This window comes from Lutra lutra, chromosome 18, assembly GCF_902655055.1.
Source record: "Lutra lutra chromosome 18, mLutLut1.2, whole genome shotgun sequence".
NCBI classification, from domain to species: Eukaryota; Metazoa; Chordata; class Mammalia; order Carnivora; family Mustelidae; genus Lutra; species Lutra lutra.
This window is the reverse complement of record NC_062295.1, coordinates 33,923,863-34,055,292: the sequence shown is the minus strand read 5'-3', so window position 1 is coordinate 34,055,292 and position 131,430 is coordinate 33,923,863. Positions and strand designations below refer to the sequence as shown.

Sequence of the window (131,430 nt, the reverse complement as noted above, 5' to 3'; positions counted from 1 at the left end):
GGATCTGTTTTGGTCAGACATCAACACTGCATGAAAGAGGCAAAGGCAGGTTATTTCGGGATTTATCTTTATGACAGATCCACTTCTAGAGAAACAACTTCATTATTCTCAAGGTTTAGGTTTGTCATTCTCGAAATTTGGAGCAATTTATAATAATTTAAAGACCTAACTGGTCTGATGTTTATATCTGATATCTCCAAATGGTCTGAAAGTTCCTGGAAGGCAGAAACTTTGTATAAGTCTACTTATTCATCTCTGTGGGGATGTTACCACAATCTGGCAGGAAGTCAAAAGTTCTTTTCCCAGTATTTCCAGACAAGCCTTCCACTAGGGCCAGGTGGCCAAGGATGGGCAAAGGAATTAAGAACAGAATGCAAATTCCCAAGTATAGGCAAACCTAGCTTCACGAAATATCCATTTGTATAACTAATTATGGAATCTGGAAGTCAATAGCAAGTACTGTGAGAGCAGTACAAGCATTTTTCCTCCCCTCCCATCAAGGTGGTCTGCACACCAGGTGATTACCAGTCAGGTTCTACCAGCTCCTGCCTCTGGGTTGTGTGATTATGGGCTCTAACCACAACATATTGTCTCACCTTTAAAAAATAATTGGGGGGCGCCTGGGTGGCTCAGTGGATTAAGCCGCTGCCTTCGGCTCAGGTCATGATCTCAGGGTCCTGGGATCGAGTCCCACATCGGGCTCTCTGCTCAGCAAGAAGCCTGCTTCCCTCTCTCTCTCTCTCTCTCTCTGCCTTCCTCTCCGTCTACTTGTGATCTCTCTCTGTCAAATAAATAAATAAAATCTTTAAAAAAAATAAAAAATAAAAAATAATTGGAAAAATATGGGGCGCCTGGGTGGCTCAGTGGGTTAAGCCTCTGCCTTCGGCTCAGGTCATGATCCCAGGTCCTGGGTTCGAGCCCCACATCGGGCTTTCTGCTCAGCGGGGAGCCTGCTTCCTCCTCTCTCTCTGCCTGCCTCTCTGCCTACTTGTGATTTCTCTCTGTCAAATAAATAAATAAAATCTTTAAAAAAAATAATTGGAAAAATAATTGAAAAGTAGGGCAAGGATAAATGGGGCCAGGGGTAAAAATGAGATTACAGGGGGTGGGAGGTTGGGGGCACCAGGTGGTGGGTATTGTAGAGGGCACGGATTGCATGGAGCACTGGGTGTGGTGAAAAAATAATGAATACTGTTATGCTGAAAAAAATAAAAAAATTAAAAAAAAATGAGATTACAAGTGGCCCACTGTAAGCTCCTACATACTGGCAAAAGATTGCCCACAATTTGGCCCTGAAAAGCCTCAGCACCCAAAGCAAAAGGAAAACAAGATCAGTTATGTGATATGCAGTGTGTCTTGGGTAAAAGCAAACTATTAATAGTAGTAGCTTAGGAGAAATTCAGCTATTCTTGATACCAAGTGGGAAGATAAATTTCCCATGACTGCCCAGGAAAAGGACACTGTGACATAGTGGACAGTATCTGAAGATCTCTGTAATAAGTAAATAAAATTAACGGATTTTAATGCCCTTTCAGTGTTAGCCGGTGGCAAGTCCCAAAGCACAAATTCAAAAGAGCTAATTCTGTGAAGGAAGAAAAAGAGTGTCATTTAAGATTCTGCTCTCTGAAGGTCTGGTTTAATATAAAGACAAAATTCAAAGTGCCTACAGCATTGATTTCCAGACCTTTTACTCTGCCATGCAGGCTGTGATGATTATATGTAAAAAGTCCATTTCCAGTACTAACTGGATCATCACCCTTTTCTCTCCTCTTGATAGTATCTTCTTGTGGTATATTGCAAAAATGGCCAAAAAAGTAAAACAAAAAGTACAGGAATACATTTCGCAGTTCCTCCTTTCTAAAAGTGGAGTCTATTTTCCCACCATTTGAATCTGGGCTGATCTTGTGGCTTGATCTGACCAACAGAATGTTGCAGAAGTGACACTGAGTTTCAAGCCCTAGGATCAAGAACCTTCGCAACTTCTGGCCTATTGCTTTTGTAACCTGCCACCGCCAAGTGAACAAGTCTAAGTTAGGCTGCCAGGTGATGGAAAACATGTGGCCCACATGCCTTCTAGAACTCCAACTGACAACCAGCCAGTCCCCAGAAGGAGAAGTGCTTATCTCCCCCGCTGCAGACCACAGACCAAAGGAACCCAGCAGAAAAGTCACCCAGCTAAGTGTGGACCAAATGGCTAGCCCAGAGTCATAAGCAAAATATAAGTTGTTGCTTTTTTTAGGTCACTAAATTTGGTGTGGTTTGTTATGCAACAAAAACTAACAGACACACTTTAACAAGAGCAACACAATTCACAATATTAACAAAAAAGATAAAATGCTTAGGAATGAACATAACAAACTGTGTGCAAAATACATGAAGAAAACAAACACTCCTGACGGATCCAAAATTAGGCTTTTTTTTTGCCCCCCAGAAACGGAAAAACATACCATGTTCTTGGATAGGAAAATCAACTTCATAAGAATGTCAATTCTCCCTAAGTGAATATAAATTAAAACTGATCCCAATAGAGACCTCTCTGGAACCAGAAAAACTGAATCTAAAGTTAAATTTGGAAAAGAACTAAAGAAGCAAAAATACTTTGAAGAAGAAACCGAACTGGGGACATTTGCTCTCAGAGATATTAAAACCAAGGGCGCCTGAATGGCTCAGTCGGTTAAGCGTTTGCCTTCCACTCAGGTCATGATCCCAGAGTCCTGGGTTAGGGCTCCTTGCTCAGCAGGGAGCCGGTTTCTCCTCCTCTCTGCCACTCCCCCTGCTTGTGCTCTCTCTCTGTGCCAAATAAATAAAATCTTAAAAAGGGAGATTAAAACCAAGTATTAGGGCGCCTGGGTGGCTCAGTGGGTTAAGCCGCGGCCTTCGGCTCAGGTCATGATCTTGGAGTCCTGGGATCGAGTCCCGCATCGGGCTCTCTGCTCAGCAGGGAGCCTGCTTCCTCCTGTCTCTCTGCCTGCCTCTCTGCCTGCTTGTGATCTCTCTCTGTCAAATAAATAAATAAAATCTTAAAAAAAAAAACCAAGTATTAATCCTCAATAAATTAAAATATCATATCATCACAGGGACAGATCATTGCACCAGAGTAGAAAATCTAGAAACAGACCACAAAGCACGAGGATTTAGGGTTCGATAAAGGCAGCATCACAAATCTATGGGAGGTGAAGACACTTTCTCATAAATGATGAGACAACTGGGTAGCGATTTGGAAAAAGACAGAGTTCGATCTATACTTTACACCATACACCAAGATAATTTTGAATGGCTCAAAGGCTCAGTGTTTAAAAGTGAACGTACGCAAAGTACATGTAAAAAGTGAAACCACACAAATCCTATAACCCACCAGACATATCGCAGTGTCAATTTAGGCGTTTGTAAACATATACACAAACGAGAGGTTATTAAGAAGTGCATCCTTTGGCTAAGAACCGCTGCACAGACGAGTCCTCTACTCCGCAGAAACGTATTGCTCCAGACTCCGTTACCCCCAAGTCTGGAGAGCAACCCACTACCCCATAATCTGCCTTCCCGGCGGAGGCGCTCGAGGAAACGCCTCCTTGCCCTCCCACGTTCTGATAGGCTCTCGAGACCGAGGCTGCAAAGAGAACTGCGGACCTATTGGCTAGCGGGCATGGCCCGCGCGGGGCTTGCTGGGAGTTGTAGGCTTCTGGACTCCCCCTCTGACGTCGGAGATTTCGGCCCCTTGAGCACAGCGGTGGTGAAGAGGTGGGTGTGTCTGGAGACGGGGTGCGGAGAGGGGCGAGAATTCAGGAGAAAAAAAACACGAAGGATTTGAAATTGAAGAGAAATTAGGGTTGCGGGCACTCAGGAAGGGGCGAACCTACTTCGAAGTGGGGCGCAGAGCGTTGGAGGTGGAGGAGCACAAGTTCTATGGCCAATCAGACATTAGCTAAACTGTTGCCTTAGCAACCAGTCCGGACAGCTAAGCCCGGTCCCTTGCCCCCATTCCAAGGAAATTGGGGGAGCCTGGGCTGTTTAAATGTGTTTGGGCTCGGGTGGACCGAAGCAGGATCCCTTCCCTCCCAGCTCTAGCGGCGCTGAACCTGCGGCTCGGTGGGCGGGGAACGGCCGCGTCCCGGAGCACCTCAAACTCCCCGCCGATTGGCCCACAGCCCCTCCGGGGCGGGGTCTGGGGCGGGCCCTCCCGCCCGCTGCGAGGAGAGGACCTCCGGGATTCCTAGAGAGGACTCGGAAGTGCTTTCGGCGGTGGGATTGATGGCTCGACCCCGTTGGACCGGGAAAGCTTGGACTTGCTTACTTCCGGCGAGGAAGTGTTGCGAAGTGTCGGCTTCGGTTTTCTTTCCGTTTGTGGGAAAAAAACCTGTCTTTCCGAGCGTGGCTGCGGGAGCTTGGTCTCCGGGAGAGCTTCCCGGGACTGGTGCCTGGAGGAAAGGGGATGGGCTTTGTGTCCAGACGGGGGTCCCGTCTCTAACCTTGATCGGCCCGGTGTCTGTGACTATGGGGTCAGGGGCGATCCCGAAGACTCCAGGTCCAAGCCTGTACTTATAACTGTGCTTCTCTTCGGGACCAATGAAGTCTCCTCTTGGTCTGTCATGCTCTTGTGGCATGAAGGACAAGACCCCTTTTGACCGCTGTAATGTTTTTGACCCCTGTTTTGACTGAAGTTTGGCTTGTGATAGAGACAAGCAGAGACTGCGTCTGGACTAGTTAGTAAGTCTTGTCCTATTATTTATATGAAATGTAATGTTCCTCACCATTAAAATTGTATTCGGCTAGGCCTGATGTCAGGTTTTTATTGCTTTTCTTTACATTGTTTAAATGTTGGAAATGTTCTCTATTGGTAGTAATTTTATGGGCGGAGTGACGGCTGTCTTATAGTCTGTATTTTAAAGTAAATTGCACTGTTGAGTTGTCATCTTTAGTACCAATGACCTCTTTGTCATCTCTCTGCTAATAATGATTTCCAATATATCAGTAGGTTGCACACTCACGGAAGTACCCTTCAGAAGATCTTAAAGAGCAGAAAACAGATTTGATCTGTGTAACCCGGCTAACCTGGAGAGACATCCCTCTGAGTTGGAATGATAATGACAGAGTCTGGGGAAGTTATAGACTTAGACCCTCCAGCCGAGACTTCACAGGAGCAAGAAGACCTTCTAATAGTGAAGGTGGAAGAAGAAGACTGCACGTGGATGCAGGAGTACAACCCTCCAGTGTTTCAGACTTTTTACCAGCGCTTCAGGCACTTCCAGTATCATGAGGCCTCGGGTCCCCGGGAGGCCCTGAGCCAGCTCCGGGTGCTGTGCTGCGAGTGGCTGAGGCCCGAGCTGCACACCAAGGAGCAGATCCTGGAGCTGTTGGTGCTGGAGCAGTTCCTGACCATCCTCCCTGAAGAGTTTCAGACCTGGGTGAGAGAACATCACCCGGAAAGTGGAGAAGAGGCTGTGGCTGTGGTAGAAAATATACAGAGAGAACTGGACGAACGCAGACAACAGGTGAGCGAAAGGGGAGACATTGGTGCAGTGAGGAAGGAGAGGAAGAGAGTTAGGTGCTGCTGAGCAGGGGTGAGATCCTTTGCGCTCTGGTCCTTCATCCATATTCTTTTGTTCTCCTGGGATTAGGTACACTGTGGAGATTTCCTGCCACTCCAGCAAAGAGAAGCAGTATCCACTGTGTTAACCTGGAGAAGACAGTCAGCGATTTTATTTCTTTTTAAAATTACTGTATCTGTTTTTTGAATGACATGATGCAAAATTCAAAAGGTGCATAAGGTTGTTATGAAAAGTAAGTTTCCTCTCGCCCCTAAGTCCCCAGCTACCTAATCCTCTTCAGAGGTAGCCACTGTCGCCCAATACATGTACATCCTTACAGAGAGAGACTTTCTACTGTGTATATATGAGCACACATGTAGGTGATGTGTTTTAAGAAAGCATAGGTGTTTTTAAATCACTGTGCACTTCTGCCTTTTGCTTTTTTCTTACATCTTGGTTTGTTCCATGTTCGTGCAAACAATGCTGCCTCAGTCTCTGAAACTGTGTTATATTTCACTGCGTGGATGGATGTACCAGAATTTTAACTCCTGTTGAAGGCCATTTAAGTCATTCCTTTTGTTTCTGAACTTTTACTATAACAAACTTTGCTGCAGTGACTTTTACGTACATCATTAATTATAGAATAAATGCTTAGAGGAAGTCCGATTGTTGGCTCAGAGGGCGTATGCATTTGTGATTTTTTTTCTTAAAGATTATATTTATTCATTTGACAGAGACACAGGGAGAGAGGGAACACAAGCAGGGGAGCAGGAGAGGGAGAAGCAGGCTTCCTGCTGAGCAGGGAGCCTGATTCGGGGCTTGATCCCAGGACCCTGGGATCATGACCTGAGCACAAGGCAGACACTTAACAACTGAGCCACCCAGGCGCCCCTGCATTTGTAATTTTGACAGCTGTTGACGGATTGCCCTTGGTAGAGCTTATACCAGTTTTTACTCCCTCCTGCAGGATCCGAGAGAAATTTTTGCTCACAGCCTGATGATGTGATGTTATCCAACTTTTTGTTATTGCTTATCTGAAAGATGCAATATTCCATTACTGTGTGATTTTAGTATGCATTTCTCATATTATGGGTGAGTTTGACCACAATATATTTTAAAGGGCTATGTGTGTACCCTTTTTTTTTTTTTTTTTAAAGTAGCCTCTACACCCAGTGTGGGGCTTGAACTCACAACCCTGAGATCAAGAGTCACATGCTCACTGACTGAGCCAGCCAGGCAGCCTATGTGTGTACCCTTTTTTGTGCATTATGTGTTTACATTATTTATCTATTTGAAAATGGTAAGCGCTGTGTCTGTCATCTGAGTTGCAAGTTTATTTTTCCACTTTATTGTTGGTCTTTGCTCATGGAGATTTTTGTTTTGCAGGGTTTTTAATTTTTAGGTAGTCCATTTATATCTTTTAATTTATGGTTTCTGGATTTTGTGCCATACTTAGAATGGTCTTCTCCACTACAGTATTATAAGAAAATTTTCTAATAGTCTCTTCTCAGTTTTTAAATTTTTATTTATTTATTGTTTTGGTGCACAGTGTTTGCTGGTTATAACTTTCTTTCCCCAGATGTCTATCCAGTTGTCCCAGCAAACTTGTATAGTAATCCCTTTTTTCCTCTCTGATTAAAATGCTGTCTTTATTACATACCAAATTTCTGTATGTATTTGGGTGTATTTATGGTCTTTTAAATCTGTTTTATTGACCTTATTATCTGTAAATGTTTGAGTGTTTTAATTATTTGAGCTCTGCAAAGTGTTTTGGTATTGATCGGGCTACCCTACCCCGTTCCAAATTTTGTTCAATATTTTCTTTTTTCCTGATGAACTTTAGAATTACTTACTTTAGTTTTCACCACTCCAAAAATCCTGTTGGTGTTTTTTGGCATGGGAGGGGGGTTTTGCAGTAAATCATGTATTAATTTAGAGAGGATCAATATCTTTATGTTGTTACATTTTCTTATCTATTTTTTTTTCGTTAACTTAACGTATTTACTTGACAGAGAGAGAGACCACAAGTAGGCAGAGCTGCAGGCAGAGGGAGATCGAGAAGCAAGCTTTCTGTTGAGCAGGGAGCCCAATGCTGGGCTTGATCCCAGAATCCTGGGATCATGACCTGAGCCGAAGGCAGACGCTTAACTGACTGAGCCACCCAGGCGCCCCTCTTCTTGTCTTACTCATTTATAACCTGACCCTCTACCTTCTTGTTGCTAGGGTCACACTTTCTTAAACTTTAATTAATTAATTAATTATTATTATTATTATTATTTTTTTAGTGAAGAAACAAAAATTGTGAGACCTTAGGTCACAAGAGTTTGAAGTTAGGTGGAGAATTTCCCTCATTTTTTCTTTTTCTTTTCTTTCTTTCTTTCTTTCTTTTTTTTTTAAGATTTATTTGAGAGAGAGAAAGTGCAGGGGCAGAGGGAGGAGGAAGGATAACCCAGTTCCCTGTTGAGCGGGGAGCCTGACATAGGGCTTGATCTCAGGATGCAGGATGCTGAGATCATGACCTGAGCCAAAGTCAGACACTTAACTGACTGAGCCATCCAGGCCCCCCTCCCTCATTTTTGAGAGCCATTGCACTTCATTGTAAGGTCCCAGTCTCATTATTCTTTATATTTGGGTGAGGGGTACTTCAACATTACAGAACATCCTCAGGCTCTTCAGCTGGTATAATTCCCTCCATGATGCAGGTGGGCAGCAAGAGGGAATTGCTACAGACCCTCAGCCAGACCCTTTGCTATACTGAATGATTATCCTCCAGATGGGAATGTCTGAACCTTTCTATTGCCTCCATCAGGACAGAAAGTAAAGGTTCATGGTGACCTCTGGTTATTCCTTTTTTAAGCCTAATTTGGGACATTAACAAACAAGCTTTTCCCTACTTTTTAAAATAATAATATTGAAAAATACAGTGAAAAACAAAACGGATTTTTGAGACAGGATTGACAGTCACTGTGTACATTTACCTCTCTCATTGTGATATGCAGCCTGTCTTTGGCAGGGACACAGAGAAAATTAATTTCTTGTTGGTAGTAGGGATTTGAGGCCCATAGAGGGGATTTTTTTTTTTTAAGATTCTATTTATTTATTTATTTGAGAGACAGAGATCACAAGTAGGCAGAGACCAGGCAGAGAGAGAGAGGGGGAAGCAGGCTCCCCGCTGAGCAGAGAGCCCGATGCGGGGCTCGATCCCAGGACCCTGACATCATGACCTGAGCCGAAGGCAGCGGCCTAACCCACTGAGCCACCCAGGCGCCCCTCATCAGTTCTGTCTTAAGGCACTACTTTCTTCTCCTTTCTAACCATTAGCAGTTTGTAATTATGTATTTATTTGTGTGTGAACAAGCTTAATGGAAGTCATCTTCACCTAGAAAGAAACTGTGTTTATTAAGCCACTGTGTAGTCAGTTTGCCTGGCTCATTGTAGATACACATTAAATATTTGGCAAAAATATGGGGCGCCTGGGTGGCTCAGTGGGTTAAGCCGCTGCCTTCGGCTCAGGTCATGGTCTCAGAGTCCTGGGATCGAGCCCCGCATCGGGCTCTCTGCTCTCTCGGGGAGCCTGCTTCCTCCTCTCTCTCTGCCTGCCTCTCTGCCTGCTTGTGATCTCTCTGTCAAATTAAAAAAAAATAAAAAATAAAAAAAATATTTGGCAAAAATATTTTCCAAAAATATTTGGAAGAGTGGGAATTTACTGGATTCTTCCACAGCCCTCTCTGCAACGTGCTGATCAGTGTGATTGTGCTTGTTAGATCGTGGTGTGTCCCGAAGGGCTTCCTCAGAAGATGGTGCCACCTGGCGTTGTACAGGAGTCCCTCAGCCACCAGCTCCTGTCCGTGGACCCCCAGTCTGAACAAGAGCCACAGAAGCCTCATCTCCTGGAGGAAAATGGTGAGGACGTGAGATTTGGTGGAGCAGATATGGCTAGAAGTGGGTGGTCAGGCCACGTGGGTAAGCGGTAATTGTGGGAAAGAGACTTTGGACTGGATAGCCTCTCTGCAGTCAGCAGGTTCGGGAGCTTGGGAAGGGCTGGGGACCTGGCATCGAGTCCTGGGCATTCAGAGAGAGGTCACCTTGTAGGATGGCTAGCAGTGAATGTAGCCCCGTTCGAAAGCTGTCATGATGGGACGCCTGGGTGGCTCAGTTGGTTAAGCAGCTGCCTTCGGCTCAGGTCATGATCGCAGCGTCCTGGGATCGAGTCCCACATTGGGCTCCTTGTTCTGTGGGGAGCCTGCTTCTCCCTCTGCCTCTGCCTGCCACTCTGTCTGCCTGTGCTCGCGCTCTCTCTCTCTCTCTCTCTCTGACAAATAAATAAATAAAATCTTAAAAAAAAAAAAAAGAAAGCTGCCATGATGATGACAGCTCTAAGTGCGGAGGCTGTCAGAAGACCTGCAGAAGTCCTTTACGAAAGTGTCGTACTTGTTTTACGACAGTTTTCTGGCTCTAACTCGTCGATTTTGTAGTCTTACTGCTTTCGTAAGAACAGCTCTCCAGTTCCTGACTGTGTTCCTTTCTGGCTCCTCAGTCGTTCACCTTGAAATCTTATTTTCAAGCAGGGCTTCACAGTGACCTGTAGAGTGACTGTTCTCTCTCTCTCCTCCCTTGCCCCCCCACTCAATTCTATTAACTTGTATTAGACACATGACGGAAGGAAAGTGAACTGATGAGTCTTATTTATGATGGCAGATGTCCACAGGTCTCTAACCCTAATCCGAAACTCTTGCTATCAGATATATTTTAGAAGCCAGAAATTTTCAGATTAAGGGAATATGGGAATATGATTTATATACCATATAGTACAGTACCAACAGGATTTGAGGTGGGACTCCACAGTGACACACATTAATATTTCGGCAGTGAAATGTATGCAGCTTTGCAGTAAGTAGATTAAATAAAAACTTTCAAGAGCTTCACATCAGTTCTTTTTTTTTTTTTTTTAAATTTTCAGCATAACAGTATTCATTGTTTTTGCACCACACCCAGTGCTCCATACAATCCGTGCCCTCTCTAATACCCACCACCTGGTTCCCCCAACCTCCCACCCCTCGCCGCTTCAAACCCCTCAGATTGTTTTTCAGAGTCCATAGTCTCACGTTTCACCTCCCCTTCCAATTTCCCCCAACTGCCTTCTCCTCTCTAACTCCCCTTGTTCTCCATGCTCTTTGTTATGCTCCACAAATAAGTGAAACCATATGATCATTGACTCTCTCTGCTTGACTTATTTCACTCAGCATAATCTCTTCCAGTCCCGTCCATGTTGCTACAAAAGCTCTGGTCAGGTTTTGCTGCCAAATTGATTCAGAGCCTAACTTAATGCGAGGAAGGCCTTCTTTGGTATTTAGCACTTGGGGATTTCAGAATTGTGGAGAAGGTATCACAAACATGTGTTCCAGGTTTGGCCGCAGGCTTTCTTGTGTTCTCCCCTGAGGGGTCAGCCCTTCCATTTTGCATGCCCCATGGCTCCGGTCTTTTCCAGCTTTCCTTTCACTGTGGTAATAATAACAAAAGTTGGAGCAGCAGCAATAATATAGTGTTTATTGGGCATCAGCAACTGTCCCAAGTGCTTTACGTGTAGGAATCATTAAGCCCTCAGTGTACCAGAGAAAATAGTTTTTGCTGTTTACCATCTGGGGCCAAGGGACCCTTTTATTTTATTTTATTATTATATTATTTTATTATATATATTATATATTTTATTTTATGAATAATTTACAAAAGAAAGGATAATAAAAAATAATTCTCAAGGAAATTTTAATAAGAACTAAACCTCTTTATATCAAGTACATTTTGGTAATAGAAACATAAAAAAATGAAAGAATTCTGTCACCTAGTACTGTCCCTTTTCCCTTTAGAAAAATGAAAACTGTCCCTTTTGCAAAGTGAGATGGTCCATAATCTTGTTGCAAAATCTTGCCTGATGACGTCTTTCCTGTTGAATAATTCAGTGGATGAGAATGTCATATTTCCTTTTTTTTTTTTTAAATTTTTTTATTTTTTTCAGCATAACAGTATTCATTATTTTTGCACCACACCCAGTGCTCCATGCAATCCGTGCCCTCTACAATACCCACCACCTGGTGCCCCCAACCTCCCACCCCCCACCCCTTCAAAATTCTCAGATCGTTTTTCAGAGTCCATAGTCTCTCATGGTTCACCTCCCCTTCCAATTTCCCTCAACTCCCTTCTCCTCTCCATCTCCCCTTGTCCTCCATGCTATTTGTTATGCTCCACAAATAAGTGAAACCATATGATAATTGACTCTCTCTGCTTGACTTATTTCACTCAGCGTAATCTCTTCCAGTCCCGTCCATGTTGCTACAAAACCATATTTCCTTTTTGAAATTAGAAATAGTGTTTGTCGTCGATTCTTACGTTTGAGAAAATTTACCTCTGATATTATTTGTAGAGTCCTTTGAAGATTTGCCCTTTGGGTTCAGTTTCATCGTTATTGTGTAGAAGGCCCTGCTCTGTCTCTTCATGGTGTCTTACTCATCTAGTAATAGTGAAGTGTCTTCAGCTGCAAATTGTCTTTGCCAATGGGGTGGAAAATGAATTCTGAATTCACAGCTATACTCAATGAAAGCTAAGAGCAAGCATCAGCAGTCTTATACCTTCTTGAAGATGAAACTTCAAAACTCTGGGCAGTGAATTTAATACTTGGAGACTAGTGAAGAATGATCACTTATTTCACTCTTATATCATTATCCTCAGTATTTCCTTTATTCTCCTGTTTTCTTACTATTTTAGTTATTTCGCTATCATTGGGAATAATTAATGAATAATGATTAGGAAACATGCAGTAATTCTTAGTACGATGAATTAGGAAAATGTTTTGTGATACGGGAAAAATACAGTCACTCAGATCTCAAAATGTCCCCTCCATGTGTAGAAGAGTCCAGTGGACCCATATAGAAATTACGAGACAGAATGAGTCATATTCTATTCTTTAATAATACTAAAATAAATTTTCTTTTTGTTCTTCAGAAGACCTCTAAAGGAATAAAAGTCATGTAATTCCAGCCTTTAAAATAGTTAACACTGGGGGCGCCTGGGTGGCTCAGTGGGTTAAGCCGCTGCCTTCGGCTCAGGTCATGATCTCAGGGTCCTGGGATCGAGTCCCCCATCGGGCTCTCTGCTCGGCGGGGAGCCTGCTTCCCTCTCTCTTTCTCTGTCTCTGCCTGCCTCTCTGTCTACTTGTGATCTCTCTCTGTCAAATAAATAAATAAAATCTTTAAAAAAAAAATAAAATAGTTAACACTGTTCAGAAAAGAAACCCCAAATCCCAAATTGTGTCTAATATACTTAGTTGGCATACCAAGGGCTAATGCCCACACTAATCCAGTGTAATAGGTACTACTGTTATCCTCATGTTAGAAATTAAGAAGCTGAGGCCTGGTCAGGTTAGGTAATTCATTCAAGGTCACGGAGCTCTTAGTGACAGAGCTGGGATTCTAACCCCAGCAAAATCCAGTTCTGCATTTATCCTTTTACCCGATTCCTAGTTGTGCTGCCTTTGCTTTTCCATCAGGCCCTTCCAAGTACACTCCTGTCCTCTTCCCTCCACTGCCAGAGTGTCATCACGCCAGGCTACTCTCTCCTGTGCCTAGGTGCTGCTTCTCTTTTCCACTTTGTTAGCTGGACCCAGCCAGATTCTTTCTTCCAACAAAATTATGAGGTTTGTTTTGTATTTGTTTCGGTTTTTGATTTCCACACACTGGGGAAGGCTGCATTCCTCATGCCTTTAATAGCACCGATGGCAGGTTTTCTGTCTCTGGAACTAATTCCAGCATGGGAGGGGCAAAGTCATTTGATAAAAAGCTGAAGAAACAAAAGGTTTTATAGGAACTTCATAAAATAAGTGGAATTGTCTGGAGTATAATTATTTTAATTATTGTAGTTGTAATTGGAAGGTAGTCTATACTCAAAATCAAAATTACTGTTTAAGTACAAACTATATTCATCCCTTCTATTTTTTTATTAAGATTTTATTTATTTATTTGACAGAGATCACAAGTAGGCAGAGAGGCAGGCAGAGAGAGGGGGAAGCAGGCTCCCTGCCAAGCAGAGAGCCCGATGCGGGGCTCAATCCCAGGACCCTGAGATCACAACCCTAGCTGAAGGCAGAGGCCCAACCCACTGAGCCACCCAGGTGCCCCTATTCATCCCTTTCTTGGAGTCTTTTTTTTTTTTTTTTTTAAAGATTTTATTTATTTATTTGTCAGAGAGAGCGAGGGAGAGAGAGCGAGCACAGGCAGACAGAATGGCAGGCAGAGGCAGAGGGAGAAGCAGGTTCCCTGACGAGCAAGGAGCCCGATGCGGGACTCGATCCCAGGACGCTGGGATCATGACCTGAGCCGAAGGCAGCTGCTTAACCAACTGAGCCACCCAGGCGTCCCTCTTGGAGTCTTTTTTGACTCTGTAGCCACACTCCTGGATTCAGCTGCTGTCTCTGCCCTCTCTGTTTCTGGCTTTCGTCTCTAACCATTATCTCTTTTTGTGTCATTGTTGATTACTTCCTAGTCCTTAGAGAGAAGCAAACTACATAAGGACATACATCTTTAGGACCAGGGAAACTATGAGATTAAAGATTAATACCAGGTGGATTTGTCCCAATCAGGGCATACATAGACCATGAGATCGTATGCAGCCCCAGTCTCAGACAAGGAACAAGCAGAGGTGACAGCAGGGGTCAGAAGGTCACCAACAGACCCTCTAGACATTGCACACGCAATTCACTCTGCTCAGAAAGCACCCTCATCCCCCCAACCCCACCCCAACCCTGCTTACCAGAGTCACATTCTGTGGAAAGGCTTTCCTGATGCTCCCACCTCCTGCTGCTCTGGAGGTGCTCCTGCTTCCAGGCTCCTGTGGGAACTTGAGTGAATTTCAAGTATATTACCATTTACCCTGTGCTGGAAGTAAGTGAGGCTCACATGTCTGCTCTCCCTACTAGACAGTAAAGTTTTTGGAAGGCAATAATTGTTTTATCTTCCTGTTCTTATAACACACAATGTAGACTTAGTGCTTTACTAATTGGCTGACTCTCCATCAACCATGGTAGCTTTTGGACGGAAGAGAACGTGGACTAAGACTTTGCTTGTCAAAATGTGGCTCAAGGAGCAGCACCAGAATCACATGGCTTTGTTAGAGGCGCAGGATATGGAGGCCGCTGCAGAACGGCTGAGCCGTATCTGTCCTGTACCAAAGACCTCCATGTGATTTGTGTGCACATTAAAGTTTGGGAAATCCTGGGCTCTCCATAGCACTTCAGTCTCGTGGAAGCTGTGGGACTGGTCGTTCTTTGAGATGTTGAGATTTAACCTTGGCGGAGCAAATCGCATCCTTTACAAGTGAATGGCACAGTCTTGAGGTCCCCAGCAGGGATTAGCCTGACTGACTACAGCAGGGAGTCTAGTTTTTGTGGGGGAAGAGTGAGTGTAGTTGGTGGGGGAGGAGCCACAACGTGGAGGGCCTTGAGAGCCAAGCAGAAAAATTCGGCCTTGCCGTGGCAAGGCGCCATCGTGGATTCTTGAGCGAAAGTAGACCATGATGGCAGTCGGAACTGGACAAAGATATTCTCACTGACGCCTCTTTTTCTCCCCCATCAGCCCTACCTGCTCTCCAAGTTCCTTCCCTTCCCCTGAAGGACAGCCAGGAGCTGACAGACTCACTTCTCTCGGCTGGGTCCCAGGTGAGCCGGCGTCCCATGCCCGCAGTGAGGACCCATGTCTGTTCTTGGACAAGTAGCCACCCTAATCCTGAATATCCATCAGGAGTTCTGTCTCTCACTGCAGACCGGGCCCAGCTGGGGTTCCTACTTGAATGCTGCTTTCCCTTCTACCCAGTGCTTCCCTCTCCTCTTTGAAGCACAGACCCTCCTTCTGTTTTTAACCTTCATGCTCCCACTTCTTCCCCTCACTCCAAATTTGAACATAGGGAATGGGAATTTAGTGGTGATCTCGTGTTTCAGAAGTTGGTGAAAATTGAAGATGTGGCTGATGTGGCTGTATCCTTCATCCTGGAGGAATGGGGACATTTGGACCAGTCCCAGAAGTCCCTCTATAGGGATGACAGGAAGGAGAAATTTGGGAGTATTACTTCCATGGGTAAGAATGATTTCATCTGCATGGATTAGGACATCTTAACTTTGTTATAAAGAGTATTTCTGGCACATCATATAAAAGCATGTATGTGACTTAATTACTGTACTTCGCTTATTTTTTTTTTCTGTGAAAGAGTAAATTGACATTCCCTTTTTTTTCTTATTCAGCTTATTCTGATTATTTCCATCATCATCATCAGGGTATCAGTGAAGTCTGATAATACTTGGGGGATAGTATTTGCAGTCCAGCAAATGTTCTCATTTTAGTGCGTTAGGATAAAAGAGCTCAGAGCTGACAGGCTTGGGTTTTAATAGATTCGTAGTAGTTAATTGTATTCTGTTCCTTGACACATTGAATAATTCCTAACTGAATAATTCTCATCTGTGAAGGCATCTCAGACTTTGCTGAATAACTGCTTATTAGAGTACATTTGACCTTTGAGCAACATGGGGCCAAGGGCGCCAACCCCCCACACAGTCGAAAGTCTGAGAATAACTTTTTTTTTAAAAGATTTTTATTTATTTATTTGACAGACAAAGATCACAAGTAGGCAGAGAGGCAGGCAGAGAGAGAGGAAGGGAAGCAGGCTCCCCGCTGAGCAGAGAGCCCGATGCAGGGCTCGATGCAGGGCTCGATCCTAGGACCCTGAGACCTTGACCTGAGCCGAAGGCAGAGGCTTTAACCCACTGAGCCACCCAGGCGCCCCCTGAGTATAACTTTTCACTCCGCCAAAACTTAACTAGTCATAGCCTACTGTTGAGCTGAAGCCTTCTGGTAACATAAAGCCAAAAAATTTATAAAAATTTATAAAAAATGAAAGTAAATAATAAATTTTAAAAATTTTAAAAAATCATAAAACCGAGTAACACATAGTTTATATATATGTTATATACTGTGATCTTACATGAAAGTAAGCTAGAGAAAAGGAAGTGTTATTAAAATCGTAAGGATGGGGCGCCTGGGTGGCTCAGTGGGTTGAGCCGCTGCCTTCGGCTCGGGTCATGATCTCGGGGTCCTGGGATCGAGTCCCGCATCGGGCTCTCTGCTCAGCAGGGAGCCTGCTTCCTCCTCTCTCTCTCTGCTTGCCTCTCTGTCTACTTGTGATCTCTCTCTGTCAAATAAATAAATAAATAAATAAATAATCTTAAAAAAAAAAATCGTAAGGATGAAGAAATGCATTTATGGGATTGTATGTATCAAAGGAAATTCACGTGTCAGTGGACCTGTGCGGTTCAAACTCGTGTTGTTCAAGGGGCGATTGTGTTATTGGAGGATCTCCCCTTTCCCCAGTGCATGGGTGGCTGGTTGTTCACTCCATCATCATTCTCAGATCACGGGTGCCTCTTTCATGACATCCGCTTTGCCACCTCTATTTTACATCTTCCATTCCTTCTTGAAATTTTGTGCCCCAAATGAGATTTTGAGCTTGTTTCCAAATTATGATCCTGCAAACTATTATTCAATTTCATGCCTGGAGCATTTATAAAAAATCTCTCACTGTATAAATGCTGATCTCAGCACCAAAATTTTGGAGCTTATAGCTTTTATCTTCTTTCGAACGAATTCTCTTAGAAGAGCCACTACATACTAAGCACTCTGGTAGACTTCAGGTGAAATACACATATAATGTCAAATCTCTGTCTTTTTTTAAAAAGCTTATTTATTTAATTAGTCTCTATACCCAGCGTGGGGCTCCAGCCCACTCCAAGATCAAAAGTCTTGTGCTTCTCTAAGCCAGCCATATTTCTTTTAAGCATTTATACCAGCTTACATTGTTGTAAGAGTTTTAGTTCACTTATAGGCTTTTATTTAAAAAAAAAATTGACTCCTCCTCTCTGAAATTCTCCGTTTCTTTTACTACTAGTGATACATACTAGATTTCCTTTTCTTTGATTTGCTTGTACGTGCCCTCTGCGGCTTTATCTTATAGGGATCTTAGTGATGGTGATTCATCTCAAGGGATTACTTATGCAGCACAAATGTTATATGCAATGCAGATACTTCTTCATTCTCTTTTTATTTTTTTATTTTTATTTTTTTAAGATTTCATTTATTTGATAGAGAGAGACACAGCAAGAGAGGGAACACAAGCAGGGGGAGTGGGAGAGGGGGAAGCAGGCTTCCTGCTGAGCAGCGAGCCTGATGCGAGGCTCCATCCCAGGATCCTGGGATCATGACCTGAGCCGAAGGCAGATGCTTAATGACTGAGCCACCCAGGCGCCCCTTCATTCTCTTTTTAAATGAATTTCAAATACCTCAAATTTCACATTTCAGTCTGGTAGTATCGTTTTCTTTTTTTTTTTCTTTTTTTTTAAATTTATTTTCAGCATAACAGTATTCATTGTTTTTGCACCACGCCCAGTGCTCCATGCAATCCGTGCCCTCTCTAATACCCACCACCTGGTTCCCCCAACCTCCCAACCTCCGCCCCTTTAAACCCCTCAGGTTGTTTTTCAGAGTCCATAGTCTCTCATGGTTCACCTCCCCTTCCAATTTCCCTCAACTCCCTTCTCCTAACTCCCCTTGTCCTCCATGCTATTTGTTATGCTCCACAAATAAGTGAAACCATATGATAATCGTTTTCTTTTTTTTCAGTTATTTTGCAGGCATTTAATGGGTTTCAGACTTTCAGTACTTGGCACAGTTTTTCTTTATATTGTTTTCCAAGCAGTTGTAAGTACTTTCTGATTTTTTTTTTTAAAGATTTTATTTATTTATTTGACAGAGAGAGATCACAAGTAGACAGAGAGGCAGGCAGAGAGAGAGAGAGAGGGAAGCAGGCTCCCCGCTGAGCAGCGAGCCCGATGCGGGGCTCGATCCCAGGACCCTGAGATCATGACCTGAGCCGAAGGCAGCGGCTTAACCCACTGAGCCACCCAGGCGCCCTGATTTTTTTTTTTTTTTAAAGATTTTATTTATTTATTTGACAGAGATCACAAGCAGACAGAGGCAGGCAGAGAGAGAGGAGGAAGCAGGCTCCCTGCTGAGCAGAGAGCCCGATGCGGGGCTCGATCCCAGGACCCTGAGATCATGACCTGAGCCGAAGGCAGCGGCTTAACCCACTGAGCCACCCAGGCGCCCCCTTTTTTTTTTTTTTAAATCCATCTGTTCATTACAAGCTCTTTACAACTCTAGTGTACTCCTACATTAAGAACACATTAGAGTATTTCTGCCCCTTATCTTCTCTGGGAAGGCCACATTAGATTATTTTCATGCCTTTGTGTTCTTAACAGCATTGAGAAGGTCAAGATTTGGGGTGCCTATGTGGCTCATTTGGTTAAGGGTCTGCCTTTGGCTTAGGTCATGATCCAGTGGTCCCGGGATCAAGCCCTGTGTCAGGTTCCCTGCTCAGTGGACAGCCTGCTTCTCCCTCTCCTTCTGCGTCTCCCCCTGCTCATGCTCTCTTTCTTGCTTCTGTCTTAAATAAATAAAATCTTAAAAAAAAAAAAAGGAGGAGGCCAGGGTTTTATAAGTATCCGTCAGATTCAGAAAGAGAGTTTTAAAACAACAGATATATCCTGGAGATAGCCATTTCATTGGGGTGTCCAGGATGCTGGGGAACAAGAGACAGTTTCTATTAAGATAGCAAAGGAGAGGATTTTGAGAAGGCTATCACATAAACCTTCAAGAACATTGTGAAGTTAATGAGAAAGAGGGCTTATCACTGTAAGAGTACATGGCTTAGGTGGATAGCTTGGTTTTGTATGTTCTCTTTTTTCTTTCTTTCTTTTTTATTGGGAGGGGCAGAGGGAGAAGGAAGAGAGAGAATCTCCAGCAGACTCCTCACTGAGCCACGGAGCTTGATTTCACGACCCTGAGATCATGATCTGAGCCAAAATTAAAGAGTCAGCTGGTTAACTGACCGAGCCACCCAGGTGCCTCTGTATGTTCTCTTTTTCATTGGGAGAGTTCTAAGCAGACTTAAATGCTACTGGAAAAGAACTAGTAAAGACTGAGTTGAAATGTTGGGGCAAGGAAGAGGAGATCATTGATGAGGGTGGTCCCTCAAAAACAGGATGACATTGGGAGATCCAGGGTCCAGGAGCGAGGCTTGGCCTTTGGCCACGGAGACAGCTCTTCCCCCATGAGATGATGGGAGGATGACGGAGGAAGGCAGCCAGCAAGTTTCTGGTTGTGGCTATAGGATGTTCAAGGAGCTTTGCCTTTCTTTGAAATAGGAGACAGTCACCTGTTGAGAACGAGCAGGTGATGAAGTAGGTGGCAGAGTAGAGGTTCGAATACATTGGCGAACTTTGGTTTGAAAGAGGCCGTAGGGGCACCTGGGAGGGTCAGTGGGTTAAAGCCTCTACCTCTCAGGGTCCTGGGATCGAGCCCCGTATTGGGCTTGCTGCTCAGCAGGAAGCCTGCTTCTGCCTCTATCTCTCTCTATGCCTGCCTCTCTGCCTACTTGTGATTTCTGTCTGTCAAATAAATAAAATCTTTAAAAAAAAAAAAAAGGCCATACGTACACATAGTAAAACATTCAAATAGTATAAATGGGTCTAAAGTAAAAAACTGAGTCACCTACCCCAGTCCTCAGTCTTCTGTTGACTATTACCAGTTTCTGGATTGTATCTCTAGGCATATTCTGTATACACACGTTTTTGCAAAAAGTGATAACGTACCATACAGTACTGGAATTTTATTTATTTTTTATTTTTTTATTTTTTATTTTTTTAAAGATTTTATTTATTTATTTGACAGACAGAGATCACAAGTAGGCAGAGAGGCAGGCAGAGAGAGAGGAAGGGAAGCAGGCTCCCTGCTGAGCAGAGAGCCCGATGCGGGACTCGATCCCAGGACCCTGAGATCATGACCTAAGCCGAAGGCAGCGGCTTAACCCACTGAGCCACCCAGGCGCCCAGTACTGGAATTTTAAAGTAACAGTGGTATATCTTGGAAGCCACGATGGAGATATTTTGACATCGCTGATGAGAAAAATGAGTGGGGAAAGGAGCCAACTGTGGGAACATAGAATGCCAGACAGGGCAACAGTGAGGTTGAAGGGCCTGAATATTTAAAGCATCAAGTCTGCCTGATTTGTTTTTATCTCCTCTGCCCCCACCATTGTATTACTAACTAGCTGGGCAGAGCCTTGAGCGAGCAGCATAGTCCTCTGTCAGATGTACAGATAAACCAAGAACATCAATAGAAAGTTTGTCGTGTCTGTGGTAAAGAGGAGGGGAAAGAGGAAAAAAAGTAAATCTGAACCCATTGGTGTGATAACCTATATAATCACTTTCTCTAGAAAAAGGCAGTTGTTAATAGAACGAAGAGAGGTGCATTGGGCTAATCTGATTTTTTTTTTTTTCCTTTGAATTCATCCCTGGAAAAAGAAAACCATGTGCTTTTTTGACTGGTTGAATGGGAGAGAATTCTGGTAAGAATAGAATGTATGGGCATAAGCAGATGTGAATAAAAGAGAAAAAGAAAGCCTGTGATGACAGGAAGATTACCTGCTTACCTAAATGGGGGAGGAAAAAAACCATTCTTTTTGCATATATGTTTGTTTCTACTATTAAGATGTCTTTTAGGAAGAGAAGTAAAAAGAGTTTTAAGAAATTAAAATTCAAGTTTTCTTGATGGTATAAGAATTACAACTTCTCACTATGAAAAAAAGGTTAGTAATAGTATCTACCTCAAAAGGTCATTGTTAGGATTAAATACCATAAAATTTATGGGTCTAGTCCATAGCAGCACTTAGCAAATGGTATCTCTCATTACCATTATTCTGTAATATTTGAAAACAACTTTTCTGTTTACCAAAAGAAAAATCTTATTAGAAAGTTCTCAATAGGCCCTTGTCTCTCTGTCTCTCTCTAGCATATAAAAAATAATAGTCGCTATTTTTTTTAAAGATTTTATTTATTTATTTGACAGATCACAAGTAGGCAGAGAGACAGGCAGAGAGAAAGGAGGAAGCAGGCTCCCTGCTGAGCAGAGAGCTGATGTGGGGCTCGATCCCAGGACTCTGGGATAATGACCTAAGCCAAAGGCGGAGGCTTTAACCCACTGAGCCACCCAGGTGCCACTGATAGTCCCTATTTTTTTTTTTTTTTAATTTTTATTTATTTGACAGAGAGAGATCACAAGCAGGCAGAGAGGCAGGCAGAGAGAGAGGAGGAAGCAGGTTCCCTGCTGAGCAGAGAGCCCGATGCGGGGCTCGATCCCAGGACCCTGAGATCATGACCTGAGCCGAAGGCAGCGGCTTAATCCACTGAGCCACCCAGGCGCCCCGATAGTCCCTATTTTTAACTACTGAAGATTTATCTCTGCAAAGCATAATAAATGTCCATGCTTCAAGTAAAATGTGGGTTGCCGATCGGGTTACATAGGGAGGTGATTGTCTTCTCTCCAGCGTCTGAGTCATCAATGACTATTAGGTATTAAGCTAGCTCTTAACAGTACTAGATTCTTCCCTGGGTATAGTAAGAATGCCTTTTTTCCTTTAGACTAATTCATACCAAACAGATTCTTTGGGGATTAAAAAAGCTGGAAAGATCATCTTTCTTCTCCATGCTGTAAATGAACAGGAAGAAGGAGGTGAAGATTGGGTTAGCTGCACAACCCAATACCACATTTTATGCAGTCAAATGCTCTACCACTGAGCTATACCCCCGTCCATCCAATACCACATTTTATGAAGAAGGTTTACTGTTGCACAGGTGGGCACAGATAGGTCCTGTTACATACGCCACCAGGAGGGTGTCACCTTCATTAAGTAGAAGGATTGCTCTCCCAGTTTCATCCGTTTGATGCATTCTTGCCAGCGCTTCCGTCCCCAGCCTGTCTGTTTCCGCCAGAGGATTCTTTTCCCCTCCCTGGAGCATAAAGCCTCCTTTGCCAAGTGCTGCGGTGCTAGCACATGTCGGCTTCATAATTACCCATGTCCTTCAGTCATTTTGTTTCTTCCCGTATGGGAAATAGCTAATCCGTTTTCCTTCTATTACTTCAGATAATGAATCTGGGCATGACAACGTGGAACTCGCCATTAAGCAGATTTCTGATGACGTTGAACCCCACTGGATGACGTCAGGAAGCCCTGAAAGAAATGTTCCCCAGAGTCAAGGGTTTGGAGAAGTTAGTGACCTTCACAGCATGGTAGAGAGGTGGCAGGTAAACCCTGCATCGGGGAAGTCAAGGCAGAACCCTTCCCAGAAAAGAGATCTCAGTGCCATCGCGGACGTTCAACGTAAGCAAAACACAAGTGGTGAGAGAGGTCATAAATGTAACGATTGTGGTAAATTTTTCCTTCAAGCCTCAAACTTCATTCAGCATCGGCGAATCCACACTGGAGAAAAACCGTTCAAGTGTAGTGAATGTGGGAAAAGCTACAATCAGCGCGTGCACCTGACTCAGCACCAGCGAGTCCACACTGGCGAGAAACCTTACAAGTGTCAGGTGTGCGGAAAAGCCTTCCGTGTGAGCTCACACCTCGTCCAGCATCACAGCGTGCACAGCGGAGAGAGACCGTATGGCTGTACCGAGTGCGGGAAAAACTTCGGTCGGCACTCCCATCTGATCGAGCACCTGAAACGCCACTACAGAGAGAAATCCCAAAGATGTATGTATCAGGGGTTTGTGTTTGGAGAATAGGTGGAGGCGAAAATGGTTTTATGAGCTTAGAGCAACAGGACAGACAGGTTGTGCTACTGGGAGCAGTAGCTAAGGAGGGGCAGAGATCACAGTCCGTTTTATTGTTTGATACTTTAATGAGTCCAGTGAGTGGGCAAACCTATGCCCTCTGCCCTCCCCAGCTTCCCTCTTCCCAGAGGTACCTGCTTTCAGCTTTCTTTCTTTCTTTCTTTCTTTTTTTTTTTAAAGATTTTATTTATTTATTTGACGGAGAGAGATCGCAAGTAGTCAGAGAGGCAGGCAGAGAGAGGGGAAGGGAAGCAGGCTCCCCGCTGAGCAGAGAGCCCGATGTGATCCCAGGCTCCTGGGATCGTTACCCGAGCTGAAGGCAGAGGCTTTAACTCACAGAGCCACCCAGGCACCCCTGCTCTCAGCTTTCTTACCTGTTTCTTCTGGTAATTCCCTATTTTTTTTTTTTTTAAGATTTTATTTATTTATTTGAGAGGGAGATAGAGCAGGAGCAGGGGTTGGGGAGAGGGAGAGGCATGTTCCCCGCCAAGCAGGGAGGGGAGCCCAATGTGGGGCTTGATCCCCGGACCCTAGGATTATGACCTGGACTGAAGGCAGACGCTTAACTGACAGAGCCACCCAGGCGCCCCCGGTAATTCCTTCTCTGTCAATCATACGGCTATTGCCCGACTTCCCGATTTTAAACATTATCTCTAGCCTTTCTTTTGTAGTAAATGAGGATTTTTGGCTCTCCCGCATGCTTGCTTTTCTCTTTCCCCTTTTCTCGTTTTGCTAACTCACATTTTATTTGAAAATGATAAAATAATACTAGACCAGGAAGTTGGAGGAAAGAAAGCAGACGGATCCACGGTCCCACCATCCTGACTAATAGAACTGTTATTATGTTGTGTATTCCTTCTGTCTTTTTTTTCATAAGCTTATTTTTCTATAGGTGTACTCAGAGGGCACAGCTAAATATTAGACACACTTTGTCCGTATGGCTCGGCCCTCCTGTTATCTCTGACAACCTGCCGTTGTGTGGAGACGGCAACACTTAACTGTTCCTCAGTTGAACTTCGAATTGTTTTTTGCTTTTGTCCTGATAATTAAAAAATATATATATTTAGGATTATTTCCTTATAGATGCCCAGAAGGGGATTAGTGAATGAAAGGTCAAAAAAACATTTTTACGGGTCTTTTTTTTTTTTTTTTTAAAGATTTTATTTATTGGGGCGCCTGGGTGGCTCAGTGGGTTAAGCCTCTGCCTTCGGCTCAGGTCATGATCCCGGGGTCCTGGGATCAAGTCCTGCATCGGGCTCTCTGCTCAACATGGAGCTTGCTTCCTTCTCTCTCTCTGCCTGCCTCTCTGCCTACTTGTGATCTCTGTCGAATAAATAAATAAAATCTTTAAAAAAAAAAAAAAGAGAGAGAGAGAGAGCAGTGATTGATTAACATCCCCCGCAGCCCTCTTGACAGTAGTTTTTACTGGCTCATTTCTCTTTTGTCATGGATCCTGATCAGGTTCCCTTCCAACTCTGCAACTCGGTATCTCCCCCCATAGTCCTTTGCTTCCCATCTTTTTGTTCTTTTCTGCTCTCATCCCATCCAGCTGTGTTTTTGTTCTGTCTCATTCTGTCTGCCCAACTCACATTCTGTATGACAGAAGCGTGCTACTCCTCCTCCTCGGGCACTCTCCCCACCTGACCAGTGAGCCTCTTCATCTCATTCTTTTCACTAGACAAATACCAGAGTTTCTTTTCACTCCTGCTGGCTTCAGTTGCAAACAGGCATCCCCTCCCTTGGTTACTGCCATCACATCATGGTTTCACCGGATTATCCTCTTTCTCCCAATAGTTTATCTTTGTTCGGTAAAAGAACTAGTGACAGGGGAGCCTGGGTGGCTCAGTTGGTTAAGCATCTGCCTTTGGCTCAGGTCATGATCTCAGGGTCCTGGGATTGAGCCCCACGTCGGGCTCTCTACTCAGCTGGGAGTCTGCTCCTTCCTCTGCCTGACCCTCCCCCTGCTTGTGCTCTCTCTCTCTCCCACTCTCTCTCTCAAATAAATAAAATCTTAAAAAAAAAAACCCACAAAAACTGGTGACATTTGCATTTCCTCTTTATTCTTTCAGGCAATGACAAAAGAAGTAAGAATATAAAATTGAATATTAAGAAAATTTCAGAATTTTCAGAAGCAGATGTGGAACTATCAGGAAGAATCCAAAGAAATGTTTCTGAAGGTCAAGATTTTGGAGAGGGCCATGAACAGCCAGGCCAGTTGGATAGAAAGCAGGGAATTCCCAGGAAGGAGATACTAGGACAGCCCTCTTCAAAGAGGATAAATTTCAATGAAGTCACATATGTGCACAAAAAATCAGCCACAGGAGAGAGACCACATAAATGTAATGAATGCGGAAAAAGCTTTATTCAGAGTGCACATCTGATTCAACATCAACGAATACACACGGGGGAGAAGCCCTTTAGGTGTGATGAATGTGGGAAAAGCTACAGTCAGCGTGTGCATCTCACTCAGCATCAGCGCGTCCACACTGGCGAGAAGCCCTACACCTGTCACTTGTGTGGGAAAGCGTTCAGGGTGAGGTCCCATCTCGTTCAGCATCAGAGCGTGCACAGTGGGGAGAGACCCTTTAAGTGTAATGAGTGCGGGAAAGGCTTTGGCAGGCGGTCCCACCTTGCGGGGCATCTGAGACTCCACTCTAGAGAGAAATCCCATCAGTGTCATGAGTGTGGAGAAATCTTTTTTCAGTACGTTAGCCTCATTGAACATCAGGTGCTCCATATGGGTCAGAGAAATGAAAGAAATGGCATTTGTGAGGAAGCATATAGTTGGAACCTGACCGTGATTGAAGATAAGAAGATTGAGTTACAAGAGCAGCCTTATAAGTGTGATATCTGTGGCAAAGCCTTTAGTTATAGTGCAGACCTTATTCAGCATTACAGAACTCACAGTGCAGAGAAGACCCATAAATGTGATATATGTAGAGAAAGCGCTGGCCAGTGTTCCCACGTAAAACAACATCAAAAAACTTACTCCAACATGAAATCTCATCAATGCAATGAGTGTGGCAGAGGCTTCACTCTGAAATCCCATCTTAATCAGCATCAGAGAATCCATACTGGTGAGAAACCCTTTCAGTGCAAAGAATGTGGAATGAGTTTCAGTTGGAGTTGTAGCCTCTTCAAACATCTGAGAAGTCATGAGAGGACAGATCCCCAAAATACTTGAAGTGTATAGATATTTCTGTTGTAGAACAGCTCTTACTCAATTTTAGAGAAGCCTTCCTAAGAGAAACCCTACTCCTATCATGAATGTAATAACTTCTAGCATTCTCTCCAGTGTAACCATCAAACCTACAGATTGGTTGAAATACTTCAGTTAGAACTTAGGGACACTGGGGAACCCACAGTGAGTAGATACCTATTTGCTTTCCTCATTGAGAAATGCTTTTGTTAGCATCTTCATGCTTAAGAATCTAGACAAGAGAGAACCCATGGATACGGTGGATGAAGGAGAGCCTTCAGGTGGCACTCATTCTTTGGTTGCATCTCAGCTCACACTGAGAAAAACCTCATGAATGCAGTAGAAATAAGCTTTATTTGTAGTTTCTGCCTTGTTTGACAGCTTATTCAGGGAAGAGCACAGTGAAAGGAAGAGAGAACTCTTCAGCATGATTTCTGTTTTGGTATCTCAGCAACGAACCTTTTCTAGAAACGAGGATTGCAGCCACTAGAATGCTCCAGCTGTTATGCCCATCTTGAGTATTAAAGGCTTTGAAAAGAAATCGACTTAAGGTATTTATATTCTGGCAAAATTGGGGTTCAGAGGCTGGATGGTATGTGTTCCTGTTGCATTATTTGGCCTCTGACTTCTCCATGAAACATTTTCTACCTTGTTTTTTTGTTTTGATTCTACTAGCATCAAAGGTAGCTGGTAGCAAGAGGAGTTAAGTGTGTAAATTTAGGAGAGAAACTGTTGGTCAGTCACATCTTAAGGAGAAGAGAGGGGGGCCTTGGGAAGAGAGAAAAAAAAATAGGCCAAACTGTGGGCTGGTTTTGAGTCTGTCACCCACAAGATGGCGGGCAACTGGGTCCATGGAAGGACTTGGACCAAATTAAGTTAAGAATCTTGGTCCAAGGAGGATGTGTTGCAATACCCAGTTGCTCTGGAGATAGACCTCCTCCCTAGGATAATGGTGTATAGAATAAGTGTCAGTTTGGATTACTGTTGGATTTGAAAGTAAACCGTAATTGGGAGCAGAAAGGACAACTTCTGGTTAGCCCTGCTTTGTGGGAAGGTCGTGGGGGGAAGATGACATGGATAAGAGGGTTAATTTGAGCCTCTTTTCTAGAGACAGGGAGAGTGTGCTTCTGGGAACTGCTTCCCCTGACTGGTGGGCTTACAATAAACAATAAGTAGTTGTTGACTGTATGTTTTGTACACTGGTGCCCTGCCCACATCCCCATTATCAAGCTGGCACGCCCATCCCCCGGCCACCGAGTTTTGGCTGCTGAGTACTCACAACTCTCCCCCTTCTCTAGAGACTCTGGAAAGTTGTCCTCAGATGATGGGAGATTCCTCCCAGGAGTTAGCTGTCCTCCATACCTGCCAACCAGCGGCTGATTGATATGGGGATACAAAAGGCCGATTCACTAGGTCTGTCTCAGTTGGGGATGGGGAGAACTGTGGTTCATTTACGCTCCAGAACTCTCCTTTGTGGATCAGGCCAGACTGTATCTGAGACTGCATCCATGCTTGGTTCTTGCCTCTCTCTATCCTGTTTCATTTTTTTTCTGGAAGGGACTCCTGGCTGGCTCAGATGGGGGAGCATGTGACTCCTGATCTTGGGGTCATGAGTTCAAGCCTCACTTTGGGCATAGGGTTTGCTTAAAAAAAAAAAAAAAAAAAAAAAAAAAAAAATTTTCCTGAAGAGCACTTCCCCAACAAATCACATGGCTCTGAATCCCTTTCTCAGGCTCTGCTTTAGGGAATCTGATCTAAGACATTTGGTGCCATGAGTGGTCCCAGGAAGCTGACTGTAAGAATGGATTGTGGAGTTGGCCACTCAGCCAGGAGGCAGGGAGGACCCCCATCACTGCTGGTCGGTGGAGTACTGGCAGTTTCTGGTGTAAGGTTGTGGGACAGTTGTGGGACACTCACTGTGGTGAACTGGGATGGGATATAGGTAGAAAGGGATGCACTGCTGGCTTATGTAGGGTTTGGGTGGAAAACGAAATAATAGAAAGGTTATGGAATTGGGTGGCTTTTGCTGAAAGCCATTAGTTGCTTAAAGAGACAATGACACCCTTGGGACAGGTAACCAATTTCATGTAAAGTGAGTGTCGGAGGGCCTCACTGGTAGCATTTAAGAAGTCTCCTACAAAGAGAATCACTACCGAAGGTCAGATACAAGACCTAATGGAGAAGGAACACTTCAGTGAAGACTGATATTAGTGTTTATTGAGCATTTGCCATGTTCTAAACATCGTGTGTTTTATTGGATCATCTCTCTTTAAAACTGAAGTTTACAATAGTTAATTCACGTGCCCAAAGTCACACAGCATGTGGCAGAACGAGTATTTGAACCCAGCCAGACCATGTTCCACTTTGCCTCCAAATCTAAACTCTTAAGCACTAAATGATATTATGTCTTACATTATTTTTTTTAAAGCTTTTTTTTTTTTTTCTCTCTCTCTCTTTTTAGAGAGAGCTATGTGTGCGTGGGCACCTGACCTGGGACAAGGGTGTGAGAAGGGGAGGGAGAGAGAATCCTAAACAGGCTCCACGCCCAGCGTGGAACCCAACTCGGGGCTGTCTCACAACCCGGAGATCATGACCTGAATCAAAATCAAGAGTCAGTCGCGGGGCGCCTGGGTGGCTCAGTGGGTTAAGCCGCTGTCTTCGGCTCAGGTCATGATCTCAGGATCCTGGGATCGAGCCCCGCATCGGGCTCTCTGCTCAGCAGGGAGCCTGCTTCCTCCTCTCTGTCTGCCTCTCTGCCTGCTTGTGATCTCTCTCTGTCAGATAAATAAATAAAATCTTTAAAAAAAAAAAAAAGAGTCAGTCGCTTAACTGACTGAGCCACCCAGGCACACCTGTCTTTTATTATTAAACATCAGACATTACAAAGTGGCAAAACTCTGTTTTTGTCACCTGTGTGAAAAAGAATTCTGATTCAAGATACCATAAAATCATACAGTTACAAAATCTTAAAATTGTCACAGGTCCCATGGGATTATCAAGGCCCCCCCCCCCCCCCCCCCCCCCCCGGCTGATGGAGGAATCCCCAGTTTTCAGGCACATTTATGTAACAAATGCTTAGTAAACACGTTGAACTGGAGAAAACATTTTCTGACAGTTGGTTATCCAGTTTCTGATTGCCAGAAACATCTTCTTGAGCTGACAACTATGTGGATCTGTCTTACGGATCAGACTTACAGCTTTCCTTCATTGCTTCTGGGTGCAGGAAGAAAAAAAAAAAAGACAGTTTTGTGATTTCAATGTTTGAAAAGCTTTTTGGTGTTAGTCACCATATCCATCATACCTTCTCTTCCAAACCTCCAAAAGGAAAGGGAAACAAAACAGGGTCATACATTTTATTTTGCTTGAGTTTGGGCAAGTTAGAATAAGATTTGTTGGCTCGAGACACTACTTTCTTAACCTTTTTAATATTGCAAAATTGGAGGGGACTAAGGCAAAAAGGGGAACAGAACAGTAGAATCTACGTTCCAATCAATTACATCAGTAAATGGGTGCATGGAGCATGTTTTTAGAAAATGTTTGCTATGGTACTGGGGGCAGGGAGGAAGCCTGTGATTGGTTCTATAAAAATTTTCTGTTGTTTTCCCAAAAGTACTGGAACCATTTGAGCACAGCTAGGTCCCCGGTCATTATCTCGAGGTACTTTCCCTACAGAAGGAACTTGTGACCTGCACCTTCCACCCTGGAGGCTAGATTCCCCATAGTTCCCTTCCTTCTTTGTCACTGGGGAGGAAATGCTTCTAAACTTTGGTCTTTTTCCCAGTCTGAGGAGACTAAAACCCCCTGCATGTGTAAAGGATCAGGGAACCACCGAGATGGTGAGACCTCCCGGATTCCTAGAGAACACCAATGACATGGAGCAAGGGTGGGTGGGGGGCGGAGCTGTGAAGCACTTCCGGTGGGCTTTCTGGGACTTGTATTTGTCCCGAAGGTCTGGTTCTGCTGGTATTCCTTTTCCCGGGTCGACCCCTCTGGCTCCGAGACCTGGTGTGTGGGGTGGTGGAGGGGTCACCCCAGAAGGATGTGGAGGGAAGCCCCTCTGCCAGGGTGCCCTCGCCCCTGCCCAGCCCAGCTTTGTGCTTTGACTTAAACCTAAATGATGGGATCCATCAGGGAAGGCGTGGGAGGAAAGACATGAGCGTTCTTTCTGCCCTTGTACGGACTTCTAGAATGACTTCACCAGTAAGTGCAGTTCTGGTGGTTTAGACCTGAGGAGAAAGAAACCTAGAGAAGGCCCAGAAAAAGAAAACTACACAAGTCAGGGTGACCACAGATTTGAACCTTCAGATGACATGTAGTAGAACTAGAAGACACTATTTGAAATCAGAATGATGCAGGGAGAAAAAGGGTAGGAAAGTAAGGAAGTACTTACAGAGATACAGAAAATGTAGCAGATTTAAAAAAAAGGGGGGGGGTGATATTCAAGGATGAACACCAAAATGGAGGAACTAGCATGTCTTAAAGACTTGATGTCAAGGACAATTTTACCTCCTTACATCTGCCTCTTGGTACCTCTGAGCATAATAAAGCATGAGTTTGGTGCAGTATAGCAACTGCTTTATTTTATCCTTGGCCAGAACTATTACAAGTACAGTATACATCCCTGGTTGTGAGCGCAACCAGGAGAAAATAGGATGGGCTGTGTTAGTACAAACGCATCACTCAGTCTAGATAAACAACTTTAAACCATTGGGGTTATCTTGTTTCTATGAGAAAAAAAAGTTTATATTTGCTGTGCATTTGTCAACGTGTTTATTTCTGCGCTGAATACTTTACCTGGTAAGTTAAAGTTAGTAAGTTAGTATGTAAGTTAGTATGGCAAGTTAGTAAGTTAGTATGCTCCGCCCTTAGAACTAAATGCTGCAGAAAGGGTGACTCAAACAACAGAAGCTAATTTTTTTTTACAGTTTTGGAGGCTGGAAGTGAGAGATCCAAGTGACAGCAGAGTTGGTTTCTACTGTGCCCTCTCCTAGGCTTGCTGACAGCGGCCTTCTTGCTGTGTCCTTACATGGCCTTTCTCCTGTGTGCATGCACTCCTGGATGTAAGGACATCAGTCCTATAGATGAGGGTCAACCCTATGACCTCATTTCACTTTACCCCCTTGTCTCCAAATGCAGTCACATTGGGGGTTAGGGCTTCAATGTATGAATTTTGGGAGGCACAATTCTGTCCTACTTAGGAGGGTATTTTCAACATACTGGCTTCCAGTGTATTCTCAATACATGTAGATTTACAATACGATATATTTTTAATAACTACTTAGTAGTGTATCCCAATTTTATTGTATTTTTTTAAAAAGGTTTTATTTATTTATTGGACAGAGAAAGACAGCTAGAGAGGAAACACAAGCAGGGGAAGTGGGAGAGGGAGAGAGAAGCAGGCTCCCCCCCACCTCCCCAAACAGGGAGCCCAACGCAGGGCTCAATCCTAGGATCCTGGGATCATGACCAGAGCTAAAGGCAGATGCTCAATGACTGAGCCACCCAGGCGCCCCAGGTGCGTCCCAATTTTAGAGTTGGTCAATCTGAGCTTCAGAAGGTTACTAAGGTCAGATACGTAGATGGGTAGTAAGGATCGGAGACAGAATTCATCTGTCCAGTTCTAGATCCTGAATTCTTTTTCAGCAGCACGTGGCATATCTTTTTCTTTAGTATTCCTTTGAATATACCCTGTTTATATAGTGCTATTGGGTCCCCCCAAAATTGGGTACTCCAATAATGGGTCCGTGATTAAAGGAGCGAGACTGATACAAAGCAAAGGTCAAGCAAAGCTTTATTTTGCACCAAGCATCAGGAATCAGACTGTCAAACAGACCGGTCAGGGCCACCCCTCCAGAGAGGACGACCCCTCCCTGCTTTCCAGACTAACTTTTATAGAGCAAAGGCCATGTGGTTGGGCCTGGCCACACACAGGTGGCCCATGAGATTGTAACACACACGGGAAACTCCACAGTGATGCTAGGTGACCAACTGAATTACAATTTATCCTAGTAGACATTTGAACCAGCCTATCACACCTTGGTTAGGATTGGCGCCAAAAGGCTCCCAAAGGGTGGGGGCTCATACTCCTTGGTAGCTAGGAGACAGTATGGGCCCCCACTGATTGAATACCTCCACCTGGCCTGACCCACCCTTGTACTTGGACTTTGTTACCTGGGACTGCTTTCCCGGACTTGCTTTTTAAAATAAGTTCCCCTGATGGTTGGGGGAGAAGACAAGGTCAATTTAAGCTTTACAGCAAAATGGCAGTTCAACTGGGGTGGGGCTGCTCTGGCTGAATAGGCCCTTACAGTGCTTTAAGTTGTAAGACTGAAGTTTTGAAGACCATAGGAAGTAGGAATTTTTCCTATGGTCTTCAAAAGCTCTGCAGGGAAAGCAAGCAGTACAGTCCTCATTTTATAGAAGAAGAGATGGAGGCACAGAGATAGGACTTCAGTGTGACTTATTTCAGAAATGGAGGCTGGAGCCTCAGGTCTCCTCAGTGTAACGTAGACAGTGCTCCACACTACAGTGAGAGACAAGGTCTGTATGTGATGTTTTCAAGCTTTCTAATTCTGGCAGCAGATTGAGCTTCACTCCCCATTCCAACATCTTCCCAGATAAAAGATGGGTAATACGTGCTCTCTCAAAGGGGTCACTGCAATTCCAAATTGTCCCTGGTTGAATGGTGCTGGTGAGATACGTGTACTAGTTACTGTCATCATGAGAAAGCACAAAGGAAGCAGGTATTTGATCCAGAGGGGCAGGATTTTAGTAGGAAAAGACCCTTCATAAACTCAGGAGGATGGCGCTTGGGCAAGCCTGTTATCTTGGAATTTGGCCACAGGCCAGTTGTCACTAGTCAGGAGACAAAAAAAAAACTGGATTATGGGCAGAGGAAACCAAAGCAAGCAATCCTTAAGGACACAGAGATAAGACTTGGTCTCTCCTGGCCCCATCTTAGTGAATTTGGATTCTATTCCACAGGGTCCATCCTGCTCCCGAACTTTGCCACCAACCCCTAAAACTCACCCTCTACTGAAGTGGGCAAGCTGCTCCTGATTTAAGCTGCTGGTCTCAGTGTAGCTCACTGAAATTTTGCATGAGTACCTGTTGATTACTTTGCAGCTTTCAAATCTATCACACGCTTGTTTCTTGTGTTTTCCTTCTATACAATGGCTTGAGACCATGTTAGTTTTCTAACCGTTGGTGGTACCCTGTTACCTGGTTTTGCTGTAGATGATGTCCATGAGTTTCCCTTTGGCTATCTTAGTTGCTCTGTTTTTAAGGAAAAACTTGGGGAGATTCAAAAACTATGCCCCTATCACTATCTTCTCTCTTGGGTCCCTCTGAGAGCAAGCGACACCTTCACAAAAATATACTGAGTTTCCTACATATGCATCTCATTAGCTAGAATTATAACCTGTGGCCATGCTTAAATAAACCCAGTGTGAGCAGGGTGTTAAACCGTGATTAGCATCAAGATTCACTTCCTCGGGGCGCCTGGGTGGCTCAGTGGGTTAAGCCGCTGCCTTCGGCTCAGGTCATGATCTCAGGGTCCTGGGATCGAGCCCCGCATCGGGCTCGCTGCTCAGCGGGGAGCCTGCTTCCTCCTCTCTCTCTGCCTGCCTCTCTGCCCGCTTGTGATCTCTCTCTGTCAAATAAATAAATAAAATCTTTAAAAAAAAAAAAAAGATTCACTTCCTGGAATTAGAACAAAAAAGGAGGAACACGAAGTACGTAGATGGTGAGAAATTGAACTTGAATGGGCCCTGCCTGAAAGGAAGATGTGCTGGATACAAATACACTCAATTTGTGTAACTGGAACAAGTTTCCTGAAATGACACTTACTACATAGGAAAATGAAACATAGTAAATTTGAAATATAATTTTATTAATACTTTATTATTATTTTTATTATTTTTTAATTTATTTGACAGACAGATCACAAGTAGGCAGAGAGGCAGGCAGAGAGAGAGAGAGAGGAAGGGAAGCAGGCTCCCTGCTGAGCAGAAGGCCGATGCGGGACTCCATCCCAGGACCCTGAGATCATGACCTGAGCCGAAGGCAGAGGCTTTAACCACTGAGCCACCCAGGCGCCCCAATTTTATTAATACTTTAAATACAATCTACTAAAAAAAAACCCTTGGGGCGCCTGGGTGGCTCAGTGGGTTAAAGCCTCTGTCTTTGGCTCAGGTCATAATCCCAGGGTCCTGGGATCGAGCCCCACATTGGGCTCTCTGCTCAGCAGGGAGCCTGCTTCTCCCCTTCTCTCTGCCTGCTCTCTGCCTGCTTGTGATTTCTGTCTGTCAAATAAATAAAATCTTAAAAAAAAAAAAAAAAAGAAAGCCAAAAACATCACTTAAATAGGCCAGTTTTGTTACCCAAATGTCATCTTTTTTTTTCTTTAAAGATTTTATTTATTTATTTGACAGATAGAGATCACAGGTAGGCAGAGAGGCAGGCAGAGAGAGAGAGAGCGGGGGGAGGAAGCAGGCTCCCTGCCGCGCAGAGAGCCCGATGCGGGGCTCGATCCCAGGACCCTGAGATCATAACCTGAGCCGAAGGCAGAGGCCTTAACCCACTGAGCCACCCAGGAGCCCCCCAAATGTCATCTTCAAAAATATTTGCCAAATGAGATTGCTTTTCAATGAAGAAAATGTAAATCTCATCCCTGAGTTCACATACTTTGCTCAATACTTTTCCTTATGACAACCAATGAACTTCTGTATGAAACAGTAAGTGGGTATGGTTAACTCTAATCTCTGAACAGAATATTTCAAGTAGTCGACTGTTCAGGGAGCCTCCTTTAATAAAATTAACTATTTTCACTGCACTTTTCAATACACCCATTAAACTTGGTGGAATTTCCTTGGACACCAAAGCTTCTTGGTGAATAAAACCGTGATTCCAGAGAGCAGCCCTGTTATGTGTTACTTCGTAACTTTTCAATAACCCTGCTGTGTTTTCCAGTCCTATTTGCTGCTCCAACACTCAAAATTCCTTTACAGTTTTTCCAGTTCAATTTATATTGACCAACAATGCACTTTTCTAATTCACCAAATCTAATCCAGTTATGTGTGGATTTAAACTTAAACAACACAACAGAGCCTCTGTAAAATTATCTTGCCACATGTATCTGACATAAACCAGGAGTACTGGACAACTTGTGATATCGGTGCTCTTGTCAAGTTGGATTGCAAAATCAATCCCAGTCCGCAAGCGTGCAACAAGCATCGCCTCCAAGTGTTCTGTAATCGTACAGATTCGATGAGATATACTGTCACTAAGAGGTATGGTTCTTAATTTATTAGCTGATTTGTCACCAAAAACAGTCCATATCATATCTATACATGCTGGAAGAATAATTTTTTCCAGCAGCTGTGTGAGCCATTTTTTCTTTTGCTACCCGATAGGAAATCAAGTATGATAACAAGGTCCTCTCATTTATGGTTGTGGACTGACTAAGAAATGGTGGGGATGATTCTGTGCTATTTCTTTCCCTTTGGAAATGGTCGTCTTCATCTTTATCTTCCTCCTCCACTTTTTCTTTTTTTTTTAAATTTAATCATTTTTTAAAATTTATTTTCAGCATAACAATATTCATTGTTTTTTGTACCACACCCAGTGCTCCATGCAATCCGTGCCCTCTCTAATACCCACCACCTGGTTCCCCCAACCTCCCACCCCCCCAACCTCTTCAAACCCTTCAGATTGTTTTTCAGAGTCCATAGTCTCTCATGGTTCACCTCCCCTTCCAATTTCCCCCAACTCCCTTCTCCTAACTCCCCATGTCCTCCATGCTCTTTGTTATGCTCCACAAATAAGTGAAACCATATGATAATTGACTCTCTCTGCTTGAATTATTTCACTCGGCATAATCTCTTCCAGTCCCGTCCATGTTGCTACAAAAGTTGGGTATTCATCCTTTCTGATGGAGGCATAATACTCCATAATGTATATGGACCACATCTTCCTTATCCATTCATCCGTTGAAGGGCATCTTGGTTCTTTCCACAGTTTGGCAACCGTGGCCATTGCTGCTATAAACATTCCTCCTCCACTTTCACTATCACTACACCTTCCATCTCCTGGGTATGCCCTGACTCAGCAGTTGGGTGTTCAGCTTTAAAGTACTGGCCTACTTGATCCAAACAGGGTCTGTCTGCAGGACTGTCCTTTTTGTCCTAGATGTTTTAGGAGACCAGTTTCTGCTATCCTGCAGAGTAGAAAAATTTAATGGCAGTATGATAAAGTAACAGCATATTGCGATGCTAACACCTCATGCTAGGAGACATGAAGACAATTCACTAAATCCAACGTTGTGGTATCTGTGTGTGGACAGATTTGGTTCATTACATAGTTTTCGTATACAGCTCAATACCCATCGAAACCTTATGCAGTACACAATTACTCCTATTTTAAAAAGCTCAGGAAGATTAACTACTAGATTAACTACTGTGTCTAACACCACAGTGTAGTAGATCCACTACTCAAACCCAAATTTGAAGCCCAGGGTCCTAACTATGCTGCTACACTGACATCTAGTCACCATAAAAGAGCGATCTGGTCACTCGTAAAATGACCATGCAAGTAGGGTATACAGGATGACCCAAGGGGGCACAGGGAAAAAAACTAAAACCTGTATTTGTATTTGAAAAATACCGAAATCCACTTCACCATTCCTGATAGCACCCCCCCCCCCCTTTTCTTTGGTCCCCATATCACAGCACTTACATTCTGTCACCATTTGTGCTGATGAACTTCACCTTCCAACTATTAAATTTTCTTTGCTCATTTCTCGTATTTAATGATAGATCTTCAGAAAATCCCATCTGTCTCTGGTCCTTTAAGATGAAGGAAAAGGCATCTTAGTCTTTGATATCTGGGTCAAAGTTTTATTTTTTTTTATTTTTATTTTTTTAAAAGATTTTATTTATCTATTTGACAGAGAGATCACAAGCAGGCAGAGAGGCAGGCAGAGAGAGAGGAGGAAGCAGGCTCCCTGCTGAGCAGAGAGCCCGATGCGGGGCTCGATCCCAGGACCCTGGGGATCATGACCTGAGCCAAAGGCAGCGGCTTAACCCACTGAGCCACCCAGGCGCCCCTGGGTCAAAGTTTTAAAGGTGGGAAAGTTTTGAAGGGGGAAATCACATGTTCCTAGATGCGTTCCCTCATAATAGGAGTATGAATCAAAATGAAGGGACATGAAGGAAGTGAAACTCAAAAGATACAGGGCTGAGGTCAGGAGCACAGTCACTGCTCCCTGACCTAAAGAGGCCTGCAAGGAATGGTGGTGCTAAGATTCTGGGCAAGAGAAACAGAAAGATGGGGTTTTACTTTACATTCCTTGAATGATCCCAGTACCCAGTCTTCTCTCAACTTTGGATTCACTGTTTCCATTACTAGTTTGGTATATGTAATATTTTTATGGCTTTTACCCTGAAATTTAATTTGTAATGGTTTCATGCCTTATCTCAACTGTCCCTCAAGAACAGACTGTCTTTTGCTCTTATCGTTGCCCTTAAGTCATTCTATGTAGTTCCGTGCAACCCACAGACATTTAAAAAATATTTGTTTGAATACAAGGTCAGTATTTGCTGCCCATTTTTAGAAAGATCAACAAATTCCTTATAGGCTTGGTATTTCAACATCTGGAAGGGCATGGCGTTTATAAATTAAGAGACTGTCAAGTTATTTGTAAAACATCTGAGTAAGAATGGGAGGAGTATTATAGTAGCACAAATCTGAAGTACAGAAATTGTGTTCATGGGTAAGTTACTTATGTATCTCCCACTGCACTGTGTAACCAACCTACTTCTCCAGCAAATTATGTATCATTGATATACTTTCAATTAATTCTCTGCAATTGATTTCTTAATTGCATACAATATTTTGAGCACTGATCTATGTACTTTTTTTTGTTTTTGGTCCTCTGCCACTTTCTCTCAATGATGAAACTATCTTTCTGGTGGCATTGCAGGAAAGGGAGATGGGACATTAGGTTTGGGCCAGGTGGATTTTTCAGTTAAATTCATTTATCAACGAATTTCCAAGTTGGAAGGGCCCTTTGAGATAATCTAGTTAATTTTACTTAGGACAAAACTGAGACCTGGTGGTGTTCTGTCCAGGATCATCCTGCTAATCGGTGGCAGAGAGAGCACTGGAAATAGTGTCCTAGTAGCCCAACACACTTTCCACTGCATCCTCAAGAGTCCCTTCACCGCTTGAGGTCAAGCACAATCACCCTGCACAACTGAAAAATCCACCTGATGTCTGAAAACAGACATGTAAAAATCAGAAAGTTCAGAAGCTGCAAGGAAAAGAGTGAAGCATATGTAATCTTTTCCTACTGCGTCCAAATCACTTTATTCACTAGGTTTCGAACACTAATCACCACCATTATTGGCGATGGGTTTGGGGATGAGCAAAAGATCTGCAAACATTCACGAGGCTTAGTAAAGCTGCCACTTGAAAAGGTCCGTGGAGCTTGATAACCTCGTGGGCCTTCCTCATTTTACACTTCAGGGTCTCTGAGAACTCAGGTAAAAAAGCCCTCACCAGAAAGAAAACAAATGCGGACAACTGGGGAACACGTATTAGGTCAGGGTCCTTTTGTCCGCTACCCCCTGGAGTGAAAACCGAGGACAGGCGAGGCACGCAGCGGACTGCCTCTTTACGGTCTCAGAGGCACCTCATCCTAGGCCGGAAAACAAAACGCCGTTCCCTTTCCGCTTGGACCCCGGGGTGTCTGGAGACGGCGCGTCCTCCGGCCGAGGCAGGGATGCAGGATGGGAGATGTGGACCCTCCTCCACCCGTCCGGGGCAGTCTTGGCGAGGGAAGTCGCGGAACACGGCTCTACACATCCATCTCTGTCCCCGCCCATCCTCCCTGGCCGGACCCATGTCTCACCGTAAACCCCGGAGAAGTCTGGGGGTGCTGGGACAGAAAAGGGAGGTGACTCTGGAGGGGTCGAAGGGCAGCACACTTGGACCCAAGCCCTGCGCTCACAACTCTGAGGGCGCGCGCAAGTCTGCGCGGCTCACGGAAGCCGGAAGAGCGTCAACCCCAGCCTTTCGGAGTCAGGCTGCCCTTCGGGGTCCACTCTAGGAACGCGGGAGGACTGCGGCCTTGTTCTCCAATCGCTGAGTCTGGTTTTGGGGGTCTCTCACTCAGCTCAGCTTTTCCCGTCTCGGAAAAGGAGGCTTAAATGTCCTTTGACACCATCCTGCTCGACTACGTACACGTTTATTGATGGCAATAATCCTAAGAATTCTAGTTATTCTCAAACAATACTGCTCAGTGACGGTGTGTCTGTGTCAGAGGAACTGTAACAAAAATCTGGACAGAGGAATATCAAAGACAAGAATCAATGTTTTTACAAAACCCAAGTGGTGGCTTCTCTGGGGACCCTGATTACGTACTGCCACTTGAATGGGCAGTATTTTCAAAAATTTTATGTGGGTAACAGACTTCTTGAGTACTAGACAGTGGTGAGATTCTGAGCTTGGATAGTGTTACCAGGGAGTTTTCAGCCTCATAATGACGTAATTACTACAGTTAGTCCAATTTTGCTGTCAAAATGTTAACATAATAGTTATGGCTTTTACCATTACTTAGGGAGATCAAGAAACCTCACCTTTGGGGCGCCTGGGTGGCTCAGTGGGTTAAGCCGCTGCCTTCGGCTCAGGTCATGATCTCGGGGTCCTGGGATCGAGTCCCGCATCGGGTTCTCTGCTCAGCGGAGATCCTGCTTCCCTCTCTCTCTCTCTCTCTGCCTGCCTCTCCATCTACTTGTGATCTCTCTCTGTCAAATAAATAAATAAAATCTTAAAAAAAAAAAAAAAAAAAAAAAGAAACCTCACCTTTTATAAAACCAGAAACAAGACCTTGAAAGATTGACACTCCGAATTCCAAGTCTGAGCACAAGGGAAAACCCGCAAAAGGAAGAGCCACATGCTACGGAGGCAACCAATGACCAGGTGATATCCTGAGTAACCTTCCAAGCCCTACATAATATCCCATTCTCTATGAGGTTTTACCTTGATGTGGTTGTCGCTCACTAAACTATGGTCCTCCTTGAAGACCCCATAGTCCTACGGTTTCTTCCTCTATTACATACTTCCTCAAAGTTCCTTCCAGTGTTCCAAGTCATCTTAAGAGCGATTACATTGTTATGCATTCTTTCTTGTCTAAACCGTGTCCTCTCCCCTTCATCCCTACTTCCCCCGCTCTGGCCCCATTCCTACACTAAAGTGCCTAAAAGGTTCAGGAAGGTAGCTTATTGACTGTAGATCGCTGGGTGTTTTTGTATTTATGTAGCGCGTGCAGCAGGGACTGGGAGGGCCTTAATAATAACTCCATTCTTTGCCTGCTGATCTACTGGCACAAGGAACCTTAAGGAGCCTGGTGATATTCTTACTTGCCAGTTCATTCAAACACTTAATGTAGCTCCTAGAAGAAATGTTCTTCCTGCGAATCAGAACTATAACCCAAAAGACTCTGGGTTTGGAGATATGAAGCACAAATTCCACAAGTGAGTTACTGCATATGATAGTAATAGGGGCTGCCCCTGTACCCCTTGGTTCCTGTACCCACTTAGTCTTTCTATTGGAGACAAAATATTGTATGTGTTATTGGTTCGAGTTATCAGTGCATATACTGTATCCTAGAGGACAGCTCCCCAACGTTGCAAGTTGTAATTTAGCTGAGTCTTCAATATACCATTCCATAGTTTTTTAAGATTTTATTTATTTATTTGACAAAGAGAGGGAACACAAGCAGAGGGAGAGAGAGAAGCAGGCTACTCACTGAGCAGGGAGCCTGACACAGGGCTTGATTCCAGAACCCTGGGATCATGACATGAGCCAAACAAAGGCAGATGCCCAATCAACTAAGCCACTCAGGTACCCTACCCATTCCACAGTTCTATCAGATAGCTGCTTCTGGGTGATGAGTAAGCACCATGAATTCTGCGGTTACAAGCTCACTGTCAGACCTCCTTGACCATAAAACGTATTCCTTGATTTAAAGTATGTCTAATGGATAAGGCATTCTATAAACCCTCAGATGATGGTGCCGGTGGAGATAAAGCAGTCAGGGAAAACTCCATGTTTAGAGCTTGTGTCAATTCTGATATAATACTTTCTCTCTTTTGTAACTATCATATCCAGTTCAATGGTGGGCATATAGGAAAGACTAAGAAAGCGCTCGATCCCTTGGGAATAGTCGTTCATATATTTTTCTTCGAAGCAATGCAGTATAAGATAAAAACGACAACTTTTAAGAGATGGCTAAATGTTGCCACCTGTATCATCTGAAGAACTGTTGAAAGATAATTTTTGTTCAAAAGCAAAATTAGTTTCTTTTTGTTAGGGACTGATGCCTACTGAAGAGAAGTGGACCCCCCCCTTTTTTTTTAAAAAGATTTTATTTAAAGAGAGAGAAGAGAGAGGACATGGAGGGAGGAACAGAGGGAGAGGAACAAGCAAGCAGACTCTCCCACGTGTAGAGTCCGATCTCACAACCCTGAGATCATAACCAGAGCTGAAACCAAGAATCAGATGCTCAACTGACTGAGCCATCCAGGTGCCCCAAGAAGTGGACTCTTAATGAGTGCCTCCCAAGGTCCTCTCACTGGAGCAAACTGCATGAGTCAGCTAAAGCTTAAGACACAAATGCACCCCTGCCATAGTTTGCTCACTTCTAGGGCAGAAATGCAGCTGCCTAATTGGTACAACTTGTGGAGAAATGGCAACTCAGGGAAAAACCCCAAACTCACAGTGATCCGAGAACATTAGAAGAGCTGTTAATGAAGAGGAGGGAGTAATGTGCCATCTACGGTCCCAGGAATCTCAAAAGGAACAACAAGCATCACTAGGGGGTATATTTTTGCTCATCAAAAGAAAAAGTTTCGGACTGGCGCTGCACAGCAAGCAACTGACTTCTGACTCCATCCTGCCGGACACCTTGGCTAGAGATTGCATCATAGTAGGAAGTTGCATTAGATCATTGACCCTCAAGAAGGAAAGGGAATCTCCCTAGAGGCTGTTGGAATTTGAAAAAGCATGTGAATACTACACTTTTGATTTTTCTTGTATTTAATTTGAAATGTCAAATGTCATTAAAGGATCACACTTGATTTGTAAACTTAAAGGACTAATATCTAAAGTCCCTTGGAAAATACTTTTTTTTTTTTTTTAAGATTTTATTTATTTATTTGACAGACACAGATCACAAGTAGGCAGAGAGGCAGGCAGAGAGAGGAGGAAGTGGGCTCCCTGCTGAGCAGAGGGCCCCATGTAGGGCTTGATCCCAGGATCCTGGGATCATGACCTGAGCCGAAGGCAGAGGCTTAACCCACGGAGCCACCCAGGGGTCCCTGCGAATCACTTTTTATTCTTTAAGAGACTTGCCAGTCCAATTCCAACCCAAGATATGCCATTTTCTAAGGATCTGGGAGGTCACAAATTTCTGGCACAGCCCTCTCCTCCCCCTTCCCATCTGTCCTCATGCTCCCTGCTTTACCTGTCCATTTCTGTATAATCCAGTTTTTCCACCAGCAATGCAGCTGTCTTCCAGGCTCAAGTTCTCTGAGGAAACTCCAATTTCCTCAATGCCCTGTCCCTCCCCCCAAATATTAATAGATTCTGATTCCATTTTTTGTGGTCCTCATACGACCCAAACGCCTTCCACCCTCGCTTTAATCAGCGTAATTTTGGGGCGCCCGGGATAGTACAGTTAAGGGACAGGCTCCCGGTTTCAACTCAGGTCTGATGTCAGGGTCATGGGATCAAGGCCCACGCAATCACTGAGGAGTCTGCTTGAGATTCTCTTTCTCTGACCTTATCCCCATCTCTCTCTAAAAAAACAACATAACATAAAACATAACATAAGATTTTTTTTTTTAAAGATTTTATTTATTTATTTGACAGACAGAGATCACAAGTAGGCAGAGAGGCAGGCAGAGAGAGAGCGCTTAGCAGGCTCCCCGCCTAGCAGAGAGCCCCGTGCGGGGCTCGATCCCAAGACCCTGGTATCATGACCTGAGCCGAAGGCAGAGGCTTTAACCCACTGAGCCACCCAGGTGCCCCCATAACATAAAATCTTAAAAACAATAATCAGTGTGTTTTGTACCCCTAACCTGTTTCCCCACCCGCTGACTTAAGGAAGTAAGACCACGAGGTCCGCCACTCCTCCTCACCCCCGAGACACGCACCACCTGGGCGGCCACCACCCCACGGGGGCTCCACCGTTGGCTGGAATCAGGGAAGGGCCAGCGGGGTCGCTTTCCCAAATTCGGGGCTGTCGCGGTCACTACTAGTAGACTGGCTACAAAAGCTGGCAGCGGGATTAGCACCGAGGGAAGTCATACCGGGAAAAGCACACGAAAAACCACGCAAGAAACCCTCCTCCATACTCACCCCTCATCCGGGGCCCTCATCCGGGGCCCTCATCCGGGGCCCTCATCCGGGGCCCTCATCCGGGGCCCTCATCCGGGGCCCTCATCCGGGGCCCTCATCCGGGGCCCTCATCCGGGGCCCTCATCCGGGGCCCTCATCCGGGGCCCTCATCCGGGGCCTGCCTTCCGCCCACGGTCGTCGGACTCCGCCTCCGGAAGTGCCACTGAGAAGCGCCGGGCTCCAACCGGTCTAGAGCGACCCCGGAAACCCTGGGGCTGCTCCTAGAGCGAGGGTGTCCGCGACGGGACGGCCGCCTGGCCTGTCCCTCAGCACGGGTGAGTGCCCGGCAGCCGTTCTGGGGAAGCGGTAGGCGTCGCGGTTGGTTTAGGCTCCTGGGAAGGAGGAGGAGGAGCTCCGTTCCGGCCGACGGCGGTTGCCGTCCCCTGGAGCGCTGCAGGGCTGGGGTGCGAGGGCCTGTTTTTCTTCAGTCAGGTTTCACCCTGACGCCCCGCGGACTAGGGCCTCGCCGCCGGGGCTCGGTGACCCTGCTGTGGTGCGAGCTGGGTGTCTGGGCCCCGCCCCGCCCTTCGGGGAGCGCGTCTTCACCTAACAGGGAAGTGGGAGGAGGGCAGCGCCGGGCGAGGCCTTCCGAGGGCTGGGCGCCAGGGCCGTTTCTGAGGGTTGTGGAAGCTGGACGGAGCCCTGTGGCGTCCTTGGATTTGAAGGACACGAGCCAAACTGTTTGAGACGCAGCTCTTCCCTGGATCACTGTCAGGGCCGTGGGAAGCGGCCTGCCCAACTCGTCTGCGTTGCTGAACTGTATGACCACCCCCCTCCCCCACCGAAGTGGGAATTTTGTCATTAGGCAAGCCCATTCAGTAAATCACAGTGGGCAGGCAGAGTGTTTGCCAAGTAATGCCTCGGGGGCCTGCTTTAAAAAAAAAAAAGTAATCATAACTAGTATGTTTTTCAGGGTACAGACTTGACCCTTGAAAGAAGTTTGTACATTTCAGATATCTTAAACTTTCTTCAGAAATGTTTATTAAGTTGAGCTTTTTTTTTTTTTTTTAAGATTTTATTTATTCATTTGGCGGACAGAGATCACAAGTAGGCAGAGAGGCAGACAGAGAGAGGGGGAAGCAGGCTCCCTGCCGAGCAGAGAGCCCAGTGTGGGGCTCTATCCCAGGACCCCGGGATCATGACCTGAGCCGAAGGCAGAAGCCTTAAAAGTTGGGCTTTCTTGATTTTTTTTCCCCCTGAAGTACCACAAATGCTGAATAAGTGGAATTTAAAGCTGTCCAATTGGACCATGTGATTTAGCTCTTAAATATTTGAAACTGAATAATTTCCATTTTTTCTTTCTGTTTTATTTAGGTGGTTAGTCATTATTAACTGTTTCTGTTGAGTATCTGCAGCGTGTGAGATACTTGGCTAAGTCCTGAGGATGTAAAAGGATGGGCTGACTTAGCTTATTACAGTAAATTCTCACAGTCTGACCCGGCAGTGATGGTCCTTGTCCTTCAGAACAGGGATGGAGGAAATATCCGCCCAGGAAGCAGTTGGATCATCAGTAGTCCAGTTTCAGTCTTCGGAGAGCCTGTCTGAGGGTCTGTCCCCAGAGCCTCCGTTTGCACAGGACACCGACATGGAACAGGAGCTCAACGGGGGTAAGGCTGAGAGCACTGAAATCCAAGAGAATGGGGATACAGTGGGGCTTCTGGGTCTGGTACGAGAGAGGCCGGGAACTTCTCTAAGAAGATGGCCCCTAGGAGAGGTCTGGAAGGGAGGGACCAATGTGACTCAGTTCAGTCCTGATCTTGGGCTCTTTTAAGGACAGCCGGTCTTTCTTTAATAGGCAGAGTGGTGGTCATTCACTCTGCTTTGGCTTTTTTTTCATTCATACAACCTTCACTTCATCCTGGTTTCACATCCAGAAAAAATTTTAAGATATGCTGCTTTTGCTGTATCTCACAATCCTTGCCTCGCTTTTACTTCCTCTTAGAGTTAGGGCCCTTCTCTCCCCCTGTTCCCTTCACTTAGTCTCTTCCCTCCTTGATGACTTTGCCAGCTTTGCCACCTGCCATTATGTTGCAGCTGCAGTGTTTGTGACTAATCTAATTTTGGCCCAAAAAGCAACCATTTAATTCTTGGGTCGAGCGTAACGCCTGTACGAGTATACACATTTCACATATTGACTCAACAGTAACATCTTTATGTATCATATAAATAGGTTGATGTGTTTTGTACTTCTCGTGTTTTGTAAGAACATTGTTTTAAATTGCTGTGACCGATTGCATTGCCTGAAATAACTTAAGTGTCAGCAACACCAGTTGAGTGCTGTGGTGTGTAGAGTGCTGTGGGGCATTGTGGGAGTGTGGAAAAGGTTGTGAGGAAACAGATGACCATTCCTTATTCTTGGGAGCCTTACTCAGTGGTTACAGAGACAGTTTCCATTCACATGAAGGCTTACTAAAATTTACGTAACAGTAAATCAACTAAGTAGTCATTTCTCTGGACAAGTCACTGCAGGTCTTTGTGCTTTGCTTTGCCCATCTGCAAAACAGGTACAGTACTTACCCTCTTGTTAGAGGAATGTCCTGTCATGAGAATATGGTGAAATACGAGATTTTATAAGAAAATCCTGAATCACAGGCCTAAACATGGGTAAGGAGGTCATGCTGATGTTGAGAAGGAGCAGAGTAGATGCACTCGGTACCTGAGAAACGTGCACTGGTTTTACTAGAATGTTGATGTGAAGAAGGGCCCCGCTGACTCCCTCTTTTGTCAGGGAGCCCTGGGGAAGGGTTGCTCTCACTCTTGGCTCCTCTCTCCTCCCTCAGCTCCACCTGTTCCCCAGGTGCCTGCTCTTCCCCATGAGGGAAGCCCAGGAGACCAGGCAGCTACGCTCCTGACAGCCAGGTACCAGGTGAGCTGAGGAACCCTCTGCTTTTTCCTCAGGGACTGTTGCTACTGATTGAGTGTGGCCCTTCCCTCATCCCATCCGTAAACCCTGCCCTGAATTTTTTTCAATAGCAGACCCCAGTTTCGGAATTGACCCTCTTCAGAGACCTGGACTTCACAGAAACCACCTCCCCATGTCCCCACCTCCACCAGTAAACACTATTCCTTCTCTATGTCTGGTGCTGTGATGGGCGTTTATTAGATATTAAAGGTTATGGAACTTATTCCCTAGTTTCTAGTCTGTTTTCCCTCTTCCCCAACTTTGCTGTACACTGGTCACTCTCTCTGTGTCATCTCCTTCATTTTCTGGCCAATATGCTATAGTGGCCTCATTCCCAGAGCAGCCAGGCTGTGTTATTTCAGGAGTTTGTGACATTCGAGGATGTGGCTGTGCACCTTACTCGAGAGGAATGGGGATGCCTGGACCCTGTTCAGAGGGATCTCTACAGAGAAGTGATGTTAGAGAATTATGGGAACGTGGTCTCACTGGGTAAGGACTTTATTTTTCAGTTTACCTACTAGGATTTCTTTACTTCCTTGTTTCTGAGGAGGTTCGAGGTCTCTGAGAAAGTAGAGTGTGGCTCAGATTCCAGGTGTTAGAACCTCTGAATCCTCCATCTTCAAGGTCATCTCTGGGAGTGGGTTTTCTTGGGGGGGCGGGTTTCAAGAGGAGACCTTGTACTCCTTATCTTTAATTAATGATTCCTGCTTTTATGGGGCATCCGTTTCCTGTTAGAAAAGGGAAACTTGCTTGTGCTTTGCCTAAGTTCTTACCTTCTCTATCTTTTCCCTTTTTATGAGAGGGACCTTAGGGTCTCCCAATCCACAAGTAGACACGTTCCTTCCTGGTAATTCAGTGCCCCTGTATCTGAAAGTTTTCCATTTTCCTTGGAAGAAGAAATCCTTTTTTAAATAGGCTAAAATCCTTGCTGAATGATCCCTCACCTCTTAACATTCCTAAACTCATCTCCAAGAGGCAGAGTTTGAGAGACTTCATTTAAAGACATGACTCACTGCGAGTCTATTTTCAGTGAGTCATCCAGATGGTAGTCCTAAGTAACCTTACCCAGAGCAGCAGAAGTTTCAGCTTTAAACTGAGTCTCTCCTTTGTCATTTGGGTGGTACAGTGGGCTGCCGGGATTGGGCCCCCAGTAGTGCTCTAGAGGGGCATCAGCAGGGCTGTTGGCAGCCCCCTTGATGTGAGCATTGCCCCTTTTCCTCTTTTTTTTTTTGCCGGTCTCTGCTTCTGCCTTTTTTTTTTTCCCCCCTAAATATATGTATGTATTTAATCACATTTTTTCTTTTCTTTCTCTCTCTCTCTCTCTCTCTCTCTCTTTTTTTTTTTTTTTTTTTTTTTTGGCTTTGCCTATGCTGGTGGCATCCAGGGTGTTCCTTTGTCTCCTTGATTATGCGCAGGGTTAAAGCAGTCTTTTTACCTTTGGGGAGGCAGCCTGCCCACTGGGAAGGTTTTTAGTGTGTTTCCCATTCCTGGCTCTTTGATCTTTATAGGCATACTTCTCCGCCTTCCTACCACCCGGATTCATAGTGTGAATTCCTGCCCGGCCCTGAGTCATACCCAGGCAAGTGCTTTCTCTGGAGAAACACTTGCAGTCCTTTCAGCAGGAATCTCCAAGAGATGGCCCAAGTATCGGCTTCCCATCGATATTGCTCGTCCCCGCTCGGAAACTCCTTTTCCACGATTGTAAGATATCACACTTGATTGATGCTCTCAGGATGCCACCAGCATGTAAAATTGCAGCTCCTCAGATGACCTTTGTTAAATTTCGGAAGGGCCAAGGAGGCCCTCCGTTGCAACCAGATGAATTTTGAACCTGTGTTCTGAGTTCATTCAAAAGCCATGGTTGGTGGTCATCTACTTGTGTTCTGAGAAACCACAAAGTTCAACTCCAGCTCTTCAGTTATAATCTTTTCATGTTATTTTAGAATGTGGAACATACGCTGTGCACCCCTCTTTTCTGTAGTGAATATGACCTGCCCCTTCTCTGGTCTGACTTTCCTGTGACCCCTGGGCTTTCCTCATGTTGAACACTCTAGTCTTCTCCTTTAAGTCCCTATCTCCCCGTCCCAAGGCCCTGACTTTGTCCCCTTTATTCTTTGTGGTGCTATACAGATGGATGAATTTAAATGACCTTTCCTGATCAAGTGTTCCTTAGCTCTGTCCTTGATGGATGGGAAATGGGAGGGCGAAAGAGTTTAATTTTTTTATTTCAGGGTCTCAAATTGAATGTATATTTAACAACTTTGTAAACTGTAAAGTGATGTAATTGTAAACTACTGTTAATTTTATCTAATAATTACATAATTTCCAACAGTTAACCTGTCTACTTTTTGGAGTAAACAAACTTCTTAGCACTTTAATCAGCCTAGTAGCACAGCATGCTATTAGACTGAATTTTATCCCATTTCCTGTGTCATCTCTGCACAAGTACAGGACACGCATGCACATGCACACATACTGGCTACAAATGCATACAAGACCCCCCCCCCCCCCCCCCCCCCCCGCCGTTCACCTTGCTTTTGTGACCAAGTCAGCAGCATCTTTTTAGTAATTATTTTTTACAGTTCTTAGGAAATCATTCTTATATTTTTAGGGTCCGCAAACTCCACCTGAAATGTAAGTTTATACACGTAATTAGCTTAATGTTTGGTGTTGTAAAATACGGGCATTGTAATTCAGTTCCTGACTTAGCAGCCTCACTGTCACATCTTTTTCCCACGGCAGTAGCTCAGTTGTCACAGACATCAGAACTTTGTTCCTTTGGGTAAGTGCTTCTACTATATAGTGGTAAATATACAGAGTATGAACAGCTGAGTAAAAGAATAAAAAAGTAAAAAGTCATATTTTTCATTACTAAATCTGAAAAGAAGTGTGTTCTGTTGACAGCGAGTGAATTACTGGCTTGAGGGTCATACCCAAAAGGAAGTTTTCTGTGACTTAGGAAAGTGGTCTGGTTTGCATTTCACACAGGGTCAGTGTGGCGTGTGCCTTATTCAATGACATCATTAGAAACATGCCTATCAGAATTCTGGTTGTTAAGTAAGTTAATAAATCAGGAAATGCTTGGCACATACTCTTTGCTTTTGGAAGTTGCTGTCATGAAAACAAAAATGATTTTGTATAGAATGTCTTTTACTGCCATGTCTATTTACTATTTATTGAAGAGCCAGTGTGTTACAAGGTATGATACAGATCTCCTTTAATCCTTGCCATAACCCTGTGAGCAGATGTTATTCTATTTTATACCTGAGGAAACTCAGGCTCAAAAGTTAAGTGATCCACTCAGGGCCAGAACTAGGCGTAGGACTCAGATCTGAATCTGAAGCTCATGCTCTTTTTCATTGTTACGCCCCTTAGGACAATTAGCCCAACCACATACAGTGTTCTTTTTTTTTTAAAGATTTATCCATCTGTGTCTTTAGAGAGAGAGAGAGAGAGAGAGTGCAGTGGGGAGGGTCAGAGGGAGAGAACGTCCCAAACAGATTCCGTGCTGAGTGCAGAGACTGACATAGGGCTTGGTCTCACCACCCTGAGGTCACTGTCCTGAGATCACAACCTGAGTGGAAACTGAGTGGATGCTCAGTTGACTCTGCCACCCAGGGGCCTCACATGTGTTTTTTAAAAGTAGTCTTGTGGCTTTCTACTCTGATTACAATTAGAAAAATCCATCCAATTAGAAAAATTGGACAGATGGGCATTAGGTTGTACAGTTTGGGAGCAGAAAGAACATGCATTCGAGGGGCGCCTGGGTGGCTCAGTTGTTAGATGTCTGCCTTTAGCTCAGGTCATGGTCCCAGGGTACTGGGATTAAGCCCCACATTGGGCTCCTTGCTCAGCAAGGAGTCTCTTCTCCCTTTCCCACTCCTCCTCCTTGTGTTCCTGCTCTCACTGTCTCTGTCAAATAAATAAAAATCTTTAAAAAACAAAACATGCATTGGAGAAGAAATAAAATTGTGTAGGGATACGTTCCATTAAAATAGGTATCTAGGGGTGCCTGGGTGGCTCAGTTGGTTAAACAGCTGCCTTTGGCTAAGGTCATGGGATCTGCTCCGCTTCTGGCCCCCTTCTCAGCGGGGAGTTGCTTCTCTTGCTCGCTCTCAAATAAATTTAAAAACAATAGGTATCTACCTAAGAACAATATATATATTTTTTAAAAAGATTTATTTATTTATTTATTTGACAGAGAGAGATCACAAGCAGGCAGAGAGGCAGGCAGAGAGACAGGAGGAAGCAGGCTCCCTGCTGAGCAGAGAGCCCGACGCGGGACTCGATCCCAGGACTCCGAGATCATGACCTGAGCCGAAGGCAGCGGCCCAACCCACTGAGCCACCCAGGCGCCCTACCTAAGAACAATATTACTAAGGAAAGATTTTGTGTACTAAGGACCAAGAAGAAGGGCATAAAGCTTCTAGGTGACCAAAATCTTAGCATAACTGGTATAGGCAACAAACCAAAAAATGAGGTGAATTGTAAATGCCATTTTTTTTAAATTAATTTTATTTTTTATAAACATATAATATATTTTTATCCCCAGGGGTACAGGTCTGTGAATCACCAGGTTTACACACTTCACAGCACTCACCATAGCACATACCCTCCCCAGTGTCCATAATCCCAACCCCCTCCCAACCCCCCTCCCCCCATCAACCCTCAGTTTGTTTTGTGAGATTAAGAGTCACTTATGGTTTGCTGTAAATGCCATTTTTTAAAGACCAGAGTGAGTTAAAATAAATCTCATTGGAACACTGTCAAGGTTTAAATTTCAAAAATCAAAAGATTTTAATATAGGATCAAATAATTTTTATTTATTTATTTATTTTAAAGATTTTACTTATTTGAGAGAGAGGGAATGAAAGAGAGCATGAGAGGTGGGAGGGTCAGAAGAACAGGCTCCCTTCTGAGCAGGGAGCCCAACGCGGGACTGGATCCAGACTCTAGGATCATGACCTGAGCTGAAGGCAATTGCTTAACCAACTGAGCCACCCAGGTGCCTAAGATTAAATAATTTTAGATAGGAAGAATTAATTGCAAATGCGTATTTTGAAGGCATAGAGTTCTGACTTTAAAATTTAGGAAAAGGGCATTCAGGGCGATGGTAAGAAAACCAGCCTTAATGCTTCCTGTGACCCTTAGAATGTTAGACTGGAAAGAATATAAACTGTGGAATCAGACTTGGGTTCATCTTACATCGAGCAGATTATTTAAACTGGTATTCATTTTCTTCAACTCTGAAACATGAAAAATAATGTCTGCCTTTCTGGGTTTATGCCAAGGATTAAATTTATGCCCAGGATGAAATTAGATTAAATTACATGTGTGTAAGAACCTGGCTTGTGGTATAGTTCCTTAAATGTTTTTTTAGAAAGGACTGCAGGTGAAAAGAGCTATAGATCAGATTAAAAAAAAAAATTTCTTTTTAATTTTTAAGTAGGCTCCGTGATCAGCATGGAGCCCAAAGCAGGGCTTGAACTCACAACCTGGGATCAAGACCTGAGCTGAGATCAAGAGTCGGATGCTTAATCAACTGAGCCACCCAGGTGCCCCAGACTAGATTTTTTTTTTTTTTAAAGATTTTATTTATTTATTTGACAGATATCACAAGTAGGCAGAGAGGCAGGCAGAGAGAGAGGGGGAAGCAGGCTCCCCGGTGAGCAGAGAGCCTGATGCGGGGCTCGATCCCAGGACGCTGGGATCATGACCTGAGCTGAAGGCAGAGACTTTAACCCACTGAGCCACCCAGGCGCCCCTAGATTTTTTAATATAAACGAATTTCAGGAGTGTATTCAAATTATTTCTTATTTTTTTTTTTAAAGATTTTATTTGTTTATTTGACAGAGAGAGATCACAAGTAGACAGAGAGGCAGGCAGAGAGAGAGAGAGGGAAGCAGGCTCCCCGCTGAGCAGAGAGCCCGACGCGGGACTCGATCCCAGGACCCTGAGATCATGACCTGAGCTGAAGGCAGCGGCTTAACCCACTGAGCCACCCAGGCACCCCCAAATTATTTATTTATAGTGGTATTTCCTCAAATTGAATATTGCTCATACTTTTGTAAAGGAGTTTGGATTTTTATTTTAAAGAGACTTTCATTTCTTTGACACTATGTGATCTTTTAGTTTGCTTTTAATTAGAACATCCATGACTGCAAATCTGTTGGGTCCTGGCTCTCCGTGTATTACTCTAATAACTATTTCTCTGTCCTCCGGGCGTGGTGGGGGCAGAGAACAAAGGGAGCAGCAGAGCGGGGAGTCTGAGGTGGGACTTGATCCCAGGACTCCAGGATCATGATCTGAGCCAAAGGCAGACGCTTAACCAACTGAGCCACTCAGGCACCACTATGTCTTCTTTTTATTTATTTACTCTTTACTCCATTGTCAGTATGTTGATCTTCTGTTGTCTTTCTGTACGTATGTTGGAGGAAGGGACAGATTTCATTCACAACCATTATTTTTTATATTAGCAGATTATGTAAAAGCCAGGTTCTAAAAGACTGGTGTTGAGCCCTAGGTTCGCTAGTTGTGATCTTGGGAGAGTTACTTTCTTTTTTTTTTTAGATTTTATTTATTTATTTATTTGTTTATTTATTAGAGAGAGAGAGAGATCACAAGTAGGCAGAGAGGCAGGCGGAGGGAGAGGGGGAAGCAGGTTTCCTACTGAGCGAGAGCCCGATGCGGGACTCCATCCCAGGACCCTGAGATCATGACCCGAACCGAAGACAGAGGCTTAACCCATTGAGCCACCCAGGTGCTCCAGGGCAAGTTACTTAAATTGTCAGTCTTAGTTTTCTTATTTGTAAAATGGTTACAATGGTGGTTTCCACTTCATGAAGTTAGGATTACTATTAAGTTAGTGAAAATTTATAAAGTTCTTGGTGTGGTACTGTGGATCTACCAAATGTGCTGTAAGTGTTAGCTTAATTATTTTAATGATACTGGTGATATAGATTTTTTTTTTTTAGATTTTATTTATTTATTTGACAGAGACACAGTGGGAGAGGGAACACAAGTAGGGCAAGTGGGAGAGGGAGAAGCAGTCTCCCCGCCAAGCAAGAAGCTTGATATGGGACTTGATCCCAAGACTCCAGGATCATGATCTGAGCCAAAGGTGGCGGGCTTAACCAACTGAGCCACCCAGGCGTCCCAAAACTATAGTCTTTTATCTCTAACTGCCTACTAAGTTTTTTTTTCTTATTCCTGACTGCATTAACTTAAGCACGATCTAAAATCAAATGCTTCTGGGGTGCCTGGGTGGCTCAGTGGGTTAAGCCTCTGCCTTTGGCTCAGATCATGATCTCAGGGTCCTGGGATCAAGCCCTGCATTGGGCTCTCTGCTCAGCAGGGAGCCTGCTTCCCTCTTTCTCTCTGCTTGTCTGCCTACTTGTGATCTCTCTCATAAATAAATAAAATCTTTCAAAAAATAAAATCAGATGCTTCTTTCCACATGGAGACAGTCTTTTTTGTTGTCTGTAGGTGATGTAGGTGTAGATACAGAATAAATAAGCAAAATTTGCTTCAGTTATCAAATACTTAGAAATACTTTAGCTGGGGCACCTGGGTGGCTCAGTGGGTTAAAGCCTCTGCCTTCGGCTCAGGTCATGATCTCAGGGTCCTGGGATCGAGCCCCACATTGGGTTCTCTGCTCAGCAGGGAGCCTGCTTCCCCCTCTCTCTCTGCCTACTTATGATCTCTGTCTGTCAAATAAATAAATAAAATCTTTAAAAAAAAAAATACGTTAGCTAATACCCGAGGTAAAAGTTACAAATTCTGTTATCAGAATTCAAGCAGAATATTTGCTGTTTCAAGCCATGCTAACCTTTTTTTTAAAACTTAGCAACTATTTCATTTGGCATGGAGGACCTCAACTAAATAAGCATCCAAAGGGGGGAATAGACTATTAATGCCCAGCAGGAATTCAGAAACACAGTAAATGCCTTTCTTATGTGTGTTCTGTATCTGCCTGTTCGTAGGCTCTCATATGGAATCCCAAGAGGACAGCTGTTGGTTTGTCATATTTTCCAGGCCCAGTGCCCTTTTAGAAACCAGTTATCTGTGATATGTTGACACCAGGACACACAATTGGCACTCAATAAGTAACTCCTTTTTTAATTGTTTTTAATTTTTTTTTCAGTAACTCACTCTTAAATAAATAAATCAAAAGAAGATACTAGATGTGTGGTTCCAGCTAGTAAAAGTTTACAAATAAAGTAGGGATGATAATTCCTGAAACCAATTAAATAAAAAATCTATAATCTCCACCGTATAGTGACATGTCAGGATAAGAGGAACAACTAATAAATTGTGTAGCTATTCAGTAAGTGGAAAGAAAGGCTTTTGAAGTTGATGGGCTTGAGCTAGACCTTGTATGTGTGCTTCTAGAAGACTTCTGGGCTGAAGATGTATAAAAACTGTCCCTTTGATACTCTTGATAGTTCTGTCTCCCTCAGGATCAGACCGCTTTTTGGTTTTGCTTTAAAAAGAGATAAGATCCTGGCAGTCCCATTACGTGAGCCAAGAAAGGCAATTTTTTTTTTCAAGATTTTATTTATTAGAGATCACAAGTAGTCAGAGAGGTAGGCAGAGAGGAGAAAGCAGGCTCCCCGCTGAGCAGAGAGCCTGATGTGGGGCTCGATCCCAGAACCCTGGGATCATGACCTGAGCTGAAGGCAGAGGCTTTAACCCACTGAGCCACCCAGGCGCCCCAAGAAAGGCAATTTTTATGTTAAGGTGCACTTTTATTGTATTTGCCTCTCTATATCGTATTATACTTAGTTGTTTATATCTGTGTCTATATACTTTCCATATGGGAGGTGCCTCATAGATGTTTGTTGAATAAAGAAGAGTGTATGCTCCTGATGGGTAAGAATGTGTTTTGTTGTTTTTTGTTTCCTCATGTGCATTGAAGCAAATTGAGATTCGTGACGTTTCTTAAGATTGGTTCTTGGAATATTTATTCAGTCTTCAGTGATTGTGTTGCTGCAGTTTAGCTCACCCCACAATGGGTGTTTTAGTATTTGTCTTTCTCCGGTTCAGCAAAGGTATATTTTGATGACCTCCCTTTTGACTGGGTCTAATCCAAAGATTGATCTATAGGCAATAGCTGAAGATCACTTCTGTGAAGACAGGTACACACTCATGCACCAATTCCCTTGTCTGAGTAATGTTTAAATGAATACTTCTCCCAAAGTCATCAACTTGCCCCATAACACACCTCTTTCTGGAGCACAAGTAGGAGCTCCTTGTAGAGGATCTTTGCCCTTCTCACTCTCCAGGACTTCCCTAATGTCTTCTAAGAATTTACTTTCTTTCTCCATTAACCATTAGTTAAGAGAAAAAGTGGCTTTGTGTAGTGTCTGGGGGATAAATTGCCACATCCCATTTCCTTCTCTGTGAGCAGGATTTCCAATTTCCAAGCCTGATGGGATCTCCCTGCGGGAACAAGATCTACAGGTCTTTGATCTGGAAACTAAGAATAGAGAAGTCTTAAGAGATGACTGCTCAGGTGAGTAAGGTAGAATCAATCAGATGGAATTAGTAGGGAAGTAAGATTCAAATTGTTGAGCCAAACTGTAGCTGCTTTGGCAGTCAGAATGAAGAGCTCGGTCTCTACACCAGATGGCAAGCTCCTTTGTTTTCCCTTCATTTTGATGAATTCTTTGCATTTATTTTATCCCTTTTCACCCACGAGTTGTACTGGGTCCCTATAAATCTTTTGATTTACTTCCCTGTTACCTGCTTTGAACCATCTTAATTGGTTACCTTCTGTGCCAAAAACGTCCTCTGTTTTACCACACCCTGAACCGTTTGTATGTTAACCTCATTGCTCCTGTTCATGCCCTTATATCTGCTGTTCAGATTTTGTGCCTCTGCTTCAGAGTAAATAAACTCTCATTTTAGTAAATTCTAGATTATTTAGTTTTCTCTCCTCTCTGAGGCCCCCCCCCCCCCCCCGCAAGCACAGGGTACAGATTACATTTGCATTTTCTATTTATATATTGAATCAGATGGAGAGACCAGAGAAGAGAACAAGCTGTTGATTCCTAAGCAGGAAATTTTGGAAGAAGTACATTCGTACAAAGTGAGAGTAGGAAGACTCAAAAAGGATATTGCCCAAGTTCCTGGGACTAGAGAAGTGTCTAAGCCTGAGGACAGATTAGAAAGGCTTCAGGAAATCCTAAGGAAATTTCTCTTCCTGGAGAGAGAGTTTAGGCAAATAACAATCAGCAAGAAAGCCTTCACCAGTGACAACAGTGAATGTAATGAACCTGAGAAAAGCTTCAGTTTGGACTCTACCCTTGATACAGATCAGAGAGTTCTTAGAATTCAGAATATTGATGATACTGATAAGTATGACATGGGGGTGAACCAGAATTCAGCTGCTGGGAAACAAGAACAAATAAATCTCATACAGGATGTTCAGAGTAGTGAATATAAGGAAAGCTTAATGGATCTCTCCCACCTTAGTAAATGTGACAGCATTCCTGCCACTGAGAAATCCTATAAATGTGATGCATGTGAGAAGGTCTTCCATCAGAGCTCTGCCCTTTCTAGACATCAGAGAATTCATACTAGAGAGAAACCCTACAAGTGTAAAGAATGTGAAAAATCTTTCAGTCAGAGTTCAAGTCTTAGTCGACATAAAAGAATACACACTAGAGAAAAACCCTATAAATGTGAAGCATCTGATAAATCCTGTGAAGCATCTGATAAGTCCTGTAGTCAGAGCTCTGACATAACTCCACATAAGAGGATTCATACTAGAGCAAAGTCTTATAAATGTAGTAATTGTGAAAGAGTTTTCAGTCGTAGTGTACATCTTACTCAGCATCAGAAGGTTCACAGAGAGATGCCCTGTAAGTGTACTGTATGTGGCAGTGACTTCCACCATACCTCATACCTTGCCGAACATCAGAAAGTCCACTGTGAAGAGAAAGCCTATGAATACAGTGATTGTGGGTTGACCTTTGTTAAACATCAAGGAATTCATCTCAGAGAAAAGCCCTATACGTGTAATGAATGTGGCAAAGACTTCAGACTGAATTCCCATCTTATTCAGCATCAAAGAATTCACACAGGAGAGAAACCACATGAATGTAACGAATGTGGAAAAGCTTTCGGTCAAACTTCATGCCTTATTCAGCATCACAAAATCCACGGGCGAGAGAAATCCTATGAGTGTAATGAATATGAGGAAAGTTTCAATCACAGCTCAGATCTTGTTCTTCAGCAGGAAGTCCTCACCAGAGAAAAAGCCTTTGATTGTGATGTATGGGAAAATAACCTTGGTCAGAGAGCACACCTTGTTCAACATCAAAGAATTCATACCAAAGAGAAACCTTATGAATGTGATGAACGTGGAGAGACCTTTAGTCAAATTCAGGCCTCCTTCAACATCTGAGAGGTTATACCAGGGAGAAAGCATATATGTACTGAAGGTGGTGAAGCCTTCAGTCACAGCTCAACCTTTATTCAGCATCAGAGAATCGACACCAGAGAGAAACCCTCTGAATGTGACGAATGTAGGAAGACTATTTGCCAGTGTTAAACTTCATCGACATCTGCAAACCCATACCAATGAGAAAATCTACGAATATATTGAATGTGGTAAATGCTTCATGCCATTTTCATACCTTAGTCACCATTGGAGAATTCTTAACTGGAATAAAATTCCATCACCATAATAAATGTGAAATAGCCTTCAAAGTAACTACCTTGCTCAGCATCAAATTCATTCCATGCAGAAAGCCTATGAATGTAATAAATATGTATGCACATGGGAGGATTCAGTCATATTCTACCCCTTACTCAACGCTAAAGAATCCATGCCCAGGAGAAGCCATTCAAGTGTAGCAAAGGTGACAGATCTTCCAGTAGGAGTTCAAGTCTTTTTCAACATTAGAATCTCCACACCAGATCACAATCTGCTAATAATGCAAATGGAAAAAATGTACTTCTACATTTCAGGCTTTACTCAACATCAAAATATTGGAGAGAAAATTTTATATAAAGTTGTTAATATATAGCCCTGATCTTTCTCATTGCAGAAGAAGATAGTCTGAAGAGTGACTTGGTGAATGCAATGCTGATTCCTCATGGCATTCTTTTATTTAATAGGTGGTGTAAGTAGGTATATAAAATATATGGAACTCATTTAAACTATTTTTTAAAATACGGCCTATGAACATTTTTTTTTTTGCTGCAATTTGGTTCCCGTTACAGCTTCTCTAAGATATTGTTAATATACCAATGTAAAGACATAATTAACTTATGGAAAGTAGCTCATTTAGCTGTTTCTGCTGTTCTCAGAACCAAGTTCTCTCCAAAACAGACTCTTAGGTCTGCTGTTTCCTGAGCATCCTACTCTCCTGTTCCTTTCCAGGCACAACACTTGGATTCCTGTTAATTTCTCCATTTTCTTAGTACCGTCAAATGATGGTTTTCTAGTTTTAAGCGTCTCACCAGCAGGTATGCCGTCCCTACTTGATATTCGTGTTCTGGTGTCTTTTTTCCTAAAGTAAAGCATCTACCTTTAAAAAGAATTGGAATTCCACATCCTGTCCATCCATGCGTTTGAAGGATTCCATCTCTGCTCTGTTTGTGGCAGGCAGCTACACATTTTCAAATGACACCCAAGTTCTTAGCTGCCTTGTCTGCATCCACAGCCCTCTAAAAGAGATAAGGACATCAGGGAACCAACAAGACTCCTGGTGGTCTAGCTACATTCATTCAGCACCTATTCTGCATGTCAAGGTTTAGAATTATTTTATATACTTGTGTTGAAGGCCAGCAAAATGCTCAGGTCTGCTTTTGATAGGGGCAAAATAAAAGAACATATACAGAAAAGTCAGAGAACTTCATAAGGGAATGCAGCTTTTCAAAAAAGATACTGCTGTTCTTCTGTAATCTCTCTGGAGAGAGAATTTCAAGAGTGGCAGGTATTCCTGATACAATTTTAACTACTACGATTGCTTCTTCATCTGTTTGGATTTTTGCCCTCCTCTCCCATCAGTCCAGGACAGTATTTGAAGTGTGGGGGCTTTGTGTATAATTGTTTATTCATCATCACATTTTCTGTATTTTATGAGTCTACAGGCCAAGAACTTGGTTTTTTGATTGATAAAAGTGATCACAGATGTCAGGATGTCCAGAGTTCAGGGTCTCTGTCAACAGCTCGCCAAGAATTCATGATTGTTTAGATGATGTTAGAGCATTTTATTATATTTTTCCATCTCAAGTTTCATAACATTTTGTGAATAAAATGTCACTTAAAAGTCTTACTGTCATTCCAGCAAGTGAGGCCTTCGTAGTTGAGATGTTATAATATTTACTAGGGATCCTCAACAAATATATAACAATTTATTGCTTATTCTATAATCCTCTTATGGCTAAGCTCTAAGATAGTTCTACCACCATATTTTGCCTCTTAGCCGTCAGCAAGCATAGAATCTTATCAGGGCAAAGTAGAGATCTAAATGAATTGATTTAAATGTAAAAGCAAATGAAAAATGCATGTTTTTTCCCCTTGTTTATGAATGTGTATGCCCTTATGTACAGAGACCAATGGTCACTTCTGGTGATTATGAAACAGATTAATCCCTAAATAACAGAATATGTAAAAATCACATGTATGCATTTGGTTTAGGAATGTGCTTTTGTACTTCCACTTGAATAAAGGTGTGTTTGATACTCAGAATCTGTTTCAAAAAATATCTCAAGGCCTCAACCAGAAGCATTTGGAAATCTTGGAATCACCTTCTTGGCTGTGACTCACTTCCTTCCAGAAACTTAGATCACTCTCTTTCATACTGATACAAAGCTTGCTCTTCCACAGACTTGGGGAACAAAGTCCATTGGAATGTTGAGGATTTTAAGAATTGTTCAGTTAGGATTTTGTTGGCACATAAATAGTTTGAGGTTTCAGTAGAACTAGGCAGAGTGTGTGTGTGTGTGTGTTAAATAAGTAAAACATTTAAAAAAATGAGAAGCCAAAATAATTCTGGAGGACAATTAACTTGCCTCTTTAAATTTGTGATATTTAATCAGTCCAATATAATATGAGTTTGTGTTATTAGTCTTTTAATCTTGAAGATTGAGGAAGGAAGAGATCTAATAGTTGAGGTCTACCAGATTTATCTTCTATCAGTCCATCTACCTACATGCGTATGTATGTATATTCATAGTCAGACCTAATTCTTACAACTCCACAAGGGAACTAGCTCCATTTTACAGAGGAACTGAAGTGTAGAGAGGTTGAAGAATCTGTTAGGGTCACTCAGCAAGTTAATGGCTCAAGTCAGGCCTGACTCCAGGCTTTCCATCGTCATGATGTTGGTGTTAGACACATCCCAGAACCCAGAGAAGTTTTCTTTGATAGCTCTTCATTCCCTGTTATATCCTCAGTGGTTGACTATTACCAGTTTGCAGTTAATCTGAATGCTTCCAGAGCTGTCTGGAGTACTACTGGAGTAGTCAAGGTACTCTCCATATCTTTGGGGAGCAAGTCAGAGATCCTGCTCCCTGAAACAGGCTTAGATAATTTTGACAATGACATGCCACAGGTCAGAGCTTCCAAATTCTTGACCTCCTGTCAAGCTATCCTAGCTCCCATCACTATACACATTTCCATTTCTCAATGGCCAGAATGTGCTCTTCTCCCCTGCTAATTGGAACTTGCTGATTGATGGACATGTATTAGGTTTCCTATCACTTCTGATTAAATTATAGCAGTGAACAGGGTGGGTAATGGGAAAATCAAGTTTGATTACTAGGTTTTTTACTTGAGCAGAGAGTGGATAGATGTAGACCAGAGAGATGGGGACCACTGGAAGAGGAGCAGGGAGAGTATTTCAGGCAAAAGAGCATGTCAGAAGGCCTCCAGATGAAAGAGTTTGGCATCCTCAATGTAGTAAGCTCTCTGGAGGAATGGCTCACCCTAGGAAGTAGTGGGCAACTGAGGAAATTTAAGAGTGAAGTTCAAAGGAGGCCCCTTGGGTGTCATAACCGCAAAGCACAACGGGATTCCCACATCTGAAAGTGTGACCTCATCTATCCTTTCATTCATTCAGTAATACAGTTGCCAGATGCTGTGTGATATTCAGTGCTAACCTGTGGGCACAGTTAAACCATCTACTAAGTAATGAAGACAACATTAGTCACAGCAATGACTTGAAAATTGGACATACCTGTGTTTCAACTTTGCTGTTTACTAGCTGTGTGACTTTGGACATTTTATTTTTATTTTTATTTTTTTTTAAAGATTTTATTTATTTATTAGGCAGAGAGAGAGGAGGAAGCAGGCTCCCCGCTGAGCAGAAAGCCCGATGTGGGGCTCGAACCCAGGACCTGGGATCATGACCTGAGCCGAAGGCAGCGGCTTAACCCACTGAGCCACCCAGGCGCCCCTACTTTGGACATTTTAGCCTCTGGTTTCCTTGTCCATGTGATGATTAATAATAGCATGAAAATTAAACCAAGTAATGGAAAAGGTACTGGTCATGTATTAAGTGCCAAAGAATTACAAATATAAACATCACTATAAAAACCAATGAGGGGACGCCTGGGTGGCTCAGTTGGTTGGACGACTGCCTTCGGCTCAGGGCATGATCCTGGGAGTCCCGGGATCGAGTCCCGCATCGGGCTCCCAAGCTCCATGGGGAGTCTGCTTCTCTCTCTGACCTTCTCCTTGCTCATGCTCTCTCTCACTGCCTCTCTCTCAAATAAATAAAATCTTAAAAAAAAAAAAAAAACCAATGAGAATGTAAGTGTTTAGCATGAAGTCTAAAAAAGAGCGAATTAAAGAGCAAGCATTTAGCAGTGCAGGACTAGCATTGTCCAGGGTGGGATACCCTGGGTTTGGAGAACTTAAATATGGCTTGAGAGGTCATCAGGAATCCTAGACTGGTAGGAACTGCCTCCCCATAGGCGCTCCTTACTGGAGTTAGCAAAACTTGACATCTCTTTTTGCTAAGATTTGTACCCTTTGGGATCACATCTTACACTCCCTTCAAAATATGAGTGCATGAATGAACCAGTGTTTAATCCGAGACTGGAAGGATGATTTCAAACAGGTAGTGCACTGTACAAGTCAATGAGAAAATAAATACTGGAATTTTTCATTTTGCTGATGCATCCTGTTCACACTCTTCACTTTTATTTTTTTAAGATTTTATTTATTTGGCAGAAATGCAGCGAGAGAGGGAACACAAGCAGGGGGAGTGGAGAGGGAAAAGGATTTCTGCTGAGCAGGGAGCCTGATGTGGGGCTCCATGCAGGGCTCATCCCAGGACCTTGGGATCACGACGGGAGCTGAAGGCAGTCGCTTAACAACTGAGTCACCCAGGCACCCCCACGCTCTTCACTTTTAGAAAATGGTTGACCTCATATTTGTAATCCATTCATGTTTATAAATTTACAACTTGGGCATAATGCCAGTGTCTGTCTGTTTTCCCCCACACCTGCTCCAATTCCAAATCTCCACCCAGTCTAGACTTTGTCCTTCCCCAGACTCTGGTTTGAACTGGCCAGGGGTCTAAAGGCTGCCTTTACTTACTGAGTCTGCAGTTTGAGGCACCTAAAATTGTGAAAAAGTACGAACTTCATGGGATTGTTGTGAAAATTAATGAGACGCCATTTTACTCCATCAGTGGTAACTGCTGTTTCTGAGTTTAGCAGGAAATATCCCTATCAGGAACAATTCATTTCCTTAACATTTTTCCTGCATCAACGTATCAAATATACCTCTGGCAAACTTACCTAGGCACAGTAGGGTGTTTGAAATCTTGATCCTATTTCTGAGGCTTTTCTTCCTCTTTTAGCCCATGGATACCAATATGTTAGCCCTGCTTACTTACATACTCCAGGCCCAGTTAGGGGGTACTGGAGTAGTGTAGGGGTTGAAGCGACATAGGGAGAGGATAGGCTGGATTGCGGGTATAAGATAAGGGATTTCCTCCCAGCAGGGTCATCCCGCCTTGTGATTTGGAAGAAGGGAGGTGGGAATGGGTGGTAAAACCGCAGGGGTCAAGGGTGTAGGCGAGTGGGGGTGCATACGGACAGTAGGGGTGAGAAAGAAGTAACCAATTTAGATCCTAGGTCCACATGGGTGATGAAGGGCAAATAGGAAAATCTAGCCCCATCTCCCTCCATGCCTCCTTGGGGCCGGAAAGAGACGTGATCCCAAGCCGCTCTGGGCCAAGCTCCCCGCCAGCGGCTCCTGAGAACTCGCGATCGAGAGGAGACCTCCGAGCTGCCTAGACGGGACCCGGAAGTGCGCACGGGGGAGCCCGAGTTTCCAGTCGTGCCGGGGGACCGTGGTCGCCGCTGCTGCGGAGCGGTTGCGCCAGTGAGTATCGAGGTCCGGGACCGGGAGCTGCCGACCCGCGCTGTCGCTTGGGGAGAAGCACTGTCCTGCGGCGGGGGTGGGGCTCGGGCCGAGGGAACCCAGGTGGCGTGAGGTGGGGCCTCGGGCCGGACCGCGCCCCCGGCTCCGGGGCCCAGCCTGCCAGCGGGGAGATAAGTGGGACCCTCTCCTGGAAAAGCTTCACTTGCCGGTTCCCCTACATCTGCCCTCTTCTCCCTCCCTTTCCCGCAGTGACTGCCCGTCCGTTGTGCCGCGCTCTAAAGAAATTTTAGAGGTCTTGTCTTTGGAGCAGCACCGGGGATTGGATCCAGCCCATGGAGAAGCTGCCTGAGCAGATAACCCCGGAGTCCCTGTACCCATCCTCCCAGCAGGAGCCCCGAAAGAGCAAGGGTGAGGAGCTGACCTAGCTGGCTTTCTTTGTCTAAACTTTGTCCTTCCAGCCGCGGCCTCGGATCAGATGGACACGATTAACTTACACTTAGAATTGGCCTGGTGGAAAACAACACCCCCCCCCCCCTTTTTTTTTTTTTTTACCTCAGGGCTCTATTACCTGTAAATAAAGCCTTTAACCAAAGTTTCCTCTCTTGACTGTGTGGAGCAGACCTGCCTCAGCAGTACTATCCTAGCCCTAAGTCTTGGAGGATCTGTCATTCCAGCACCTGCCAACTTGCTTGGCTTTTGGAGCAGCTCAGGAAATGTGTGAATAAATGAATGAATGAACTCAGCCAAGTATGTCCCATACCTGAAGTACCAGGAAAAGAGCGGGCTTCTCTGCTCATCCTACCCAGGCTCTCCTTCATCCTTAGGGAAGATACATTTACTACCTGAGGTGTAAACTCCAAGAGGGTGCTTTGCCTGTGGAGTACAGTAGATAAGCTGCCACCTGCTGATGGAAAATGAGGTTAAGCTATTACTATCAACATTTTTTCCCTGAGTATCAACATTTTTATTTCAATCTGCCATCCATCCCACCATTAAGTAGTATATGTCTAGCCATTAAAAAAAAAGATTATTAAAATGGGTGACAAAGACTTAGATAAAGACTCTGAAATGGCTTATTTTGGGGGAGATTTTCTTTTACACATTTATTTGTAAGAACTATGTTTTCAGACTAATTTGTTAACTTGACAGGTATTGATTGAGCTCTTAGTATGAGGTGCTGGGACTAAGTTGGAAGAAAACCAAACCCCTACTCACCTGCAAACTTAAGAGTTGGAATAGTTACCTGTGAGAGGCTTTGGGACAATAAACTGTAGAAGTTTGCAAGAGGAGATCCCCGTAGACTGGTTTTTGGCCCTGGAAGTCTTAGAAAGTCAGAAGTCTCACCTTGAAAGAATTTAGAGTAAGAAAGGTATGAAGTTGGCATTTCTCTTTTAAGTAGTATACTATTGTTGTATTTATTTATTTATTTAGAGAGAGCAAGTGAGCGAGCGGAGGAGCAGAGGGAGAGGGAGAGAATCCTAAGCAGGCTCCATGCCCAGCATGGAACCCAACATGGGGCTCGATCTCACGACCCTGAGATCGTGACTTGAACTGAGATCAAGAGTTGGACACTTATCTGACTGAGCCACCCAGACGTTCCAGAAAGGAGTCAAGTTTTTTTTTTTTCCCTAAAGATTTTTTAAAAATTTATTTATTTGACAGACAGAGATTACAAGCAGGCAGAGAGGCAGGCAGAGAGAGGAGGAAGCAGGCTCCCCACTGAGCAGAGAGCCAGATGTGGGGCCAGTCCCAGGACCCCAAGACCATGAGCTGAGCCGAAGGCAGAGGCTTTAACCCACTGAGCCACCCAGGAGCCCCGAAAGGAGTCAAGTTTTAAATGAGAGGGGATAGATGCTTACCATAGGCTCTCTTCTAAAATACTCATTTACCTTCTAAAATACTCATTTACTCATGTTGGTTCACAGTGCCCACTGCATTCAATCCATACTCCATAACCTGGCATCCAGGGTCCTCTGCAGTGTGGCCTCAACCTACCTTGAAATCTTTCCTGTGTGTTCCCCAAAACAAACCCAGCAAGACTGGTGTGTCTGCACAAAGTAATGCCACAGACCCTGCACTCTCCACCGTTGTGCCTTTGTGTCCTTTTTCTCATGTGCATTGCTGTCCCCTACATTCTCTGCCTACCCAAACGCCACATATCCCAGCATCCCATGCACGGCAGCCTCCTCCATGAAGTTTATGAAACAGACTTGGGCTGTGAGGAAGGAAACAAACAGATGCAAGAGACGTTTACATGAAAACCCAAGGACCTGATGGTTGATTGAGCATTAGGGAGGAATTGGGTACAATCGCCCTCGTTCCCATCACTGTCATACCTCTTAAAAAAAATTATCACTAGTTGCTTTTGCTTTTGTAACGCAGGGCACTGCTTCTGCTCCATCAGAATTGATCAAAGCCACGTTGCCAGTGGCTTAGCTAATGAATCCACTGGACACCTTTTTTCAGCTTTAATTTTTTGTGCCTTATAACTATTTTTTTGTTGATGTGATTGCTGTTCCTTGCACATCGTGTTCTTTGGTGTTGGACGTACTCTTCTCTTTTCTTCTGGTCTTGCCTTCTCGGGCCTTCCCCACTCCTGTTTCTCCATCTGTTTTTAAAACATTGGTTTTTCCCCAAGACTGTTCTTAGCCCTCTTCTTTACACTCCTGTGGGTGATCCTATCCCCTTTCAGGACCTCTCTTAACTGCTTTCTTCTGCTCTTGCTGCCAGCTGGTTCCTGAATACTAGATGTTCATGGGTGTGCTTCGGAGCTCCTTGTTTTCCGCCAGGCCCCCACCTCCCTACCTTCCAGTGACTACCTTGGTTAATTTTAGTAACTGGTTTTCCCAAGCTGGAAAATTTGGAGTTGTACTCTACTATTCTCCTTCCCTCCATATTCAGTCAACCACTGCCAAATCCTGTCATTTTTTCTTCAGAAAGGCCTGATTCTGTTGCCTGTGACTGCCATTTCCTCACTTTAGGCCCATTCTAGTTTTCTTGGAGCGTTGACACATCCCTGTGCTATTGGCCATGTTCCCTACTCTAGGCTGTCCTCCATCTGCTGCCAGAATGAATTTCCCTGGAAACAAATTTGATCAAGTCAGTCTCTGTCCAAAGCCCTGGGTGTGGCATATATGCTTCTTCATAACTGGCTCTACCCTTTTCCTATTTTCCTTTTTTCCTTCCTTCCTTTCTTCCTCTCTTGAGAGAAAGAGAAAGCACGAGTGGGGGGGCAGCATCCTAAGCAGACTCTGTGCTCAGCGAATAGCCCAGTGTGGGCTTGATCTCATGACCCCAGGATCATGACCTGAGCCGAAATCGAGTCAGACACCCAACTGATTGAGCCTCCCAGGCACCCCGTCTGGTTCTCCTCTGTTTTTCTGCTGTATCTCTGGCTTCCTGCCCACATGGGCCATATATTTCACTCACATGGAGGTTTTCTTTTCTTTTTTTTTTTTTTTTAATTATTCCTTAAACTTAGTGTTCCCCTCCATGTTGCTGAGCCTTCGCAGATGCTATTACTTTTGCCTGGAATATTCTTCATCTTGTTGATCCTGATCATAGTTCAAGATCCAGGTCAACGTCATTCTTTGAGGCTGCCATCTCCAGTTCACCTAGGTAGGGGTTGTCCTTCCTGATTGTGCTTTGAAGCACCTTTATAAGCCCTCTACTGGTATCTTGCATGTAGTAGGTGGGATGTACGTTGGCTGATTGGCTAAATCAAACAGGGAGTATATTCGTTTCCTAGGGCTTCCGTAACGAATTACCACAACTTCATGGCTTCATAGAGTAGAACTGTATTCTCTTGCAGTTTTGCAAACTAGAAGTCCACAAAGGCTGTGCTGCCTCTGAAGGCTCTAGGGTAGAATCCCTCCTTGGCTGTTCCCAGCTTCTGGTGGTCCCCAGCAATCCTTGCTGCTTCTTCGCTTAAGGCCGCCTCACTTGTCCCATGGCTTTCTTTCCTGTGTGTTTCCATGTCTGAATCTTCCTCTCATTTCTCTTATATGGATGGTAGTCATTGGATTTAGGGCCTACCCGAATCCATTCTGACCTCATCTTAACTCTGCAAAGACTCTGCTTCCAAATAAGGTCATATTTGAGGTTCCAGGTGGACATGAATCAGTGGGGGGCGGTGCAGGGAAACGGCACTGTTGGACCCAGTACAATAAGTAATGCTCATTTCTTCTGCTGTTAGAAGTAAATATACTTGGGATCCCACAGCTTTGTAGTCAGGGTTAGAAGAACTACTTTCCCCCCTTCCCTTTAAATTAGAAGCAGATCAGTGAAGAAACTCTTTTTTTTTTAAAACTTCATCCACAGGGACACATTTGATTTGTTTATTTCAGGGGACAACTGCTCTCTTCTTGGGCTTCTCGAGGTCTGTCTCAGTCTGGCCACTGTCTGCTGAAGCATTCCAGAAGGTCCTACTCTCTACCAGGGTTCGAATTCAAGTTTTTGATATTTTTTCTGTAAGTGGCTCTGACCCATGAGGAGATACATCTCTCTGAATTCTGTTTGCGCCTCAGTCCTGAAGATGTTTTACAAATGGTCTGTTTGGGCCCCTCAGTGACTTAACGATTCTTCTCTGGATTGCTGGGAGATAAACAGGAGCATTTTTTTAGTTTTGTTTGTTTTTTTGAAGATTTTATTTATTTGAGAGAGAGAGAGATAGCAAGAGAGATCATGAGTGGGGAGGAGAGGAAGCAGGCTCCCCGATGAGCAGGGAGCTTGATGTGGGGCCAGATTCTGGGATGCGGAGATCATGACTTGAGCCATAGGTAGATGCTTAGCCAACTGAGCCATTCAAGTGCCCTAATTAGGAGCATTTTGAAGCGCCAAACTGTGTGCAGGGTTCTTTACATAGTACTGGACTTGGAGACAAAGAAATGGAAGACATCATTTTTTTTTTTATATTTTATTTATTCATTTGACAGACAGAGATCACAAGTAGGCAGAGAGGCAGGCAGAGAGAGAGGAAGGGAAGCAGGTTCCCTGCTGAACAGAGAGCCTGACACGGGGCTCAATCTCAGGACCCTGAGATTATGACTTGAGCTGAAGGCAGAGGCTTTAACCCACTGAGCCACCCAGGCACCCCTGGAAGACATCTTTTATTTTATTATTATTATTTTTAAAGATTTTATTTATTTATTTGACAGAGATCACAAGCAGGCAGAGGCAGGCAGAGGGGGTGGGGAAGCAGGCTCCCTGCGTAGCAGAGAGTCCAATGCGGGGCTCAATCCCAGGACCCCGGGACCATGACCTGAGCCGAAGGCAGAGGCCTCAACCCACTGAGCTACCCAGGTGCCCTGGAAGACACCTTTTAATCTAGAGATACTTTCAATATAAATTGAACACACACAACTAAAAATACTTCCAAGGAGAGGCCCCAAGACGATGTGGTTAAATTCTAGGAAGGAGGCAGAAAGCAAATGCTTTAGAGATTGAAGGGCGAGCTCACTTCCAGGTGGGATTAGAGTAGGGTTAGGTTTCAGGAAGGAGGTTGCCTTTGAGCTGGGGTCTGGAAGGTTGAATAGGTTTTTGATAGGTGGAGGAAAAGGATGTGGGAGGGGATATGCATGGCCAGGAAACTGTTCACATTGATTGGAGCATAGAGGAGATGTGACAGACGGTGAGTCTGTGAGACAGAGTAGAGTAAGACTGTGGGAAAGAAATGCCAGGCCAAGGAGCTTAGCTTTTGTTTGGTAGATATTGAAGTATGTTATGTTGGCTTTTCTTTTGTTTTCTTTTCTTTTCTTTTTCTTTTTTTTTTTTTTAAAGATTTTATTTACTTATTTGACAGAGATCACAAGTAAGGCAGAGAGGCAGGCAGAGAGAGAGGAGGGAGCAGGATCCCTGCTGAGCAGAGAGCCCGATATGGGGCTCGATCCCAGGACCCTGAGATCATGACCTGAACCGAAGGCAGAGGCTTTAACCCACTGAGCCACCCAGGCGCCCCTATGTCGGCTTTTCTTAATAGGCAGCTAGCCAGTGAGCTTTGTATATCAAGGGAGAGAATCTGATTTGTTGAGTGTGGTACGGGAGGTGAGAGGTGATTAGGATCTGACTTAGGCCGTTACTAGTGATAATAGGAGGATAGGGACAAAAACCAAGGAATGTATAGTAGGTAGAAACAGTAGTACTTATTTACCGAGGGGATGTGGGGCAGAAAAGGGAGTTACTGCTCGTTGTCACCCGTTCCCTTTTTATTTTGAAAACGCTAAAGCTAGAGGAGAGTTGCAAAGAACAATATAACAAATAGTCATACACCAGAGGGAGGAGCACGTTTGAGACATACTGATCTCAAGAGACTTAGGGTATGAGAGCCACGTAGAAATGTCTTTTTAGATTATTGGAGATGCTGTCGCCTGTCATAAATATCCCCCATTTCAGGAGAAGGGGACACAATCCCTCCAGCTACTCAACCCAGAGAGAAAACTTTGTTCTTCTGTATTCATACCCGTCAGTCAGTAATCCTGTCCATACCATCATCACCACTTTTTTCCAGAATCCTAGCACTTCTTACCACCTTCTCTGCCACCATCTTGGTCCAGGGTGCCATCATCCCTCATCTGGATTACGGCAGTGGCTTCCTGGCTGGTTGTCCTGTCTCTGCTTTTGCCTCCCTACCATCTCTTCCCAACATAGCCGGCAGCGTGATCCTGTTAAAATGTCAGGTCGTGTCTTCCTTTGGTCACAAGCCTCCCAAGGCTTCCTGTCTCACCCAATAAAAGGACACCTCTTAAAATAGCCTATCGGGTCCTATGTTCTGTGATTCCTTTCTATGTCTCTGACCTCATTTCTCACTACTCTTCCCCATGCTCATTGCGTTCTAGTCATACTTGACTCTTTGAAGACCCCAGTCCTTTGAACTTGCTGTTTCTTCCATGTGTCATGCACTTTTCCAGAAACCCTTATCTCCTTCAAGTCTTTGCTTCAGTGTCATTGTCTTAGTCCTCCTTTGACTGTGGGGTGTAAAATTAGAACCCTTCTGCCCACTCCCTCCCTCTGGCTCTCTATTCTTGATTTTGTCTCTGTACCACTTGTGTCATCTAGTAGTATGTAATTTACAAGGTTTCCTATCCAGCTCCCTTACTATAATGAAAGACCTTTAGAGGGCAGAGTTTTTGCCTGTTTGCCCCCTGCTGTATCTCAGCACCTGGAACTGTACCTGGCATGTTGTTGGTACCAGCTCAGTAAGGTAATGTGAATGAGTTCAAGTGTCACAGGACTGGTAAAGAGAAGGATTCAAGAGTTGTAGGGGAAGGATCATCTTCAGCTTAATGGAAAGAGCAATATTGAACAGGGCCTGAGAGCTGTAGGATTTACATTCTTGAAGATGTCAGGCCGGCTGTCAGTTCTCTGGCAGTGGGCCACATAAAAGGCTCATCCTCTAGGATACTAAGCCTTCACATGTTGGGAGAGAACAAATAGCATGGTCCAACAGAAAGGAGAGGAGGCTTTGTGTAGGTAGGGGAGGAGAGGGGAATGAGGCTGGAAAGATGGGCCAGGCCAGGGAGATGTAGAAGAAACCCTCATTTTAATATTTGCCCAAGCCAACCACAGAAGGCACATCTCCTGCTTCATGAAGTATTCCAAATCCAAGTCCAAATGGAGGCATTCCCGGGCTATTGATCTTTCCATTTTTTTAAAAGATTTAATTTAAAATTAAATACCATTAAAAATTCAGCTGCTCAGTTGCACTGGCCACATTTCAAGTGGTCAGTAGCCATACATGGCCATTGGCTACTGTATTGGACAGTGCAGATGTGGAACAGCTGTATAACCACAGAAAGTTCTGTCGGGACCATGCACAGTGAGTGACTTGAATTCATAGTACCAGTTCATTATGATCTTGCTAAAAAGAATTGGCCTGCCTAGCTAGTATTTAGACTCGATCGATGCCTTTATCTTTCTAAGTTACCTAACTTTTTAGAGCTAGCTGGTGTTCTCTGTTTGCAATTTGTGTGACATATAAGAGAAACAGTTAAACACATGTCCAATCGGATGTAAAAACATTAAGTCAGTAATCACTCACACTGCTAGAATGTTTATCGTGTAAAAGATAAGAAGTAACACGTGTTGGTGAGAATGTAAATTGGTGATCTACCAACAGAACTATATATGATCTGTCAGTTCCACTTCTGAGTATTTATCTGAAGGCAATGAAAGCACTGTCTCGGAAAGCTACCTGCACCCCTACGTTCACTGCAGCATTATGTACAGTAGCCAAGACATGGAAGCAGCCTAAGTGTCCATCAGTGGACGAGTGGATAAAGCAGAATGTGCTGTGCCTACAAAAATATATGACTATACACAGTGGAATATTGTACAGCTACAAAAAGAAGGAAATCCTGCCATTTTCGACAACACGGATGAACCTTGAGGGCATTACACTAAGTGGAATAAATCAAACAGAGACAAATACTGTGTGATCTCAATTATATGTGGAATCAAAAAAACAAAAAACAAAAAACAAAAAACAATCCCAACTCAGACACAGAAAACAGACTCGTGGTTGCCAGATATGGGGAGTGGGAGGGGGGGAATTGGATGAATGGGGCTAAAAGGTAGAAACTTCCAGTTATAAGATAAACAAGTCCTGGGATGTAATGTACAACCTGGCAATTACACTTGATAATGTTGTATTGTATGTTTGAAAGTTACTGAGAGAGGGGATCTTAAAAATTCCTATCAGAAGGAAAAATTGTTAAAAACACAATATCTAAACAACATACAGAGGATGAGGGCGTATTTGGAGGTGGAAAACAAGTGTGAATATGGTTCTGTGATAAGACAGCACAGATGATTATTAAATTCTTAAAATGACCATTGACAAATAAAATCAGGGCTGTTTATGTGTTACGCTTTCACTGCTGATGGAAATGCGACATTGGCTGTTTCACAGCACCCCCTCCTTTCATAAAGATCCCTCTTAGAACAGAGCCTCCTTTCTCTAATTTCATTGCAAAACAACCTCTCTAGCTTTAGTTAAGTGGTATTTCAGTTAAGGGGAGAAATGTGTTAAATAGGAGATGTTTTTCTCTCCTGTCTCCCTTGAATGCAGGAGTACAGGATTTGTTTTTGTATATTCTCTTAGAGTTGAAATCAACTTGGGAATATTTCTCGTTACCCCGTGGTTCATATTTTAAATAACTTTTCCTCCTCCCACCTCTTCCTTTATCAAATCTTACCCATTTGCAATATTTCTAAAAGATTCATATGAGGTCCGAGTTTGTGTTCATGAATGAGCATGTGAACATCTGAGTGTAGAGAGAGATACTCTAGTGAGAAAGGTGTTGGTCTCTGATACATGAAGGGAGTCTTCCTCAGGGATGATCATGTGGCCAGGGTGCTATGTGGGCAGAACCTCTACGGTGAGGATCTCCTCTTTAATTTATCTGTTCAGACCCTGCCCCACCCCATATGTAGCTCCCAGCCTCTCCCTTCTAAAGTTCTGAGATGACTCCACTTCCCTCAAACTCTGCTTCCCTTTCTGCTAATCCTAGTATGTCTGTCTGGTTATCTACTTCATAAACCCGAATTTTAGTTTTCCCACCACTTTCTCCAGATCTGCTCAACTTGTATTCATCTTTTCCCTATATTGCAAGGACATTTTTCATACTTTTTTAAAAAACAAATACTTCTGGAATACTCTGATCATCCTGTTCCCCACCAGGAGTTTTTCTTGTTACATTTTATTTTTTTTATGCTTTCTGTCAGATGGTGAGACCTGGTTTGAGGATCAGTTAATTATAAAAGCAGAAAACTCTCAAAGTAGGACTACAACTACACGAAGGAGATGAATATGAACAAAACAAACATAAGGGGCTCTGAATATGGACAAAACTTTCATAACACCACAAACTCTATCCAACAGCCATAAATTCTTAATTGAAGAGAAATCCCAAATGTGTAATATTTGTGGGAAGTTATTCAGGTGGAACTCATACCTTATTCAGCATGAAAGGATCCACACATAAGAGAAACCTTATGAGTGTCATGAATATGGAAAAGCTTTTGGCCATATTTCAAACTTTATTCAGCATCAAAGAACACATACTGAAGAGAAACCCTATGAATATAGTCACTGTGGGAAAACCTTCTGGTGCAGCTCATACCTTATCCAGCTTCAGATAGTTCATACAGGAGAGCTGCCTTATATGTGTGATGATTGTGGGAAAACTTTTGGTCGGAGCTCAAGACTTGTTCGACACCAGAGAATCCACACGAGGGAGAAACCCTATGTGTGTAGCATGTGTGGGAAGGCCTTCAGCCAGAGCTCAAGTCTAATAGAACACCAGCGAGTTCACACCAAAGAGAGACCATATGAGTGCAATGACTGTGGGAAAACTTACAGTGGTAACTCACACCTCATTGAACACCAGAGAGTCCACCCAGTGGAGACTCCTTATGATTGCAGCGAGTGTGGGAAATCTTTCAGTAGGAGTTCACTTCTTATTAAACACCACAGGATTCACACTGCAAAGAGACCTTATGCATGTTGTGAATGTGGGAAGGCCTTCAGTTGGAGCTCTTATCTTATTTAGCACCAGAAATCTCATGGTGGAGCAAGACCTTCTGAATACAAAGAATGTGGGAAAACCTTCAAGTACAGTTCATACCTTTCCAATCATCTAGGAATCCACACAAGAGAGAAACTGAATGAAATGAAGTGGGTAGAGCCCTTGGTCAGAGTTCAGCTCCGATTGAATGTCAGAGCTTGCAACTGGGGAGAAAGCCTTTGGGTTTCATGAGGGTGGACAGCCTTCTGTGCTGGCTCAGCTCTTATTAAAACCTGAAAATACAGATGGTAGACAAACCTCATGGGTGTGTTCAATGCACAAAAACCTTTAGATGGAGTTTCTGCCTTACTCAACATCAGCAGATTCACTTTGGAGAAGCGTGTGTCAGAGAGGGCTGTGAAAGGAACATAATGCAGCACGACCAAGGTGGTGGCTAAGCAGAACCTTCAGTTAACACTATGATTTGGTGTCGAGAATCTGCATCAGAGGGAGATTCTGTGGTTTGGTGTCCAAATCTTCATAGTCTTCTGGAAATGGAATGAGTTAGGTCCATCCCAGGGAAGAAAGAATCAGGAAATTGTAGATTTGGACTAGTAGGTCAAGAAAGCAGCCAGGTGACCTTTGAACCCAGTAACTCTATCTCATCTATTCCATTTGTTGTAACTATCAATGGAAGTGGCTCATGTATCTTGCACCAGCAGGTCACTCCTCAGTGTTCTGCAGACTACTCTGCAGACTCTATTTTTGCTTTATAGGACATATGCACTTAATAAACAGGCACATTTTCTAGACCAAACAATCTCTCAGGATGACACGTTATGGGCTTTGTTATGTGTCAACGTGGGCTGAACTGCATTTGCCAGAATGCCCTTTTCTGTATTTTTTCTGGTTCTTGTGGGCTCGAGGGAGATTCTCAGGAGACCAGGAGGGCAGAAGAAAAGCAGCAGTTATTATTTTTGTGGCTCACCCACGTTGTTGCTAATCTGCTGACTCAGCTCCCCAGGGAGCGGCAGCACCTGGGCCTGCAACTCACCTACCTTCCCCTGGATCCTGCTCTGCCTTTGCTGGGCTGTGTGTGTGTGTACACATGTGTGTGTGTGTGTGTGTTCTCGTGGTTTTACTTCTCTGATCAAATCCTAGTCATACACGTGCTTACTGTTCTTGAACAAGTACTGATTTTCAGTTTAGATAGAGAGGAATGGTTAATTTCTGGCTGTTTTTGGAAAAATAATTTTTATGATTTCCTTTGAGAAAAAGTCACAGTTCAAACAACTTCATAAGAAAATTTAAATCATAACCTGAGACAGAGCTTCACTACTGTATAATTGTCCAGGAAAAGGTTGAATAGCCAAGCAGTTGAATAGTGTGATACATAATGGATAAAACTCTTAAAAATATTTTTTATTTAATTTTTTATTTTTTATTTATTTTTTAAAGATTTTATTTATTTATTTGACAGAGATCACAAGTAGGCAGAGAGGCAGGCAGAGAGAGAGGGGGAAGCAGGCTCCCTGCGGAGCAGAGAGCCTGATGTGGGGCTCGATCCCAGGACCCTGGGATCATGACCTGAGCTGAAGGCAGAGGCTTTAACCCACTGAGCCACCCAGGCGCCCCAATATTTTTTATTTTTAAGAAATCTCTACACTCAACGTGGGGCTCAGACTCATGACTCCCAAGATCAAGACTCACACACTCCACTAGCTGAGCCAGTTGGGAACCATAAAATTTAAAAAAACTTTGAGCACCCATTTATCATGAAAATTTAACTAATTAATTAAATTTATTTATTTAAAGATTTTTAAAATTTATGAGAGAGAGACAGAGAGGGAACACAAGCACAGGGAGCTGGGGAGGGATAAGCAAGCTTCCCGCTGAGCAGGGAGCCCGATATGGGGTTGAATCCCAGGATGCTGGGATCATGATCTGAGCCGAAGGCAGGTGCTTAACGACTGAGCCACCCAGGTGCCCCTAGCATGAATATTTTAATCATTAAAAGAAATTCCAGGGGCGCCTGGGTGGCTCAGTGGGTTAAGGCCGCTGCCTTCGGCTCAGGTCATGGTCCCAGGGTCCTGGGATCGAGCCCCACATCGGGCTCTCTGCTCACCAGGGAGCCTGCTTCCTCCTCTCTCTCTGCCTGCCTCTCTGCCTACTTGTGATCTCTGTCTGTAAAATGAATAAATAAAATCTTAAAAAAAAAAAAAAAAAGAAATTCCAGGGGCGCCTGGATGGCTCAGTGGGTTAAAGCCTCTGCCTTTGGCTCAGGTCATGATCCCAGAGTCCTGGGATCGAGCCCCACATCGGGCTCTCTGCTCCGCGGGGAGCCTGCTTCCTCCTCTCTCTCTGCATTGCCTCTCTGCCTACTTGTGATCTCTGTCTGTCAAATAAATAAATAAAATCTTTACAAAAAAAAAAGAAATTCCAAAAGTACCTCTACTGGGTAGTATATTGTTAGGTTAGGTATCTGAAAGAAATAACTACTTTGTTGTAAGTGCTTTTTAAAAAAAAATTTTTTTTTAAAGTAGGCTCCATGCTGGGCATGGGGCCCAACCGGGGGACGGGGTGGGGTGGGGTGAGGGCCATCAAACTCACGTCCCTGAGATCAAGACCTGAGCTGAGATCAAGAGTTGGATGCTTAACCGATTGAGCCATCCAGGCACCCCAAGTAAATGCTTATTTTTCGTTACAAAAAAAATCAGATTATTTTTCCTCCAGTTAGTTTGGATTAATGATTATCTAAGCTATCAATGAAAATTATACTTACAATGTGGACTCTTAAAATGGAAAATTGCCAGTCTCCTAGTCCCCAAGTCTGGTCTGGTGCTGTGCACACAGCAGGTACTGAGTGAATAGCTCTGGAATGAATCTGTTTACCAGACACCACAGTCTTCTTTATTTCAGATATCCTGTCTGCACTCCTCTACTTTTCTCCCTCTGTAATCGATAGGTGATTATCAGCACTCACTGAGGGTCACCTTGCTCTAAGGACCGCCTTGCATCTGGATGTCCTGAGAATGGACTTGCCCTCTGCGAGGTTGGGTCTGAGCTCAAGTGCCCACTTACTGCACTCGACACATGACCCTCCTTGAGTCCCTCCTCACTCCCTTCACCACAGAAAGGGCTCTTCCTTCTGTGGGGTCTTGAGATGTGTCAGGGATGAGGCAGGGCTTGATGAGTTGGGGTTGATGGCTGGGCGGGATTCTGATTGGTGGAGAATAACAGAGAGGGGCACCCCAGGACAAGGCAAGTGCGTGGGGTGAAATGCCAGGCTTCAAGGGCAGAGGTTTCTGTGGAGACCAGGAAAGGGGAGAAAAGAGTTTGTCTAACAGCATCAAAAGCACTAAGGTTGGTGTGTGTGTGTGTGTGTGTGGTCGGGGGAGATGCCTGGCTTGCTCAGTCATCTGAGCACGTGACTTGATCTTGGAGTTGTAAGTTCAAGCCCCATGTTGGGTATAGAGATTACTTAAATAAAATGTTAAAAAAAAAAAAAACAAAACAAAACACTGAAGTGGGGGCTCTGATTCTTTGGGCACAACCATTACAAGTGGCCAAGCAACTGACCAAGCTCTTAGATTTCAGGTAAACACAAGGGCAACCACTCAGCCCAGTTGTTGGTCAGGCCTTTCTCTTAGTACTGAACATTCCACACCAGGAAATGTTCGGTCCTGGGCAAACTGGGATGACTGGTCACCTGACGCCATAGTAACCCCACCTCCCTGGTCCCTCATAGCTCCCAGCTGCAAAAGGACCCAGTAGAGCAGGAATTCTTAACTTAGGTTGCATACTGGAATCACCTGGGTAGCTTTCAGAAGACTATTGCCTCGGTCCCAGTCCCAGAGATTTTATGGTGTGGTGTTTGGCCTGGATATTGGCATTTTGCAAGTTCCCAGGTAATTCTAATGTGCACCAAGGTTGAGAACCCATGTGATAGAGGATATTAATGCTTTACAGGTGCTGAGAGAAAGGCACAAAAAGACCACATAGGATCTGTGCCTTAGTCACTAAGGGCTAGTAAGAGGACGGGGCTGGGACTGTGGAGTGCATCAGGGGCCCCATGTGAAAGTGGAGGGAGGGTGTCCCAGGAGGAAGGAGCTGTGGGAGGGGGCTCGGGCCTTGGATTTGGAGCCAGCTAGTGAGGGGGTTCTCTAGGGCAGTAAGCTCGGTCTGGGAGGGGGAGGGAGCAGGCACCTGCTCCCTTCCCAGTTCTGTTACCTGGTAAAACTACAGTTTGGTTGACTTGGGTTTTCCCTTTGAAACTGGCCGGAGGAAGCACAGAGCCTAGGGGAAGTCAGAGCCCCAGCTCAGGGGGGTCCACCCCGTTTTCCAGCAGGCAATTACTCTTCCGTTGTCCATCCTCTACCCTGGAGCTGGGAAAATATGAAAATATCTCTAGAGGAGGCTATAACCTAAACCTATGCACACATTCTAGAATTTCCAGTCCTAGTGGCGGCTGGCCTGGTAGCCCTTGCCTTGCTGTGTATATAGCCTTGGGACCCCTGGGTGAGAGGCATTTTCTGTGCTCTGGTTAAAGAGGTAGGAGTCTTTGGGCAAAGGGAAGATGGGAGGAGGAAGAGGAATTTGGGTACTGGCATCCAAACATGACTGCTTTCATCTCACCTGTCATGGCCCTTAGGATGAAATTCTACAAGACCCTTCACGTCCCAGCTCTGCCCATTGATTTCTTCAGTCCTCTTGGGGGTACTCCTTCCAGTCATTTTAAAATTTGTTGGGCCCCTGAACACAGTATTTTTCAAATGTAGGTCAAAGCAACTAATGGGTCATAAATTAATTTATCACAGTGAGTTGCAACCAGCGCTGAGGGTAAAAGAAAAAATTAGGCAGGACCAGAGGAGGATAGACAATATTTGCATGCATTGAGTGTAGCAAAGGTAGGTGAAGCTCTTCTGTGTGCATGTGCCCTGTATAGTAGTTCTTGCTGTAGAGCCAGTGAAAACCTTTGCACAATGCAGTCCCCTTTCGGGGATAAGATTCTGCCTAATCCTGCCTCCTTTCAGGTCTTCCCTTGAACTGTATTTGCCTCTGCAATCCCTGTAGCTATGTTCCTTTGTGCACTGATCACATCTGAAAAAAAGGGAAAGATTTATTCAGTTACTTGTCTCTGTGCTAGATTGCAAGCTCCATGAGGGCAAGGACTGTATGCAGTGAACATCTTATCTGTCATTGGAGAAAGCACTGAGATACCGCGTAGCTGAATGATAAACCTGAATGATAAAAGTTTAGCGTCCAGCTGTGTATATGTCCTTTTTTAAAAAAAATTATTTATTTGACAGACAGAGATCACAAGTAGGCAGAGAGGCAGGCAGAGAGAGAGGGGAAGCAGACTCCCTGCTGAGTAGAGAGCCTGTTGCGGGGCTTGATCCCAGAATCCTGGGATCATGACCTGAGCTGAAGGCAGAGGCTTTAACCCACTGAGCCACCCAGGCACCCTGCTGTGTATATGTTCTTAAACAATAATTTTATCTGAGAGATTTCAATATACCAAAAAGCTGGAAAAAAGTATAAATGAACACCCTATATATTACTCAGATTAATAATTATTACTGTTTTCTGGTACCTGCTTTCTATCCATATACTTTTTTCTGAATTACTTGAAAGTGAGCATGGATATAACCTTCACCCCTAAGTACAATGTCATCCTTCTCCTAAGAGGAAGGTGGTTCTACATCATTGTGACCCTAGTAACATACCTCAGAAAAAGAATTTAATTCCCTAATACTGTCTGAAGTGCAGTCCATATTCAGACTTCCTCCAGTTGCCCCAAGAATGTGTTTTATAGCTCTTTTATTTTGAATCAGGGAAAAAAAAATCAAGGGTCCTGAGAATTTGGGGTCTTCTTCCAGTCACTTGCCATTAGGCCCTTTCAGCCATCTGGCTGGAGGAGTTATTATTACCATTCCTGTTTCAGGAAGGAGAAAACTGACACCCAGGAAGGAGAAATAACTTACCCAAGGTCACCCTCCTGGTAATGGCAGAGCTGGAATTCGAATTCAGATCTGCCCGGCTCCGGATCGCTTCCACCTCCTTCAGCGCACCCACCGCGAACAGCTGCGGAGGCCAGGGACTGCCGAGCTGAGAGCCAGGTGAGTGGCGGGCGGGTGCGGTCGCAGGGCCGGAGAGTCCCTGCCCCCCGCCGCAGGGCCCCGCGGGCTCCGTGGGCTCCATCCGCAAACTGCGCATCCTCTCGCTCCTGGCCTCCGGGCCCAACGGAAACTCGAAAACTCCGGGCCGGGGGTCCAAGGTGCGGGTGAGGGGCCCTCCTGGAGGGAAGCCCTGCCCCGGAGACCGGGAGACCCTGACGGTTCCCAAGGAGGGAAGGGAGGCCGAGGGGGAGGGAGGGGCAGGGTGTCTCCGCGGATAAGGGGTTGTGAAAAGGGCCCCCAACCCCCCACCTCCAGGCCGCACAGAACCCTACGGGCTGTTGGGACCCACTGTGGGGTGGGGGCGGATCATCAGATCTGGGTCCATTTTGGGGTCTGGAAAATGTCCCCGTGGCTTTGGGGCCAGAGAAGGGCCAAGGAAGCTTGTCGGCAGGAAGGATCCTCTGACCAAACCGGGGTCAGTTTGCTGCCCAGGTTGCCCGGAACCATTGGTGGGAAAGGGGCTGAGGCTCCAGTGGCCCTGACAGGTACCCCCACTGTTCCGACCAGATGTACTTTCTTTTGTCCATCCCTTTCATTCCCAGTACAGTTCCCTGATGACCCCGGGGATGCGCGGGGCCTCCGGAGGGAACAGGGCTGCATCCAGGCTGCTGCAGGGTGGCTCAGGGACTCTCCCAGAGGGAACCCCGATGGAGGAAGCTCCCCCAGGCCCGCGGCTCCCGGATGGTCCAGGCTCCACCAAGCTGCAACTCTTTTACTTTCCTGGGTCCTTTTAAAATAATAATTAAGACAGTATGATAGTTGCTGACAGTTGTTTTTGTTTTGTTTGGAATGCCTTTTTTTTTTTTTTTAAGATTTTATTTATTTGAGAGAGAGAGAAAGTGACCCCAAGCAGGGGGAGCAGCAGAGGGAGAGGGAGAAGCATGCTCCCTGTTGAGCAAGGAGCCCAAGGCAGGACTGGATACCAGGACCCTGGGATCACTACCTGAGCCCATGGCGGAGGTGTAACCCACTGAGCCACCCAAGTGCTTTTGGCAAAATTAAAAGTTTTAGCAATTCTGTAACCCACCGCACACCCCATTCACTCTCTCTTTCTCACTCATGCAAATGAGCTTATCTAGTAGGAAGAATTCACTGGTTCCTGATTTGAAAGTCACCAAGCTGACCTCTGGGCGTGAGGCCTGAAGTGGGAGGGAGGGGCAACCCTGTGGGCTTCTGGTCCTTGCCCCTGCACTGACAGACTGTGGTGGGTCTTACTCTCCTGTTCTCTGTTTCAACAGTACAAAGGGGTCCCTGTATACAAACAGGGACCCCCTGAATACAAACAGGATTCCCTGTTGTATTAACATGTCTAGGGTCCTTTGAGTCTGGCCTAGATCAGTGCATCCCCCAAGTTGTATGTCCATGGGGTGCAGTGGTCTAATCCCTGTGCTAAGGGCTGTTCCAGAAGGCTGGCAAGGTCCTCCTCACTGGAGAGCTGCCAGGTGGCAGAGGGGGGCAGATATGAGGTGGCACACTGGGGTACATCGGCCCTGAAGTCACCCAGGTGGGGGGGGGAGGAAAGCTTTGTACCCAGTGACCTGTTTTTTGTGTCTTTCTCCCCGCTAGTTAACAAGAGCCTGCGAGTTCCTGTCTTTTTTCATCCCTGAATCGTTACCGCTGGCCTAAGCTGGGCATGGGGCGTCCGGTAAGTGTGGACGGAATGACAGGTAGTGGCTGGTGGCTGGGAGGGCTGGGTGCAGTGGATGATGGGGCCAAGCTGAGCTTTATGGGAGAGGCAGAGGGCCCCCCCCGCCCCACCCTGGGGAGGGAAGGACCGCAGGGAGGCTGGAGCTGCTTGGGAGGGAGACCTGTGGGTATGGGGCAGGAAGAGTAGGGGCTTGGGGACTTCCTGGGAGGACGGCCGATGAGATGGAGGTGTCGCGTGGTGATGGAGCATGACCAAAACAGGGAAAACACGAAAGCCTGTTTTAGGCAAGTTGAGGTTGCGGGGGAGCAGGCGGAGGTGCAGACCATCTGTTGACAGTGTCTAGAGGACTCCACCCCACCTGGAGAAGGGGTGTCAGGATGGCTCCAACCAGAGGGCTATAGAGCTAGGACTGCTCTCGGGACTGCCTGCCTCCATCATTTTAGAGCAAGGAAACTGAGGCCCAGCAGTGAGGTGACTGAGTGGTGTGGCCTAGGGGGTGGAGGGAAGATCTAAGGGGAGCTTTGGACAGAGCGAAGGATTATTCGGGTGGGAAGAAGAGAAGCTTGTGACAGGAAGGAGGGCAAAGTGCAGGAGGCTGTTTCCAAATCAGTCTGAGAGCACTCAGAGAGGAGTAGCCTTTCACGTGTTTATAAACAGCAGATTTTTTGGGGTGTGTGTGTGTGCATGAGCACACCCCCCTCTCTGCGGGTCCCACAGCCTCAGAGACATTCCCTGCCCCGGCTGCAGTGGGGGGGGGTGGTCTGCCTTGGGACCGTGGAGAGGCCCCAGTGCCTGGGGGGGATTGCGCAGGGTGTGGACCAGAGAGAGCAACCCACTCACTCTCGAGGGCCCTGTCTTCTGCACTTCAGACCCCGGCCTAATGACCACCCCCATCGTCATCCTGAAATCCCCAAAGCTATTGGCTATTAGCTGCTTGCGGAGCACAGTGCAGGGGGTCTTTGCAGGTGGGGTGATTGTTAACAGAATTGAGCGGTGAGAACTTTAGGGTTGGTGGGGCTTTGGGACTGGCCTAGTCCAACATCATTTATTGAGGTGGAAATTGGGGCTCAGAGAAGGGACCCTACTTGCCCAAGATCCCCCAGTGACTCAGTGGCAGAAAATGTTTCGTGCATATTTTAGGTTTGCTGAAGCGGTCTGTAAGGTTGTCAAGTTTATCTAGGCCAAGAAATCAACATTTCCCGAGCCTCACTTATGTACTAACATTTCTACAGGCGTCATCTCCTTCCCCTGTTCCGCATGAGAAGCCCTCACTTTTCCCTTGAACAGGTGATGATGACTTTAGAGAACAAGGATATGAAGGGATTCACGTGGGCCATAGCCCCAGCCTTGACCTCCCTGGGCTACCTGCTCATACTGCTGGTCTCCATCTTTCCCTTCTGGGTACGGCTTGTAAATGAGGAGTCCCACGAGGTGTTTTTCAGTGGCCTGTTTGAGAACTGCTTCCATATCAAGTGCTGGAAGCCTCGACCCTTATCAGGTAAGGAGGGATGGAGGCAGGGACAGGACAGGGGGAGATGGGGCCAGCATGGGGACTTGGGTGACAGAGGACCAGATGGAGTCAGAGAGGACAGAATTTAGTAAGTGCATAAGGACATTTTCTGAGTCTCTACTCTCTAGGTTAGAGTAAAGTACGTGGTTAGCAAAAAGTTGATAGTATCAAGTCGATCACCAGGGTCAGGAGCAAATGTGTCTGCAAGGAAGTTGATTTCTGGGGTAGGAGTGGCTTTACCTAGGATGGAGGGGCGGGGGTCTTGCCCTACTGCGTGAGGCTCCACCACCTCCCAGGGCTGCTGTTAGTTCCCGGACAAGGGACCCTTTTTGGTGGGCACAGCTCCCAGCCGGGGAACAGCCTTGTTAGTAGAACCCAGGCTGGATTTCAGCCCCCACTTGTCCCCTGTGCTCAACACCTGTCCGACTGCAGGTGGCAACCCGGCAGATAAGGTGCTCAGGCCCGAGTACCACATTTTCAAGGGAAAGCAGGCGGATATGAGCCCAGTGGACCAAGGATGCACTTGAGGCTGCGTTTTACAAGGGATTTAGGGAGGTCAGGAGGATGTCTGTCTTGGAAAAGGGGTGAGCCTCTTTGGGGAAGAGTCCTCTCTCCTGGTGACGAAATAGGAGAAACCTCTTTGGGGAAGACGGGCCACGCCGTGTGTGCTCTTCGATCTGGGGGTCCTCAGCCTCGGTGCTGCTGACACTTTGGCTGGATACTCTTTGTTGTGGGGGCGCTCCTGTTTCATGCAGGACAGTTAACGCACCCTTACCCCCTCCAACCCGATTGATGCCTCAGTTGTGACAACTAAAATTACCTCTTAGCATGGCCAGATATCCCCAGCAGGGGCTATAAAACTGCACCTGATTGAGAACCATTGGCTTAACCCTAGAGTAGATTCTAGAACATTTGGGTCTTTAGCAACACCTTTGTCTTTTTGTCCCACCCCTAGCTGTCCATCTCTCTGTGCTTAGGAGGGCGTACAGACGTGTTTTAATGTGCGTCTGAGTCACGCCAATAGTAGGGGATCATTGAGACCCTGGCTCTGCCATTTTGGATCTGTTTCATTACTTCTGTTAACTGGGATAAATAAATAAGCATTAACCCCCCCACCCCCTCCGAGTTCAGAACATCTTAACTGCATAAGTTCTGATTTTCCACCAAGGGCTTATTTCAGTGTGATCAATACTGATACAATTCTTCACATTTCCATGCGCAACTTTTATAATTTTTATTGTTTATTGAAAAGGCTGTTTGTCTATCTAGTTTTTTTTTTCCCCCATACACTTCCATGTCATGGGGAACAAAATGTTGGAACCAGAGCCTTCTCGGAGGCCAAGTGGTGGGGTTGGAGCCGTGGTCCCAGGCCACAACTGTGGGACTGAGGGTGGCGAGCTCCGGGGGCCTTCTCTGCAGGCTCTGCGGGGCTCTGTCCCCGGTCACGGGTCAGGGTTTCCAGCTGCAGCCCAGCTTCCCTCCCCTGCAGTGTACATCATTCTCGGCCGCGTTTTCCTGCTGTCTGCGGTTGTCCTGTCTTTCCTCACCACCTTCATCCTGGTGTCCTTTGCGTCTCAGCTGTTTCCAAGGACCTGGAAGCACAATCTGGTGTCAGCCTTCATCAGCTTCCTCACAGGTGTGGAAGAGGCAGGCAGGCCTTGTCCTCACGCAAGCCTCGGCCTTGGGAAGGGGTTGGGGTGGCGGGACCCCAAAGCAGGGAGATGGTTGGTTTCTGTGATGTCAGGAGAGAGGGAATTTTTAGGGCCCCTCTCACCTGCTGCCTTCTCTGAGGCTGTCTGCCCCCCAGGATGACAGTCGCTCTCCCCGGGGGCCACTTGGCCCCCTGCACTACAGCTAGCATAGCCCTCACTGCGTTGGCTTGGGGTCATCGGTCTGGGGTTCTTTTTTGCCATCATCTCTATCCCAGCCACTGTCATAGAATCTGGCGCAGAATGACAATGTGGAAGTGAAATATATAAGATGAGTGAAATATAAGTGTTTCTTGGATGAGTGGACGGAAGACACCATCTCTGCCCTTTGGAACCTTTTGACTTTAAAAGGCTGGCCAAGGCCCTCCCCCGGGAGGCTCCCATCACATGGAGAAGGTGGAACGCTCACAGTGGGAGAATCAGGTTGAGTTGCACCCAAAGCATTGCACCCAGGGGCCCCAACTGGAGTCAGCCAATAGCACGGGCACAGAGGGGACCCGGGAAAGGGATTTCTGGTTATGGGGCCCCTGGGAGCTGAGGCACATGGGCTCTGAAATGAGTTGGGATGGAGGCAAAGATAGGCGTGTGGGGTAGAGGTTATGGGCTCTGATAGGGCATAGGTGTGGGCTGGAGAAAACAGCCTCCGCACAGGAGCCCCACCGGTGTGGACCATGTGCCTCTGTCGATTAAGAGCAAAGGTGGGAACCATGGGAGGAGAGCAAGAGTGCCTCCCTGTGACCCTGCAGGGGTCTGTGCCTTCCTGGCCTTGTTGCTGCATGCCCTGGAGATCCAGAATCTGAGGATGAAGCCCAGCCCCCCGCAGTTCTCCGTGCAGTGGCCTTACTACGTCCTTGGCTTTGCCATCGTTCTGTTCATAGTGGCTGGTGAGTGTCCTGGGGCTGGTGCCCCTCTCCCTGCCCTCTGTCTGGATTCAGGAGCCGTGGACGCTCTAGAGCGGTGCTGTCCAAAACTCTAACTGTCCAAAAGTCACTAACTACTTGTGGCTATTTAATTAATTAAAATGAAATATGTAGAAGTTCAGTTCCTCAGTCATGGTAACCACACTTTAGGTGTTTGGTAACATTATAATGTACTAGTAGCTGCCATATTGAATGGGACAGATGTGGAAATTTCCATCAGTGCAGAGAGTTCTACAGAACAGCACTGCTCTGGAGCCTCAGCCCTCTCTCTTACCCTTGTCCTCCCTAACTTTAGAACCAATCTCCAGATTTCATATTCTATCTTATTCTGTCCTGACTCCTACAGGTTTCTGTGCCTGTCTCTATCTCTGTCTTGGAATCTGTGATCTTATTCACCTCACCATCACCTTACTGTCTTGTCTTTTTTTATTTATTTTTTAAAGATTTTATTTATTTATTTGATGGAGAGAGACCACAAGCAGGCAGAGAGGCAGGCAGAGAGAGAGAGACAGGAGGAAGCAGGCTCCCTGCCGAGCAGAGAGCCCGATGCGGAACTCGATCCCAGGACCCTGAGATCATGACCTGAGCCGAAGGCAGAGGCTTTAGCCCACTGAGCCATCCAGGCACCCCCTGTTTTATCTTTGTAGACCATCATCATCTATGCCCTCCATCCTATCTAATTTTGTCCTTTTCCCTAATCTTCCTGCTATACTAACCTGACCCATGACATAATCTATTTTTTTTTAAAGATTTTATTCATTTATTTGACAGACAGAGATCACAAGTAGGCAGAGAGGCAGACAGATAGAAAGAGAGGTGGAAGCAGGCTCCCTGCAGAGCACAGAGCCCGATGCGGGGCTCGATCCCAGGACACTGGGAACATGACCTGAGCCGAAGGCAGAGGCTTTAACCCACTGAGCCACCCAGGTGCCCCGACATAATCTATTTTAACTTGATTTTATTATACATTGAATATGTAAAAATATTTATCATATATGAAGTAGATAATTAAAAATAAACTGATGCCCATTTCCACCATATAGTTTTAAGAATTAGCCATATTTTCATGGAGTCCATGGTTTGTAAGTTACATTCTTATTTATGTGTCACTGAGAAAGAAAAAAAGGATGCTAAGAATCATTAATTATAAGGTGCTGTAGTCTGTAAGGCACATCCTTATTTCAGAAACATGAAAAAAGTAGGCTTGTTAACATTGATGAAATATGGTAGAATATTAAGAATCTTTGAAGTCTTCACCTCTCTCAACCATGTGGCTCTTCGTGATCTTGTCCTCTTGTCTCTCCTCAGAAAGCAATTATTCTGAAGTTTCTGATAATCATTTCTACTGCACACACGTTTGTCCTAAAAAATATAGGACTTAGTTTTACTTGTTTTAAAACTGTTTATACAACATTTAATACTGTTTATACAACATTATAACCTCCATATTAATACAAGGAACTCTAAGGGTCATTCATTTTTAACATCTTAAGTACTTAATTGTATAAACTAAGCTTGTCTGTAGAAGGAGTATGGTATTTCTCTGTGGGAGAATTTTAAGCTCATGGTTCAGTTTCTTTTAATGACTATAGGACCATTCAGCTATTTGATTTCTTCTTGAGTTAGTTTTGGTAATTTATATATTTCTATAGGTTTGTACATTTTGTATAAGTTTTGAAATTTATTGACATAAACTTACGCGAAATGTTTTCTTTCTTAACTTTATTTTGTGCTGCATCTGTAGTTACGTGCTTCATTTTTTAATTATTTTATTTTATTATTATTTTTTAAAGATTTTAGTTATTTATTTGACAGAGAGAGAGAGAGATCATATGTAGGCAGAGAGGGAGGCAGAGAGAGAGGGAAGCAGGCTCCCCGCTGAGCAGAGCACCCGATGTGGGGCTCAATCCCAGGACCCTGGGATCATGACCCGAGCTGAAGGCAGAGGCTTTAACCCACTGAGCCATGCTGTGCTTCATTTTTCATACTTAATTTTTTCTTTTTTCATTGCCAGGTTTGTGTCAGATTTACCACATTTTTAGTCTTTCCAAAGGTCCAGCATTTAGCTTTCTTGAACCTTCATATTTTATGTTTGTTTTCTTTTTTTTTTTTTTAAGATTATTTCTTTATTTATTTGACAGAGATCACAAGTAGGCAGAGAGGCAGGCAGAGAGAGAGAGTGGAGGAAGCAGGCTCCCTGCAGAGCAGACAGCCTGCTGTGGGGCTTGATCCCAGGACCCTGGGATCATGACCTGAGCTGGAGGCAGAGGCTTTAACCCACTGAGCCACCCAGGCGCTCCTTGTTTTCTTTTTTAAAAATTTTATTTATTTTTTATTTTATTTATTTATTTAAATATTTTATTTATTTATTTGACCGACAGAGATCACAAGTAGGCAGAGAGATAGGCAGAGAGAGAGGAGGAAGCAGGCTCCCCGCCGAGCAGAGAACCTGATTCGGGGGTCGATCTCAGGACCCCAAGGTCATGATCTGAACCAAAGGCAGAGGCTTTAACCCACTGAGCCACACAGGCGCCCCTTATGTTTGTTTTCTATTTGATTAATTTTTGCTTCTTATTTTGAACCTCCCTCCCTACTGCTTTTTTGCATTTATTCTGCTATTCCTTTTCCAGCTTCTTTTTTTTTTTTTTTTAAAGATTTTATTTTATTTATTTGAGAGAGAGACAGTGAGAGAGAGCATGAGTGAGGAGAAGGTCAGAGGGAGAAGCAGACTCCCCATGGAGCCGGGAGCCCGATGTGGGACTCGATTCCGGGACTCCGGGATCATGACCTGAGCTGAAGGCAGTCGTCCAACCAACTGAGCAACCCAGGTGTCCCCCTTTTCCAGCTTCTTAAGTCAGGATCTAAACTCATTGCTTACTTCTTCTTTTCTTTTTTAAGATTTTGTTTATTTGAGAGAGAGACAGAGCATGAGAGGGGTGAAGTGCAGGGGGAGAAGCAGACTCCCCACTGAGCAGGGAGCCCAATGCAGGGTTCTATCCTGGGACTCCAGGATCATGACCTCAGCCTAAGGCAGACACTTAACTGACTGAGCCACCCAAGTGTCCCTACTTCTTCTTTTCTAAGTAGGCAATTAAAGCTTTAATTCCCCTGTAAGAATTGCTTCATTTGCAGCTCTCATTTTCTTACGGAAGTATTTTATGTTATTATTCTATTTCAGATATTTTTAGTTCCCCTTATGATTTTTTTGATCCATAGATGATTATTATTATTATTACTATTTTTTAAGATTTTATTTATTTATTTGACAGAGAGATCACAAGCAGGCAGAGAGGCAGGCAGAGAGAGAGGAGGAAGCAGCCTCCCTGCTAAGCAGAGAGCCCGATGCGGGACTCGATCCCAGGACTCTGAGATCATGACCTGAGCCGAAGGCAGCGGCTTAAGCCACTGAGCCACCCAGGCGCCCCCATAGATTATTTTAAAGTATACTTTTAAATTTCCAAGCATGTAACTTTTAATTGTATTTTTGTGTTAATGATTTTAACTTAATTTCAGTGTGATGAGGGATCATGGTCTATATAATCCTAATGCGTTCTGATTTATTGAGATTGTTTTATAGCCTAGTTGGAAGTCCATTTTTTTAAAAAGATTTTATTTATTTATTTGACAGAGAGAGATCACAAGTAGGCCGAGAGGCAGGCAGAGAGGGGGGAAGCAGGCTCCCCACCCAGCAGAGAGCCGGATGCGGGACTTGATCCCAGGACCCTGGGATCATGACCTGAGCCGAAGGCAGAGGCTTTTAACCCATGGGCCACCCAGGCGCCCCTGGAGGTCCATTTTGATGTTTGATGTTGAACGCAACTTTTCACTTATAAACATTAGATCAAGCCTATTTATTATATTATTCTAATCTTGATTTAGAATTGTTCTAGTTTAAACTAGTCACAGAAGGAGAAATACAAAGGTTGTGCAATGTGAGATGACAGAAATAGTCAAGATCATAGAGGCAGAGTAGGATGGCAGTTGCCAGTGGCTAGCAGGGCAAAATGAGATGTTGTTCAATGAATATTATGTCTCAGTTATTCAAGATAAGTAAGTTCTAAAGATGTGCGGCACAACATAATACCTATAGTTAACAATACTGTACCGCGCGCTTACAGATTCGTTAAGTAGGTAGATCTCATGTGAAGTAGTCTTACCACAATACAAAAATCAAAACAATAGATGAAAATGATGAATTTGTTTTTCAAAAAATGGAAATGATAAAGATACCCAAGTATATGTATATATTTTTTAAGTATTTATTTATTTGGTGCAGAGAGAGAGACAGAGATCACAAGTAGTCAGAGAGGCAGGCAGAGAGAGAAGGGAAGCAAGCTCCCCACTGAGCAGAGAGCCCGATGTGGGGCTCGATCCCAGGACTCTGAGATCATGACCTGAGCCAAAGGCAGAGGCTTAACCCACTGAGCCACTCAGGTGCCCCCCAAGTATATTTTTTAAATGGAGAAAATTAACGTTAATTTTAAAAGGCTGAAAAAAAAAAAGTACAATAGAGCCTACCTCCTATAGGCAGTTCTCAGTCTCATTCACGTAGATGCCCTGGGTTTGTGTTTTTTTTTTTAGATTTTTATTTATTTATTTATTTGACAGACAGAGGTCACAAGTAGGCAGGGAGGCAGGCAGAGAGAGAGGGGGAAGCAGGCTCCCTGCTAAGCAGAGAGCCCGATTCAGGGCTCGATCCCAGGACCCTGGGATTAGGACCTGAGCTGAAGGCAGAGGCTTTAACCCATTGAGTCACCCAGGCGCCCCAAGACACCCTGTTTTCCTTTTCTCATTGCTTCCAACTTAACGTGATAAGAACCATCCCTGACAATTCAAATGCCAGCTTCAGAGGGGCAGAGCTTACACATAGATGGAAATTTTTCTTTTGATTTTTTTCCCTGTGAAACTCCTCTAAACTGTCTTTATAAGTGGCTTAATGACAACCTAACAATTGACCTCGCTTGACCACACAATGCACAGATGCGGCTGGCATCTCTCAGGCCAAGAAACAGAATCAAAGCCATGTGGAAAGGTCCACAACGACATGGTCTGCTACAAAAGCATACCTTTCCAGAAATCCAGTTATTAATAAAGTTAACTCACATTTTATTTTATTTTTTAAAAAGATTTTATTTATTTATTTGACAGAGAGATCACAAGTAGGCAGAGAGGCAGGCAGAGAGAGGGGGAGGCAGGCTCCCCGCTGAGCAGAGAGCCTGATGCGGGGCTTGATCCTAGAACCCTGGGATCATGACCTGAGCCGAAGGCAGAGGCTTTAACCCACTGAGCCACCCAGGAGCCCCTTAACTCACGTTTTAATCGTATCATACTTGTTTCAAGGCTAACGCACGTGAAAACATGTGAGTTCAAGTTTACCAGTAAAAGAGACAAATACATGTATAGTGAAACTATTCACAAATTTTTATAAGCCTAGACTCATGCTCACAGGGAAGTGGAAAAACCACATCAAGGGAGGGGCGGCAGCGGAGAAATTCACAGGTACACAGATTTCAGTTCAACACAAAGAAAGAAAGTCCAGGAACTATAACTATAGAACAAGCCTTTCAAAACACAACGAAATGGAAATACTAGCGCAAGCATGGGAAAATACAGGAATGTTCTCTGCAGCATTATCTAAGGAAGAGAAATAGATAAACTTATGTTACATTCATGTAATGAAGTACTATGTAGCTGTTAAAAAGTATAGTAAATCTTTATGTATTGATGTGGAGGGCCCTTCATGCTCTATTAACTGAGGGGGAGAACAAGTTGGGAAAATTGTGTATAAAATGATTTTAAAGGCAAAAAAAAGAGTTGTTCTGTTTTACTGGTGAATTGAACTTTTATTTTTTTAATTTTTTAAAAGATTTTATTTATTTATTTGACAGATAGAGATCACAAGTAGGCAGAGAGGCAGGCAGAGAGAGAGGAGGAAGCAGCCTCCCCGCTGAGCACCTGGGACCATGACCTGAGCCGAAGGCAGAGGCCTTAACCCACTGAGCCACCCAGGCGCCCCTGAATTGAACTTTTAATCATTATGCATGCTGTGATCTTTTTTTTTACTTCTAGTAATCCCTTTTGTGAAAGTCTGTTTTATCTGGTATTACTCTAGCTAGTAATAGTACTCTAGTATTTGCCTGTTATAGATCTTTCTAATCTTTTACTTATATGTAATCATATAGCTTATGATTGTATCTTTTGCATCTAGTTTTATCATCTTTGTCTTTTTAAAAAAACATTTTATTATTTGTCAGAGACAAAGACAGTGAAAGAGGGAATACAAGCAGGGGGGCATGGGAGAGGGAGAAGTGAGCAGGGAGTCCGATGTGGGGCTCGATCCCAGGACCCTGGGATCATGACCTGAGCCAAAAGCAGACACTTAACGGCTGAGCCACCCAGGCGCCCCTAATCTTTGTCTTTTAACTGGAGCATTTATTATTGATTTATATTTATTGTGACTACTAATATATTTGTATTTTTTCCTACCATCTTTTTGCTTTGAGTTTTTTCTGCTCCCCACCTCTCTTGCCTTGCTTTGAATTGATTCACTTTTATCGATAGAGTTCTCATTAAATATTTCCTCCCTCTTTAGTTTGGAAGTCATGCAGTCTATTTGCATTCTTGTAGTAGCTACTCTTGTCATTTTAACATGCTTACTAAACAAAGTTGAAAGTTCACCAACATATTTATTCTCTTTGTAAATAATACAAGGTAATGTCTTCCCAATTTATATGCTGTTTCATACATTTTAGTTTCTTCTGTTTCCTTTTTAATTCTATACATTTGATGTTACTGTGATTTTATGCATTTGATATTTATTGGCTTAAATTTACCCACATATTTACCAGTTTAGTTGCTCATCAACCCTTCTCAGACCTTCTGTCCTTCTGCCTGAAATACATCCTTTATAATGGGTTTTGGTGAGGGTCAGTTAGAGATACATTCTCATATTTTGTTTGTATGAAATTATCTTCCTTTCATTTTTTTAAATATATTTTTTAAGATTTTATTTATTTATTTATTTGACAGAGAGAGAGAAAGAGAGATCACAAGGCAGAGAGGCAGGCAGAGAGAGAGGGGAAGCAGACTCCCTGCTGAGCAGAGAGCCCGATGTGGGGCTCGATCCCAGGATCCTGGGATCATGACCTTAGCTGAAGGCAGAGGCTTTAACCCACTGAGCCACCCAGGCGCCCCAATTCTGTGTCTTTTAAGTTTAACAACCGAATGATATGCAGGTCTGTGTCCGCCTGCTGCTATTTCTACTGGCTCTTGTTTCTGGTGCCTTGTTTCTTGGTATGTTTGTGAATTCATTTTCCTTGGAAGTTTTTCTTTTTTTTTTTTTTTTTTTTCCGGGTAGAAACTCGTTGAGGCCTGTATTTAAAGTGTTCTTTTCAAAAAGGGATTTGCATTTGCTCCTGTTTGATGCTTGGATGTGCAACTAGGATCACAACAGGTATTGTGAATTTGGTTGCAGACCCACAGAGCAGCTAGCCTCTGTTTATGAATTCTCAGTCAATACAGGTAACTTTGAAGTTCTAGCTCCATATGGCAGACCCTTGTTAGATTGGTCATCTTGAGCAGGCCCTGGGCTTTTCCTCTCACTTTGTGTCCCAAATGTCCAAAAGAATGGAAACTCAGGGTCACCTGGGTTGAGTGTATGTCCCTACGGTGAAGGCTGATTGTATGCTTGCTTAAACTCTCTAGGTTTCTCTTTTCACTAGAGTTTTGTTCCTAAGAATGCCTTACCCTGATGCCAGTTTGATTCTGTATTTACCAATAGGTTTCTGAAGAAACACCTTCTATCGAGTTTTTGTTTTTTTTTCAGTGGGAGAGTATGTAGTCTGCTATCACACAGAACATAGAAGTTGTCCTTTCCCTTAGACTTAACCTTAACATAGCATTTATTATTCGCTCAAGCTATCTCCATTTATGACACAGTTTTCTTTTTCCTTTCTGCCTCGCTGGGAGTCTTGAGCGGGGCATCCAGAGGCCTGGGTTTTGTGTCTGACCTTCCTCTCCTAAACCTTGTTTTCTTACCTATTAATAGTTAGCCTGTTGCTAAGACACCCTCCAGCACTGGCTCTGGTTCTGTGAGTTTATCCATCTGTTCGTCTGCCTTGTCTTGTGATGCATTCTGTTTTCCGTCTGTCTCTGTAATACTCTCTGTTGGAGGGGAGAACTAGGGAGGTTGGATGCAGGCCAGAGGGGGTCACATTCGAGGAGGGCATTCCTGACGTCACTCCCTAACCTGACCCAAACTTTCGCTGTTACCCAGGTGCCATCTGCCTCTTCCAAGAGACAGCCTGCCTTAGCTGCCATTGGTTGCCTAATTCCCGGAGTATCGAGGAGAGCCAGGGCGTCCCCCACCTGGAGAATCTGGAGAGTTTGGGAGGAGACCTAAGCTCCATACAAAAGGAGACACTGCTGAAGGAAGAAACGGTTATCTAGTCCAGGAGAGCGTCCTCCAGGCGTCCTCAGCTGTATGAGCCTGTGAGACCTAAGGGGCAGCGGGTCTCCACTGCTTCCAAGGAGCTTCGTGACTCAGATCAGTGCTTCCCTTCCCTGTACTCACAGCTATTCTGTCTTGCTTATATTTGCAGTTTATTAAAAGTTTTTTGAACTAGTCTGTGTTTCCTGAGTGTTTTGTCTTTTTTTTTTTTTTTAAGATTTTATTGATTTATTTGAGAGAGAGAGAGCACAAACGGGGGTAGTGGCAGAAGGAGAGGGAGAAGCAGACTCCCCACTGAGCACAGAGCCAGATGTTGGGCTCCGTCCCAAGGTCCTGGGATCATGACCTGAACCTAAGGCAGGTGCTTAACCGATGAGCCACCCAGGCGCCCCAAAACTCAAAATTTTGATGGAACATTGTGTTGGCTAAGCTGTGGGGTGGCAGGAAGTCAAGTGTTGTAGATGGAAGTGCAAAATGACATAACCCCTGCTGAGGGGACTCTTAGAATGGGTGCGAAACTACAGAAGCATTCCTGCTTTAACATTCTCAATTTAATGATTTATCTGACAGATATACCTACACACATGTTTAAAACTGACATAGGTATAGGGATATTAAGGGATGCATTTGACACATCAAATGAGCAACTCATGTCCATTAATGGGGGACATGTTAAATTACGTTATATCCACACTAGCTTAAGGGAAAAAAAAAGAGTGAGAAAGATGTTTATGTACTGACATGGAAAATTTTCTAGGACATATTACATGATAAAAAACAAGGTATCTGGTGTAGTTCCTTTTATGCAAGAAATGGGGAGAAGATAAGGAAAATATACAAATATTAGTATTTGCAAATAAATGCTTGAAGCCTATATGATAAACTATAAATCTTTGGAGATGGAGATAGATTAGGGAATGGGCTGGAAGGAGCAGGCAGAGATAGGAGCAGTAATTCTCTGCGGGTAACTTTTTATATGATTTTGACTCACAAAACATGTAAATGTTTTACCTATTCTAAAAACTCCTATTGAATTGTAAAAGCTAAATAAGTAAGGGTAATATAAAAAAAAAATCCCAAACTGTCCATACCAGCACTCTGAACTTATAACCTTCATATATATTTTTTTAAGATTTACTTACTTGAAAGGAAGTTGTGGGGCATAAAGTTCAGAGTGAGAAAGAGAATCTTAAGCAGATTCCCCACTGAGCCTGACTCAGGTCCTGATCTTAGGACAGTGAGATCAGGACCTGAGCTGAAATCAAGAGTCAGTTGCTCAACTGACTGAGCCACCCAGGCACCCCTATAACCTACACTTCCATTGTTAATGCTAAAACAACTCTCACATCTGTCATTTTACTTTGTCCTGGCAAAGATAGGCCAGGTATAAATAATTCTACCCATTTTTTAAATTAAAGAACTACAGAGGTGATGTCTTTTTTCAGATAATTTTCTACCCCTCTCCCTCTGCCCCTCTGTCTCTTTCTCCCTTCCTTCCTCCCTTTACCCGTTCTTTTCTCTCAGGGCCTCATAATGCTCTCAACTCATTCAGTATCATGTTCCTTGCTAGGAAAAAATGCCCTCATTTGCTCGGCATCCCTGAAATCTCTTTCCTTTTTGACATTGCCATTTCCCTAACAATCCTTTGGTTATAGTCTGACCTCTCAGGGCCAGAAGCATGAGATTGGAATTTGTCTGGTTCCCTTTGCAGTTTTCAGACTGCTGTTCTTAATTTTTCTTCAAAAATCTTCTCTTCACATCATGGGGAAAAAGGGCCAGTGATGTAGAAAAGCTCTTCCAAATATAAAAGATAAATATATAACTGTGGTTATTAAATAATTTGGCAGGTCCGGACATAGGAGCTAGATTAAAGAATAAGAGTCCAAACATAGAGGCAACTTTATACAGGGAAAAATAGAGCCTTCAACAAATGGTGTTGAGGGAAACTTGCTAGTCATTGGGAATATGGAAGGCATAGATTTTTTTTCTTAAAGATTTTATTTGAGGGAGTGAGAGAGAGAGAATGAGATAGAGCATGAGCAGTGAGGAGAAGCAGAGGGAGAGGGAGAAGCAGATTCCCCACTGATCAGGAAGCCTGACACAGTGCTTGATCCCAGGACCCTAGGATCAGGATCTGAGCCAGGGGCAGACACTTAATAGACTGAGCCACTCAGGTGCCCTTGGAAGGCACGGAGATTTAAAATAAAGAATAAATGGGGACTGGAAGAGATTATGCTGAGTGAAATAAGTCAAGCAGAGAGAGTCAATTATCATATGGTTTCACTTATTTGTGGAGCATAACAAATAGCATGGAGGACAAGGGGAGATGGAGAGGAGAAGGGAGTTGAGGGAAATTGGAAGGGGAGGTGAACCATGAGAGACTATGGACTCTGAAAAACGATCTGAGAATTTTGAAGGGGTGGGGGGTGGGAGGTTGGGGGCACCAGGTGGTGGGTATTGTAGAGGGCACGGATTGCATGGAGCACTGGGTGTGGTGCAAAAATAATGAATACTGTTATGCTGAAAAAATAAAAAAAAATAAATAAAGAAAAAGAATACACACACACACACACAAAATAAAGAATAAATGAAGGGCATCTGAGTGGCTCAGTCGCTCAACCATTTATCTTCCACTCAGGTCATGATCTCAGGGTCCTGGGATCGAATCCCACATCGGGCTCCTTGCTCATCAGGGAGCCTGCTTCTCCCTCTGCCTCTGCCTGCCATTCTGTCTGCCTGTGCTTGCTTTCTCTCCCTCTCTCTCTCTGACAAATAAATAAATAAAATCTTAAAAAAAAAAAAAAAAGAAAGACAAATGGCAGTGGGGCACCTGGGTGGCTCAGTGGGTTAAAGCCTCTGCCTTCAACTCAGGTCATGATCTCAGAGTCCTGGGATCGAGCCCCACATCATGCTCTCTGCTCAGCATGGAGCCTGCTTCCTCCTCTCTCTCTGCCTGCTTCTCTGCCTACTTGTGATCTCCATCTGTCAAATAAATAAATAAAATCTTAAAAAAAAAAAAAGACAAATGGCGGGGTGCCTGGGTGGCTCAGTGTGTTAAGCCTCTGCCTTCGGCTCAGGTCATGATCCCAGGGTCCTGGGATCGAGCCCCACATTGGGCTCTCTGCTCAGCAGGGAGCCTGCTTCCTCCTCTCCCTCTGCCTGCTTCTCTGCCTAGTTGAGATCTCTCTCTGTCAAATAAATAAATAAAATCTTTAAAAAAGAAGAAAGACAAATGGCAGGGGGCACCTGGATAGCACAGTTGGTTAAGCGTCTGGCTCTTGGTTTCAGATCAGGTCATGATCTCAGGGTCCTGGGACTGAGTCCCAAGATGGGCTCTGTGCTCAGTGTGGACTCTGCTTGAGGATTCTCTCTGTCCCTCTCCCTTTGCCCTTCCCCCTGTTTTATTTCTCTCTCTCTCTCAAATAAGTAAATAAATCTTAAAAAAAAGACAAATAGAAAAATACTTGCAAGAAAAGGGCCAATTGTCTTAATGTCCAAAAAACACATATATCAATAAGAAAGAGATAAATAACCTAACAGAAACAGAGGGAAGGATAAACATAGCTAGTCCATGGAAAAAGAAATACAAGTAAATAATGTGGGCAGGAATAATGATTGACTTTCCTTATAATTAAGAAATGGAGGTAAAAATTGTGGCATCATTTATTTCCCTCATCAGATTGGCAAAGATGGAAAAGTTCGATAACATCCAGTGTTGATGAGATTGTGGGGAAATGAATGTTAATCGCCCATTGTCAGTGGGAATGGAAATTGGCGCAGACTCCTTGCAGGAAAATTTGGCAGTAGCTGACAAAATTCCAAATGCATATAATTCCAAATGCATAGACCCAGCAATTCCATGTATGGAATTTATCCTTTGATAAAACTTGCAAGAATGTTTAACAATGTTCATTCTAGATTTCTGGTAAATCTTAATGCTGGAAACATCCTAAAAGTCTACCAAGAGTCTCCATAAGTCATGGCAAATCCATGCACTGGAACACTATGCGGCTGGTTAAAGAGAGTGGGGTAGATCAATATGTGTAAACATGGAAAGAGATGCTATTTAGTGAATAAAAGCAAAGTGCAGAACAGAATATAGCAGGATTCTGTTTATGGGAAACAAACAGGATATGCATTTTATGCTTAGTTTGCCTATAACATTTCTGGAACCTGCTTCACAGCCTCATCCCAACCTCTGATTCCTCAGCTCTTCCATTCTTGTTGGTTTCCATCCCTCCGCTCTGCTCAGCTTAGACTCCTGGTCACTCGACATAAACTTTTCCCACCAGAGTCCTCATTCCCTCCACTCTGGGATTCTCTATGTCAAATCCCAACATTAGGTCAATCCACCTGCTTATTTTAAGCAGATTTGCCCCAGATTGCACAAACAATTGTGTGGCTTGATTCTCTCACTTGTTTGGTTTCAATCTCACTTGGGTGTTCAGTGTTGCTTGACAATCTTTCCATTCACCTTACAATTTTTTTCTTTTTTCTAAAAGATTTTATTTATTTGAGAGAGAGAGAGGAGGAGAGAGCACAAACGGGGGGAGGGCAGAGAAAGAGAGCACACGCAGGGGGAGAGGGTGAGGGAGAGGGAGAAGCAGGCTCCCCACTGAGCAGGGAGCCCGGTGTGGGGCTTGATCCCAAGACCCAGAGCGGAAGGCAAATGCTTAACCAACTGAGCCACCCAGGTGCCCCTACAGCTTTTTCGTACATTATTTCATATCACAATAGATATTTCAGTTTTTTACTTCATTATTTAAGCCTATCATTGTCCTGTGCGTTCTCAGCAGGTAATATCACTGGGGAAAGAGGTCAAGAATGAACTCCTCAAACACCGCTGTAGAATGATTTAAAAACCATCTACTTCAGGGGTCAGCCAGCTACAGTCCTTGTGTCAAATAAAGTGCTGGGTGTGAGCTAAACATGGCTTTGACATTTTTTCAGGATTGCAATAATGAAGAATATATGAAAATGCATCCAGCAAAACTTAGGATAGTTATTTCTGGCCTTTCGTGGAAAAAGTTTGCTGAGCCCTAACCTAGACCATTACTCTTTGAATCTTTTTGAATCTTTTCTTCCCAATTCCTCTCCAAAGCTGCCCTGGAAACCTGTGATCTGATCCAATCTCCTCCTGCCTCTGCCAGAATGCTCTCTTCTCTGTGTCTTCTCCATGGCAAGCTGATGGAAGGTTTTTGATATCACTAGGAGTAGCTCAGTGTTCCCAGATAGACTGAGCCAATCAGGCAGTTTCATTTGGCCCTGGATGTCAAGTTTGTCTAATAACTCTCAGATGTGAGTGCATGTTAGCGGATGGAGGCTATCCAACACCATTCCCAAGGTGGATTGATTACATAATTTGTAATATAAAAAAAATCTGTGATCCTCTGAGCCCAGTGGACTTGGTCCCGAATGCGTCATAACGTATGGACCCAACATTATCTCTTTCCAGATAACCAACAAGTTGTTTGCTTTTAAAATGTTCATTCTTATCGATATATGTGGCTTTGGTCATTTACCAAATTATTTCACCTTCTCTCTCATCGTCCAGATCCAATCAATCCTCAAACCGTGGCACTGTTACTTCCCCAGTAAGTTTCCTGTTGAATCCCTCTTGGCAATTTCTGGTCTCAGGGACTGTCCCAGGTCTGTACCATCCTCCCTCTCCTAGACTGCTTCTTAAGCTTCTTTTTATGCAACAGTCAGCCATCTCGTTTCTCCACCTCCCTCCCCTCTTGCTCGGTCTTTCTTGAAGGGTTCTCAGCAGCATCTTCGCAAAATGTGTCCCTTCCCGCCTTGAAACCTTTCCATGGCTCCCCATTGCCTTTAGCTCACCAGCTGAAATACTAAGTTTAACCGTCTGCTCCAGTGGCCCGGGTGGTGTGGGAATGCCGTCAACCCCTCCCCACTCACTGGGGACACTCACCTCACTTTTTAAAAACTCACCCTTCAAATCTGAGCTGAGGTTCCCCTCCTCCAGGAAGTCTTCCCTGACTCCCTCCTCCCAACCACTCGCGGGGGAGGCCCCTCTTATGCGAACCTATAGAATTCGGTGCTTCCCTCTGTCACCCTTGGCCCCTGCAACTCGCACAAAGTACAAGAAGCGCAGAATAAACACGTGTTGGCCTATTAAGCCCGCGGAAAGAGGCTTCATGTCCAGTAGTGTGTCTGGAGGGACCTTCTCACGAAGGGAAAGCAGATGCCAAGGCGCGGAGGCGCCAAAAGACCTGACGACGGTGAGGACCTCGAGCCTCTAGGGCACGAATTAGCCTGGGAAGAGACGCTCAGTCGGCCGGGACAGGCCCAGTGCACCGGCGACCATAGAGACTCCCCGACTTCCGGGAGTCCTAGAGAGGAAGCGGAAGGGGGCTCTTTCCTCACGCACCTGTCTGACAGCGTCCGCGGCCCACATCCGGTCCTCTGAGCGCTCGGGCCTGGCAGGCGTTGCTGAGGGGCTGCGGGTGAGTGTTGGGTTGGGGCGACGCGGGGCGGCGGGGCAGGGTTTCGGGGCCGTTGCGGGCTGAGGCGGCCGCGGGGCAGCGTTTCGGGGCCGCTGCGGTGGCGGCGGCGGGGCTGAGGCAGCGGGCGGCGCGTCTCCCCGGAGCAACCTCCCGCGGCACGGAGGCCTTGGTGGGGCGGGACGCAGGGGCTCAGGTGGGAGCGGACTTGGGCCCGCCCGGCCAGGGTTACCTCAGCGCTCGGGGCGTCCGCGAACTCGAGACCTGGAACCAGCGCGGCCCTCTCAGAAAATTAAAAGTAGCCATTTTAGATCAAGACGCGGGACGCTCACGTAAAGAATGGCTTCTCTTTCAAGCCTTCTCTTCGTGAAGGGCCAGGGATGAAGGATGAATAAGGACCTTGCGCGCCTTCAGGGAGTCTGGTAGTCGGAGACACGCTGGTAAACATTTGCGCTGTAGCGCCCTAATTTCAACAGGGGAGTGAATGGGAGTGAGTACATGCAGTAGCTGGGAAGTCGCGAGAGAAATCTCTCTTAGTGCAGCAGAGAAAAATGAATGGACTGAAAATGAAAAATGGGCTTAAGAAGGGTGTATAAGTGCAGAGCACCCGATAGGATATTAAGAAGTTTCGGAAGTACCTCCTGCCAGTTTGATTATTCTCTGTGGGTTAAGAGTGATCTTTCCCGGGACGCCTAGGTGGCTCAGTTGGTTAAGCGGCTGCCTTCGCCTGAGGTCATGATCCCAGCGTCCTGGGATCGAGTCCCACATCGGGCTCCTTGCTCAGCAGGGAGCCTGCTTGTCTCTCTGCCTCTGCCTGCCACCCTGTCTGCCTGTGCTCTCTCTCCTTCTCTCTCTCTGACTAATAAATAAATAAAACCTTTAAAAAAAAAAAAGAGTGATCTTTCCCTTCTCTAAAAACCCAGCCCCTTCCCCACTTTCGACTCCCAAGTCTGTCTCCCCAGCCTGGGTACCGTGCACCCCCAACCCGAACCCGTCGTGAAATTGAATAGTACTCACCCAGTCTAGTATAAGCCCCTTCTTTTTTCATGAGTACTTGAACCAACACTAACCTTTCTCTCATTTTGGCTCCCCCAGTGGTTTATCTGCACCCTGTCTTTTGGGAGGCAGACCTTGGCCATCTAACCTCGTACATCTCCAGTTTCTTCATTTGAAAAGTAGGGGGAGTAGTATTCCTTATACAGAATGCTTATTAAATGGTACTGAATGAGAGTGTGTGCTCACAGGCTTTCTACCTGGTAGAGCCTACAGGAGTTAAAAATCTTAATTTTTTTTTTTTTTTTTAAATTTGAGAGAGAGAAAGCAGGAGGTGGAGGGGCAGAGGGAGAGGGAGAGAATCCTGAAGCAGACCATGTGCTGAGCGAGAACACAAAGCAGTGCTGGATCCCAGGACCCTGAGATCATGACCTGAGGGAAATCAAGAGTCTGCCCTTAACTGACTGAGCCACTGAGGCGTCCCAGAAGTTAAAAATCTTTTGATCAATTACAATGATATATATGTGTCACTCTGTTGTTTTCTTTAGGCTGAGCACACGGTCACATCCAAGCCACTAGCAAGTCTATTGGTTTTACCTCCAGAATATGTCTTGACTGACTGACTGGTCACCATCTTGAGCCTCTCCTGCTTGGACCACTGTAAGTGCTGCTTCCCTTCTTGTCCCCTCTAAACTATAGTCCATTGACATACCACAGGCAAAATAACCTTTCTTTTTTTTTTTTTTCTTTTTAAAGATTTTATTTATTTATTTGACTCACAGAGAGAGAGCACAAGTAGGCAGAGTGGCAGGCAGAGGGAGAGGGAGAAGTATGCACTCTACTGAGCAGGGAGCCTGACATGGGACTCGATCCCAGGACCCTGAGATCAGACCTGAGCCGAAGGTAGCCACTTAATCGACTGAGCCACCCAGGTGCCTTGCAAAATGACCTTTATAAAACATGCAGCTCCCTGCTAAAGTAAGATTAACTCATAATTTTTAGTGTGTCCCAATTCCTGGGTAATCTGGTTCTGCCTGCCTCTGCTGCCTCTTCTCGTGCAGCGCTGTCACTCACTTAACTCTGCAGAAGCCATACTGCACTTTGGCTTGTTCTCAGATATACAGAGTAATTTCTGGTCTCAGTCCTTGTGCCTGGGAAAATCTGAATGACTGATTCATTCTCATCCTTTGGGTCTCAGCCTACATGTCATATTTTCAGAAAATTGTTCTTCAAGTTGTTCATCCTCCATTAACAGAGCACCGTACATATTTCCTTTGGAGAACTTTTCTCCATTTATAATTTTAATTTATTTGCGTGTATATATTTTTTCTCTCTGCTGTGCTAGTATATGAGTATCAAAGGGTAAGTGCCGTGTTTGTCTTGTTCTATATTTTATATATATATTTATTTAAGATTTTATTTATTTATTTGAGAGAGAGGGAGAGAGAACACGGAGATGGAGAAGCAGACTCCCTGCTGAGCAGAGAGCCTTATATAGGGCTTGATCCCAGGACTCCCAAGATCATGACTGGAACTGGAGGCAGATGCTCAACCGACTGAGCCACCCAGGCACCCCATCTGTATTATATTTCTAGTTTTTGCAGGTTTGGCATATACATTTACTGAAAATGTATTTATTACACCTTTGGAAGAGTAGGTCTGTGTGACTGATCTAATTATAACCTATTTTATATTCTCTGATTTTAGTGTTATTTCCCTAATGAGATCCTGCAGTGTTTGTGGGGATAAAGTAAAGTCTCTACATTTTTTTGCACATACTAGGTAGTTAGCATATACTTACTGAATTGAATTGATGTAAGTTTCAGGATATATGTTCAGTTTTTTGAAAGTAATTGTCATGTTCTCCAGCAGAAGAGCCATTGATGGTAGGCACAGAACTGGGATGGACTGACTTTTCCTTTTTCTCATTTATGCTTCCATTATTGTTTGTCTGGCCTTCCCAGCAGACACTCAGTCTTCTGGGAGGGTGTGAAGATGCTTAAGGAGCGTCCAGGGATGGCAGAAAACCCTCAGCAGCCGATGGGTGTTCCTGTGGTAAAGCTGGAGAAAGAGTTGCCATGGAGCAGGGGAAGGGAAGACCCTAGTCCGGAGACTTTTCGTCTGAGGTTTCGGCAGTTCCGCTACCAGGAGGCAGCTGGTCCCCAGGAAGCCCTCAGGGAACTCCAGGAACTCTGTCGCCAGTGGTTGAGGCCTGAGCTGCACACCAAGGAGCAGATCTTGGAGCTGCTGGTGCTGGAGCAGTTCCTGACCATCCTGCCTCGGGAGTTCTATGCCTGGATTCGGGAGCATGGCCTGGAGAGTGGCAAGGCTCTTGTGGCCATGGTGGAAGACTTCACAGAGAGAACATTGGAGGCCAAGGCGGTGGGTGAGAAGGGGGAATCTGGGTCTTGTTTCATTGGTGTGGGAAGGGGAGATTTAAAGAATTGAAAGGTTTGAGGAAGCAGTGGGAGTTGATGAGGTATACAGTCTCCTTCCTCTGCTCCCAGACTCCCTGAAGTACTTTCTGGAGGGCAGTGGACTTTTCAGCAAGAAAATCCATTCTCAGGGAAGGTGCACGGCTTGTAGAAGGGCTGTTAGCTTCCATTTTTGGTCATCAGGACAGCGACCTGGCCATATTTCCCTTGTGAGCCTCAGGCCTAAAGAACCTTACTTTTAAGGTTCCTCGATTCATTCCTCTTTGGGCAGGATGCATGTGAGAATGCAGAGAATTCCAGTTGGGTGAATATTCTTACTAAGACGCATGGTCTGCACGGTGCATTTTCCACATCTGGGATATCAACTTAAGTGGCTAACATCAGCGATTCTATGGTGGTGTTCTGGTGACACCAGGCAACTGCATCTTAGATACTTCCTTGGGACTTTGGCCAGTGTCTGTGACTGTTTGGTATAATCACCTGATTATTGTCTGGGAATGAAGAGAGCAGGACTTAACATTACTGTTTTGCTTGCAAGTAACTGTCTTTCTTAACTTCATCTTTCCTTTCCTGCTGTAGTTACCCCAGACTTCCTCCATAATCCTAAGAATTATTTTTTTACTCCCAGCCCAGAAGCTTAAAAGTAGACCCAAAGGGGCCTGTTTTTGTGAGTGTATCTCAATATGAGTTGTCTTGATTTTTCTTGCTATTTTTAGAGCTAGTTTTTCTCACTAGGTAATTCACCATGGAATCAGGGCTTGCATTTTTTACTTTTAGCATTTGTAATTGGGGGATTTTTCTTTTCCTAGTAGGGAGTGTTTTGGGCTAAAGTTCTCAACCAAACAATATTTAGCCTCTCTGACATTATGCATGGTGGAATTCTGTCAGGCCAGAGGGACCCTTGCAGAATGGCACGGACATAGAACAGTTGCTCATAGCCTTCTTACCGACCTCCTGTGAAAGAACCTAGCCAGCTTTTTCTTCCCCTCCCTTGCAGCTGGAATGGTTCTTTTCTTGGTTTTCTTTTTAGGTTTTAATTCAGATTCCTCCCCCAGGCCTCATTCTAATAGGTGTTGGGGACTGTCCTTAGGTTCCATGCCATGTGCAGGGAGAGCAGCAGGAGACAGCACTTGGCAGAGGCCCTTGGGAACCGGGTGTGCACCTGGGGCCGGTGGAGATCAAGCCCGAGTGGGGGATGCCCCATGGGGAAGGAGTTCAAGGCCTAGACCAAGGCACTGAGGAGCAACTCAGTCAGGACCCTGGAGCTGGGACACAAGCCTTCCAGGAGCAGGGTAAGATGCAAACAGTAAAGTAAGGACATAGAAAACCGTGCTTTGTGATCCTATCCTTTATAAGCCCAGCAGTTGTTAAATGAAGTGACCTGTGGGCTGTAATTCTGATTTTTCCTGGTTACTTCCTTGACTTTAGTAGGAAACAGATGAAGTGAAATTGTTTTCTGTATCTTGATTCTCTGATTTCTGCAGGGGGTACCTGGGATTGTGTTCTCTTACCATTTCTTTTCTTCTCTTTTCCCTCACATCCCTTTCTAGAAACCTCCTATAAATATGCAGGTGACATGTAGGGATATTTTTTAAGTGGGCAGATAGACCATATCCCTGAAAGTAATTTATGACTTCATTGTGTTAGTGAATCTCAAAGGGGCTTATTGCCAGAGTGTGACCAGGGAGCTTGGCTGGCCTTCAGGGGCAGGGCATATTGGGTTGGGATTATCTTCCCAGTGGAGAGCAGGATAGGCTGTACCCGCACCCAGCTTTAAGGTTCCTAGAATTCTGTGTGTCAGGCAGTGGACACCTTTGAACAAGTTAACTGCAAGACAGCGCTAATCTTTCTTATGCTTTTTACCCTTTGCTTAGCTCTGCCAGTTCTTCAGGCTGGTCCTGGCCTCCCTTCAGTGAACACTAGAGACCAAGAGATGGCAGCTGGATTCCTTACAGCTGGATCCCAGGTGAGCTGTACCTCTCCCCTTGGGGACCATGACGTTGTTTTGAGTGAGGTTCACTTTCCTTAAGGTTTCTCTGCACAACAAAGTGCTACCCACAAGTTGAATGATTTCACCTTTCTTGTTCTGACGGTTGTGACAGGTTTGTTTTCTCCACTTTATCATTCTCAGTTGTTAACTTGAGGTGAGCCTTATGCCTTAGGGTCCAGGCATAAGGCTTAATACACTTGCTTTTACGGCTCTGTGACTTTTTTTTTCCCCCCCGATTGACTCAGGATTACTCTTTTAATCGTGAGGAGGAAGACCTTATGGATAGAAACCACTAGGCTTTAGATGAGGGGATAAATAGCAGCTCTGAAGCATTTGAAAAATGGAAATTGGGTGCTGTGGTTGTGAGGGTATAAGCTTAGTGGCTGCAGCAGAGACTTAGAAATACAGTGGCTCAGACGAGTCCATTACTTTCCTGTCATTAAACTGTTGAGAGGTAGGCCTTTTTGCTCCCGAGAGCACTAGTAACCCAGTTCCTTTGGTCTTCTTGCTCCATTCTTCCCTAGAGTGTTGTCCCCTGTGTTCTCTCCTGCTTTTAGACTCTTCCTACCTTGGGATTATTTCTCTATCCATAGCAGTCTTCTGTTGTTTCAGGGGTTGGGGACATTTAAAGATATGGCCTTGGCTTTCCCTGAGGAGGAATGGAGGCATGTGACCCCAGCCCAGATAGACTGCTTTGGGGAATATGTGGAACCCCGAGACTGTGGGGTCTCAGCTCCAGGTAAGGCTGTTTCCGTTCCAAAGGTAAGAAACTGAGGAATTTTGAAAGCTACAGGTCAGGGTACTTACCCTTGCCCTGGATTTTAGAACCTGGTACTACTGACAGAAGATGAGTAAATGGGTCCAAGGAAAGAGAGTAGACCCAGGTTTAAGGAGCTGGCCACGTGTTTTCCTGTCAGGACAGGAGCAGTCAAGGGGGCAAGAAATCACAAGGTAGTTATTCTGGCTGTGATGAGAGTGGCTGCTCATTAGGACTCCTGGAGCACCTACTGTCTGACTGAAGAGTACCCAGGCTCGAGAGCAGAAGAGGAGCAAAAGATGATCCTCTGATCTTGTTTACTTGGCAGAGATTTATTGAGTGCCCCCCTGGGTGTTGGCCCCACCTTAGCAGCTTTGTTTTGGGGCTGGACTAACGGCATGGAAGCCTTTGGAGCACGAGATGTGTGTACAGAGGATGGCAGGAACTTGGACAGAAGGATGTTAGAAACCAGAGAGGTCCATGTGGGCCTGTGTCACAGAGCGAGCAGAGTATCACTCTACTTCTTTAGCACATGTAAACCCATCCTGGCTCCATCACTTACTGATTGTGACCTGGGGCATCACAGGTGACCTTTTCAGGCCTCTGGTTTTCAGTCGCAAAATGGGAACGTTTATAGAAATCTCACGGTGTTGTGAGGATTAATGTTTGGTGAATATAGTAGTGTCAGATATTTTTATTAGTTGTGCAAATTTTTTTTGAGTTAGCATTTATTTATTGGCTCAAAAATGTTTATTTGGCATTTTATGTGGTCAACATTCTGCCTTAAAGGTGCTTGCCTCTGTGATCTTAGCAGTTCAGGTGAAGAGCCCAGGTGTATATAATAATGGTCATTATGGAGTAGCGTAAGGGGCACTAGAGGAGGGACTTAGGAGACTTGGGTCCAGGACAGGGTTGTCACGCCATGGTAGTGATGTGAGTGGCCAAAGGCTACCAGCATACGTTACAAAGAGATGTAAGACTTCTGTAACAGTAGAGGATGTGGAAACCCCCAGACATAACTGTGCAGTGCAGGAGCTCGTGCAGTGGCCCAGATGGTGGTACTAGTATTTCAGCACCTTGATCCCTCTTGGGGTGAAATTCTACCAGTGATCTTGCCATGTGCTGGAAGTATTCTGTTCTCCTCCTGTTCCCAGAGGGTTTTTATGTGTCCTTGGCCATTCTGATTGTTCTAGAGAGTCTGGCTGTATGCTTGTCCTCTTCCCATTGTTTCAGACAACCGAAGCACTTCCTTAAGTGTTTATGCTGAGTCTGGGTGGGCCAAGGTTCATTTCCCACCCATACTATCTACCAGCTGTCTCCACCTTCAGATCGTCCTGGGATTTAGTCCCATTTACCTATGGCTCCTGCATTGACAGCTATGTAGGATTGGGCCTGAGAAATCAGAATTCCATGCTAGGTGTTACCTGGCACATACTCGCATCTCCTCAGGGTCCAGGTAAAGCTTGTGCTATGCATTTAGTTTCAGTTTTATTATTCATAACGCCTCAAAACTGGAAACTACCCAAATGAACATCAGCCAAGTTAATAAAGAGATTTCAATATATTCTTGACAGTGTAAAAGCATATACTACCAACAGCAAAAAAAAAAAAAAATAGTGTAATTATAGCTATGTTCCACCATGTGGGTGAATCCTAAAAGCATAATAATGAGCAGAAGCAGCTAGAAGCAATGTGTGGATCCAATGCATAAAGTTCAAGACCAGGCAAAAGTACTTTATGGTGATCAAAGTCCAGATAGCATGTTTGTCTGGTGGGCAGAATATAGTCACTGGAGGGTATGGGAGAGGGCTTTCTGGATGCTGGTAATGTTTCTTGAGTTGGATGCTGTTTACATGGTTATATTCATTATGAAAATTGGAACTCTACAGTTTTGTGCAGTTGTATTCCCTGGAAAGTTTATGAAAGAATCCATCTGAGGTGACACTGGTGTCCTTCATCTTTGTTTAGGTCCAGAGGCATGCGAGATTTTTCTTTCTGTGTTTTAACAGCCTCACCTGAAAGGACCCTTCCCATTCTAAGTTCTGCTTGTTGTCTCTCTCTCTTTCTCTCTTTTTTTTTTTTTAAGATTTTATTTATTTATTTGACAGAGATCACAAGTAGGCAGAGAGAGAGGAGGAAGCAGACTCCCTGCTGAGCAGAGAGCCCGATGCGGGACTCAATCCCAGGATCCTGAGATCATGACCTGAGCTGAAGGCAGAGGCTTTAATCCACTGAGCCACCCAGGCGCCCCTCTTTCTCTTTTTAAAAATTTTACTTTTAAGTAATCTCTACACCTGGCGTGGGGCTCGAATTTACGACCCTGAGATTAAGAGTCGCACGCTCCATGGACTGAGCCAGCCAGGCGCCCATTGTCTTTTTTTTTTTTTTTTTGCTGTCTTGGTTCCTTTGCTCCCTAGAGCCTTCCCTTTTTTTTTTTTCATCTTCCTCCTCTTCTATAAATATTTGTTCTGTTTAAAGATTTTATTTATTTATTTGACAGACAGAGATCACAAGTAGGCAGAGAGGCAGGCAGAGAGAGAGGAAGGGAAGCAGGCTCCCTGCCGAGCAGAGAGCCCGATGCGGGACTCGATCCCAGAACCTCGAGATCATGACCTGAGCCGAAGGCAGCGGCCTAACCCACTGAGCCACCCAGGCGCCCCATGTTCTGTTTAAATTTAGAGAGAGTTAGAGAGGGATCAGAGGAAGGACACTGAGAAGGGTTGAGGCATTTCAGTAGCATTCACAGGCATTTCAGTCTGGGAGAAGTCAGTGACAGAGTGGGTTCATTCATTCACCCAGCAGCTGGTAAGCCTGTGCCAGGCTCCTAGGAGACCTAGATTAGTAAGATCTGGGAGCAGAGGGAGCAGTTTGAGCAGGGACTACTTGCTGAGCAATCGTAGGGAGGATATGTAGAACTCCCAAGTAGTTCATCCCAGGAATAGGTTTATAATCTCTAGGGAAGGTAGGACACCTTGATGGATGTAAAATAGCATTTTCAGAAAGATTGTGTATAAATAAGTGTAGGATAGGGGCGCCTGGATAGCTCAGTGGGTTGGGGCCTCTGCCTTCGGCTCAGGTCATGATCTTGGGGTCCTGGGATCGAGCCCCGCATCTGGCTCTCTGCTCAGTGGCGAGCCTGCTTCCTCCTCTCTCCCTCTCTGCCTGCCTCTCTGCCTACTTGTGATCTCTGTCTGTCAAATAAATAAATAAAATCTTTAAGAATAAATAAGTGTAGGATAAGCAAAATGCTTGATCAATATATGCATATTGATATAGTATATATTGATCAGTATATATTAGCTGAAGAGAGCAAGCAGGGCATGTTTCTTCAAGGAAATCACTGAATTAGATTTAGAAGGAAATGAAAGTCTGAGTTAGTAGAAAGTTAAGTGAGTGGGTATTAAAGTTTGGCAGAGTATTCTGTAGAAAGGTACAGAGATCGTCTTGTCTTGGGTTGCTGTAGTAGAATATTATAGACTGTGTGGCTTAAACAACAGACATTTATTTCTCAGCATTCTGGAAGTTCAAGATCAAGGTTCCTATAGATTAAGTGTCTGGAGAGTGCCCTCTTCCTTCCTTGCAGCCAGCTGCCACCTCACTGTCTTCATAGGGCGGACAATTGAGGGATCCATCTTGTGATTCTGCCTCTTCACAAGGGCACTAATCCCATCGTGAGGAATCATGCTTACATAACCTCTGTGTAAAGCACTCTGGTTTCTCTTCATTTTCTTTCAGGGACGCTAATCCCATGGAGGGCTCCACCCTCATGACTGTACCTTATTACTTCCCAAACACCCCGTCTCCTGATAGCATCACACTATGAATTTGGGGGGTTAGGGACACAAACAGAAACAGATGGAGAAAAGTAGAGCAAAGTCTGGTTTTAGAGTCAATGAAAGGAAACTGTATTGAGGTTTTCAGTCAGAGGGAAAAAGAAGGAATTGTGAGGGGGACACCCTTAGGAGCCAGATTCTAACGTATAAATGTACTTTCATAGTTCCTGTAGAATCAGCCTGTATCTCCTTTGTCCTGTAGGCATTGGGAGCAAGGAAAAGGAGGCTAAAACCCAGCAGTCAGACCTCAAAGGGGCGCTTGCTCGGGTGACATCAGAGAGGTTTGGGGACACCACTCTTCAGAGCCCTGAGGTTGGAAGAACCTGTGAGCAGGAGCCCAGTAGTTCTGTGGGAAACATGCCGGGGCCGCCGCCGCCTCAGCATGGCGTCATACCCCTGCCGGATGACCTCAAGACCCACAGCTCCTTCTGGAAGCCTTTTCAGTGCCCTGAGTGTGGAAAAGGCTTCAGTCGGAGCTCAAACCTTGTCAGACACCAGCGAACTCATGAAGAAGAGAAATCCTATGGGTGTGTCGAATGTGGGAAGGGGTTCACCTTGAGAGAGTACCTCATGAAGCACCAGAGAACACATCTGGGAAAGAGACCTTATGTGTGCAGCGAGTGCTGGAAAACCTTCAGCCAGAGGCACCACCTCGAGGTCCACCAGAGGAGTCACACGGGGGAGAAGCCCTACAAATGTGGTGACTGCTGGAAAAGCTTCACCCGGAGACAGCATCTGCAGGTGCATCGGAGAACTCACACGGGGGAAAAGCCCTACACCTGTGAGTGTGGCAAGAGCTTCAGCAGGAATGCAAACCTGGCTGTGCACCGGCGAGCCCACACAGGCGAGAAGCCGTACGGGTGTCAGGTGTGTGGGAAGCGGTTCAGTAAAGGGGAACGGTTGGTCAGACACCAGAGGATCCACACCGGGGAGAAGCCCTACCACTGTCCTGCCTGCGGGAGGAGCTTCAACCAGAGATCCATCCTTAATCGGCACCAGAAGACTCAGCATCGCCAGGAGACCCTGGTGCAGTAAGTGTGCCATGCTGAAATGCACCTTTTTTTGCCAATAGAAGGTCCTGGAAAGTGCAGAATCTTTCAGGACTGCAACTGGAGGAAGACCTCATTGGAAGATGCATTTGTCCGTATTCACTGAAGGGCTTTGAGGTGGGGGCTGAAGAGTGATGGGGTGCAGAAAGGTACTTTGACCCATTTTCTTTACATTTGTTGTTAAACAACCAGGGAAAGGCTTGATTTATTTTGAGTTTCCAGAGAGCACAGCTCCTCATGTCTCTTATCTAAGTGATGTGAACAGTTTCTCACTGTCTTTTGGAGAAAGGATATCCTGAATTTCAGAGCCTCCGTTGGTGGGATGTTCATATCTGCCTCTTGAGCAAATCTGGTAGTAAAGGCAAAATTTTGTCCTATGTTGACAGCTTAAGCCTCTTTTTTATGAGGGCTGTTTCTACCTGCAAGATCATTAGCTCAGACTCTTTCTTCTTTTCCATTTAACAAATATTTATTGAACAGCTACTATGTGCCTGGTGCTGGGAACACAGTGGTGAACAAGACACATGAGACCTGAGCTCCCCGGAGCTTGTGATTTAATGGTGGAAACATACAGAAACATTAATAATTCCAGGCATTCTAAGTTATGTTTGTGCTAAGTGCTGTGTGAGAAGATAGTCTTCTGGTGCTTAGTTGTTCTACCCTGCTGCTCAGGTGCTGGATCTTTCCCTCTCCTGTTGGGATCTCTCAGGCAGCTTTGTTTATTTTACTTTATTTGTAGCCCCCTTTGTCTCTGTACCATTGTACTCTCATCTGTAAAGTTTCCCCATTATTCCTTGTACTTTAACAACAGTTCGCACATCCATTAGGAAGTTAATATTTTGTTATTGATCACTGAATAAACATGAAAGTATTTTAAAAAACATTCAGCTCTATATAAAGATACAATTAAATGAATCTGAACAATGAACTGGTATTAATTAATACCATTTAATGTCACTGTAGCATATAAGATGATTTTTTTTCTATTCTTACTTTATTCATTCTACACATTTATTGAGGCCCAACAGGAACTTGGCTAGGTGTTTCCTGTATCAGTGAATAAAATAGGGGGAAAAGATCCTTGACCTTGAGCTTATGTTTTAGTGAATATATTTGCTCTTCAGAACCACCTGAGGTGGAATCCACTGATACTCCTGTAAACACTGTGGACCTGGGATCTGCACTTTTGTCCTTGGTCCTATTAGTGTTTTGCCTTGAAATGCGTTTGCCACCTACCTCTTGTTACTAAATAGTCTTGGTATATCTAGATCCTTGTCATCTGAGAGGCTCTTGGTCACCAACTGGGGATGATGAGGTGGTAGTGATCTGTTTTGCATGAGTGCCAATTCAGGAAAAATAAAAGATGTTTGTAGGCACTTAAAATTACATAATAACGAGAAGATACAATATTTGTAACTGTTTATGCTCTCTTATTTTGCCATTACTAAAGGGTTTCATTTCTGTATAAAATTCCGGAATATTCTGCTTAAAATTCTGTGTAATGAGCATGGACCACACTACAATATTGTAATGCTGTGCCATCGAATGCTGGCTGTTGAGTGAGTGAGTCTGATTACTATAATTACAAGGTGTGATTTGTCTTGTGGTGCCTTTTATTTTTATCTATTTATTTATTTTTAAAAAAGGTTTTATTTATTTATTTGACAGAGAGAGACAGAGAGGGAACACAGGCAGGAGGAGTGGGAGAGGGAGAAGCAGGCAACCTACTGAGCAGGGAGCCCAATGCACGGCTTGATCCCAGGACCCTGGGATCACGACCTGAGCCGAAGGCAGATGCTTAATGTCTGAGCGACCCAGGCTCCCCATATTGATTTATTTTTTTAAAAGTTTACTTGAGAGAGAGAGCTCAAGAGCATGAGTTGGGGGAAGGTCAGAGGGAGAGGGAGAAGACGACTCCCTGCTAAGCAGGGGTTGGGGTGGGGGGAGCCTGATGCTGGTTGATCCCAGAACCCCGCCGGACCATGACCTGAGCCGAAAGTAGATGCCTGAGAGAGCCATCCAGGTGTCCTTATGGTGCCTTTTTTTTTTTTTTTTTTTAAGATTTTGTTTATTTGTCAGATAGCTACAAATAGAGGGAGCAGCAGGCAGAGGGAGAAGGACACTCCCCGCTGAGCAAGGAGCCCCATGTGGGGACTTGATCCCAGGACCCTGGGACTACGACCTGAGCTGAAGGCGGCCACTTAACTGATGACTCCTTATCCTTTGGGTGGTGAGAAAACCAGGTAACTTTCTGCCAAGGTCTGTCCTGGGGAGTTACTACATTAAACATTTGCTTTTCAAAATGTATGCCACGACGGTTACCTGCAGCCTGATTAACTGTACTTCAGTATTTCCAGTTTGTCTTTTATCCCATCCAGCCTAGGGGCAAGTAGAAGAACCCTTGTTTCTTTTCTCTCTTTTTTTAAAAGATTTTATTTGATGGGGAGAGAGAGCGCTCACAAGAGTGCACAAGCAGGGGGAGCAGGAAAAGGAAAAGCAGGCTCCCCGCTGACCTGGGGCTTGATCTCAGGACCCTAGGATCATGACGTGAGCTGAAGGCAGCTGCTTAACCGACTGAGCCACCTGGGTGCCCCCAGAACCCTTGTTTCCTAACAAGTAAGTTGGTTTCACGTTCACCATGCCACGCAAGCGGACTTCATCCACTTCTGAGATGAGGAAAGTAACCATCAGGAACATGTTGCTCTAGAGTTTACTTGCTCTTTTAACCTTAGCCAGTTTCTTGACCGCTGCACTATTGACATTTTATTCCAGATAGGTCTTTGTTTTGGAGGCTGTCCTGGCCTCCTATGATGTTTTGTGCATCATAGGATGTGGCGTGGCACCCTTGGCCTCAACCTGCTAGAGGCCAGTAGCACCCCCAAACTGTAACAACTAAGGTTTCCCACCATTGCCAAATGTCTCCCGGGTGGCAAAATTGACCCTTGGCTGAGAATCACTGCTTATAGTATTCGGGATAATAGCTGAAATGAATTAGATGGTTTAGTTATTAAAAGGACTGGCCTCCCAGGGACTAGAGCAATTTCCTGCTAAGCTTAATGCCCCAGCCTAACTTTATAGAAAACAAAGGAGTTTTATGAGAGATCACATAGATTAATTGTATTATTGCCGTGCAGAGCCAAGAGCTATTGAAATAGAATCTCAGGATAGGGGGCTGGAAATCTAAAACCCAGGTGGTTTCTATGCAGGCAGCCTGGCCTGTTGCTTTGAGTTCCTTTTAGGCAGGCATCTCCCATGGACGCTCTACATCTCAAAGAACTTGCTTGGGGCCTAGATTCATCTTCTCTGTAAATGCATGTGCGTTGTGGGGCCACTTAGTGCAGGGGCAACCTTTTTTTCTCCATAAGGTCTTCAAGGCACACAGACAGTAAATATTTGAATGCATGAAAGTCTTGGATCTCTGCCTTTTTTCAGTAGCTAGAAGGATCGTCAGGATGCCTGAGGAAGAACCAAGATATCGTGTAGCCTCTAGTGGCCTTCCTGATACGGTAGTCCTCTCTAGCTGTTGTGCCACCAATTACGGTCCTATTAAAATCACTTAAGAAATTCTACAAGCCGAAGAAATTTACTGGGGCTTCCTACAATTTTGTATTCCTGTCTTACTTTTTTCTCCCTTTATTATCTCAGTTTCTGAAGGACACACTTCTAGAGATTTATTGTGTCCAAACTGTCCCTAGTATGGACACATTTTAATAAATTTCAGTTAAAATTTGTTACAACAGGGAGGACAGGCAATGTTCTCCCTTGTGTTTGTTGCTGGGAATTTAAACTGCCAGGAGAGAGAGGGTGGAAAGGGTTGGGTAATGCAGGTGTTGTACCTTGAAAAGCAGGACTTGGGAGAAGCAATTTCAGTTTTCTGGAAGAGCAGATAGGCTCCAGTAAAAGGGCTGCTGCACTGCTACATGCTCTTGCCAGAGACCAGGAAATGACAGCAAACGCAGGAGCTCGTCTTACTTGTTTTTCCTTCCTTAGTAAAAATTGTAATTTCTGAAGAATGTAGTAGATTAACCTTCAGATAGATTGGGAAAAAGACGTGGTACAATTTATACCTCCTTGACACCCAACTCAGGGAGCCGTCTGCTTGTTATTTCTGTCTCGGAAACAGTTGAGGAAAACCTGATCTGTATCATCTAGAAATACCATTGATTCCTGCAAAAGGGCTCAGCATGTTATATGAACAGGAAAAGTAGAATGGTAAGTAGTGTATCATTGAGAGCCAATCTTCTCACAAGGTTTCTCCAGCTTTTATTTCAAAGGGTTGCTGCTGCCTGAATTGAGGTACTAATGGAAGGAATGGGAAATAAGTGATGGGAAAAAACCCAGCAGGTAAAACTGTGGGATTTGTGTGTAAATAGACCAATGGGATAGCAGGAAGGGTTGAGAAATAGCCCTCGGTCTGTACAGAAATCTAATATGTAATAAAGATGGACTCTCGGATCACTGGGCAGATTTATTTATTTAAGATTTTATTTGTTTGAGAGAGAGGAGTAGGGGGAGGGGCGGAGGGAGATGAAGAAGCAGACTTCCCGCTGAGCAGGGAGCCTGGTGTGGGGCTCAATCCCAGGACTCCGAGATAGGACCTGAACCGATGACAGGTGCTCAGTGGATTGAGCCACCCAGAGATTTATTTATTTATTTATTTATTTATTTATTTATTTATTTTAAAGATTTTATTTATTTATTTGACAGAGATCACAAGTAGGCAGAGAAGCAGGCAGAGAGAGATAGGAGAAAGCCCCTGATGCGGGGCTCGATCCCAGGACCCTGGGATCATGACCTGAGCCGAAGGCAGAGGCTTTAACCCACTGAGCCACCCAGGCGCCCCCAGAGATTTATTTTTTTTAAAAGTCATATTGGAATAATTGGACAGTGATTTGGGGAAAGATAAAAAAGTAGACCCATTTCTTACATCACATTCAAGAATAAACTCCAGATGAATCAGGAATCCAAATATGAAAATGAAAGTATGCAAGCACCAGAAAACAATGTGGATGTGAATTCCTCTAAAACACAGGTTCAAGGAAAGACTTTCAATCTAGGAGTGAAAATCCAGAGGCATTAAAGAAAAGACTGATGCATTCCTACATAGAAATTTTGAGAACTTCTGGATGGCAGAAACAATAAGCAAAGACAAATGATAGGTTGGGAGAAAGTAATTGCAACATAACACAAAATTCTAATATTTCTAATATACAAGGAACTTAAAAAAAAAGGCAAAAAAGAAACCCCAAACCAATCCCATTGAAAAACTGACAAACTTGACTTCATAGAAAAGATGAGAAAATGGCTATTAGCCTTATTCAAAGATGCTGAGCTTCACTTAAAATAAATTCCAATTAAAACTACACTGAGAGATTTTTTTTTTTCCCATCTGATTGGCCAAAATTCCAGAGCTCGACAGTTCGTGCTGTGGATAGTTTGTGGGGCAACAGGAATTCTTACGTGTTGCTAATGGCATGCAAAACAGTGCAACCTTGTGCAGAGGAGAATTCCGCAGTATCTAACAAAATTATGGATGGGTTTGAAGAGATGCCTCTAATAACATGAAAATACATACATTATTCATTACAGCCTAATTACTAACCACAAAAATATTGGGAGCTGCATAAATACCCAAGATAAGTAATTTAAAAAACCGTGGCACATCCACACCTTCTAGTGTTGTGCAGCCTTAAAAAGCATTGTTGGTTCAGTTTTCACAATTGCAATATGGATCTAGATTAGATAAAATTATTGTATTGATGTTAAAAGTACTACCGTTGATAACTATGTTGTGCTTATGTAAGAGAGTATCTCTGCTCTTAGGAAATACACAGTGAAGTATTTAAGGATAAAGGACCATCATGTGTATGTACACAAATATATACATAAATCTATATACAGAGGGGAGGTGGAGGCGAAGAAGGAGAGAGGGAAGAAAAGGTAAAAGTGTCGATGATAAATGAATCTGGGTAAAGGATATATGGGTATTTTGCATTATTGTTTTTGCAGCTTTTTCTGTAAACTTTAAATTATTTTATTATAAGAATTTAAAATGAGGGATGCCTGTATGGCTCAGTTAAGCCGCTGCCTTCGGCTCAGGTCATGATCCCACAGTCCTGGGATCGAGTCCTGCATTGGGCTCCTTGCTTGGCAGGGAGCCTGCTTCTGCCTCTACCTGCTTGTGCACGTGCTCTCTCTCTCTCTCTCTCTCTGACAAATAAATAAATACAATCTTAAAAAAAAAAAAAGAATTTAAAATGAAAAAAGAAAAAAACAAAAGAAGCCCTGACACCTGACAGGATTTACTAGTTATGAGTGTGGGAGGAAAAGCATAGCAAGTCCTTGTGCAATGATAATGGCCCTGAGCTGGGAGCAGGAGGGTGACGCAGCGTATAGCTAATAGATGCACTGAATTAATCATACCTCATCTTGGGCAAGAGATGCAGATTCATTCTTGTGCTTTTTTCACTGCGCCTGTGTTTGGCTAATGCTCCTTCATGCAGTGACTTGAAGGAAGACATTTCATGTGGCAGCTTCCTTTATGGAAAGCCCCGTTTTCAGTAACTTCATTGCTGGGCTTGGTTTTGTGTAGGTGTACTCGCATGATACTTTCACCTCACCCTTTAGGCTGGTCATTTGCTTAAGGCCTTGATGGCCTCTCCAGGTGCTTTCAGGCACATTTTACGTTCTGCCCGAAGTGAGGGACCATTTTTCCCAAACCTGCTGGTTTTAACCCATTGCTTCAGGGAGTGTCTTTGGTAATTAATGCACGTTCTGGTTAATTCAAATGTACAGGTATCCCTGTGGGCATTTAGTCTCACAGTGTTTTGGAATTATTTCACAATTTGTAACTTACTTGGTGCTTATGACAGACCTCTATACCAGGGCAAAGTTGATGGTCAAATAAATGAAATCTGGAAGGTTAACTGGTTTGAGCAGCAGTGAGTTAAAAGGCAAAAAAATGAGTCTAATTTTAGAATTGTTGGATATGAAATAACAGAAGGGTTGTTAGATGTTGGGGACTGGTCTTCAGAAAGCCTCACTTTTTGGTGTTGTTTTGTGTTTTAGATTTAACTGATAATGCTGGGAATTAGGCATACCATTCGCTTGACACCTCTAGTGTGTGATAGAGTTTATGTACCACCTGGTGACTATAGGTTTACATGTGAAAGCTCCCCTAACACCAGGCTCTAGCAAACCTCGGAGCACCTCAGCTCCAGCCCACAACAGTGTCTTCACGCACTCTTAGGTCAGCAGGAGCTGTTACACCTAGAGACCTGCAACATTCCAGTGTTCTTACTGTTCCCTAGCTTCTCTGCCCTCCCCTACTCCAAAAATGATCCACACTGCCATCTGGTGAATCCCAGCTGGCCCTCATCATACCTCTACACTGAAGTACTCTATACTTCAGAAAGCTCAGAGGAGCAGTGGGAGAGGTAACTAGATTGTATGGGGTTGGACTCTAGAAGATCGTTTGCTCAGAGAATAATGGCATCTGACTCAAAAGATCCAGTGTAGCAGACCTAGAAGCAAGTGATCCAGCGCCACTGTCTTTGGACCTTTCCCTTGCTTTCCATGATCCTGCAGAGACAATTACTGCCTCTGGGTGGTAGTCAACAGCTCAGTAAAACCAGCTCCGTCAGTTTGCTGAGCTGTATTCACACCTTTGCTGGTGGTAGAGTTGGCAAGTCCCTGACATACTTAATATTCAAGGTGAAGACTATCCTTACGGTATTCCAGATTGAGGTTTTGTCCTTCATGCTGTTAAATTAATTAAACAAGGAGGCCATTAAATAGGTAGTTCTAATGCCTTGGCAGTCTACATAAGCAACCCCATACCCAAGTCTGTCAGTACCTCAAAGAAATTGAAACATAAGGGCAAACAATCACAAATAGCCACAGGCTTTTCCCTGTAAGGCCAATCAAATAGTTGCTCTGCTTTGCTTCCTACGTTTATAAATATCTGACTGCTACCTCCTATGGGTGGAGGGCTGCTAGCCACTAATGGTTTGCTACTGTCTGATGGGAATTGATTTTTGCTCAAACTCTAAACATTTTTTTTTTAAGATTTTATTTATTTGACAGACAGAGATCACAAGCAGGCAGAGAGGCAGGCAGAGAGAGAGGAGGAAGCAGGCTCTCCGCTGAGCAGAGAGCCCGATGTGGGGCTTGATCCCAGGACTCTGAGATCATGACCTGAGCCGAAGGCAGAGGCTTTAACCCACTGAGCCACCCAGGCGCCCCACTCTAAACATTTTTAATATGCCTCACTTTATCTTTTTTTTTCCCCCCGTTGAAAGAGGGTATTTTTTTTTTCACAGCAATGATTCATATTTAATTAATACAACTCAATCCTTTCTTTTTACATTTTGTCCTCACATAATGAGCCAATTTGTTACCTATTCATTTGTAGAGTGCCTATTTTTCTTTTTTTTTTTTTTAATTTCTTTTCAGCATAACAGTATTCATTGTTTTTGTACCACACCCGGTGCTCCATGTAATACTGGCCCTCCCTAATACCCACCATCTGGTTCCCCCAACCTCCCCCCCCCCCCCCCCCCCCCCCCCCGCCCTGCCCCTTCAAAACCCTCAGGTTGTTTTTCAGAGTCCATAGTCTTTCATGGTTCACCTCCCCTTCCAATTTCCCTCAACTCCCTTCTCCTCTCCATCTCCCCATGTCCTCCATGTTATTTGTTATGCTCCACAAATAAGTGAAACCATATGATAATTGACTCTCTCTGCTTGACTTATTTTACTCAGCATAGTCTCTTCCAGTCTCGTCCATGTTGCTACAAAAGTTGGGTATTCATCCTTTCTGATGGAGGCATAATACTCCATAGTGTATATGGACCACATCTTCCTTATCCATTCATCCGTTGAAGGGCATCTTGGTTCTTTCCATAGTTTGGCGACTGTGACCATTGCTGCTATAAACATTGGGGTACAGATGGCCCTTCTTTTCACTACATCTGTATCTTTGGGGTGAATACCCAGTAGTGCAATTGCAGGATCATAGGGAAGCTCTATTTTTAATCTCAGTTTATCTTTTAATAATGCTTTTCAACAGAGATTCTCACAGTATTATCTGAAGGCCACTTAACATCAAAATCATCTGGGGAACTTGTTTAAAATGTATTTGTAGAAGGAGCATTTGTCTGCGGGGAATCTTCATTTTACGCAGCCCTTCAGGTGATAATCACATAAATTTCAGGGATGATAGCTCCATTGTGGGAAACATGTGGCTTCACCAGAGACCCATTCAAACATTGGAACAGACCCTGAAGTTTACCCCTACCAGCCCAAAGCAGATATGGCCCCAGGACAGCAAGGCGTGACTTAGAGCAAAGTGTTATTTTATTCCTTTCAGGTTGTAGCCATAACACGTGAATCTCTTCAACAATACAGGATACTTACATCCCGATATCTCCCTAGAAAAATACTTTGATTCTGATTTATTTTGGTCAGAAATCCATTCACTACTCTGTCTCAGGGCTCACCGTAATGTCCAGCTTAATAAATGTGCTTAAGAAAGATTTCTTCAATGAATCCGTGGTGGCTGTCCCTCCCCAATTTTCTTGGATGCCATTGCTTTACTCCACTTTTTGTCCCCATAACGGGCGAGGAGGATGAAGCACTTTTCTTTGGCCATCCAAGGGTGCAGCTCATTGGAAAAATGCTTGAATCCTGATGTAGATGAGGTTGTGCTTATCCCTGACTAGGTGCTGGACTGGATGTGGAGAGCACAGCAAAGCAGCTGTGACACAACTGGGAGAGTCTGAGTGTCACAGAGGGTTTGTTAGGAACTCTAACAGAACTGTACCTATAAGTTCTGAGATCTGTGTCTATACAAGATCTTTAACAGTATCCTTTTAAGTAAACTGATAGGTCTTTGTTCTACATAACTTTAGAGGAGGACTTAGAGGATATCAAGGGCATTGATGAGGAGACCACTCTAATGATAGAGTTTGGGAAGGAGCACAGCTTTTGCAAGTGAGAATCAGTCCCAATCCAGAAGTCAAGTTCAGCAGTAGACTGGATTCTAGATAGTTCAGACCTCTATTCAAGAAGAAAACCCTTCCCTTTTGCCTTCTTTTGAATGATGTGTTATATCCTCTTATTTTACCTTGGCTTCTCAGTAAAATATCCTAAGATGTCTTCTTTTGTGCCTGAGTAAAGTAAAGGGATGTCTTGATTTGTTGAAGGAAAAAGAAGGTAAGGGGGAGGAAGAGAAAGGAGGGAAAGCGTGAGTGCAGAGCCATTTGTAGATTTGGCTGTGACTTTGTTGGGAGAAGCCATCACAAAGGGCATGTGTGCTTTATAAAGCAGAGATAGCAAACCTAATTCTCTTTCTCAACCCCCTGGATCTTTTCTCAAAAATTTAATTTAATTTTAATTCCAGTGAGTTAACATGCAGTGTTATATTAGTTTCAGGTGTATAATCTAGTGATTCAACTATTCCATACAAAAATATAGAACACTTCATGAATTTGCATGTCATCCTTGCACAGGGGCCATGCTAATCTCTGTATTATTCCACTTTAAGTGCTGTCAAAGTGAGCACTGTTCTCAGTTTTATATCTATTTCCTTACCACCCTTTTATTGAAACTGTTCCATTGTCCCACCCAGCCTGTTTGTTTACAAGGAGCTGACTCTAGGCATCAACTAAGGGGAGACCCATACCTAGACTACCACTTATATAGACCATATCATGGTCAGAATATGACCATGGTCATATGATCATGGTCCATTCATAACAGCACACACTAATACCTTATCTCAACATTGGATCTTTACTCAGTATGTATTATATTCTTGCATTTCATTTTCTTTTCCTAATTTACTAAGTGTAACAGCAAAAAGGAAAAAAAAAAAAAGAATTAGATTAACCCCAAACTAGAGACAGATAGCAAAGATGTGCAACTTTCCCCTGAAGATGCTTACTAGAGATTTAATTTTTTAAAAAATCTTTTAGTTTGGGTGTGGAGGAATTGGAACACTTGTACACTTTTGGTGGGAATGTAAAATGCAAAAAATGCCTTGCAAGACAGTTTGGTGGTACCTCAAGAAATTAAAACTAGAGTTACTATTATGACACAGCAGTTCTACTTCTGGGTACAGACCCCAAAGAACTGAAAGCAGGGATTCAAAGAGATATTTATACACCTATGCTCATAGCCATGTTATTCACTATAGTCAAAAGGTGGAGGCAACCAATGTGTCCATCAATGGATGAGTTGATAAAATGTGATTTATTCATACAATGGGTTATTCAGCCTTAAAAAGGGAGGGAATTCTTTTTTTTAAAAAAGATTTTATTTATTTATTTATTTATTTATTTGACAGATCACAAGTAGGCAGGGAGGCAGGCAGAGAGAGAGAGAGGAGGAAGCAGGCTTCCTGCCGAGCAGAGAGCCCAATGCGGGGCTCAATCCTAGGACTCTGGGATCATGACTTGAGCCGAAGGCAGAGGCTTTAACCCACTGAGCCACCCAGGTGCACCCAAAAGGGAGGGAATTCTGACATGCTACAGCACAGATGAAACTTGAGGACACTGTGGTAATTGAAATAGAAGGACAAGTGCTATATGATTCCACTCAGATGAGGTACCTAAAGTAGTCAGATTCATAGAGACAGAGGGTAGAAGGGTGGTTGCCAGGTGCCAGGAGCAGAAGGAATGGGGAGTTAGTGTTAGATGGGGGCAGACTTTCAGTTTTGGAAAACGAGGAGTTCTGCAGATGGATGGTGGTGTGGCTGCACAACAGTGGGAATGTGTTTCATGCCACTGGCCTTATCAACTTAGAGAATCATTGGTAATATTGGTGAGATCTGTTTCAGTGGCATAGCAGAGGGTGGGGAAGCCACATCCCAGGGGGCTTTGAATTCCACTGTGAGTTCTAACTTATAGATAGAGCTACCCACTTGAAGATCAAATAGGCATCTCAAACTTACCACAAGACCGAACTCTCTGTTTTCTCCCCACCATCCAAACCTCTTTTATTTTCCTTCTTCTCATCTTAGTGGATAGACCTTGCATTCCCTTAGTTGCTCAAGCCATAAAGCCTAGAGCCCTCTCTCTCATTCCCTGAATCCAAACCATCAGTATTCTACCAGTTCTATTTGAACCCACACACGGCTAAGCAGCTTCTTATTACCTCCAGCACTTTCAGGTTCAAGTCACCATCTTCTCTCTTGGACTACTTTATCAGGGAGCTGATGGTTTTCTTTCCATTCTGTAGTTTCTTTATCATAAAAGAACTTTAGAAAATATAAATAAGATCATCTCACATCTCTGCTCAGAACTTTCCAAAGGCTTCTCTTCTTGGAGCAAAAGTCAAAAACTTTACTTAGCTAACAGTTCTTACTGGAGCATGTTCGCCAGCATGCCAAGAACACTCTTTCTTAGGGGCTGTGCTATTGTTCCCTGTGTCTGGAACCCATTTTCTCAAGACCTTTTATGACTTTATTTCTCTCTTTATGTGAGTTTCTGTTTTGAGAGACCTTCCCTAACTACCGGTGATATTTTAAAAACGTGTCTCCAAATTCTTTGACATTCTTCCCATCAAGAGTTAAAGTCTAGGGGCGCCTGGGTGGCTCAGTTGGTTAAGCAACTGCCTTCGGCTCAGGTCACGATCCCGGAGTCCTGGGATCGAGTCCCACATCGGGCTCCCAGCTCCATGGGGAGTCTGCTTTTCCCTCTGACTTCCCCTCTCATGCTCTCTCTCTGTCTCTCAAATAAATAAATTAAAAAAAAAAAAAGAGTTAAAGTCTAATTCCTTTACCCTTGAATATTGTCTGGCCATAGTGACTCACTTTTAACAAATAAAATATGAAGGCAGTGATACTGTTACTCTTCGGCTGGGTCATGAAAAGTACTTGGAAATTCTTGCCCCTGGGACAGAGCCATCATGCTGTGAGGAAGCCCATGTCACCCAGACAAACCACAGGTAGATATTCCAACAACAACAACCCCAACTGTGGTCCTCGTTGACAGCCAGCAATGACCATTAGATGCATAATCCTTCAGGATAACTCCCACCCAAACCTCTTTGTCTGCAACCACATGACAAACCCTGAAGGAGCATTGCCTTGCCCAACACAGTCACTCCAGAAAGATGAGAGATAAATGATTGTTGGGATGCTTGGGTGGCTCAGTCAGTTAAGTGTCTGCTTTCCGCTCAGGTCATGATCCTGTAGTCCTGGGACTGAGTCCTACATCACGCTCCTTGCTCAGCGAGGAGCCTGTTCTCCCTCTCCCACTCTGCTTGTGCTCTCTCTCTCTCTCTCCCCCTGACAAATGAATAAATAAAAATCTTAAAAAAAATTAAAAAATTGAAGTGATTGCTGTTATTTTTAAAAAATTGTTAACTAATATTTATTGAGTGTCTGCTAGCTATTACAGGTATTTTATATATAAGAATTTGCTTGAACTCTGTAATAGCCCTGGTTAGGTAAGCATTATTTATTTTTTATTGTTTTATTATTACCTTTATTTTCACTCCTTGCCCAACACAGAGCTTGACCTCATGACTCTGAGTTTAGGAGTCCCATGCTCCACCAACTGAGTTAGTCAGACGCCCCAATGATTGCTATTATTTTATGCCACTAAGTTTGGGTGGTTTGTTTTTCCACAACAGACCTTTGAAACATGACCCTGCCACAGTTCCACGGTTGCATTCCATATCATTACTACTCCCTGACCTAGATATATTTTTCTTTATAGCACTTAGAGCTTTCTGACTATAGACACACACACACACACACACACACACACACACACACACACACACACATATACACACACACACAGAGTCTTTTCCCACCCCCCCCTCCTCCCCATGTCTTGGAACATCAGTTCCATGAAATTAGAAACTTTGTTTTGTTTCCTGATATATCCCCAGTGCCCAGAATATAGTAACTGGTACGGAATTGTCACTTGAGTTCAAACTGTATGTGTTAACTGGATGTAGCTGTGGTCCGCTGGTGTGGAAAGGCATCCAGTGGGAATGAGAAGGTATTGGGATGAAAGGATTACATGTGACTTGGAAAATGACGTATAGGTAATATTTACTATTCTCATTATTCTTTATTATTATTATTATTATCCTCATTATTCTTGAAGATACTTCCACTTTATTACTAGTGGTACTTAATAGTGCTATTTTAAAATGTGGATAATGGAACTATTTTTCTTCCTTTCTTGAATACATATTTTTTTAAATTAAAATTAAAATTAATGTTCTGGTACATTCATGGGATCGGGTTTATGCTGCCAAGTCTGGGAGGGTGGTTGATGTCAACTTTTCTTCACATCTTTTTTATAGGTTTGAGGTGAGATTTTGTTGTTTATTGTTGTGGTTTTGTGGTCAGAGGCCCAGGAAAGCCTATATCTTGCCCTGCCAATCATCCTAACTCCTGAGAGCTCCCAAGGAAACAATATGCTCAAAGAACAATAGCAAACTTTGAGCCAGAGTGCCACTTTGTTAGTGTCTGAGTTACAACCGGTAACCTCCATTGTGGACTCACTGGTCAAAGGTGAGCTGGAAAATAGTCTGGGCCTACCCTCTTCCCACTCTGAGCCCCAAATCTGAATTGAGGATCTGCGTGCTTAGCCCTGGTGTATTATAGAGAGAGGTGGCTGGGCCCAAAATGGGGACGCCACGGAGACCATGAATAGAAGAGGACTAACCAGGGGCAGGCTGAAAGGAGGGGGGCTTCATCCCTGGATGAAGGGCACACTAACCTTCATAGAATATGCACCATTGAACTCTTTAGGTTCTGACCAGCTGGATTGGTAGCTCTTTTTCCTTGGAAGGGGAGATATAAAAGGTATTGGTTAAGACTAAATCATGGGGAGAGAGGACATAAGTGTTTTTTTTGTTTGTTTGTTTGTTTTTTTTTTGCAGTGTGTGCTGCCATTGTCATGGTCGTCATTAGGATTTATTAACAGCGTACTTTTATTGAGTCCTTATTTTAAACCCAGCACTGTGATGAAGTCTTCTGAGGATGCTTTTCTTAAGGTGAGCAGGAGCTTTTATGAAATTTAAAAAGGACCCCATCATCCTGCTTGGAGTGGAGTTGTGGTGAACATGAATCATGAGAAGCCAGGTATGAAAACTGTTGGACAGAATTAGAATTATATGGCATTCCAGGGGAGAGAAAATACTTCCTCTCGCCTGGGGAGATGTGAGGTGGCTTCATGAAGGGCATGGTATTTTATCTGAGCTGCAGGCATTCCTGATGCAAGTACCTAGAGTTTGGAATCCCACCTGGCAGCATCCAAGGCAAGGAGTGGGATGGCTTTGAGGACAATCAAGTCTGTCCCCAGAGCTAGATTCAACCCAGAATGTGGGGATGGTGGTTGAGGAAGAGGGTGTAGCAGAGGAGTTTAAAAATTGGGATGCATGAGGGTTAAGGATTTGAGGAACTGGGGCTCTCAGAGGTCATTCCTTTGTCATAGGCTATCAGCACAGGCCATAGATTCCTATGAGTTCACCTTTTCCACTTGTACCCTCTCTAGAAGGTCTGCAGATAAAGCTAATTTGCATCTGCTTTTGTGGTTCTGTCTTTAGGTGAGAGTTTATGCCCCTCAGCAGTCTGTGCGAGGGCCCAAGAAGGGACTTGGAAATTATTTATGGAGTAATGAGAAGACTCCCTGGCCATGGTAACCCAAGACAATGAGGTCTGTGTTCTTTAAGGCTTCCATACGTAGAGCCTTCCCCTGGTTCCTCCCATTCCCAGAACAAAGACCCTGAAAGGGGTCTTTGCTATCATAGCCCACAGGATAAAGCCTTCACTCCAAATAGTTTTCTTAGAGCTCCCTTCATGTCCTTGTTCCTCAGGCAGTAGATGAAGGGATTCAGCATGGGTGTGACCACCATATACATCACTGAAGCCAATGATTCCTTATCAGCTGAGTGGGAGGATGAGGGATTCAGGTAGACCCCTGTAATGGTCCCATAGAAGAGGAGGACTACAGTGAGGTGAGAGCCACAGGTGGAAAAGGCCTTTTGTTTGCCTTGGGCAGATGGGACCTTGAGCACAGCAGATACAATGCGGGTGTAGGACACAAGAATGCCAAGAAAGGGGATGAGGACAATCAAGCCTCCTATCAGCAGAATCATGAGCTGGTTGAGCTGGGTGTTAGAACAGGAGAGCTGGAGCAGGGGAATGAGGTCACAAAAGAAGTAAGGGATGGCTTTGCTGGCACAGAACTCTAGCCGAGCCATGAGGACAGTATGTAGCAGGGAGTGGAGGCTGGCAATGAGCCAGGAGCTCACTAGCATCAGGGCACAGATTTGCAGATTCATCATGGTAGAGTAGTGCAGGGGATGACAGATGGCCACGTAGCGGTCATAAGCCATTGCTGTCAGGAGAAAGTTGTCCATGTTGGCAAGCAAAATGCAGAAGTAGATCTGAGTTAGGCAGCCACCATAGGAAATAGACCGAGTCTGCATCTGAATGTTCACAAGCATCTTGGGGACTGTGGCAGAGATGAAGCAGAAATCCACCAGGGAAAGGTTGCTGAGGAAGAAGTACATGGGCGTGTGGAGGTGGGAGTCTGAGCCAATGGCCAAGATGATGAGCAAGTTCCCAGCTGCCCCGACCAGGTACGTGACAAGGAAGAGCCTAAAGATCAGCTCCTGCCTTTCAGGCTGGCTGGAGAGCCCTAGGAGGATGAACTCAGAGATGCCTGTGTGGTTTTCTCCCTCCATGATTGGCTGGTCCTGCTGGGAGATCCAGACCAGGCACAGGCTATAGGGAATGGGGGATGGGACCCATGCCTCCCTTTTTCCCTCATACAGCCCCTCAACTCACATCTGGCTAACTCACATCTCTCTGTACATTTGGTATGAACCCCAAAGAACGCTCTCCACCTACCAAAGGAAAAGCTTCAACCAGGGAGTCTTCAGGCCCCAACAGACCCTGAAGTCAGGGTTTTCATTATTTCACTGCCAAAATACTGCTGATCCTGAACTTGCAAAGCCCCATATGCCATCCCTCTAAGGAGAATCCTTGGGACATATGACCATGTACTCAGTGGTGCTAACAAACAAGGAGTACTTAGGGTATTTTGCCCACCTCCCCGCCCCCTGCCCAGACTATTGTATTCTCATTCTTTGATTTGAAAAACTCATGTCTCACTATTAAGTAAAGAACTATAGAAATACAATTTCTTTTTACTCCCAGTAAGATTGCCATCTGAAGGCCCTTTCTCTACAGAATTCTGGAACCACAGTGGCACATATATAGATCCAGAGGGTCTTATTTGTACATACCCTTCTTCCCCTCAAATACTTTGTCTTCCTTTGTTTTCCCCAGTCATATACAGCCCAGGGCTTAGCCCCGGCTGCCACTTGTCATAGGCTCTGGGTCATTTAGGTCCTGGTGATGATGATGTGAATGAAGTACGTCAGGACAAACCTGGACAGAAGAGCCTGCTGACTGGGACAGCACAGCCAGCCCTTCCATCTGGGCTTATCCAGGAGGGGGATTTGCCTCTAGAGGGTAAGAGTTGCCCCTGCAGATAACAAAGAGAAACTGCTAGTGTAACATTGCTCAAAGGAATGGAGTGGGCAAAAAAGAAACGATAGGAACACATTAAACTGGAATTCATAATAGTTCATTGTGAGCTCAGCTGAAGTTTCATTAGATATATCACTTATTTTCCAGTGCTTCACAAGACATAGTAGATCACAAAGAGGGATGGTGGGGAGAGGAAGAACTTGAGTCAGTGTGCTGAGTGGGGATGGGGGAAGAGCTGATGGGGGAAATCAGTCTGGAAAAGCCATGGGGGCAGGGTTATGGTCTACCATGAACTGGGCAGGGAGTGACAAGGGGAAAACCGTTTTGGGAGGTTGCCTTTCTCCACCCCACCATTTTGCTGAGGTGGAGCCTGCTTGGCGCTAAGGAACTTACCAGTGCAGGTGGGGAGGGTAAAGAAGGGATGGAGATTTTAACTATGCTGTAGCGTTGTTTAGAGCTATTCCTTAGTGTGGAAGATAAACGTGCTCCTTCAATTTCACTGCTTTGATTTTCTCCAAAAGACCAAAAAAGTGCTACCAGGTGAACTTAGCCTTGGGACATCTGTGTAAATGGGTCAGGGCTTCCTGGAGTGGCCAGTGCTGCGGTAAGAGAAGGGGGCATGTGGAGCAGGTGGAATGGGACAGGGATATGGTGGGAGAGGATCACCTGTACTGGGAGAGATACATTATGAGACTGGGAGCTGTGGTGTGTGTAGCAGCAAAAGCACTGTCCCTTCCTTGACTAGTACTCCTTCAAACCAAAGTGACACCAGCCTCTTTTCCTTCCAATTCTCTACTTCTCCAGAGATGTGGGAGAAGAAAAATTTCTTGTTACTACTTCTCCCTCGTTAGGAAAGTACTCTTCCCAAGTATTCCCTGTTTGAAGAAAACCCAAGCTAAGATTGAGTCTAACTTAAAATGAAAAGGATTTTTCTCCTAGCTTCTGGATCATTCCTGTCAGCACACAGAAATCACTGAGTTTTAAAAATCCACCCTTGACCCACATTCCCCTCTGGCTGTCAGCTCACTTCTCTACTCTCCCTTTCCACAAAAGTCCTCAAACTGTGGGCAGTACACAAACCCCAGTTTCCTTCTTCCTGTTTGCTCATGAAGCCCCCTTCTCAGGCTTCTCCCCAATCCCTGAAACTTCCATGGCCACCAATGCCGCATCTGACGTTGGTTCTCAGGCTCCATCATACTAAAACCAGTAAGGTGCAGTTAGTAGGGTTGGTCACTTCCACTTTTTGGAAACGCATTCCCTACTGGATTTTAAG

The 131,430-nt window shown here is 44.5% G+C and overlaps 5 protein-coding genes and 1 pseudogene across 28 annotated transcripts; 4 read left to right on the top strand and 2 right to left on the bottom strand.

Annotated features, from left to right (window-relative positions):
• Nucleotides 1-3,717: 3,717 nt before the first annotated feature.
• Nucleotides 3,718-27,024, top strand: ZKSCAN5 (zinc finger with KRAB and SCAN domains 5). 5 transcript variants are annotated; one of them, XM_047714608.1, is made up of 7 exons: nt 3,718-3,738; nt 4,973-5,489; nt 9,290-9,428; nt 15,146-15,228; nt 15,508-15,643; nt 22,596-23,204; nt 25,354-27,024. In XM_047714608.1, the coding sequence occupies exons 2-7, from the start codon at nt 5,076-5,078 to the stop codon at nt 26,466-26,468; spliced, it is 2,496 nt and encodes an 831-aa protein (XP_047570564.1). In that variant the 5' UTR covers nt 3,718-3,738; nt 4,973-5,075; the 3' UTR covers nt 26,469-27,024. The 5 variants fall into 5 exon arrangements, with proteins under 5 accessions (XP_047570564.1, XP_047570565.1, XP_047570563.1 ...); XM_047714609.1 differs by lacking the exon at nt 3,718-3,738 and adding an exon at nt 4,217-4,704 and having other exon boundaries at nt 4,970-5,489; nt 15,511-15,643; XM_047714607.1 differs by lacking the exon at nt 3,718-3,738 and adding an exon at nt 4,217-4,704 and having other exon boundaries at nt 4,970-5,489.
• A 17,049-nt stretch (nt 27,025-44,073) lies between these two features.
• Nucleotides 44,074-60,550, top strand: ZNF655 (zinc finger protein 655). 11 transcript variants are annotated; one of them, XM_047714613.1, is made up of 6 exons: nt 44,074-44,218; nt 45,408-45,550; nt 46,724-46,809; nt 47,208-47,334; nt 56,255-56,359; nt 56,862-60,550. In XM_047714613.1, the coding sequence occupies exons 2-6, from the start codon at nt 45,415-45,417 to the stop codon at nt 58,253-58,255; spliced, it is 1,848 nt and encodes a 615-aa protein (XP_047570569.1). In that variant the 5' UTR covers nt 44,074-44,218; nt 45,408-45,414; the 3' UTR covers nt 58,256-60,550. The 11 variants fall into 11 exon arrangements, with proteins under 11 accessions (XP_047570569.1, XP_047570573.1, XP_047570572.1 ...); XM_047714617.1 differs by having other exon boundaries at nt 44,088-44,218; nt 45,413-45,550; XM_047714616.1 differs by having other exon boundaries at nt 44,090-44,218; nt 45,375-45,550.
• Nucleotides 60,551-63,099: 2,549 nt separating this feature from the next.
• On the top strand, nt 63,100-95,290 carry TMEM225B (transmembrane protein 225B). 5 transcript variants are annotated; one of them, XM_047714624.1, is made up of 10 exons: nt 63,100-64,198; nt 64,448-64,606; nt 80,645-80,819; nt 82,446-82,524; nt 83,815-84,025; nt 85,527-85,673; nt 86,098-86,169; nt 86,493-86,630; nt 94,066-94,119; nt 94,942-95,290. In XM_047714624.1, the coding sequence occupies exons 4-10, from the start codon at nt 82,513-82,515 to the stop codon at nt 95,112-95,114; spliced, it is 807 nt and encodes a 268-aa protein (XP_047570580.1). In that variant the 5' UTR covers nt 63,100-64,198; nt 64,448-64,606; nt 80,645-80,819; nt 82,446-82,512; the 3' UTR covers nt 95,115-95,290. The 5 variants fall into 5 exon arrangements, with proteins under 5 accessions (XP_047570580.1, XP_047570581.1, XP_047570584.1 ...); XM_047714625.1 differs by lacking the exon at nt 94,066-94,119 and having other exon boundaries at nt 63,103-64,198; nt 83,760-84,025; XM_047714627.1 differs by lacking the exons at nt 86,098-86,169; nt 94,066-94,119 and having other exon boundaries at nt 63,109-64,198; nt 83,760-84,025.
• Nucleotides 95,291-101,245: 5,955 nt separating this feature from the next.
• Nucleotides 101,246-128,313, top strand: ZSCAN25 (zinc finger and SCAN domain containing 25). Of its 6 annotated transcripts, none has more exons than XR_007124405.1 (8): nt 101,246-101,579; nt 103,118-103,229; nt 104,534-104,951; nt 106,095-106,296; nt 106,879-106,970; nt 107,607-107,733; nt 127,538-127,739; nt 128,204-128,313. XR_007124405.1 is itself a non-coding variant. In XM_047713495.1 (8 exons), exons 3-7 carry the CDS (start codon nt 104,565-104,567, stop codon nt 109,686-109,688), a joined length of 861 nt encoding a protein of 286 aa, XP_047569451.1. In that variant the 5' UTR covers nt 101,246-101,579; nt 103,118-103,229; nt 104,534-104,564; the 3' UTR covers nt 109,689; nt 111,787-111,920. The 6 variants fall into 6 exon arrangements, 5 of the variants coding, with proteins under 5 accessions (XP_047569451.1, XP_047569452.1, XP_047569450.1 ...); XM_047713495.1 differs by lacking the exons at nt 127,538-127,739; nt 128,204-128,313 and adding exons at nt 109,641-109,689; nt 111,787-111,920 and having other exon boundaries at nt 107,607-107,738; XM_047713493.1 differs by lacking the exons at nt 127,538-127,739; nt 128,204-128,313 and adding an exon at nt 111,787-114,234 and having other exon boundaries at nt 101,250-101,579.
• Nucleotides 123,097-123,194, bottom strand: LOC125091214 (uncharacterized; annotated as a pseudogene).
• An 88-nt stretch (nt 128,314-128,401) lies between the features above and the next one.
• LOC125090646 (putative olfactory receptor 1F12P) lies at nt 128,402-129,346 on the bottom strand. Its single transcript, XM_047713507.1, has one exon. It carries the CDS (start codon nt 129,344-129,346, stop codon nt 128,402-128,404), a length of 945 nt encoding a protein of 314 aa, XP_047569463.1.
• Nucleotides 129,347-131,430: the final 2,084 nt, after the last annotated feature.

Coding starts and splice junctions, on each gene's coding strand:
- ZKSCAN5 (XM_047714608.1), top strand. CDS start 5,076: ATGATAATGACAGAGTCTGGGGAAGTTATAGACTTAGACCCTCCAGCC. Junction 5,490..9,289: donor TGGACGAACGCAGACAACAG/GTGAGCGAAAGG, acceptor TGTGCTTGTTAG/ATCGTGGTGTGTCCCGAAGG. Junction 15,644..22,595: donor TGGGAGTATTACTTCCATGG/GTAAGAATGATT, acceptor CTATTACTTCAG/ATAATGAATCTGGGCATGAC.
- ZNF655 (XM_047714612.1), top strand. CDS start 44,705: ATGACCACCCCCCTCCCCCACCGAAGTGGGAATTTTGTCATTAG. Junction 44,749..45,407: donor AGTGGGAATTTTGTCATTAG/GCAAGCCCATTC, acceptor CTTGTCCTTCAG/AACAGGGATGGAGGAAATAT. Junction 46,810..47,207: donor TCCTGACAGCCAGGTACCAG/GTGAGCTGAGGA, acceptor GTGTTATTTCAG/GAGTTTGTGACATTCGAGGA.
- TMEM225B (XM_047714624.1), top strand. Junction 84,026..85,526: donor GAAGCCTCGACCCTTATCAG/GTAAGGAGGGAT, acceptor CCTCCCCTGCAG/TGTACATCATTCTCGGCCGC. Junction 86,170..86,492: donor GCTCACAGTGGGAGAATCAG/GTTGAGTTGCAC, acceptor GTGACCCTGCAG/GGGTCTGTGCCTTCCTGGCC.
- ZSCAN25 (XM_047713493.1), top strand. CDS start 104,565: ATGCTTAAGGAGCGTCCAGGGATGGCAGAAAACCCTCAGCAGCCGATG. Junction 106,297..106,878: donor ACAAGCCTTCCAGGAGCAGG/GTAAGATGCAAA, acceptor CCCTTTGCTTAG/CTCTGCCAGTTCTTCAGGCT. Junction 107,734..111,786: donor CTGTGGGGTCTCAGCTCCAG/GTAAGGCTGTTT, acceptor TTTGTCCTGTAG/GCATTGGGAGCAAGGAAAAG.
- LOC125090646 (XM_047713507.1), bottom strand. CDS start 129,346: ATGGAGGGAGAAAACCACACAGGCATCTCTGAGTTCATCCTCCTAGGG.